The sequence below is a fragment of the Diceros bicornis genome, chromosome 6 (assembly GCF_020826845.1).
Source record: "Diceros bicornis minor isolate mBicDic1 chromosome 6, mDicBic1.mat.cur, whole genome shotgun sequence".
NCBI classification, from domain to species: Eukaryota; Metazoa; Chordata; class Mammalia; order Perissodactyla; family Rhinocerotidae; genus Diceros; species Diceros bicornis.
Window position 1 is genome coordinate 77,251,776 of NC_080745.1, and position 144,179 is coordinate 77,395,954.

Consider the following 144,179-nt stretch of genomic DNA (forward strand, 5'->3'; position numbering starts at 1 on the left):
TCACATCTTCCCCTTTCTCCATTCCTTAATAGTATTATATCACGGATTTTGACTAAATCATTAATCACTATTTACACCATCATGAGTATGTAAATACTGTTCATTACACAACCAAGTAGTGTACTAAGGTTATATTTTCTTTCTGGTGCAGCTTTTAGTTTGCCTCAAGTTAATAATATGTATTTCACTTACATAATTATACACACATATGCACACAAATACACAGCTTCAATTCATTCTAGATTCTCTATTATATCATCTATCATCTATTCTGTCCAGTTTACTTTTTTCTGTCTTCCAGAAATTTCTCATTGAAATCTCTCATCCACTGATGAGATTATCCTTGTGAATCTATTCCTTTTTAGTATCTTTACTACCATGATAATAGATCTTGGGACAGAGAGGAGAAAAATAAGCATGATCTATCCACAAATTTAATTGAATTCCATTAACATTTTAGCTTAAGAATTCTCTTCTTTTACAATAACTTTCAACTTGGTAATATACATTGAAAATTAGACTCCCTTTTTTACATTTTTGTGAGACTGCAGAAAACATTCAAATGGCTTCCAACATGTCTTTGTCAAGTTGTTCCTTTGAATGTGACTGGATGCCAGGAGGGCACGATGAGCTGGCTTGGCTTTAATCAGGCTATAGTCCTCATCTTTCAACACCCAGCTTAGACACTGTCTCTGCCCCCACCATCCTATTTCCCCAATAATGTACTATGATTTCTCATTTACTCTCTATATTCCACTAGCCCTGTGAAGGCAGGCATCTCTTTTTGGTTGTTTCTGAACTGCTCAGCTTATTGTCTGACCTACTTTTGTGGACACTTAAACATTTCTTGGATGTATGGATGCTATCCACCTCTTCCTTGAGAGTAAGCTTTTACTCATAACTATCTTTGATTTTCTTTAGATATAATTGTCACTCTTAGCTTTTATCTTTCCTATGAGCATCCCAATTGTACTCATATTGAAAATCCCACTTCAAATGCTACCTGGTTCCTGAAGACTTCCCTAAGGAACCCAAGCCCCTTCCTCTGCCCAGCACAGTGTCATTGTCATAATTAGCATCCAGGAAATGTTTCCTGAATGAACAAACTAAGTCATCCAATGAGGATTCAAATAAACTTTTTTATACTATGTATTTTAAAAAATTCAAGCTGCTGTCATTAAACTTCGAGCGGCTGAAAAGGCTAGCACGGTTAACATCAAGCACCATTCCTAGCCTAGAAGCACACACACAGCAAAAGGACATTGCACGTTTTCCTCAACTGTTTATTTGGCACAGCAAGGATAATGTAACCAAACCCATCTGTTTCCTCTGACCAGGGATTTCAAAGGGTGACAAAAGAACTTTATGCTGAACTTCTAATGACTCCTGACTTATCTCACCTGTTCTTTGTCAGAAACTTGTTAAAAATTTTAATACAGATGAATAAATTACTAGGACACAACCTGGAATAAGTATAGAGTTTTTATATAAAAGTCAACAGCTTTGAAACAAAAAGATAAGTTTCTTGGCTGATTATCTATTCTCATGACATGTGAATAGCTGAGTTGTTTAAAACACTATGCTTTTATTATGTACTTTTAAAAAAACTTGATGTTAACCAGGAATTATACAATTATAGGATTTAGGGCTAAACGAGACCCAAATAAGTTATTTATTTCATCATCCAGCTTTCAGCAATCTCAAATAGCACGCTGAAATTTTAAAATTTAAAAACTGGATAAAGATTTACATTTATATATTCACATCAACATTGTGGGCCATTTTTATAAATGACACTGTTTATTCAAGGTCAGCTGGTGTTATCTACCCTGATACTTAAAACCCTCATATCTCAAGTCTTCCTTTCCAACTTATAATTATGAAGATCATTTTGCTTCCTCTGCAAGCTGAGGCAGTAAGTCTGTTTTACCTGCACTGCATATAACCACTTCATGAGGCCTGGAAAGCTGATACGCATTTTAAATTTATCCTGTTACTAATTCAAATAATTCTCATTGGACCAAAATTGTAGCATGTCATTATTAAACATCATCATTTTCTAGAAAATCAAGGCCAAAGTCTATAAAACTGATTATTTTACTTAGGTTTACATAATACATCTTAGAGCATCCATTTAATTGAGCTTTCTGTACAGTGTCTTCTTTCAAAACAGAGTTAGTGAAAAGATGTGCAACATCGGGGCCGGCCCGGTGGCGCAAGCGGTTAAGTGCGCGCGCTCCGCTGCGGTGGCCCGGGGTTCGCTGGTTCGGATCCCGGGCGCGCACCGACGCACTGCTTGGCAAGCCATGCTGTGGCGGCGTCCCATATAAAGTGGAGGAAGATGGGCACAGATGTTGGCCCAGGGCCGTCTTCCTCAGCAAAAAAAGGAGGATTGGCGGATGTTAGCACAGGGCTGATCTCCTCACAAAAAAAAAAAAAAGATGTGCAACATCGTTAGTCATTAGGTAAATGCAAATAAAAACCACAATGAGATACCACTTCACACTCACCACAATGGCTGTAACCAAAAGACAGACAATAACAAGTGTTGGTGAGGATATGGAGAGATTGGAATCCTCATGCATTGCTGGTGGAAATGTAAAATGGTGCAGCACTTTGGAAAACAATTTGCCAGTTCCTCAAAAAGTTTAAACAGTTACCATTTGGCTCAGCAATTCCACTCCTAGGTATGAAACGAAAATATATGTCCACACAAAACCTTGTATAAAATGTTAATAGCATCATTATTCCTAATAGCCAAAAAGTGGAAACAACCCACATATCCACCAACAGATGAATGGATGAACAAAATGTGGTATTTTCAAACAATGGAATACTTTTTGGCCATAAAAAGAATGAAGTACTGATGCATACTACAACATGGATGAACCTTGAAAACATTATGGTAAGTCAAAAAAGCCAATCACAAAAGACCATGTATTATATTTCATTTATATGAAATGTCCAGAATAGGTAAATCTGTAGAGCCAGAAAGATTAGGTGTTGCCTAGGATGAGACGGTGGGTGGGTGTGTGTGTGTTGGGGGGCAAGGACTGGGGAATAACTGCCAATGGGTATTGTATTTCTTTTTGGGTGATAAAAATAATCTAAAATTGATTGTGGTGATAGTTGCACAACTCTGTAAATATACTAAAAACCATTCAGTTGTACACTTTAAATGGGTGAATTACATGGTATGTGAATTATATCTCGATGTTATTTAATACCTCAATAAAATATATCTCAATAAAGCTATTTAAATAAACAAAACAGAGTTCAGCACTCTTTCCATGGGTTCAAGACACTAATAAAAAAAATTGGCTGATTTAGCAAAACAAGGGTATTTGGCCCTTATTCCCCTTCCAGACACTGCTGCTTTAGTTCATTTACAATTTTATCTGCTTATCCCATGTGATATGTAATCAGAGCTCAGAGCCTCAACAGGAAGTTCAAAACAGTTCTTGCAAACAAACTTAAAAAAACAGTTTAATAACATTATCTAATAGTGTATTAGAGCACTGCTTTGATGCCATTTTATGATCTTAAGCTCTTGCTTTCCATTTTGAAACAACAGAAGGGCTTACACAGATAACGTAATTTAACTTTATGAAACTTCTTTTTTCATTGAAAAATAGTCTACCATATTTAGGACAAAGCAAAAAGTGGTCTTAGGTGTTTTTAAATCCCTATGTAATCTACAATAGCTCTATAGGGAGTTAAACCACAAAATGCAGCCCCAAACATAAGAGCAGCACTTACACAATCCAAGTTCGATTTAAATTAAATGTGTTTTATAGACTAGTTCAATTGCTCATTCATGAATTGCTTACATACCGTTTCTAAATTAGTTTCACGTGTATCCTATTTCACCAACTAGCTGATACAACTCCAACCTACCACAATCTCTCCTTTCTCAAGATAAAAGAACACACAAATTTCTCTCTCACGTATTTTACATATATTAGCTTTATACAGCCCCCTAAGGAAATTCTAAGCTCCTCTAAGGCAAGGACCTGTCTTAAACTTCAGTACTTCACAGATACCCCATAATTATAATATGTTTCTCAAGGTTCAAGGCTTGGTCCAGTTCTCCTGTCAAGCTATAATATATATACTATATATATTGTTCATATATATGTGTACGTGTGTATATCAATATCTATTTATCTACCTCACTTTTACTTCATTTCCAACACATAAATATATGTTGACTGCCCCCAAATCTTCAAAAACTCTCGATTTTCTTCAGAATAACCTCCAAACTCCTCAGTATGGATATCAAAGCTCTTTGCCATCTTCCCCCTCTACCCTTCCCAGCCTGAGCTTCACATGCCAACACACCAATTATTCAAAGTTCCTCTTGCACACCTGATAGTGTCACACCTCCAGGACTTTGCTGTCTCTTGGATTGCTCTCCAGTCTATGAAAAGTCTGTTAATCTTTTAAACACCATATAAAAAGTCATCTCTCCATGGACTCTTCCTTATCAGAATTGATTTCTCCCTTTTAAGTGGTCCCATGGCACTTTAGCATCATAGTACTTATCATGGCTTGACTTACATGGTGCCTAGGGACAAGTCTTCCTCTCCTAATATTAATTGTCTGATGTTTGAGACTGTTTTATTCATGCATGAATCCCCTAACAAAGCACGTGTTTGCATCACCTTCACGCTGTACAGAACAACCACTCAATAAATGCTTGCTAGATTGATTATTCTTATCTTAATTTCCCCACAACACCAAGAATAGTGTGGGGCACATAGCAGTTAATCAACAAATAATGTTGTTTGATAAAATATAAGTTCCTGGAGGGAGGATTCAAATGCTCAATGACTGATTTTAGTGACAATTAAACTCAAGTGATAGATCTTGACAAAAAAAAAAAGTTTATTCTCTAAATTGTTCCTATACTGAACTGGACTTAAGTAACAGACTTTTTTTTTTTTTTTTAGCCTTTTTGTACCCTTGGCATCTAAGTCATTGTTAGTGGAAATGATGATAGTAGGCATCCTGTCTCGTTCTTAATCTTTTTTGTGAGGAAGATCAGCCCTGAGCTAACATCCATGCTAATCCTCCTCTTTTTGCTGAGGAAGACTGGCTCTGAGCTAACATCTATTGCCAATCCCCCTCCTTTTTTTCCCCAAAGCACCAGTAGATAGTTGTATGCCATAGTTGCACATCCTTCTAGTTGCTGTATGTGGGACGCGGCCTCAGCACGGCCGGAGAAGCGGTGCGTCGGTGCGCGCCCGGGATCCGAACCCGTGCCACCAGTGCGCACTTAACCGCTAAGCCATGGGGCTGGCCCAGTAACAGACATTTTAATATACCAAAACAATCAAATGAGTAGTTTCAAGATATTTTTATTTTCAGTGGTTCGTCTGGAATAAAACTATTTTCACCTGAGGAAAACACATAAAAGAACTTCGGAAGTGAAATTTTTAGAAAGTAGATGGATTTTTCACTGTTTATTCAAGATTCAGTCAAGCATTTACCATTTATTAGAAGTGTCTCTGGACCAGACACTGAAAAAGGTACTAGATCATAAAATGAATAAGATACGGGCCCTGCCCTGAAGTTTCCAGTACCCTGGGGAAGGCTCTCAAAGGAATCTGGGTTTTGGTGCTTCAGACAAACTGGTACTAATTAGTTTTTATAGTAATTCATCTATATTGATGAATCTGGAAGTTGTTTAAAATGTACTCTCTTAAATTCCATTTATAGTATTTATGTTTCAATGTATATCAAAAACAAAGCTATAACAATATTTTATTTAGAAAACCATTTTGGATTCACCAAAACAGCCAAAAAACAAAATTAGATGCTGTGAATCAGGGCCTGGGACTAGGGTGAGGCAAGAGAAGTGTCCTAGGGTAAAATTTAAGGAGGCACTCCCTCTCAAGGTCATGCAAGAGCAGGGTCAGCCTTAAAAAGGAGGACTGCCTCTTTAAATTTTATACCCAAGGCACCTCTCCTGCCTCACCCTAGTTCTGGACTAGCTATGAATGTTTAAGAAAATAATCATTTTGTGTTATACTTGGTTTTGTATACTTGGTACACTCTATAACAAATGTTTTTTAAATCATTTCTGGCTTACCAAAAATGGAACTGTGAAACCATGGAGGGAATGAGTTACTATGCAAAGAGAGTGTATCTACTTTTTTAAGGAAGGGGTGGATAATAAGGAAAAGATGAAACATAATTAGCATATTGAAACGATTACCAAGTTAAAAGCTTCCAACTATTCAGATTAATTCTCATACCTCAACTGTTCTACTATTACCTATAACCATTATCTTATGATTTTGCTGACATCAAATAACTTCCTTATTGGAATTTTTCTAAGATCAATACCAAATGAACTGAATGAATAGTAATAAAACAACCAGAAAAGTTACAAGTACTATAACTACTTGAAGATGATTCTCTTCTTAGTTCCTTAGTCTAGTTATTGATGGTTATTCAGGACCAAATAAGGCAATTCTGAATGCATTTGGTCCACAGAAATATCTCAATAACTGAACAAAGCATTAATTTAAATTAGTTGTTCTGAAAACCAGTTTCATATTTAGGTACATGAATAAATACAGATTAAGTGATAACTTAGATTGAAAAGGCATTTACATCAAGTGGAAAAGGTTTTCCTATTACATCAAAGTCATGAGAACTTGAAATCAGCCTGTCAAGAGCCACTGCATCTGGTAATTCAATGTTAGGTAAGATTGGAAAGAAGCTGTCTGAAAAGTTCCAAGTTCATATATAGTAAAACATTTTCCCCTACGATGTCTTAATTCCACTTCTCCTTCTCTACACATGTTTAGGATGTTCAAGAGCTGTCATCCATTTCTTTTGGGTTGATGGCAGATTTCTTCTTCTTTCATTTTGCTTTAAAATTGAAAATTTTTACCTACCAAAGTATTAGGTATGAGAACTAAGAATTTCATATACAACTCTCAACAGAGCCTAGAAAAGTTTTGTTGTGATTGTGACTTATTTATAAAACTATTTGAGATGGTCCCTAAATGAAGTTTTGCATATTTTGCCACAATAGCAGCAAAACAAAATCATTCCAAGCTGCCATAAATGGTGCTGTTTGTGTAGAAAGATGTTTTTACATCAGATAATAAAAAGGCTTAGGCTGCTCTTAAATAACATGACTGGATTTGCAAAGCAGAACATTCAAAATCATGAAAAATCTGTTAAATAATGGAAAACGACAATTCTAGGAAAAAACTATTACTCAATAAATAAAAATGGCCCTAAATAACTTGTACAACCCCCCTATGTTAAAAATACTGGTATTTGTAGCCTATATAAAGTTTTTCTAATTATAACTCTTAATTAGTAACTTAGAAAAAGTTTAAACTATCAAAACCAAACAAGTTAAAATATTTAAAGTGTGTAACTGAAGTCAACTGAGAATATAGTTAAACTGGACTTACTACCAATGTGCCCCTAAAGCTTTTCCTCCCCTAAATGTGATCCCTTAACTCTTACCTCCATAACAAAAATTCCAAGTCATAAAAAGAAAGTTAATGGAGAATACTATTATTCTGGTGACTGAAATTGCTACTGAAAATAAATGTTTTCATGGAAAATTATTAAGAAATCCCCAAATTAATTTCATTGCTAGTGGTAACGCAAGAAGAGACATATACACACATGTGTACATTCATTATGCTAGCCAATTTCTTATTTAAATTCCACAAAAACACTTTTAATATGCATTGCCCAAAATTTTCATTTTGGATCAGCTACTTAACCTGTGTCGGAGAGATGATTCATAAATAAATTATATAATCTCACTTTAAAAAAAAAACAATGCAATCTAAACTTCTAGTTATCTGACGTCTTGAGTAAACAGTTCAGATAAACATCATTCATGCAAACTTTTCTCCATCCTGTATTGAGGGATTATGTAGGCTCTCCAAATCATCTTCTTCAGTCACATGTTGAATTGTTTTCATCAAAATTTTATAAAATTGCATGAACGTCACAGTTATAAATCCTAAAAACCAAAAGACACTAGAGCAAATTTAAGACTTTTTATTTAAGTGTACATATAATATAAAATTTTTATCTCATAAAAATATGCCCCATATTAAATAATTTTAAGGATACGTAATTACTTATACATGATGCTTTCAATCTAGTTTATCCATTACCATTTTGGTCCCCGAACCTGCCTTTGTTTCCACTTCTAAGGCTGGATGCAGAACATAACTGCCCCCACAGGGCAGGGCAAGAATCAAGGGTCCTAGGGAGACCAGTCTCAGCTATCGTTGATGATGCCGAGAGGCACTCAGCACCATGAACGTGTTATTCAAATGTAAACGAGAAAATAAGCTATAACATGAGCGACCTTCATGAGGTTTTTCACATCAAGTGTATTTCATATCACTAAAGATTTAACTACTAACAAGCTACACCTAAGTTACCTAACTACTTGTGAGTCCATTGAGGTAACATCAATATCCAGCTTCCAATCTCCACTCTAGAAAATACTTCTCCATTACGCTCCTAGATCTCCAGGTGCCAACGTTCACGGTCGGTATGATTTTCTGGGGCTTCAGCCACTGAACAAAACGCTTCATTTCTAAGTAGCTGCTGTGTTCACTGTAAGGAACTCCTGCAACACAAAACAAAGACATCACCTACCAAAAGTCAAATTAATAGAAGAAATGCACAAGCCCAAAATAAAATAAAAGAGAAGAGGAAAGCAATCCAGAGCATTTCTGTCAAAAACTTCTTGGTGCTTTATTTCTGATAAGAAAATTTGTTAATATCTTTTACAGATAATAATGATTAAAACATTAAAATGACACAAAAAGTTCGAACTAAAAAATTCTATTTTCTATGTAGACAATAATATGCATTTCTATAGATTCTTCTTTATAATTAGGCTTTTCTTTTAAAATAATTCTTCCCTTGAAGCACTTTTCTCAGCTATGGATTTCAGGAAAATCTCAGAGGAAATAGGAGTAGAATTTGAAGAATAACAAGTAGGAGACTCTTGATTTCCAGAGCAGGTAAGCAGATTCCAGGCCCCAAGCTTTGCACACATAAAAAATAAGCAAAGAGAAAAAAAATTAAATCCTAAAAATCTCTATCTTCTTTACTGAAGATCAAGTACCATAGAGAAAGGGAGAAAGGGTCCTGATTTGAGTAAACTAGAGTCTTTAGAGACTGAAAGTCATTTGTCCAGGGACATATCAAAAATGTTTCCACCAGCCATGATTGTAATAAGCCAATTTCTGAGGACAACGGTAAACCTCCTCCAAGAGATGAAAAGGTTAAAGTCAAGTCTGTAACTCTTTGCTGTCACCACATCTAATCCATTGTCTTCCTGCTCCCAGTTTCACATGTCATCTAAACTCCCAGGACACAACCGCACCAGTCCCCCTTCAAGTAGATGTACAATTTCCTCCCCTATCACTGATCTCACAAACGAAATGATCTGTATTAGTCAATGTCTATCTATACAGTCACACTCTTTTATCTCAGTTTACAGTGTACTAAACATATAGGTTTAGAGTACGTAGACGATTTGAAACTCGAATTGTTAAAGATTCTTTAGTGCCTGTTTTTCTTGGATCTTAAAATGTAAGATTGTACAGCCCCTTTTAAAATATAAAGTAAATTACAAACACTAAAAGTGAAAAAACAATAATTATACCATATATTGAAATGTTTCCTTTGGTCTGGGGAACGACATCTGCTATACTAGTTAACTTATTAGAATGTGTCCATCCTGTAGGTCGAAAAGCCAAAATCTGATCATATTTTCCATCACACTTCTTCAAATGACTCTGTAAGCCCTGTTAAATAAAAATAGGACACTTATTTAACGGTCAGTGAAGACAGGTTATGTGGAATGAACAGAATGATGAGAGACGTCAAGTCGGCATAGTCACAGGGAGTTTTCACTTGGTAAGCATGAGCTTGCAACAACTGAGCACAGTGCTTCCAAAAAAATAAAATCACTGAAAAAACACCATATTTTCCCCTTTACTTATCTCAAGTTAAACACGCTTAAGTACAGTCTAAAAAAAGTAAGATGAGGCAACCTTCAACACAAGTAATTATGTATTTAAAAATTATAATTCAGATACCAAAAAAAACCTCTCCAAATCCTACTACTATTTGGGTATTAGATATACCATCAGGATATTAGAGACACTAGTATCTAACAGTATCCCTATTAGAGATACTAATATTAACAACTGGTAAGCATCATTCCAAACACATCCCCGTGCAGATGGACCAACAGAGGATTGACAATTGGATAGAAAGACGGGAATAATTGCACAGAAGGGCATCATGCTCCACACAGACATACATTTTACAGATGCACAGTAGCATTCTTCTCACGTGTTTACTCCTTTTCTCCCTTTAAACATGAACTAGAACTATTTCAAAACTTTTCTTGTTGCTATGATTGGAAGTAATATGCTTTGCTGATAAACTTTCCAAACTGAAGTCATCATAAATGATGACATTTGATAAAATTCTTAGAAAATCAATGACCAAAGTTCAATCTTTGAAAGATAAGAGAAATCCAGATAAAGATAATAACGGCACAAGGGATACAAAATAGTCTAACACTTTTGATCTTAAGTCTAAACCCAGGGTGTCAAAGGCTTAGTGTAAATTTATAATAAAATTCTAGTTTTCTTAAAAATAAAAAATCTGAACTGCACATAGTGTTATCTTGGATTTTCAAAAGTCTCCTTTTTCTTCCTTAATCATACATACTCTGAACTATAAAGATGCTAGTGTACAGTTCTGAAGGAAACATAAAGACAAATCCATTTATCCATCTACTTATTCACTCATCTAGTAAATATCTGCTCCAGGATTATGTCGTGTCCTGGTGTCAGAGTGGTGGATGAGAGACACAGCCTTCACCTTTTGGAAGCTTACAGCCTAGGGGGGAGATGGTCAATAAACCCTATCTTCTGGGTCTTTTTTAATGGAAACCAACTGCCATTTCTTAACTTTTTCTAATTGTCATCATCTATTACACCATCAGCACCTAGGAGCCTTATAGATTGACCTTTTCACAAAAGATTCATTTTTTTAGTATAAATTCCTAGAATTGGAATTGCTGCATTATAGGATTTACCCCTAATTTCCACTACTATCCAAGTGGCTGAGTGCCAATGTCTCTGATCTCTCCACAGGAATATTACCTTTTTTAAAAGTATGCCAATTTGACAGAACACAAACATATCATTGTTTTTTTAATTTTTATGTTTGATTACTAGTTAGAGGCTGAATATTTTATTGTGTTTATCAGACATTTATATATCACTGATGAATTAATAATGATCCCTTGAATTCTCTTTTGTATCAATATTTTATTAATAAAAATTATTTTATTAAATGAATATATTCATTATCTTATTAAATTTTTATTAATTTTATATTAAGTTTTTATTTTAAGATAAATAAAAATTTATCTTTTATTAATTTGAATACCTACTATTAAACAGTCATAATTCTTACCAACTACTGCCCCCCACCACAAAAAAGTTTAAGTTATGGATATATAACTAAGTTTTCATTACAACATCTCTGGCTCTGCAAATTTTCAGGTTTTTGTCTTGCTTAGTCTAGGATCTAGCTAATGTAATGCTATTTGCTTAACTACTAATCCTCCTCCCTCTGTCCTCACAAACAGAAGGAAATAACAGAAAACCGAGGTTACAGCAAATATACATGTAATATCATACACTGGGAGTCCAGCTTTCAGTACAGGTCACCAAACTTATCCATTCCTATTTGTCTCTGCAAAAACACTTGGGAGAATTAAATGAGAAATAAGTTCTGCTTTTCGTGAGAGAAATTAGAGTTACCACAAAAGCATCATTAACCTGTGCCATAAACAAACCATACGATATTATCACATAAGCTAAACATACAGAAAAGACTGCCAACAGCCACTAGTTGTGCATTAACCACAACTGGAGAACTACTATCATGAGGAATTTTAAGAACGATTTAGTCAACATAAAGTCCCTGATCTATCACTTATCTCTCTGTTTATTGGTAACCAGTTTGTGATAAAAATGCCTTCAGTATATACCACTAGAATTATTTTTCCAGTATGCAAACAATCATGTATAACATTATTGTTATAATGTTTCAATGCCTTCAGTCAATCGGGTTTAAATCAGAGGTGGTAGTCAACTATATATCACATACATGAACTTGGGATGTTGAAACAGCTGGCATGAATGGTATTATTTATAAGGTTTCTAAGGCTTTCATGCCTGCCTTAGAAACCCCGAAAATTGCATCAGGTTTACATTTTCACAAAAAGTCATTAGCTCTGATGCAACAAAACTATTTTTGGCTGGTAAAAAATTGGCTTTAAGTACTAATAAAATATAGCATCACGGTAACCATTAGCTTCTGCTCTATCTGCATTTTGAAGATAATCATCAAAAATGTCATCAGTATCTGAACTTTAATGGAGGAAGCAAAGGGCTGGTGAAAGCAATACCAACAGCAGATGACAAATACAGAGAAAATACAGACTTAATAGTTTCAAATAGTCATTCTTCTACTTTTCTTGTCTTCAAGGCAGATAACTGCCAGTCTTTTTTTTTTTAAGTTCAGTGACTGTTAGTACATTTACAAAGTTGTGCAACCATCACCACTATCTAATTCTAGAACATTTCCATCACCCCAAAAAGAAACACTGTCCCCATTAGCAGTCATTCCCCATTCCCTCTCTCTCAAGTCCTGGCGACCACTAACCTATTTACTGTCTCTAGAGATTTACCTATTCTGCACATTTCATATAAATGGAATAACACAGTATGCAGCCTTTGTGTCTAGCTTCTTTCACCTGGCATAATGTTCTCAAGGCTCATTCATATTGTAGCATATACTAGTAACTCATTCCTCTTTATAGCTGACTTCTATTCCTATTTTACGGATGTTAAATTTTGTTTACCCATTCATCCTCTGATGGACATTCAAGTTGTTTCCACTTTTTTGCTATTATGAATAATGCTTACTATGAACATTTGTGAAGAAGTTTTTGTGTGAACGTATGTTTTCAATTCTCTTGGGCATATACCATGGACTGGCATTGCTGGTCATATAGTCACTCCATGTTTAACTTTTTAAGAAATTATCAAACTGTTTTCCAAAGTAGCTACACCATTTAACAATCTCACTAGCAATGAATGAGGGTTCCAGTTTCTCCATATTCTCACCAAGAACTGGCATTGTCTATCTTTTTTATTATAGCCATCCTAGTGAGTGTAAAGTGGTATCTCACCGTGGTTTTGATTTACAGTTCCCTGATGGCTAACAATGTTGATCCCCTTTTCATGTGTTTATTGGCCATTTGTATACTTTCTCATTTATTTGGCCATTTGTATACCTTCTGTCTTAGATCTCTGCCATCTGGGTTCCTCCAACACCCCTTCACTGAAACAGTTCTTGTGCAGGTCACCAAAGATGTTCTAATTGCCAACCTGCCATTCTTTCCTTATATGACCTCTCTGCAGCATATGGCTTTTAAACACTCTTTCTTGAAAAGGTCTAGTTCCTTCATTTCTACAATACTCTGACTCCTCTGCCCCTAACACCCTCCTAAATAGATAATTTGTTCAAATGGAACAAACTAAGAAAAAAAACTGTAAAACAAAAATAATAAAAATATGCTATACCCTCCTCAGGATATCAGTGTTCATTTTACAGTTAATCAACATCTCATTAGCCTTCACACAAACTGGATGTCTTCCAAATTCAAAATATGTTTGCAAAGCTGGCTTAAACACCAATGGACAAAACTGACTTGATTATTTTTATGAATAAATAGGTCATAAAAATTTTACCTTAATCTCATGAACAAAGGAGTAGTTATACCAATTAGAATTTCCTTACTCAAGAGATAGACCTGAAATACTCACTTTCATCACACAATATAAGTGTTATTATTTATAAGACAGATACAGTAATCAACATCCTAAGCTATTTCAAAAAGCTCCATAAAAGTTATTTCATGAACATTACAGCAAAAGTGAAAATACACTGTTTTGTGTACATTATGTTTTGAATTGTCTTTAATACACAGGTTTGATGTATTCTATTGCTAGGTGTCAAAATGTTAGTAAATGGAATGAATCTTAATTAGTATATGAATAAACCTAACAAATAAGCCCCCCAAATCACCGTGAGGTCACATCATATGCATCTTAATTTATGCCTCAGAGCTAATGCTAGAACTTCCTCTTAGGATGCAGTTCCACTATTTCATTTAACCCTCACAATAAGTAAATTTCCAACATAAAGCAATGTTATAGGGGCTTAATATTAATACAGGATAGACCTGAAGAAAAGTAAGAACTCCTTAGAATTCTCCACTCATTTCCCCACTCACCCAGAAAGAACTGGAAAACAATCTTAAAAACAGACCAAATAGCTGTGCATGACCAGACAGCTGCATACTTTTCTATTTTTGTTTCTTCCTTTATAATAAAGTTCTCTAGTTCCTAAACTCCTGGTGTGCATATGAATTATTCTATACAGCTGCACACACAAAAAAACTAAAACCATTTTAAATTCCACCTAAAAGATTTTCTAGGACCAAGTTTACTATAGGTGACTCCACTATAATTGAATTCCTCTAAGTTAAATGCAGGTAAAATGAAAATCCAGTTTGCAATCATTAGATTACCTTTTTCAGTTCATCCTGCTTACCTTAAAATTAATTTGCATCATTGGGAGAAGGTGAACCAGTGAATTGCACATATCTGTAGTGATGAGGGAATTAATTTCTGGTATATTGAGGCACCGTAATGTTTTATATTTTTCTTGGGACATGCCCACTTTTGAACCTAAAACATCAGCAATGGCTATAGGCAAAAGAAAAGGTTAAAAATAGTAAAATTACAGCTTATGAAAAACAGAATAAAATTATAACAATTAAAATTTAAAAGAAGAATTTATTTTTAAAAAAGGAAATTTAAAACATTCACACTTTTGCCATAATATTTCAAAAAGGCTCATATATCTGAATAATTTTGCTGGTTACCTGTGTGGAATAAATTGTGAGAAATCCGAAGAACTCATTTTTAAAGATCTAGTATTTAAAAACTGCAAAAGATGCATAGAAAGTGGTAAAGGAAGGGATGGAACCAAATTTGGAGGAGTTGAAACCCTGCCTTTACCACTTCATATCTTAATGTTTGACATTATGTGACCATAGTTAGGAAAAAATGGAAAGTATTTTGCAAAATAGAATTATACTATCTACACAAACAATTACATATCCAGAAAACATTCAGGAACAAAAATTAAAACTGTTCTCTAAAAATAATTAATTGATGGCTATCCTGAAAGAATGCAACAGTATAACTATGCATTAGTCATCTTTCAAAGTTTACTGAAATACTCACATAGCATGGACATTTGCTCTATAAACATTTTGTAGCTATAAAGGCTACCATAAACACACTTATCAAATGTTTCCATTAAGCTAAGCCCTTCAAAGTTTAAATGCATCAAACTGTGTCAAATTTTCCTTCAACTTCCAAGGTAATATCGAACCATTTCAGGAAACAAATATTAAGTGCAGGAATGGAGACTGAAAGGGCTTTATGCAAAAAGAATCTGATCTTTATAATATATTAATGTAAATTAGATACAGCTACCACCCACCTAGGAAGACTTTCTCTTTTCCAATAGAATAAGTGCCACAGACAACAAGAGTACGTGGGTTTAGAGTTACAGCCTCAAAGGCAGTGTTGATGACAAACTGGATAACTTCTTGCTGAGACGGAAAGGAGTATTTTGGGTTGCAATATCTGTAATATGGAAATATGGCACTTATTGAAAGAACAGCAAGAAAGCCATAGCATTAAGTTGGATGCTATTTTAGAAAACAAACTTTAGCAAAATTACATACAACAGCAGTATAACATATTAACACCACTGCAGTTACCCACTGCCTGCGGTTAAAACACTTGTTACCAGCTATTGATAATTTATGATGGAATTATACATTTCAAATATACTTTTTCATTATATTTCTTTTATCTCTCTCAAATAAAGAAACTGCCTTTTTTTTTTTCTTGTGAGGAAGATTAGCCCTGAGCTAACATCCGTTGCCAATCCTCCTCTTTTTGCTGAGGAAGATTGGCCCTGGGCTAACATCTGTGCCCATCTTCCTCTACTTTAGATGGGACACTGCCACAGCATGGCTTGACAAGCAGTGTATCAGGGCACGCCCAGGATCCAAACCTGTGAACCCCAGGCCGCCGAAGCAGAGCACGTGAAGTTAACCGCTACGCCACCGGGCCGACCCCAAACCTGCCTTATTTTCTTCACGAATACTTCTAGCCAGCCAGCTATTTTAGCTATGAATAATAAACCTCAATATCTTTTTTTTAAAACCTCAATTCCTATCAAAGAAAATACTATTGATAGGGATTATTTTTGGATTAAAGAATTCTGATTTAGTGAAAAAAAATAATTAATGAAACTAAACATGAAGTCAATGAAGTAGTTTTAAATGAAACAGGTAATAGTCACACTCCTATCTTCTGTTAGGAGATACAGAGATATATATAGTATTACAGGAATACAACAGATCCACTAGGACGTATCTCAATACAATAACACCCAATGAAAAATGTACTCTGACTATTAGCTATATATATTTGAGATGAAAATTAAGTGCTTTTTCAGTAAAAAAGTCATAAAGTACAAACATCAAAGAAACATATTTTTCCCAATTTTCGAAATTATTTTTGCTGGTTAGCCATAAGAATAGAGAAAAAACTTAGTCCTTTCTCCTATAAAAACCCACAAAGAAATTAAGAATTATATATACAATAGAACTAAGTACTAACAAAAAAAGTTTTTTTTTCTTTTTACTTATTACTTTCCTAATTTGTCTAGTATTTAAAGTATACATAAAAGAATGGAAAAGTTATAGTGTTAGAAAACTGGATGTGGAAAGGCCATCTTTTACTAAAATATGCCATCCAAACTCACTTCTTGAAACAGGGTGAAATAATTAATTTCCAACAAATTGATGAGGTATTTTAACATATAAGGAACAGATAATGGCTTTTATCCTTATGTTTACAGCATTTACAAATTCAAAGTCATCACTTATAAACTACCTTCTGGAGAAAGGAACAAAGTAATTTTGAATATTCAGAAACAAAATCGAATTTTGGCCTCTGTTCTTTTCTTCACAATTATACTTAATAATTACACAGATACTTTGAAAGGGTAACTTAAAAGGATGTTTTCTTAAAGCTTGCCCCCAAATTTTTCGTCCTTGTTTCAGTAATGAGATTCTCACATAAACCATATTTTCAAAAGGAAATTACAAAAAAATTGAGCTGTAGTCAGTTAAGACATGTAATCCCAAATGTGGGATCCCAAATCTCAAATGTAATCCCAAATTCTTAAGTACATTTTTTTTTCAAACAGCACTCCTCTGATAAATAGCCTTAAAATGATAATTGACAATAAGCCATCATTTTGATTACCTAAGCTAATGCTCAAATTATTCATAATATGCAGGGCAAATGCTGCCAGCGGGAAAAGGAAGCACACAAAGCAAGCCCCTCTTACGTGGTGTCTAAGTAAAGAGTGTGGATTTTCTGGCCGGCAAGAAGAGAACGTTCCATGGTGGGATCTGCTCGGAAGTCTCCGGTGTGTAACATGACATTACCATTAGGAAGATAAAAAAGGATCATAACAGCACCTGGACAGCTGAACACAAACATTTTAAGGGAATATTCTTAACACAGTCAAAGTATGTAAAGGAAGAGTACTTATTTCAATACCAACAAGTAAATACACTTTACTAGCAAACCACAACGACAGCATTGTACAACAGAGGAAATAGAGTGTTTCAACTTAAGGAAATCTACATCATAAGAAAAACTGGTGTGCAGGAAAGGATTAATTCAGTAGGCCAGGGTTGCTCAAATTCCACATGTCCCCAAGAAAGGCTTGTCTTTAGGACTAGTCCTTGGCTGGCCCTGGGGAGATGAGCTCTGAGTCTCTGCAATACTCTGCCTGATAAGAGTGGTTTCTATGTGTGACACATTGGGCCATGTGTTACTAGTTTGGGCAGCGAGTTTACGCTAACAGTGTGATCTATGGCGAATATTTGTTTTTGCTCTAGGGGACTAGAGTCGGAGTGGCTGAGGTTGGTCACATGGGTAATGCATGTATACACAACTGACCCTCAATAAAAACCCTGGACACCAAGGCTCAGGTGAGCTTCCCTGGTCAGTCACACTTCACATGTGTCGTTACATTGTTGCTGAGAGAATTAAGCACATCTGTGTGACTCTACTAGACGAGGACACCCAGAAACTCACGCCTGGTTACTTCTGGACTTGGCCCACTTCCGCCTTTTCTCTTTGCTGATTTTCATCTGTATCTCTTCCCTGTGATAAGCTGTAACCACGAGTATAACAGCTTTTCTGAGTCCTGTGAATCCTTCTAGTGAACCACTGAGCCTCAAGGCGCTCTTGGGGAACCCTGATACAATGCGTTTTGGAAATTACTACCAACACACATGGAACTTTCTGAATTCTAGGAAAGCAGAGGAAATGATTACACTTGTAATTAAAAACTTCCCCTTATTTCCCCAACCCAAAACTTCAGACCCCAGTGACGTCACTGGGAAATTCTATCAAACACTTAGAGAAGAAATAATACCAATACTATACATCTCTCCGAAAACAGGAGGAGGAGGGAATACTTCACGAGCCCAGCATTACCTTGACATCATAACCAAACAAAAGCATTACAGAAAAACTACAGGGCTACTCTATTAGGAAAACTGACACAAAATCTCTTAACAAAATATTAGCATATCAAATCCAGCAATACATTTTTAAAAAGAGTAATACATGAAGACCGAGTGGGGTTTACCCCAGTGATGCAAGGCTGGTTTAACACTCAAAAAGTCCATCATTGTAATTTACCACGTTAACATTACAAACCAGAAAAATTATATGATCACCTCAGTAGATGCTGAAGAAGCATTTGACAAAATTCAACACCCAGTCATGATTACAAACTCTCAGCAGACTAGGAATAGAGGGGATCTTCTATGCCCCTGAAAGCTTTCCCCTTAAGATCAGGAACAAGGCAGTGTGTCTGCTCTCACCACTCCTATTCAACATTGTACTGAAGGCCTGAGCCAGTACAATAAACAAGAGGGGAAAAAAGCACTCTGCATGAAAAGTAAGAAGTAAAACAAAATTGTCTTTCTTTGCGGATGACATGATCTTATATTTAGAAAATTTTCAAGATTCTACAAAAAACCTATTACAACGAATGAGCAAGTTTAGCAAGGTCTCAGGATACAAGGACAATAAACAAAAATCAGTTGTCCATCAAGAGGTGAAAGGATAAAGAAACTGTAGTGTGTCCATACAATAGATACTACTCAGTAATAAAAAGGGACAAACTACCGATAACACAACAGCATGGATGGATCTCAAAAACATGATGAGCGACAGAAGCCAGACTCTTTTGTCACACATATCGTGTGATTTCATTTAGATGAATCCCTAGGAAAGATAAATCTAATCCACAGTGATAGGAAACAGATCAGTGGTTTCCTGGGCCAGAATAAGGGTTGGGGATTGACTGGGAAGGAGCACAAAGAAACCTCCTTGGGTAGAGAGAATCTTCTATATTTTTATTATGGTGGGAATTACATGGGCATGTAGTTTTGTCAAAATTCAGCAAACACTTCAAATGGATCCATTTTATTTATGTAAATTAAACCTCAATAAAGTTGACTAAAAAAAAATCAGAACTATGAGTTGTCATAACTGGTGATTATAAAAAGAAACAGCAACAAAGTTAGCAGACAAAAACTTAAAGGTAATATGAAGAAATAGCACTGGCCTGGATTTTAGGAGACATACATTTAGTCTGAATTTTAATTCTCTAAGCATCTATGATCTCTAAGGTACATAAGGCTAACATTCTTGAAAAGTAGCAAGAAGCCTAGTTGATAGCTGCATTTTGGCAATGTGAATACTGAAGTACTTTACATAAAAAAGAAAATGAGGGAAAAAGGGAAACCACTTCCAGGAAAAAAAATCTTCCAAGTCTTTAGTGTCAAAAGCCTGAAGGATTTCTTAAAAGGGGAAAAAAAAAAAAACCTCTAAATGGAGTACAAGGTGTTAATTTATATAAGTGATATTAAAGAAAATGGCAAAGGTTGTCTCTTAAAGAACATGTTAAAATATTTTTTAAAAAATAAGATGGCGTCTCATATGTCAAGCATAGTAATTAAAACTACATAAAAAGTGGGTTAGATAACATTTACAGGATGTCTGTACATTTACTCTCTGATTCCGTAATTGGGTACGTTACTTTTTTCAAAAGGAGAAACATTTTACTCAAGTTTTAAGAAATATCAAGCATATTGGTTCCAATTAAAAAGTTCTTAAGAATGCCAATGCATTTTCCTTCTGAATATTTAAAAAATAGGCTATTATTAAGGTAACTTTAATACTTACTGATTGGCATCAAGCAAAACAACTTTGACACCATTCACTATACACTCAGTGTCCACTGGCAATGGATGGATATATTGTTCTTTCACATGAAGTTTGCACTTCAACAAATTGCCAGTTACCTGCAAAACAGGATGTGCTTATTGCTGATACAGTAAAAGACTAAATAAGTCTTCTAGTTTAGAACCCAAGCATCTTAATAATCTCCCTCTTCTCCCATTTATATTCACGTAAACGTTCCAGAATGCCAGGAGGAACTTCCTAAAACAACTGTCACAACTCTGCTTAAACACTGTCACTGACTCTTCCTCACCTGTGAAAAGTCCATCATCCCCAGCCTGACACACAAACCCTTCATGATCTGGCCCCTGCCCATTTCTGTAGGTTTATCTCCTGTTATTCCCTATCTCATCTTTAGCCATTCTGAACTGTCCAAAGTACCTGGAATGGGTCTATTTCTCAGGCATTTCTCTATGCCTGAGAAACTCTTCTCTCTACCTGGAATGTTCTCTCCTCTTTCCTCTGCCTGGTTCTGGAATCAGACAGACCTATGTTCAAATTCTTGCTCTGCCGTTACTAGCTCTGTGACTTGGGGTATGTCCCTTAACTTCTCCAATCCCCAGCTGCTTCATTAATAAAAAGAGGATAACGCAAGAATGCTGTGAGGATTAAACTGAATTCTAGTCAAAGCCCTTATAATAGATATTAAAATGTTCATCTTCTAATAATTGGTGGAAGGTATCTCTTTCACCATGAAACCTTCTCTAACCTTAGGCTGGGACAGAGTAAAGCACTCCCGTCTCTGTATTTCTAGGCATTCCGCTCACTTTTCTATTATAATACCGATCCCACCATGGCATTATTTGTGAATGTGTCCCCCAAGGCTGTAAGCGCCTTGAAGTTAGGTATTTTGCCTTGAATATCTTTTTAGGCACTTAATAAATGTTTACTAAATGAAATTTAGGTATTTTAGTACATCGTGAAGTTTCCATATAATAAAGCATATTTTTTAAAAATCTATTGTAACTATTGACAATAACTCATTTAATTCTAGAATTTCAATGTGGAAGCTGTTTTCTCGTATCTTTTCTAGTAGAATGACAGATCTTACAATTTTAATTATTCTTTTTTAACCAAATTGCTTAGAAATTTGCTGCATTCTATAAATTCAGAATTTAGAATACTAAAGCTTACCTGACTACAATAAACTGGAAATGTGACGTTTTTAGACAATCCAGCATAATGATCAGAATGAAAATGTGTGAGAAAATAGGCTGTGCAGCCTTCAATCAGTCCATACTGAAAGGCATCCACCGTAAAGCCAGTCCCTGCAATGAAACACCAACACGGCTGCTTGAGCGACAGAGAACAAAGTAAAAGATACCCAGTTTGATTATAAATAGTGAACTCTCTAACATGTTTACATCTCACCTCCAACTTAAATTTATAATTTAATTTAAAAACTTTACACCACGTAAATTCAGCAAAAGGTGACAACAGAGATGAAAACGAGTCTTGTCAGTTTCTACTGAATATCCCAGTAGAGGCTGTTTTTTTTTATGATAACTGTACCGAAAAAATCAAAATACTACACTACAAACCAGTTACTTCTTTATTTTACTGAATATTTTCATGATACTTACTGGGCACCTAAAATCCTTTACTTCTGCAAAACAGCAAAAGGAGAATGCTGACTTTCTCCTACAACATGAATTCCCATGGGGGTGATAGTGATATGCTTCTAAGGGGGCAAAGACAACTGAAGGCCCAAATAATCTTACATACTGTAATGGCCTGTGGCCCTCTAAAGAGCCGTAGTACAATAACAGATAACAGTGCAGCTGTAGTATTTGAATTTCATTGGGGGGTTGCGGGTGAGGGAGGGAAACAAGAAAAAATACCTAGAGGAGCAATAATAAAAAAGGTTGAGCTGTTCTGAAAGGTGTTCATGAAAGAATAACCAAGTGTGCTGACTGTGATATGCAAGTATCATACCTTATAAACAAGCATACCTTCACATTTCTATTGAGGCTTATCAACACATGGCATACTGGTCTTAGGCTCACTTAAAATACAGAAAATTAATCAAAATAATTATTAAAAACAAAACTGGTGCTATGATGTACATAAATGCTATTCTCTACATAAATATTTCGAACAAATTATAGATCTAGAATATCAATAAAGCACTTAAAAAATGTTTCTGAAACCAAATATATTTTGGCAGTTTTATTTTATATTCTTTTCAGAAGTTATTGGTTTCTTCAATAATAAAATTCATTTTGCTACACATTTTTCTACTAACTCATCTGTGAAAGCATGAGAAATTATGAGAATATGAAAAGGCTGAGAAACTAGGTCATGATATAGTTTAAAAATGTTTGGCATTTATTATGACCCATACAGCCTGTGACATTTTCCTTCTTTGAAGCTATTTAGTACTTGGCATTTCTCTTAAGCGCTTAGAGACTGTCTTTTATTATAGTTACTTACAGAGTGCGTTTTCTCCTTCCATATTAAGCTGATCTTTACTAACCTTTACCAAATCTGTAATATCTACCTAACTAGAACAGTATCTTGTATATAGAATATGTTTAATAAAAGTTTGCTGAATTGAATGGAGTGAAAAAGATTAAAAAGGCAAAAAATCTCATAGAGGTCAACGAAGTACCATAAAAAGCAAAGGAAACACAAAACATTGTTTCACACACACACACACACACACACACACGCAACATGGGCAATGAACATGAAATTCAAAAAAGTTGATTCTCTGTAGATGTATTAAGCATTGATATTTCAACTTACCAGGTATTTTCTTATAGAAAGGACATGTCCTTTTTCTTAATTGTCCTGAATTAGATGACTCTGGGATTTTCGTGTTCCCTCTCTGCAGCCTGTCACAAGCTGATTTTAGGAAGACTTTGTCTTTACTTAAGTTGACTATTCCAGATTCTGTCCTGCTAATAAGGCGATCTGACCTCTTCTGACGTGCTCCTTCCTGTAGTGAATCTGACTTTTTAAGTCTCTTTCTTTGACGCTGTGACTTCTCACTAGAAATTTCCACAGAGAGCTGACTCTCATTTAAATTCTTTGCATCAAATTCTAAGTCACTTAAAGATTTTTCTGCTTTCCTCTTGCGCTGCCGGGACCTCTTTTCATTAGGACTTACAACTGGATTTAAGTTCACCCCTTCTAACGCACTTTTCTCCAGCAATTTCTCTTCTTTTCTTTTGGGTGGTAGTCCAAAATACACACCTATATCCATTTGCTTCATGACCTTGGCAGAAGGCTGTGTTGCATCACACTTAGGACCAGAGGGCAATGTTTTCAAAGACTTAGCAGCAGTAGGCGTACTACAAGATTTCTCTGTATTTAACACTGTAACTTTACTGCAGAAACATGCTGAGTTAGTACTGTTCTTAGCACTGAGGTTATTAGTTGATACTTCTCTAATTTTACTTTGGGTTGGGTAGAAAGAAAGACACCCTCCTCCCTGGCTTGCAAAAGGCTCTGACATTTCACTTGTAAGTGAAGGAAGAGAAATCTGATTGCAAACAGCTGATTCTTCAATGACCTGTTTTTGTTTATTTGATTGAGATGAGTGAAATTCCAGCTCATCAGGTTTTGCTTTAGTGGCTTGATAACTAGAAGCAGCAAGCCCCACTGCTAATGCAGGTGGAAACAACATAAAATCATCATCAGTATATGCTGGATCACCACACAAAATACTTTCATTTTGGAAAATAATTTGAGATGAATCATTTACAGCATTGTTTTCATACAATTCTTCATTGTATTTATCTTCAGTTAAGAAGTTATTCACTTCAGGGCAGCTCTCCTCCTGGTCCTTCAGTAAGGGACCACGGAATTTTTTAAACCAAGGAGAGCTGCTGTCATCTTCATCTAGGCTGCCATCTTTAGAGCTTTCTGTAAAAAGTAGTTCCTGTTGTGAATCATCCAGCTTTTCTTCCATACGGTAAGTTTCTTCATCACTTTGAAGTGGAGAATAGGAAATTTCACAGTTGCTAAAGTCATTTTCTGGCAACAGCAAATTTATGTGCTCTGAGTTGTGCTGGCTGTCTGATTCTTCAGCAAGAGGCAAACCAACTCCTAGCAGTTTGCCATTATTAACAAATTGTGGAGCTTGTTGGGACGTTTGGATATTTGTCAAAAAGGAAATCTTTTTACTGGTTTCAGTTGGAGACTGAGATTTTCTTAGACACTGTGTCCTCAAAAAGGGATCAGTTGAAATACTTTTTAAGTTCTCTGTTTGTTTCTGATATAGAGACCATTTTTCCTCAAGGCTACAAAGAGGGCCTGAATTAGTCTTACTGAAACCACCACCTGACCCATGGGAGGGACTGCTCAAAGGACAATTACCAGCCCTGCTTTGAGCTAGCAGGACGTGAGTGTATCTCTTGTAATGAGAAGGAATTGTTGAAGTACACAGAAGACCGTCAGGACACTCTGCAATTGTAAAGAAAAAAGTATTACAGGATCAAAGCACAAACTAAGCTTTGACAGCATTAGCACCACAAATTAACACGTAAGTGGAAAGTCATCAGGCCTACTTTGCAGCCTTAGGATAATGGCTATCATTATACAATCACAAGATCAGCACAAAATAACACTAACCTAATATGGCATGGCAAGGTGCTAGTTATTATTTTTAAATCAAATACGCTTTGAAATTCCTTTTCAAATAGTATTTCTTAAAAAAAATTTTTAAGATTAACACCATTTTTTTTCCTAAGTAACTTTTACAAATATGAGCTCCCTCAAAATGTATGTCATGCTTGCACTAGGTATTTCTTAAACAGGTGCTACAAATTGACACCAACAGTTTCACTAGTTCACTAAGGCTCAGGCAATAAAGAGTACAGAAGACTAGTATCTCTCAGAACCAGCATTCTACCCCAATTTTTATCTTATCAAGCAACACAGATTTATGACAATTGTAGTACTGAATTAGATTCCATTATTTAATATTCACACTGCATACAATAATAACAAACTTAATTAGTTACGGCTGTTCACACCCTGAACATTTTAGATACTGTTCTAAGATCTGAAATTCAATTTGATAAACAGGTTAATATTAAGGCTTTAATAATCTGGAAACTATTCCCCATCATACCATTATGATTGAGAAACATTCTGTAAACCATCTGGCACATCCCCTTGTATGTTAATTTCCAGGTTTATCAAAAAATGATCCCCTTTTCCCCCAAAAAAGCTGTTATGTTAAATTAGAAGACTTCACTGGTAAAAACTTAAAACCACCTCACAAAAGTATTTGTTATAGAACAGAATTCAGTTCAAGAAGAGACCATCTGAGATTCTATTCAAAGGAGTTTAGTCAGTGAAAAACCAAAAGAAAAAAATCTCTTTGAAGTGGTTTCCTTGTAAGGCATGTCACCCTGAGATGCTCACCCTGGGACTCCAACTTCCATTTCTGATTTTCAAGCCACTTAAAAGCAAATTACTAGCATTTGATGAGGCTTTCACTTGCTATACTTTTATAGGAAAGGCTAATGCTCAATTTAAAAAAAAAAAGTACTTTTGCATCTTCATGCAGAACTTTAAAGTAACTATAGGTTAATAATAAAATGTCTTCTGAATCATAGTTACCATGAAAGCCATACTAAGTATCATTTTTATTTCACTGAATTTTAATTCTTTGAGATTTAAAATTGTATGTATGGTATATACAATAACTTTAAAATATACAAACCATCACCATAACCCATTCTCCATATACTCCAAGTTGGATTTTCTACATGTTAAACATGACATTTATTACATATGATAAAAGATAAAAACATAGCATTACTTCAGTTATCAACTGGCACATTTTCATTATTAGAATCTTACTAACCTAAGACTCCTTCTCAGTTCCTCTTTCAGTACACTAGCATGATAAATCCAACATAATCATATTTAGAAGACCGGACTATATTCATAACTCTCTAAAGCCTGTTTCATAAAAGATAAAATGGGCAAACTGTTTAACTTTTAAGAACCCTCATCTATAAATTGTCAATACCACCTACCTTACATGGTCCTTGTGAGAGTCAAGTAAGTCAACAGAGTGAAAGTATCTAGTCTATGTGCTCAACTAACATTTATGAAAATAACAGATGTTTAGGGGCTTTTATGAAATAATAAAATGCATTTAAACTATTTCCAAGTTTGCAACATTCTTTACAACTCTACCATTGACAGCTATCTTTTTACTCTTCTCAAAATGGGTAAAGTGCATTTACCTTGTTTCTTTCTAGGATAAGTCCTTTATACTCATGTCTCATCTCTCTTTTGGTTTATTGCTTGCCTTGCTTGTTTCACTGGACTGATATGTCCAGCCTAATGCACATCTTTTAAACTATTTAGAGACCACTATCTTTTTTGTAATCTTACCTGTTTCAGAGACTGGTGGAGAATCCAAACACTCAAAAACATGCCATCGAGGGGTCTGACCTAGCAACGAAGAAAAAGGCATCTGGCAGTTTGGACAGCATCCATCATAAACTGGACGTATCTTTGGAGACACTTGTTTGTTTTTGTGAATCCCACAGTGCTTTCCCGGAGTGGCCTCCTTGTCTTGGGACTGCTGGATACCATCTCCACAACTAGAATTCTCACCAGAAGCTATAGAAGTCTGACTATTTATTTCTCCAAGGCACATTTCAGGGTCCTTTACCTTTTCCTTAGCTTGTACAGTTCTTTTTTTATTTCTGTTTCGTTTGGACTGGTATTTTCCATCTGTTGCTTTTTCAACAGATTTTGGAGTATTCTCAGAGCAATTATTCGGATGTACTGGTTTGGGTTTTCTTTTGGATTTGTATTCCCAGATGTCTTCTTCCGAAAAAGTGTCTTCTAACATGGCAAAATGATTTTATCATTAAAGAAGCACTAATCTTAATTGAGAGCCTGTTCCTTGTTACAAAATTTTTAAATGGAATTATTTTGCTGAGAAAAAACAGTAACAAAAAACCCACAACTTGATGGGAATCTGAAGCCCTGATAATGAATATTTTGGCAAACTACAAACCTTATACCTGAGAACACCTGCTATTCCATTTGTATCACAATAAAATTAAGAGAACCTACCACAGGGGTAGCACCTGACTTTTCCGTTGTCGCTACTATTTCATTCAGGTATCGAGGGCTTTTCCAGGACTTGATTCATAAAAATAAGAATCAGTAATACTTCGAAAATTAAGCACTAATGGGAAGTATAGATTCAACAGCTTAATCTTAGAAAGAGCTTTGTAAAATTATCAAGTGCCTGTCAGTTCTTTCAAATGGACAACTGTCCAAATAATTCACAAATGCAACCACAGTCCCTCGCTCAGCAGGTGTTCCAAACACTACGTGGCTATCTCCGTTTGCTAGTAACACTAGTCACACCATAATCAGAGGTGTGTGATTCTCAAAAAACGTTATCTGCGCTTTTCCTTGACTCGTGGATATTCAACAACTTCAGTTTCCTGAGTGAGTCCAGCATCTTCCTCCAGCAGCAATAAACAAACACTGCACAACGAACAAACAAAATTCACATCTGTGAAGTCGTGTTTGCACTGAAGCCACACTCCTAACTCCAGACCACACAAGTAGTCTGCCCTGGAAGTGGCCAGGCCTCTCTCCACTAGCCTCAAAACCAAGGTTCACCTGCCTGATGCCTCCCACTTGCTCTACCTTCTGTTTGGACGCAGGAGCCTGCAAGACCCCTGAGTGGGACCTTACCCCCTCCAGTGCAAGGAGCGAGAGAGCTGCTATCACAGCCCCCTCCAAAAAAAGCCACCACAGCCCTCCCCTTCTGAAGACTCAGCAGCACGGCCCTCCGGCATCCCCGCCGCAGCCCACCTGCCACCCGCACCCCCGGGACCAGCTCCAGCTGCGTCCGCTCCCCTCGGCGCCCCCCTCCCGCTGTTCGGCTGGCAATCTATTCGCGCCCGCACTTTCAGCACTCCGAGACGACAAAATACTGTATTTGCGCATAAGCCAAAACCACTGACCAGTCCCTCCCAACTTAAAAATTCTTCTCCTTTGAGGATATCCCTACCCCTTTACCTTTCCTGTCTTGGCGGGAACAGTTTCCCGCTGCCAGTGCTGTGTCGAATCGGCTGATACTGCTCTAAGAGCGGGACTTTAAAAAGAGTGAAAAAAATTTGTTCCCTTTCAAGTCCTACAGATTTCTTTTATTTTTGTTCTAAAAGCCGCTAATTCCCAAAGTGAAGGGTTAGGGCATGGTTCTCTTAGACCTTCTAGAACGCTGACTCAGAGGACTTTTCCATGTTGAATCTGGCGCTCTGAATGTCCAGGCTCAACTGTGGCGAGAAGATGGCGAAGAGGCGGGGTGGTTTCGGAGGGTAGTTTACGTACCCGGGGGATTGCGACAATTTGTACTTTAGCATTTGAACGCAGGGTTACAAAAGAAATAAGGGTCGTAGTGTGGAGTGGGGCTGGCGGAGAGTGAGGTGAATGTGCCGTTTTGAAACCAAAGAACGGTAAACGCTCTCTCTCTCCCGAAACGAGACTCTCCCGCGGGCCCGGCGGCCGCCGCTGGACGGTCCGGAGAGAACATGGCGGCGCCCGGAATCCGGGGCTGCAGCCTCTCGGGCCTGCTCCCGGCTCAGACCCCGCTGGAGTACGCTCTACTCGACGCCGTCACCCAGGAGGAGAAGGACAGCCTGGTCTACCAGTATCTGCAGAAGGTGGACGGCTGGGAGCAGGACTTGTTAGTGCCCGAGTTTCCGGAAGGTGAGGGGCTGGCTTCGGGGTGGGCAGCGCTCGCGGGACCTCCCCTTCCTCAGGGCCGGCGCCCTCCCCCGAAGCGCCGGGCGAGCCGGGGTGGTGCCGCCACCCCAGGGCTAGGCGCTTCGGCCGGCCTGGGCCTCGGCTCGCGGGCTCTGCAATTCCCAGGTGTCTTGCCCGGTGTCCCGAAGCGGCGGCAGACGGCGGGCGTCTTGAGGGCGGGGACCTGCACCCTGGTCTCTGTATCCCGAGTACCGTCGAGTCTTATGCTAATTAAGTAGACAGTCCGTGAACGTTTACCGGTTGGCAGTGATTGAAAGGTCCATACCACCCTGCCCTTTCAGTCTGGATGCCCTGCATCGTCGTCGTCGTCATCCTCCTGCGTCGTCCTAGCTAACATTTATTGATCATTTCTTATGTGCCACACGCACTTCTAAACACTTCAGGCGTATTCTCTTATTTAATCCTCCCTGCAACCCGTTGAGGGGCTCTTACTAGTCCTGTTTTACATTTGAGGAAACTGAGGCACGGGGAGCTTAAGGAATTTGCCCAGGGCCTCACAACCATCTATTAGAGTCGGATTTTACAGACCCCAGACTGGCCAGTCTCTTAGCTGTGCCACACTTCTCCGTTCTAAAGCCCCGAAACTTGTAATTTTTAAATCAGAATCAATTATGGCCCCTCTCCGAGATTTGAATGCTGGCTTTGTGAGTGTTTGGATCATGAGGGAACTGATATTCCCAGCAGTGCTATTTATGAAGCACATGTTGCCCTGATAAATGAAACGGTACTTTGCCTTCTTTGGTTGGGACTGGCATTGTTTTGCCTGGTGGCATTGGCCTGTCTCCTGCCATGACACTGAAACCACATGTATAGTTAATTGGTTGGATGTGGCAGCATTCAGTATTTCATGGGAGGTGTATCGGAACCCTGCCTCTGACAACAGTCTTGTGACTTTCCCAGCCTTTTGCTCCCTCCTTGAAAAGTGCTTATTTGTTCTGTTATTGATCCTATACTGGACTTGAAATATTGTGAAATTCTTAACAAAAGAATTGGATGTATGAATGCTTATCCCATCAAAGAAACTTTAAAAGATTATATACATATGTGCATATTTTTTAAAACTTTGTAAGTAGTTATGTATTATAGTACACTGTTATAAACCAGCAGGCCACCAGCCAGGATTTGGGCCAGTGTTTTTATTTTCTAGTCTTGTTTATATTTACGATGAATTTATTTTTTTACTATGAGATTTGATCTCTGTGACTCGTAAATAATATAATAAAATATTCAGGCTTCATATTTGACATAGTCACATTTCCTGCTGGACCTGATTATTGAGGACAGAATACTACAAATGAGTTTTTTCTTGGTTTCTTTAACAGTAAACTGTAATCAAGAAGTCATAAACATAACTGTGTCTCAAAAACGGTAGGCTTTGTTCATTTCTTAAACACATGTTTATGGGAAGCAGTGTGGTATAATGGATGGATTCAGACAGACCTGGGATTAAATCCCAGTTATACCATTTGTTAACTACATGATTTTGAGCAAGTCGCTTGACTTCTCCAAGCCTTACTTTTCTCACTCATAAAATGGAGCCAGTGTTTACCTTTCAGGTTTATTATGTGGATTGGAAGTAATATATGTAAAGTTCTTAGTTCGTAGGAGAGCCTGGTAAATGTTAGCAGCTTTTTAAAATTATATTCATTGTAATGATTGTTATAAAATTTATTATTACTATTATTAAGCCTGATAAGCACCGAGCACGATAACTGTCATGTAATAATACTTTCCCTACCCCCTATCTAAGTCACTCTTGACTATTTACAGAAAAAAATTTAAAAGATTCATAAGTATTTTGCAATTAGGATATGAAGTATACACTAACTACTTTGAAGTTTTGTGTAATTACTTGATCTGGTATACAATTAACACTTTATTAAAATGGATAATTAAGAGTTCACTATACCCTAAAACCTCATTAGGTTGGACTGATTGGCAGAAATACTAGTTTGATTTGCAGATTTTTTCTTTTTTTTTTTAGAATTTTATTATAATCGAGTAACTCCAGTTACTGCTATTAGTCGTTAGATGTTATTCACTTGTTCCACCCAACTTTGGCTGTCAGTTTCTGTAAAATATTTCCAAATAACCTGCTTCAAGGTATAATTAATAGTTTTAGTAGCTGCATTTATTTACTTATAAACAACAAACTCATTTTCTTTGTTTTCTTAATTGGTTAAATAGAGATGCAGTACTTTTAATATTAGTTTAACAAAATTTTTCTCCATAGTGCATAGTTAAAATTGTAAATCATAGTTAAGTAATTATAAACTCCGATTTACAAAAGTACAGATTAATGAGATTCTATTTTTCTTTTTTTTGGAGGGAAGGGAACATACTCTTCGTCAGTATTAATGTTGCTTCCGTGAAATCTATAATAATAACAGTATATTTTGCTTAACTTTGCATTTAAAATATTTTGTATTTAAGGTCTCATTCAAATCTAGAGCATTTCAGCTCTTTCTCTTATGAAATTGGCCTAGGCATTTTGTATGTTTATCTTTATATTTTACCACCTTACTCCTTTTTGGTATTTAGTCATGTCTTGCTATTCTTAAGGTTGACCTTCATTCTCAAATAGCGCATTTGTACCTGATTGTGTCCTATTAATATTTGATGTTTCCTCTTGTTTTTACCTGAATGTGTTGATTTTACTTCCTTTCACACACAGACTATTATACTATTTTAGAAAGAATTTAGTAGCTTTTTCTTGCTGTATTTGCAGACTGCCTCATAATAGCACCTTTCCCATCCTCTTTCCCCTACCCACCCCTCACCTCCCCATCCCCTCCTTAGAAATCACAATGGTTCACATTTTAATGGAAAGTTTGAGATCAATTATCTTTGTCTTTTCCTTTAATCATAATAATTTATTTTGTGTAAATTTCAGGATTAGAATGGTTGAACACAGAAGAACCTATTTCTGTCTACAAGGATCTGTCTGGAAAAGTGGTCGTCCTTGATTTCTTCACCTACTGCTGCATAAACTGTATTCACCTGTTGCCTGATCTTCATGCATTAGAGCACACATACTCGGATAAAGGTATCTGCCCTTGCATTGGTTACTAACAGACTGTCCTGGCATAGGCACTGGAAGAGTAGCTGACTCATTTGCTCATAGGAGAATGACCATTTGGCACAACTTAATGATTCTAAAAGTAATTTCTAATCTATGAATTAAGGACTCCATGTACCTTTTCATGGAGAGTTAAGCTTAGTGATACTGGTTTGCCTTCCTAAAGAACTAGCATCTAGTATATGGTTTTTCCTCTAAGGATAAGGACATAATTTACTTTTTTCATGATCAAGTATTTTTAAAAGGTCATTTTGTGTATATAGACTTACCTAAATTTAGGTAAGTATATAGACTTACCTAAAAATGAAATGTGTGGCTCTAATTTTATACTCCTCTCAATGTGATATAAATGTTTAAAATTCTTATTAGGAAATGTGATTAGGTTTCCTTTAATTGCAAATGACATGAACTACAGTGGAAGGCAAAGTATTACAACAGATACTTTTTCTTTGACCCTGCTTTATTAAAAAGTGATTTATAAAGGTTAGTGTTTTCCGAAGCACGCTAGGAAATCCTTTGCGGCATTACAGATTCTGAAGATGTAAGAGATTATGCTTAGCATTTGCTTTAGAAGTTTGAATTTTTTTCAGATCTTTTTTTCTTTTTTCTAAATAGAGCATGGGTGTAAATGAAACTAATTAAAGGTTCCGTTTAATGAAGTTTAAATTAATTGAAGCTCTACTCTTGGAGTGAATGAAAAGGAGAGAGGGTCACTGATCATGTGCGAGTCAAGCTGAGAATAGAGCATACGTGTATAGTCATGTGTTGCTTACCTACAGGGATACGTTCTGAGAAATGCATCATTAAGTGGTTTCATCGTTGTGTGAACATCATAGAGTGTAGTTACACAAACCTAGATGGCACAGCCTACTACACACCTAGGCTATATGGTACTAATCTTATGGGACTGCTTTCATATATGCGGTCCGTTGTTGACTGAAACATCACTACATGTGCATGACTGTATAAAAATGAAGGATATCTTGACACTTAGTATAAAAAAGGAGTGATAGGTGAAATCTTTTGTGCAAGCAAAACTTTAGATGCTTTTAAATTGTAATAGATTGTATCTTGAAATTGCCAATGAGATTTGTCAAGAACTCAAATATTCCCAGTAGCTAAATCATTTGTATTGATTTAAGAAATATGAGTATCTCATTATCTTCTAGGTTTTGGATGGCTGTGTGTCTTGTTCAAGCCCATGTAAATAAATACATTGATTGAACACGTATTATGTGCAGGATACTCTGCTGACTGCTGAGGGATTTTGTAACAAAGTTGAATAAAAAGCGTTATGGAACCAGAGGAAAGGAATAACTTGCTTTGCCTAGAAGCACTGGAAAAGATTTCTCAAAGAAGGAGACAATTAAGCTGGATTTGAAAAATGAGCAGGAGGGCAGCTGAAAGTGAAAATAGGGCCAGGGGGCCCACTTCTGGCTGAGGAAGCAACAGGTCAACAAACAGGAAAGAGGAGGTTTCTGGAGTGGTAAATAGGTTACTCTGAGGAGACTAGGAGCTCCTGGGAAAAGTGAAAGGAGAGGAAGGTAGGTTAGGTTCTGACCACGTTATGAAGGGCTTTGTAGAACATTCTGAATAATTTAGACCTTTTCTTCTGTTGACGATACAGAGATGTTTAGGGTTGTTTTTGCTTTGTTTGTTTAATAGAAGGATGACATAATGTGCATTTTAGAAAGGCACTATAGACTGGGTTAAGAATCCCAAAGTTAACTGTTTCCATACCTAAAATCACCCCTAAAAGATTGTATTTGGTTAACTTAATTGGTTAACCCCATACCTGAAGCAAATTCAGTGACTTCTTAGAATGGATCCTTATGATCTGTTTACTAGTTGACTGGAAACATTTTTATAGCGTGTTGTGACAAAAAATAAAGACTATTTTTGGATACAAATACAATTCTGAAAAATAAAATACTTTGTAAGCGGTCTTAAGATGGTAACTTCAAAGAAACATTACTTCAGTAATATGCTACTATATGAAAATACTAGTAACTTAGAAATAAAAGTTTTTTATATTGCTCAGAAAATAAGTTCAATTCATATTCACAAAAGGCATAATCAGAGATTTTCACAAGAAAGTTCAATAAGCTGTCACTGAGTGAATTTGCTTTCTTGCAGCTAAGTGTCTTGTCTCATTATTATCTGATATGTTTCTCAACATATTTGCAGCAATGCTATTTATATTCTTGAAGCGACATTCAGCAGCCTGTTTTAAATTCCATGTAGTATTCAGTTCATTTTATCATAAGACAGAAATGCTCAGCTGAGTGAGGAAGTACTTAATTCAGAAACACTCTCACAGAGGCCCATTTTAATACCTAGTCTCCTTCCTCTGTAAAACACCTTTTAAAATCAGCTTTTGGTGACCAGTATCACTTTTACAATAGCATAAGAGAAATTATAACACACCAGAGAGTCAAAAGCAAAAAGTAAAAAGATACTTAATAGTAATGAATGGTTCTGATCTTCAAACATTTAAGAATGTAGTTATCCCATAAGGTTGTTATTAATTCATAATAATTTAGCATATGTTTATATTAAACTGACAGGTACCTTGGTGGGTTTTTTCCCTTTTCTGCTGGAGGGTTTCTAAATTTTTTTGCCTCTTTATGCTGAATACATTAATGGTATATTATTATATAATACCCAAATTTAGCACAATGGCTGTTATCTAAGGAAAAACATTCTTGTTTTAATAGAAAACATCTAGTAGGAAAACTTTGCGTATTCTAAAATGTGGTTGCTAGGTGTATGTTAATGTGTAAATAAATCAGACTTAAAAACCTAAGTGCCATAATACTGCTGAGTAAATGTTGGTATTCTCTACGTAGTATATGTTATTTTTCTGTCTTGTACTTTATTAAAAATTAGAGGAATGTGCTTCTAATTTCATAGTGAAACCTTTAAATGAGTCAGTATGTAATTTCACTCTGTGTCAGGGTTCCCAACACCACCCTCAGGTTCAGTTATTCTTTCAGAGGACTCACAGGATTCAACATGCAGTTGTTTGTACTCATGGCTGTAATTTATTACAGCAAAAGGATACAAAGCAGAATCAGCAAAGGGAAAAGTCGCATGGAGCTGAGTCTAGGGGAGACCAGGCATGAGCTTCCAGAGTTGCTCTCACTGGAGTCACAAAAGACGGGCTGAATTCCTCCAGCAAGGAGTTGTAACAACACATTTGAGATGTTGCCAACCAGGGAAGCTCGTTAGAGATGCAGTCCCCAAGGTTTTTAGTGGGGGCTGGCCACATAGGCAGCTTCTGCCCGGTGTTGTGTACCAAAATTTCTGACTCCCAGAAGGAAAGCAGGTGTTCAGCATAGACCATATTATTTGTACAAACAGTTTAGGCACAGTGAGCCACTGCTGCCAGTTCTGGGAATGGCGGCAACTCTCCTGAAATCCAGGCAAGCGCCAGCCTTGGAAGCAGGCCTTTGATAGGCTAGCAGTCAGGCCTACTGTGTTAACCCTTTATGCACACACTTTATATTTTGTTTTTCGGTAGTCCACATTTTTATTATTCTGTGTTCTTAAATAGATAAAATATTGGCCAATTTATGGTAACTGTCAGGGTGTTTAATGTGGACATGGTAATGTTGATTTTTGAAATTTAAAAAAAATTTTCAAATTTGCTTCTGATCTCTGCTTCAATTTGGTGTTCAATGATTTTGATCCTTTCGTTTCACATTTCCATTGCTCTCAGTAGAAAACCTAAAATCCTACGTCGTCTTCTCCGTACCCTTCTCCACTTCCTTCAAGGTGTTCTAGCCTCCCTGGCCTGCCTTCGGGGTTCCTCAATATTGTTCCCCTTGCTTTAAGGCAAGAGTTCCTTCTGCCTGAAATGATCTTCTCATCCTTTCTTGCCTAATAAAGTCATGCTTGTCTTTTAGATCTCAAAATGTCTCAGTTTACAGTTTTTGTACATCTGAAACTCCTCAGATATTTTCAGTCTTTGCATTTACTAGGTTATTATAGTGCCTGTGATTAAGCTATACTTTCTACTATATACTATATTATACATATAAAAATAGTATATGTTACTATATACAATTGTAATCTAGTACAGTTGAATCTATATATTTATACCTCTGAAAAAAAGACCTTTGAAGCTTTTAAAATGATTTTTAAAAGTTATTATTTTATTACTACTATTTTAGAAGTAGTTTTTATGTGGTTTCTTCTTCCCTCGTTCCCTACTTCTTCCTCGCTCTCTTCTCCTCCTTCCTTCTCCCTCTCTCTTGCTTTTCTTCCTTCCATTTTTTATTTTAAATGGAGTAGTTTGGATCCTTATGTTGGCAAAAGATTCATAAAGGGGAGAATCTTGTACACTCTTTTTGTTATGTACAATTAACAGAAAAAGCAAAATATTTTAAGAAAAATCTATATACTTAAAGGTTCTTCACACTGAGAAAATAGGAGGCATTGTTATTTGGGAATTGTCTTTGTGTGTAGGTCAATATAGATATTCTGTTTAGGCAATATGATATGGTTTATATATTGTACAAATATATAAGTTTCCTTGGTGTTTATGTCCTGTCTAGTCATTCATTTATTTCCTACTATGTACTAGGTACTGTGCTGGTGAATAATAAAATATGCATGGTCCCTCAATAATAGGGATTACAGTTTAACAGGAGGAAAACTTATAATCAAATAATCACACAAATATTTTTATAATTTCTGACTAGTGCTAAGAAGGAAAATTACAGGGTACTGTGTGCTATGAAAACAAATAATGGGGTTTACTCTATCTGGAGGAATTAAAGAAAGCTTTCCTAAGAGTAAAAATTGAGCTTGAGATCTAAAAGACAAGTATGGCTTTACTAGGTGAGAAAGGGTGAGACTATTCCGGGTCAAGGGAACACTATGTGTCAAGGCCTTAAAGCAAGAGGAATGATATCGTTGAGGAACTGAGGGAAGGCCAGGTTGCTACAACACCGTGAAGGAGGTGAAGAAGGGTGTGGAGAAGATACTGTAGAGATGAGATTTGGTTTTTATACAAAGAACAATGAAAAGCCAAGGAAGGGTTTTCTGCAAGAGGGTCACATGATCAGATTTGTGTTTTTTAAAAGATAAGTCCAACTCCAGGGTGGTAACTAATTAGTAGACAAGAAGGATGTAAGAGATCTGGGACAAGGCTATTACTGTGTTCCCTGTGAAACATAATAATAATAGCTTGAAACTAGTTATAGATGGTAAGATCAACAGGACTTGGTCATGGATTAAATATGGGTGATGAGAGAAGGCTGGTTGATTGTTACAGAGATGTCCTAGGTAGGTTTCTGGCTTGTATGATTGGACAGATGATAGTGCCATTCACTCACAGGAAACAGTGTAGAAAGAACAAGTTTGGAGGAGAAAGTCATGAGTTTAGTTTGAAGTATCTTTGAGACTTTCACTTCATTCTCCATATGACTTCCATTGCTCTTAAGGATAAAGATTTAAATCCTTAATGTGACTTACAAAGCTGACCCTATCAGTCTGTTTGTTCTCCTTTTGTCCCGTGCCCCCCTTTGTTCTCTGAGCTTAGTCACTTACCTTCTTCAGTCTCTCTATCTTTCATGCACCCCCTTTTGCATGCATTGTTTTCTCTCCTTGGAATCTCCTTCATTGCTCTCTTCACCTAATTAATACCTTCTCATCATTCAGATCTCACCTCATTTATCACTTCTTCAAAGAAGTGTGGGAGTATATTGATCAGAAGGAAAATAAATATTTCTTGATGTAATATAATATGATATATGTAGTATGTGTGTATAAATAACAGATATATAAAATATATATGGACTTGACTCATGGATTCTTATTTAATTCATTGGGTTATAAATCATCACTGTTATTTATTTTGATGTTTGTATTGTCCCTGTTTGACTAGAGGGATCCCCTTCAGGCTATCACCTGTGTCCTATTTACATGTCCTTTTCATTCTTTGAGCACTTCCTTACTTGTCACAACAAAATAGTTCCAGGTTCATCTTGTACTTTCCCAGCCCCATCCCGGAACTGGCCATTTCTCCAAGGAGCTCCTATTCCTTTGAGTATTGAGTGTTGGGAATGGTTTTGAGAAACCAAGATCTGGGCACTAGATGTGCTCGTTGCTTCGGGATGTCTTTGCTTCTAGTCCCTCTCAAGTAATTCAGAAATTACTTAGACTAATCCCTCCCACCCCTGCCCTCCCATGAAGTTATGTTATTCACTTGAAGTTTAGCTGGATTCATTTTTTTTTTGTGAGGAAGATCAGCCCTGTGCTAGCATCTGCCAATCCTCCTCTTTTTGCTGAGGAAAACTGGCCCTGGGCTAACATCCATGCCCATCTTCCTCCACCTTATATGGGATGCTGCCACAGCATGGCTTGACAAGCGGTGCGTCGGTGTGCGCCCAGGATCCGCACCGGCGCACCCCGGGCAGCTGCAGCGCAGCACGCGCACTTAACTGCTTGCGCCACCAGGCCGGTCCCTAGATTCATTTTTGTTTTTATTTTTAGCCTTCCCGCCATTTTTGTTGATTTTCTTTGTTTTTGAGTATGTAAAATTTTGATGTGGTACTGAAAGTCAGAACTATACAGAAAGTATGGTTCCATCCATCCATCTCTTCCACCTGTTCCTACCTTCCCATTCAGTCTATTTTATTTCATCTTCTTTTTTTTTTTTCCTCCCACAAAAAAGGTGATATACTGGGGATGGCCCGGTGGCGTAGTGGTTAAGTTCGCGCACTCCACTTCGGCGGCCTGGGGTTCACAGGTTCAGATCCCCGGCGCAGACCAACACACCGCTTGTCAAGCCATGCTGTGTCGGCGTCCCATATAAAGTAGAGGAAAATGGACACGGATGTTAGCCCAGGGCCAGTCTTCCTCAGTAAAAAAAAAAAAAAAAAAAAAGAGGATTGGCAACAGATGTTAGCTCAGGACTAATCTTCCTCACAAAAAAAAAAAGGTGATATACTATAGACATTTTTGTGCACTTGGCTTTTTTCATGTAACAAATTTATCCTGGCAGTTACTCCATATCAGTTCATAGAGAACTCCCTGATTATTTTTAATAGGTGCATAAAGGTACTCCATTGTTTGTATTTTTGTGTGTGTGTACCATAATTTATTGAACCACTCTCCTATTTCATGTGTTGGCCTTTCAGTTGTTTCCAGTATTTAGCAGTTACAATCAATAATCTCGAGGATATATTTTTGTACTGTTGTATATCTTAAAGGTAAATTCCCAGAAGCGGGACTGCTCGGTCAAAGTTACATGCATATATAGTTCTGTTAGATGTTGCCAAATTCCACACCGGGGGGGTTGTACCAGTTTGCGTTCCTACTAGCAGTGTGTGTGTGCCTCTTTCCCCACTGTTTTTCCAGTAAAATGTGTTGACATAATTTTTAATTTTTACTCATCTAATAGGTGAGAAATGGTATCTTGCTGTAGTAATAAATTGCATTTTAGAGTGAGGTTGAAAGTCTTTTCATATATTTATGGCTGTGTATTATAAGTGAGGTTTTGTCTACCATTATATCGTCCAAATGATTGTTGTATAGATATGTAAAGGCTATTGATTTCCATGTGTTAATGTTATATTCTGCTACTTCTCGACTCTCTTATTATTTGGTTTAGTTTTATAATTGATTTTCTGGGGTTTCCTATCAAACTATCATTATCTACAAAGAAATTTTCCAATTCTTATGTCTGTGATTGATTTCTCTAGTGTAATTTTGGTGGCAAATACCCCCCTCCCAATTCATTGTTCAATAGTAGTGGAGACAGTAGGTATCTTTGCCTTCTTCCTTATCTTATTGGAAATTATTCTAGTTTTTCTCCATTAAGTAAGATGCTGGTTTTAGGACTCAGCTGTATTTATTTAATCCATTAACAAAGTATCAAGAGACAAAATTTACTGTAAGTAAATTATAGCTCAGTAAACCTGATGTTAAAAACGAGAATCTCTCTCTGCTACTTCCCAGTGTGGAGAATGATAGCCACCTGATTTTGAATCTCCCACTTGTCCTCCCTTTCCCCCCAAACATAAAAACAAGGAGAGTAAATAAAACCACACTTGAGGGCCGGCCCGGTGGCTTAGCGGTTAAGTGCGTGCGCTCCGCTGCTGGTGGCCTGGGTTCGGATCCCGGGCGCGCACCGACGTACTGCTTCTCCAGCCATGCTGAGGCCGTGTCCCACATACAGCAACTAGAAGGATGTGCAACTATGACATACAACTATCTACTGGGGCTTTGGGGAAAAAATAAATAAATAAATAAAATTATAAAAAAAAAAAAACCACACTCGATCCTGCATTCAGCAATACTAGGAGACAGCGAACATCATGGCCTTCAGATTACCTGTAAGTTGAGAAATAAACTGAATTCCATTAAAGGTCCTGCTGCTGCATGCCCGCAGGTGCTGAGAAGAGGGACAGGGGAGGTGTAAAAGACTCGTGAAAAAAAAGTAGAGTGGTTCAGAGGACTTGCAAAGCAAGTCCTACTCTGCAGAGTAATCTCCTTACCTGCAGAAAGAGAAACTCCAACATTAAGTGTAAAATACTGAACGCAGGTTTGGATATACTAGAGCACAGCGCCAGCTCGTGAAGGAGTGCTGGACTAGACACGGAAGCCTCAGATAAGCACTGCTTCTGGGAAGGAATCAGATATATAGAGGTGTGGTCTCCAGATGTATAGAGGTGTGGTAGAGATAGTCTACTGAAAGGAAAGAGGAAAATAGGAGGGAAAAGTTATGGATACTGCAAAAACAAAAGAAAAAATACACATCAACCCGTCCTTCCAACAATGCTATCTAAAAATGAAACTGCACAGAAAAAGGGAACTGTCGGAAGAGGGCACTCCCAAACTAAAAGCTCTGTCCACAAAACGAAAAGGAATATTAAAAAGCAGATCACATCCATATAAAAGTGTAAAAAGTGTTCAAAGTTGAAATGCTGATGAAAATTCTCAATCACAAAATTGGCAAAAACTGCGAACAGTTCACCATATTGAATTACGTATTCTCAAACAGCGTTTAGGAGTAGTGGAAATCAGCTTGAATCAGAAATTCAAAAACTAAGAACAGAATTGGACCCAAAAAAAGGAAGAAATGAGTGTTGATTAAACTCAGAAAAGATGTAGAAGAAAAAGGTCAGAATTCTATTAGCAATGAAAACTGAATTACAAGGTACCCAAGGGAAAATAAATTCATATAAAAATGTAATAAGGGGCATTGAAATAAAGCAGGGAGAGAAAACCAAACTTTGAAAATGAGCTGAAGAAAGAAGTAAAAAGAGAGAAAATGACTGAATTGAAAGACAAACAGAAGTCCAATATAAGACTACTTGGAGACTCTGAAGAAGAAAGTCAAAACAACTGATCAGAACTAATATCTAAAATTAGAATCCAAGAAAACATTCCAGAAATAAAAGAAACCTCGCATCTACATATTACAGGGCCTACCAGATACCAGGGAAAACTGACCCAGAAAAGCCCAGGAAGTATCCTAGTAAAACTATTACACTTTAAAGATGTTTAAAGAAAAATCCTTAGGTCCTCCAGGAAAAAAAGATGGCTTTCAGAGGCATGTAAGTTAGACTGGACAGACTTTTCAGAAATCACATACAAAGCAAGGCAACGGTAGAGCAGCATTTTCAAGAATCTGAAATAGAGAGAGTACAAACCAAGGATATTGCATCCAACCAGCTGTCTGTCAAGAATCAGTCAGGGTTATAGAAAAACAGTTTTGAATGTCCAAGAACTCAGATAATGCTGTGCACATGTGAATCTACTTTCTGGCAAATCTGCTTGAGGGAGAGCTGCTTCTAACCAGGGGTGACTAAGGAAACTGCCAAATGCATGGATGAAGATTTCATACATGTATTTGTAGAGCTGAGACCAAAACGAAGACGTGGAGTTTTGGTATATAAGTCAGGGTTTGATTAGAGAAGCAGAACTACTAGGAGTAATGAGAAATAATAAAGGATTTATGATAGGCACTTGACCTTATGTAGTTGTGGGAGCTGGTTAACCAGTCTCTGTGTGACCGTTGCTTCTATGTCTAGTACCTCTATTTGGAGTCAGTAGGTCAGGCAATTGAAAAGGAAAGATGGATATGAAGTAGGGGAGAGTAGGGGCAAACTACAACCTACAAGCGTGAACTGGATCCCACGTAAGCTTTCAGCTTAATGAGGTGACCAGCAGAGTAAGTTGGTACCCTTCGTCTTGGAGCTAACCACTTGCCTGGCCCAGGAGTTGAAGAAGTTGAGGGAGGAGATCCAGCAGGAGCTGGTGCAGGTGTGGGGCCCAGTTGCTACCCCACAACCAGCAAGGTGAGCCAGCAGATAAGCTACAAAGTGTGTGAACTGTGCAATTGCACCTGGTACCCTGCACCAATCTTCCAAGCAAAAGAGTATGGCTGCTGCTTCCTTTACACCTTCCACTTCTCTCACAAAGTATCTGTTGTGGTCCAGGATACCCCAGCACTAGGCAGGAAATAGAATACTGGAAATCAATTCCAACTTAGCTAAATCGACAAAATACAAATCCCTCACCCATGGGTAGAAGAATAATACAAAATCATATATTCTGACAAAAGTAGAAAGAAAGTAAAGAAGGATAGAAAGAAAAGAGAGAGAGAAAGGGGAAATAGAAGACTATTGATTATTGTATAGTTAATATGTGGGAGTTAAAGGATCCCATTTAAGAATGATAGACCAGATAGTAAAAGGTTATGAAAATTGGGGATTAATACTTTTATAATAGTATAAAAAGTATTAACAAGGATTACCAATGGAAGAAAAATACAAACCTTTCTAAAACGCAAAGGAAATTTTTAAAAAAGGAAAAGGGACACACCAAATAGAGAAACAGGGTCAGTGTAATATACACAGTAATTATAATGTAGGATAATATGAAAGAATTGAGATCAGACATACCAGTTGTATCAATAAATATGAATAAGGTTAATTCTTCTGTTGAAAGAAAATATCAATCAATTCCTATTCTTTTTATTAGGAATGGATGTTGAATTTTGTTTTTCTGTTTTGTACCTCATTAATTCCTGGTTTTATCTTTATTATTTCCTTCCTTTTGCTTTCTTATGATATATTTTGTTCTTTTCCTAGATTTTTTTTTAGTGGGAATTTATTCATCTATTTTATAAATGTTTGAGGCTATGAATTGAAGGCTATGAATTTTCTTCTGTCAGTACATTGAATATATCCAAAAATTGTGATCTGTAGTATTTTTATTATTATTTTTTAGAAGTTCTGTAATTTTGACATTTGTTTCACTTTTCACTCAAGTTAATAGAGGGTTTTAAAATTTCTAAATGGAAAGGTGTGAGATAATGGAATATATATGTATTAATCTCTGCCCTGGGTTCCTGGCACAGAACTCCTAAAACCCTTGTAATTTCCTAAGTGATAAGAGCACTAGGAGTGTCTTTTGTTCTAATATTTGGTCTTTGACCCTAATTCCTAACAGAGTTCCAGAATCCCTTGGAATTTCCAGTATCTTTTGTTCTGAGTTGACCTTTGGTGGGCTCTCAGATGGGGGCTGGTCACCAGAAAGACCAAGCCATGATTAGAAGCTTGGAATTTTCAGCCCCATTCCCATTCTCCAGAGTGGAGAGAGGGGCTGGAAATGCAGTTAATAAGTGGCCCTCCCTATATGATAAAGACTTAATAAAAATCCCAGAGCTATGAAATTCTGAGAGCTTCTGAGTTGGTGAACATGTAGAGGAGGTGCTGGGAGAAAGGCAGACTTAGAACATAGAAGCTCCACGCCCCTTCTTCCCACACACCTTGCAGGATGTATCTCCTCCATGTTTATAATAAACTGGTAAACCTGTGTTTCCCTGAGTTCTGTGAGCAATTATAGCAGGTAATTGAATCCAAGGGAGGGGTCATGGGAACCTCCGATTTATAACCAAGTACTTGCGATTAGCATGTGAAGTGGCAGGGCAGTCTCGTGGGACTGAGCCCTTAACTTGTGGAGTCTGCGCTAACTCTGGTTAGTGTCAGAATTGAATTGAATTGTCAGACGCCCAGCTGGTGTCATAGACAGTTGGTTAGTGTGGAGAAAAACCCACATATCTGGTGTCAGAAGTGTTGTGTGTGGTAGTAGTGTGAGTAAAGGAGAAACACAGGAATAGTGTGAGTTTTTCCTGAACAAAAGACTTTTGTTTTTTGTTATTAATATCTAGTTGTATTGTGGTCAGAGTGTAATCTTTATAATGCTTTCTTTGATCCATATTTATAAATGTTCCATGTACACTTGAGAGGAAGGCGTATTCTTTATTATCAGAATATAGTTTTATCTGTATCAATAAGATCAACCTCATTTTATGTTAATTAGGCTTTCTATACCTTATTTTTGTCTACTTGATCTGGTTCACACTGAGAGTGGTGTTTCTGCTTTATTAAGTTGCTTCCTTTATTAGTTGGTACATGGATATTCATAATATTTGTTGGGAATATTTTTTGCATTAAAACATTTCTTCCTTTGTCACGTTTAATGCTTTGGGGCTTGAAATCTACCTTGTCACCAGGATGACAACCCTGGAATAGTATTGCTTTCAATTGCCTGGTGCACCTTTGCCCATCCCTTTATTTTTACCTTCTTTGATTCACTTTGTTTTAGATGTCTCTCTAATATATAGAATGTATCCATATCTTTTTCTTTTAATAAATGTTAAGCCCATTCACATTTATTTATGATTATTATGTATAATTATTGTGTTATTATGTGTATTAGGTTTTATTTGTTGTTTTTTCTCAACAAGATATGCTTTCTTTGCTGGTGTATTTTAGTAATTTCTTTTGATATTTAGAAAAGGTTGTGTTTTTCTTTTATTGGTTATCTTTGTACTTATAACTTAAAAAATAATAATAGGCAACATTTGTTGGGCTTTTACAGTATACTAGGTACTATGCTAAGTGCCTTATACAGATTATCTCTTTTAATCCTCAAAACTGACCTACGAGGCAGTTACTGTTATTTTCCCCATTTTACAAATAAGAAAACTGATACACAGAGAGGTTAAGTAACTTGCACAAGGTAGCTCAGCAAGTGGTAAAGCCAGGAAAGCCAGGGCTTGAATACAGGGAGTCTGACTCCAGAGCCCATGCTGTTTTTTTGAAGAACTTTATTGTGGCATAATTGACATACAGTAAATTGCACATACTTTAAGTGTACAGTCCTTCCCACTACTCTGCACTGCCCTTCCCGCCGTCCCCAAGCAACCACTGATCACTGTATCTTTTTTCTGTAGCTGCTTTCAAGATGTGTGTGGTTTTTTTGTTTTTATCATCTTTGGTTTTCAGCAGTTTATGATGTGTCTAGTTAGACATGGTTTTCTTTTAATTTATCCTATTTGGGGTGTGCTAACTTTCTTGAATTCTATAAATTTATATTTTTAAATTTTTTAATTTATAAATTTTAATTGGAGGTTTTAGCGTTATTCAGATATTTTTTTCCTGCCCTTATCTCTTTACCCTCTCCTTCTGGGGTTCCAATTACACATATATTAGATCTTTTGAAACTGTCCCAGAGGTTCTGTTCATTTTTATTTTTTCCAGGCTTCTTTCTTTGTATTCTTTAGATTGGATGATTTCTGTTGAGCTATCTTTAGGTTCCTTGACTCTCTTCCCTGTCATCCCGTTTTTGCCATTGAGCTCAGCCAGTGAATTTATTTCAAATATGGTATTTTTCAGTTCTAAAATTTTCATTTAGTTCTATTTTTGTTGCTATTTCTATTTTATAGTTTCTACTTCTCTGTTTATATTTCCTATGTTTTCATTTGTTTCTAGTGTGTTTTTCTTTACCTTATAGAGCATTGTTATCATAGCTGTTTTGTCTGTCCGCTAGTTGAAACATCTGCTTCATTTTGGTGTTAGTATCTGTCAGGTTTTTTCCTTCATAACAGGTCACATTACCTTGTTCTTTCAGTGTCAGGTAAGTTTGGATTGTATCCTGGACATTGGAATGTTACGATATGCAGACTCTGGGTTCTAGTATAGTCCTCTGGAGAATATTGATAGATTTGTTTTAGTAGGCATTCAACCCTTTTAGTTCAACTCTAAGTTCTGTCTCATATTCCATCAGCTCTGTGTCTCCTTCCATCAACCCAGTAGCTCAATTCTCAGTTCTCTAAGCATTTGCTCTACTTTTTGGGGGCTATCTCACACATGTACAGTTTAGGAGTTAAGTGAAGACTTATGGGTGTTCCTACTCAGAAATGAGGAACCACCTTCTCCAGCTCTCTTCCCCTCAGGGTTTCTCCCACTCTCTCCAGTTTCCCTGGTTCCTTGGGCCAGAAAGGTAGTGGAGTTTCAGCTGCCTGTGTTGCTCCAAAACTGAGGCCCATCCTCAGTGCGAAGCCGTGAAAGGGAAAACAAAACAAGATAACACTGGAAACACCCTCATGTGGTTTGCTTTTCCAAATTTTGACCCTGCCCCCCCCAACAGTCTACCAGATTTTGTTTACTTTTCTCAATCCCCAGGTAGGGGTGTGTGTGTGTGTGTGTGTGTGTGTGTGTGTACACGCACTTGTGTGTATCTTATTTTGTAGTTGATAGTGATAGTGGAAGGATGGGCTGTCAGGGAATTACACCTCCCAATTTGTGTGGTTTTATTTCTTCTTCATCATGCTGGTTTGTATAGGTCTTGGGTTTTTTTTTTGTGTGTGTGAGGAAGATTAGCCCTGAGCTAGCATCTGTTGTCAATCCTCCTCTTTTTGTGGAGGAAGATTAGCGCTGGGCTAACATCCATGCCCATCTTCCTGTACTTTATATGAGACGCCGCCACAGCATGGCTTGACAAGCGGTGCATCAGTGCTCGCCCAGGATGCGAACCTGCAAACCCCCTGTCGCCACAGCGGAACGCGCGCACTTAACTGCTGCGCCACCAGGCCGGCCCCAGGTCTGTATAGTTTTTGATAGGTGTGTTGGGAGATTCTAATTTACACAGCCATTATTACCTGTGCTACTTTGGTGGTCAATATTGAGTTTTTTCTCTGAATCTAGCCTAACACTTTTTTTTTTTTTTTAATTTTCTTGGCATACTGTATTGATTAGGTAAAAGAAATATGTTGTTTTTAGTTTTTAGTATTCAGCAGTTCTGCTGTCTACAATAAGGTTTGTTCTGAGAACTACATAATAAGAATTTTAGATAAATCAAAGACCTATATCATGGAAACATCTTGCTTGCATTCATTCTGTTATCTGTAATGTAGTTAGGTCAGGAAAATTTAAGAGGATAGTGAATTTGAAAGGGATTTACACCAGGTGGAGAAAAAAGTTAAAAATTTCAACATCTTCATAAAAAAATAAAGAATGTATTTTTTAAAGCGTTGTCTAGATAAAGACCATAAAGAGTTTTAATCCTAAAATAGCCACGATTTTGATCCTCTGTGTTTTTATGTAGTTTATCAAGATTGTCATGAAATTTGTGTTAATTTTTTATACATGTGTTTAAATGCAGTTGAAGACACTAATTTAGTTCTACCTTTTTTCTTTTTTATCTCTGGACTGTTTATATTTATTAATGACCCCAAACCTGATGTGTGGATGGTGATATTCAAACTGTAATGGTTCATAATGTTTAACATAATTTTTTCCATTTAGATGGCCTTCTGGTTGTTGGTGTTCACTCGGCTAAGTTTCCAAATGAAAAAGTCCTGGATAGCATTAAGAGTGCTGTTCTTCGATACAACATCACCCACCCTGTGGTTAATGATGCAGATGCCAGCCTCTGGCAAGAACTGGAAGTTTCCTGCTGGCCGACTCTCGTCATACTTGGACCCCGTGGAAACATGTTGTTTTCTTTGATTGGAGAGGGACACAAGGATAAATTATTTTTGTATACTTCAATAGCTTTAAAGTATTATAAAGACAGGGGACAGATCAGAGATAATAAAATTGGAATAAAACTCTATAAAGATTCTTTGCCACCTTCACCATTGTTATTTCCTGGCAAAGTAACAGTAGACCATGTTACTAATAGATTGGTGATAGCAGACACTGGACATCATAGAATTTTGGTTGTCTGGAAGAATGGAAAAATTCAGTACAGCATTGGAGGTAAAGTTTGCTTCTAATTATGATGTAAAATGTATTTTACAGTAAAAAAAATAGCTCAAGGAAATATACTAAAATGAAATTTATGACTAAGAACTAATTATAGAAGGGGAATATACGTTGACTTTTAACTTTATCACGAAGTTATTTTGTTACTTCATATATGATGTCTGAGTTAATCTCTTCTCACTCCCTCAAAAAACAAACAAAAATACCTGAAAAGCTCCATTCAGATCAAAAGGAGGAAATCTTTTGTTATAATTTTTAAGTATATTTGTATATCTTGTTTTTTCAAAACATTGCCACACTTATTATATCTTTTATATACATTTTGGATTTCAGGAGTTTTAAATGGAGGTATTATATTTCACTTTCCATCAGAATATACCCATATCTTTTTTAAGACCAGGACAGTACCCTAGGAACTTGAGTCTTAGATTAGAAAATAAATTTGACTTTTGACTTTTCTCTCCTTCTATAAGAACTTAGGCATACTCTGGATCCATTCCCTTGGGGTATAGGAAAAATACAAGTATCGTACAAGCATAGATCATTTTATTCCATATCTCCCTGGTCTTAGATCTAAAAAGGGATCTTATTGACAACTGCATAATTAATAAATTCTGTTAAGTACATTCTTATTAATCCAGGTTGAATTGACATCTGACAACATATTAGAGAAAAGAAAGTCATCTCTGCAGTCCTGCCTTAGTAACACATGCAGCATTCACACGTAAAGTAGGGATATCTGCGTTTGTAATGCACATAAATTAATCATATTCCTAAGCCCTAGTGCTTCTTAGTATGCCAAAGATATTATTCCCTTAGCTCTTGAATTTTTTGTTTGTTATTTTTGTTAGAGTATTTGTGTGTGTGATGTTTTTTAAACCGAGAAACCCACAGAAGCTACCTTTCCCAAATATGTTTCTAGGAATGCTGTTATCTTGTGATAAATTAATAGTTATTTTACAATTTTTTAAAAAGAATTCTGTCGTCAGATACACTCAGGAAATACTGGTTAGATGTAGTTTAACAGATTTTTGTTAGTGGTGGTGTCACTGTAATTCTTAGATCTTTTACTCTGCTAATGTGCCTCATGAATATCCAAGAGGGGTTATGGAGCACAATATTTTCTGATCTGAAGTGACCACAGTATTCTCCCTTTTTTTTTTATCCAGGGAAGTCTCGCCAACAACAATAATAGCATTAGTAATAATAGTAATAATAGCAACACTTACGTGTATGCCCAGCTTTATTCTAAGCAGTTTACCTCTATTAATTTATTTAGTCCTCACAATGCTGTAAGTTGGGTATATTATTAGTTCCATTTTACAGAAGAGAAACTGAGGCACAAAGAACTTGCCTACATCATCAGCTGGGAAGAGGTAGAGCTGGGATTTAAACCCAGCCTGTTGGGCCTTGAGTTTATGTTCTTAGCCACTACGTCATACTGCCTCGCTTACTAACATCTAGGACAGTGGAGTTCTTTGAAGCATAGTTTGGGAATGCTGACTTAAAGGCTTGAATTGCTTGTCCTATGGTCACAGAAATTATTTTTTATTATTCTTTGTACTCTCCACCCTTGAAACTCCACGTGTAATACAGAAGCTGAGAAGTAGGCCATTGGACCAGAATCACTCTTTGTCTCTCTTAAAGTGTGTATGAAATATAGAACTTAGTGGCAAAGTGAAATAGTAAATATGAAGGATTCTTAACCTGGGATTCATGGACTATTAAGAAATGCTTGAATGGCCCTCAGGATCTAAGAACCCCTTGAAATTGTTTGTGACATTTTATGGGTGTGTGTATTTTTCTAAGTAAAGAGTTCATAATTTTCATTGTATTATCAAGGGAGTAGATCTTCCAAAATTGTTAAAAAGCATTCATCTATATGCTAAAAGATTAAAATTATTTTTAATTCTTTCTAGTCTAGGTAAAAGGCAATTAAGATGCTTTTAAAAGTGTTTTCTTCTGATATATGCTAGTGTACTTAAGTGCACTGGTAACCATTATCCAGTAAGCCCTGTCATTTGCAAAACTCACTCTTAAGGAAAACAGATATCTTGAGAAACATTTTAGTTTTTAGGTAAATACAAATTTTATTTTTTTGGTTTAACTTTGAGATAACTTTTTAAGTGGAAAATTTGTCTTATGGTTATCTTGTCTTTTAGGACCCAACCCTGGAAGAAAAGATGGAATATTTTCAGAGTCGACTTTTAATTCACCGCAGGGTGTAGCCATAATGAATAATATCATATATGTGGCAGATACAGAAAACCACCTTATAAGAAAGGTAACTTTCCATTTTAAATAAGGTTTTAACACTTCTAACCAGAAAAACTGATATTTACTTGCTGCATTAAATATTTGAAGTGAGGGTGATGCTTAAATACCTCGGAGCATTCTCACTCAGATTTTTCTAGAGGTACTTGCTTTAGTTTTACCCTTAAGAATCTTGTTTTTCTGTGTGTCAGCCTGTAGTTGTCACAGAGGACAAACCCATCAAGTCCTTTTTTTTAATCCTTTATTTCAAAGTCATGTTCCTAATCACCTGAAAGCTCCTCATTTTAAGGTATTTTCCTAAGCACTATTTACAAAGTGATGCTTTGCCCTTTTTCAGTTAAATTTTCTCAAACCTAGAAAAAAATCATACCACATCTGCCTCCCTTCAGCTCTTATGCTTTGCCTGGAAATACTTACCAGTCAGTTAGTCTTAAAATTTGTTTTATCTCATTATAAAAGTAATATGTGATCTTGTTTTAAAAAATGGATTAAGACATAAAGGTAAAAACGTCCCCTGATCATCTGTCTGTTCCATTTCCCTAGCGATAACCAAACATTGTTAAAATTCGTGCCATTTCAGAAATTTCCTTCTCATATACAAATAAATTTATATTAAAAAGACTGTCTCTAGAGAATCTTTTTTTTTTTTTTTGTGAGGAGATCAGCCCTGTGCTAACATCCGCCAATCCTCCTCTTTTTTTGCTGAGGAAGACGGCCCTGGGCTAACATCTGTGCCCATCTTCCTCCACTTTATATGGGACACCGCCACAGCGTAGCTTGCCAAGCAGTGTGTCGGTGCGTGCCCGGGCAGTGCGTCGGTGCGCGCCCGGGATCCGAACCAGCGAACCCCGGGCCGCCGCAGCGGAGCGCGCGCACTTAACCGCTTGCGCCACCGGACCGGCCCCTAGAGAATCTTTTTTAAAACAAGTGGAATCATACTGTACATACATAATCTTCTACAATCTTTTTTTATTTTTGCCATGTTAGTCACATGAATGATATGACTGAATAGTATTCCATTATAGAAGTACCTAGTTATTTTAAACATTCTTTATTGGTGAATATTTTGGCTATAATCCATTGGTCTTTAAGATGCCATCTATTTGGAAAATAAGTAACTAAGTTGATCTAACCCCTCCTGCCTACACGTATTGTTTCAAATACTTCCTTGCTTTTCTTGAAGTTTCTCTCTGTATGCCGGTTTATTTGACAATATCATCACCTAATATACATAACAGGGAAAAGCATATATGGAACATATAACAATATCCACTGTAATGTAAATCTAATGACGGCATGAAATTGTTTTCTTTACTGCTGAAACCCTAAGCACCTAGAACAGTGCCTGGTCCACAGTGGGTATTCAGTAGATGTTTATTCAATCAATTTGTGGACAAATGACATCTGTTTAATGCAGCATTTTCTAAAGAGTGTATTCTTAACATGAAAAGGTGTTACATGAAAAAAGGATTTTGTGGATTTATAAATTAAAGCAGATTTATTTTTTGAAAGTCTTAGAGACTTTTTTCTTGGAGCCTTTAATATGCTAATATATTGTGAATATATTAGTGGGGGATATGTGTGTGGTATTTTTAAACTTATTTGACCAAGGAACCTTTTTAGGCAGAACTTTTCGTAGGACTAATGATTTCATGGTATATGCTTTGGGAAAAAGTGGTTTTCTGTTACTAAATCCTAAAGGTCAGTATTTCTTTATCCTTATCTTTTGGGGGTTATATGCTTCTACAATTCATCATGGTGTCATAGACATCTAACAGAATTAAAGTAGTGAGATATCTAGCCTGCAACATTCAGAAAGTACTTTTTTTTTTTTGGTGAAGACCATTAGCCCTGAGCTAACATCTGTTACCAGTCCTCCTCTTTTTGCTGAGGAAGATTGGCCCTGGGCTAACATCTGTGCCCATCTTCCTCTACTTTATATGTGGGATCCAGGCCTGCGAACTTCAGGTCACCAAAGCGGAGCACGCGAACTGAACCACTACACCACCAGGCAGGCCCCCATATTTGTCTTGTTTTAATTGTATGTTATTTCTCTTGCCCTAGAATATAACAGGTTTTGAAGTATTGACTGCGTTTCAAATACTTTTTAAGTAGCATAATCAAAACAAATTTAGGTTACCTGAAGTTATTTTTAAATTGTATGACAGTGTCTGCAAAAATAGGAAGTGAAGTGGAATTATTTCTTCCTCTTCTTTTAAAAATATTTATTGTGTTTTACTTTTGTTTAAAACCTTATTTACAGAGAGTTGATCATACTCCTACATTCACAGCTCACAAACATCACTGTTTCATGCAGACTTGTCTCTTGTTTAGAATAATTTATCAATTTATAAATTTTTCTTCGCATTCCCCCTACAATCCCCTTACATAAACACACCTTCAGGCAGCCATTTTGATATGTTTAATTTATATTTTTTTGTTTTTGACCTTGTAAAACATGTAGTGTTTCATGTGCATGCTTTTTTTTAATTGAGATATAATTGACATATAACGTTATATTAGTTTCAAGTGTACCACATAATGATTCAATATTTGTACATATTGGGAAATGATCACCACAATAAGTCTAGTTAACATCCATCACCATACATAGTTACAGAAAAAATTTTTTTTACTTGTGATGAGGACTTTTAAGATCTACTCTCTTAGCAACTTTCGAATATGCAATACAGTATTATTAACTATAGTTACCATGCTATACATTATATCCTCATGACTTATTTTATAACTGGCAGTTTACACCTTTTGACTCCTTTTGTGCGTGTTTTTTAACAACTTTATTGTGATATATTTTACGTAGCATAAAGTTCACCCATTACAAGTATACAGAATTTTTAGTAAATTTAACCTGTTACACAAACATAACCATAAATTGTTTTTAGAAAATTTTCATTCCCCTAGTAAGAACCATCATGACCATTTACAGTTAACCCCCATTCCCACCCCTAGTCCTAATCTACTTTCTGTCTCTATAAATTTGCCTCTTTTCAACTCATATAAATAGAATCATACGATATATGGTGTCTTATGTCTGACTTCTTTCATTCTGTGTAATGTTTTTGAGGCTTATCTATGATGTAGCATATCAGTAGTTTATTACTTCATGTTGCTGGGTAGCATTCCATTGGATTTACCACATTTTGTCTATCTGTTCACCAGTTGATGAACAGTAGGGTGTTTCTAATTTGGGGCTATTATGAAGAATTCACATATAAATTTCGTGTGGATATACATTTTCTTTTCTTGTGGGTAAATACCTAAGTACTAAAATGGTTGAGTGGTATGTTTTGTATTTTACGTTTAACTTTTAGAGAAACTGCTAAACTGTTTTCAACAGTGGTTGCCCCGTTTTACATTTCCACCCGCATATATGTGGGTTCCAGTTTCTTCATATCTTCACCATTACTTATTTTCCTTTTTTTTTTTTCTAGTCATCCTGCTAGGTGTGAAGTAGCCTCTCATTGTGGTTTTGGTATGCGTTTCCCTAATGAGTAATGATGTCAAGCATCTTTTCCTATGCCTATTGACGACTTGTGTATCTTCCTTTGAGAAATGTCTATTCAGATTCTTTGCCTTTTTTTTGGGGGGGCGGTGAGGAAGATTAGCTCTGAGCTAACATCCGTTGCCAGTTCTCCTCTTTTTACTGAAGAAGATTGGCCCTGGGCTAACATCCGTGCCCATCTTCCTCTACTTTATACATGGGATGCCTGCCACAGCATGGCTTGATAAGCGGTGCGTAGGTCCATGCCCGGGATCCGAACCTGCAACCCCCGGGCCACCACAGCAGGGCACGCAAACTCAACCACTATGCCACCAGACTGGCCCCTCTTTGCCATTTTTTAAATTGGGTTATTTGTGTTTTTTATTATTGAGCTGTAAGAGTTCTGTATATAGTCTAGGTCCCTTATCAGATGTATGATTTTCAGATACCTTCTCACATTCTGTGGGTTGTCTTTTCACTTTCTTAATCATGTCTTTTAATGCATAAAAGTTTTAAATTTGATGATTCCCAATTTATATTTTTTTCTTTTATTGCTTATGCTTTGGTGCCGTATGTCAGTCTCCATTGCCAAATCCAAGGTCATGAAGATTTACTCCTATGTTTTCTTCTAAGCATTTTATGGTTAGGGCTCTCACAGTTAAGTCTGTGATCCATTTTGAGTTGATTTTTGTATATGGTGTAAGGTAGGAGTCTAACTTTATTCTTTCACATGTGGATACCCAGTTATCCCAGAACCACTATTTATTATTAAGAGACTATTCTTTCTCCATTGAATAGTCTTGGCAACCTTGTAGAAAATCAGTTGATCATACATGCATGGGTTTATTTCTGGACTTTCAAGTTTATTTCATTGGTCTGTATGTCTGTCCTTATGCGAATACCACACTGTTTTGATTGCTGTAACTTTTAATAAGTTTTGAAATCAGAAAGTATTAGTCCTTTCACTTTCTTCTTTTTCATTTCACTTTCTTCTTTTTCAATATTGTTTTGACTCTTCTGGGTCCCTTGCAATTCCATATGAGTTTTAGGACCACCTTATCCAATTCTGCAAAAACTTCTGTTTGTTTCTCATATAAATAATTATATTGTCTACAAAAACAAATGACAGTTTTATCTGTTCCCTTTTTATTTTTACACTTTTTGTTTCCTTTTATTATGTTGCTGGCCAGAACCTCCATTGCTTTTAAGCATTAGCAGTGATAGTGGGTATCTTATCATACCCAAATCTTAAAGGGAATGCATGTAAATTTTTTATAAAAGTTTAACATTTTCTGTAGCTTTGGGAAATAAAATATTTATGAAGTTAAGAAACTTTCTTTTCATTCCTAGTTGCTAAGAATTACTTTATTATATAATTTATTAAATGCATGTTCTACATTTATTGAAATAATTATATAATTTTTTGCCCTTAGTATGTTAATGTGATGAATTATATTAATAGATTGTTTTTATGTTGAACTATCTTTTTATTCCTTTGGATAAACTTTACATAATCTTGAATTTTTTGAAAAGTCAAGTTGGATTTGATTATCCAGAATTATATTTAATATTTTAATATTTATGTTTATAAGTTTTAAATGGCTCTATATTTTCTTATACTATTCTCACCTGATTTTGGAATCAAGGTCACACTAACCTCATCAAATGAGCTAGTTAGTTTTTTTTTTTTTCTGTTTTTTGGAATAATTTGTCTAATGTAGGAATTAATGGTTTTAGAACATTTATTAAAACTCCACTATAAGATCACCTGGCCCTGGGGCTTTTTGCAGGAGGAATTCTTTATCATCAGTTTCTCTGATACACTTCTTAAATCAAGTTCTGTTTCAAGGGCCCATCCCTAAGCTGCCTATTGTATTTAGGCAAATTGAGTTCAGTAAAAATATAGATAAGGTTACATGAATGAATATTCTTTACAATTTCAGGAGATTATAGAGTAGCTGTTAAAAATAATGCAGGGAGATATTGCTAAAATAAATCAATGTAATTCACTGTAGTAACATAATAAAATATAATAACCATATGATTGCTTCACTAGATTTAGAAAAACATTTAATACCTATTCATGATAAAATCAGCAAACTTGAAATGGAAATGAATGTCCTCAGCATGATAAAAGGCATCCACCAAAAGCCTACAGCTACACTTAATGCAAAATAGTGAATGCTTTCCTTCCAAGACTGGGAACCAGGCAGGGATTCCCACTCTTACCACACCTATTAAGCATTGTACTGGAAGTACTAGCCATTGCAGTAAGGCAAGAAAGAAAAGAAAGGCATACAGGCTGAAAAGGAAGAAGAATAACTGTCTTTATTTGCCAGTGACTTGTCACATACATAGAAAATTCTAAGAAATCTATGAAAAAGCTACTTGAACTAATAAGTGAATTTACAGAGGTTGCAGAATACAAAGTTGATATAAAAAGATCAACTGTACTCTTATATGCTAGTAACAGTCAACTGGAATTTTAAAATTGTATTTATAACAGCAAAAAAATACATAAAACACTTAGAATAAATATAACAAAATAATATGAGAACTATATACTTCATACTATAAACATTGCTGAGAAAAATTAATCCAATACTGGATTGGAAGGCTCAATATTAAGATATCAGTTCTCTCCAGATTGATCTATAGGTTCAATGCAGTCCCAATCAAAACTCCATCAGACTTTTTGGTAGATATTGACAAGCAGATTCCAAAATTTACATGAAAATGTAAACAAAGGATTATTATATCTAAAACAATCTTGAAAAAGAACAAAGTTAAAAGACTTACACTACCTGATTTCAAGACTTACTAGAATGCTGTGCTAATCAAGACAGATACTTTCATAAGGACAGATATAAAAGAATGGAGAGCCTAGAAGTAACCTCATACCTATACAGTTACTTGATTTTCAAAAAAGCATCAAAACAATCAAGGGATAAATTCAAAATTTTGAACTTCTCATTAAAATTTGCTGTTAAGAAAATGAAAAGACAAGCCACAGGTTGTCAGAAAATAGTCACAAAAATTCACAAAACATATCTATCAAGGGATTAGTATGCATGAAATATAAAGGTTTCTGCAACTGAAAAATAAGACAGCCCTATAAAAAATGGGCCAAAGATTTGAACAGACATTTTTCAAAAGAAGATATAAGAATGACCACAGCACATAAAAAAATGATCATCATCATGAGTCAGAAAGGAAATGTAAATTAAAACCACAGTGAATCAGTGAATTGCCACTCTACATCCACTGTAATGGTTAAAATTGAAACTAGTGACACTCTAGTTGGCAAGGATGTGGAGCAACTGGAGCTCACGTACATTGTTGGTGGGAATACAAAATGATAGACTGCTATGGACAGCTTGGTGGCAGCTTTATCAAACTAATCATATCCCTATCCTTAACAGCAATTAAGTCCTATGAATTTACCCAAAAGAAATGAAAACATATGTCTACCAAAAGGCTCCTATAAAAATATTTATAGCAACTCTATTTAAAGGCTCTAAACTAGAAACGGCCTAAGTGTCCATCAGTAGGAAAATATATAAATAAACCATGTTATATTCCTATGATGGAATACTGCTCAGCTATAAAAAAGAACAATCTACTGACACATGAATAAATCTCAGAAATGTGAAATGAAAGAAGCCTCACACAAGAGTCGAGACTGTATTATTCCATTTATCTGAAGTCCTAGAAGAGAGAAAACTATTCTTTGATGGAAAAAAATTTAACTGTTTGCCTTTGGGGGCAAGAATGACTGGAAAGAGGCTTGAGGGAACTTTCTGAGGTGAAGGTAACATTCTATATCTTTCTGTAAATTGGGGCTACACAGGTGTATGCATTTGTAACAGTTCATTGAATGATATGCTCAAGATTTGTGCATTTCATTGTAAGTTTTGCCTCAAAAAAGGAACTCTAGTTAATGATAAGCATGCTGAGATGTTTAGGGACAGTGTACTGATGTTTACAATTTACTTTGAAATGCATCAAAAAATATAAATGGATTGAGGGATTGGTAGCTGGAAAAGATATGTGATAAAGCAAGTAAGTGAAATGTTGATAGTAGGTGGTAGGTGTATGGATGTTTACTGCAAAATGGTTTCAATTTTTCTGTTATGTTTGAAAATTTTCATGGTAAAATATTGGGAGAGGATCTCAGGAGGTGAAACTAGAGCATCTTTTTTGCAGTAGAATGCATTAGTTTTTCAGTGTATGAAGTAGAGGCGATATAGTGTAAAAGAGCTAAAACTGCCTGGGTTCAAATCCCAGCTCCTCAACTTACTAGCTGTGGGATCTTGAGAAAGTTAATTAATGATCTATGCCTTGGTCTCCTCTAAAATAATCAAAATTGCATATTCAGTTCTGTATGTGTCAGTTACTATCTGAGTGTAATTGGAATATATACATTTAATTTTAAGAAACATGGTTTTTTCTAGATTGTACTTTAATTTCCAAATTTCACTTTTTGAATATTTTATAGTTAAGATGAGATCAACACCAGTTTTGGTAGAGACATGATGAGGTGGGGGATAAGAGGAAAGTGGGGGAATGGACAGGTGGGGAAATGAAAAGCACTGAGTTTTGTGCATTTGAGTAATAAGGTCACCCTATACTTGATTAGCCTTTTTTAAAAAAAAGAGTACTGGGGTCGGCGCGGTGGCGCAAGTGGTTAAGTGTGTGCGCTCTGCTTCGGCAGCGGCCCAGGGTTCGCAGGTTCAGATCCCAGCGAGCACCGCTTGGCAAGCCATGCTGTGGCGGCGTCCCATATAAAGTGGAGGAAGATGGGCACGGATGTTAGCCCAGGGCCAGTCTTCCTCAGCAAAAAAAGAGGAGGATTGGTAGATGTTACACAGGGCTGATCTTCCTCACAAAAAAAAAAAAAAGTATTTGTGTTGCGAATACTCTCTATATGTTCTATGGGAAATCTTTGTATGTCAAAAGAAAAAGCAAAAGCAACATGCATGGCAAAAACATGTATTAATTTCTGTAGATTGACCTAGAAGCTGAGATGGTGAGCACCGTAGCTGGCATTGGAATTCAAGGTACAGATAAAGAAGGTGGAGCTGAAGGAGAACGACAGCCCATTAGTTCCCCTTGGGATGTGGTTTTTGGAACATCAGGTATGTAAAAACTTTTAATATTAAATATAAGTGAACTTTGCTTAATAAAAGTAAGATTTAAAAAATATTCTTGGGACATTCTATTGGGATAATTCTATTGCTAGTTATTTTATAGTGTATTAATTGGCTAAAAGATAATCCAGGAACGTTAGTACTCTTATTTTTCATTGGCCCACAGTGATACTGAGGTGGTTATCTACATGTCTAAAACCAGATTCATGAATAAAGGAAGTTAGTGTAATACATTGAAAATGGAATTTGGGACTAAATGGTTTGTATGGTCTTAATACATTTATAGAGTGTATAAGCACCAGCTTAGTTGCATGGCTTTACATTTGAAATTATTTTCTATTATGCCAGTTTAGTTACAATTCAATGACCTTGATTTTTTTCATTTATAAAGATTTTAATATTTGTAAATAACTGAATGAACTTCTGGTACTGCCTGTACTTAATATATTTAACTTAGATATTTTGTTTGAGTTATTTTTGAGAATTCCATTTTTGGAATTCTGTGTGCTAATAATTGTGAATTGTTTTCGTGGTTCACAAGGGAGAAGAGGTTGGGAAGGTAGGGGAAGCAGTGCATCCCAGCTGCAAGCTATAAGCGGATTTATTATATGTAGAGAATTTTAAAACAGCAGTAAAACCAGCGAAAACTCAGTCTTCTTTTTATCACCATGTCCCAGCAATTGTAAATAATTTCAGGGTTAAAAATACTCTGCCCCACCAGGACTTATCACTTCTGCCTCTCTGCCTTTGGTACACCACTGAGCTATTTGAACATAAATCTTATAGATGGAAAAATAATCTAAAATGTATCCATCAGTTAAATAGTCAAGGTGAATGAGACTTGTTACTTGGGTATACCTCCCTCAAGGAAAACAAAAATTTCTGCCCTTAAGCCCCCAGTGATTTATAGCTGATAGTTCATATAGCAATTCAGTTATTGATATTTACATTTGGAACTTACAGCTTGTATTTACTGTATCTGTCAGTAATTGCCACAATAATGCTTCATAAGAAATCATCCCAAAACTCATACAAACCTAAACCTTTATTTCTAACTCACATACAGGGTTGGGATTCAGCTGATCAAGGCAGAGCCTGGGCTGGGTTCCAAGCCATTTCTTGGGTTGGATCTACTCCATTTATTTCTTATCCTCCTTGGACCAGTAGCTGTCTGAGGCATGTTCTTTTGTCAAGAGGCAGGATGACAAGAGAGTAAGCCCCGTTGCACACATTTTAAGCCTTTGCTCATGTCGTGTCTGCTTACCTACTGTTATTAAAGCAAGTCACATAACTAAACCTCAGAGTCATGGGGCAGGGGTATACACTTTACCTACAGTGAGGCCATGGCAAGAGTGCGGATATATAATATTACTACAGAGGAGTTAGGAATTGAATTACCAGTAATTCAGTCTATCACATATATCAGAATTTACGTTGCTTAAAAATAGGATATACTTAGGATGCTTTTACTAAGTTGGATTTGGATGGCCAAGGAGTGGAGGAATACTTAATATTTTTCTAGGCTCACATTTTTTCAGTCATACTTTATGGCATGAAATTTCTTGGTTTATCTCGAGAATGAGCCCAAATTGCTTTCCAAGGAAAGTCTTGGCTCTGTTGACAAGTACTCCCTCAGTTTCCAATTGGAGTGACGTGCTATCTGAGACTTTTCTTTATTAAGCTCAGTTTACAGTAAAGGAAGTGAGTCCTACCTTAGTTCGAGAGATCATTAAAAGCATATGGCTCTGCATTTAACTTACAGCTTAAAATAGCTTCACTCTAGGTACTTGGCAAGAGGAGTAATCTTGAATGCACTTAAGCTCAACACCTTTCAAAATGCCGGCTACGAGAAAATGGTTGTCAAGCACTGTATGAAGGACATACGATCACAGTGACTACTCTAGTCCAAGAGTTCTTGACCTTGGGTTGTAGACCCAAGGCACTCATGGTTAGGCTTTATGAAGTACTTAAACCTCCCAGAAATTCTATTTGAGATTTGGGGGGATTGGTCAGATTCTCACCATAGTTTCAAAGTGGTATGTTACCCAAAAACATTAAGAGCCACTGCTTTGGGTGCATGTGCTCAAAATTTTTTCCTGATGGTAGTATACAATAAAAAATATTCAAGACTACCGTAAAAAAAAAAAAAGAGCCACTGCTTTAAATTACTCTAGAATCTAATCCTAGATTAATGTAGTTTGTCAGAGTATGGGGAAATTGGATCATAGAATATTTGCCCTCCTTACAGTTGTTTTTATTAAACTGTATTTTGGCGTCATATCATTCATTAAAAAATATGTCAACACATAAACATAACACATTCATTTATATTTATATGTGTGTTGTATGTGTTTCATATTATGTATTTCATCAAAACATAGCCCTATGGGATGTGTTACTGTTTTTACTATGAGGATTTGCTGGTGGTTTCAGTTATTACCTTCCAAATGACCTCTCTGATTATCTACTGGAGAAATTTTTTTCTGGTCGCTGCATTATAGATAATTATACTTTTTCCTAAGTATCAGGTTTGTTGTTAAGCTCCTGGGTAATTTGAATATCATAACTGATTGTGTTTGCATTGATTGATTGCTAGGAAACTTAGAGACAGATTTATCTTTAGCAAAGTATAATGGATAACGTGACAGTCATTTTAATATTAGCATGGCTGCATCTTTTTTTTCTACCCTACTTAGCTATTGCTTCAATTTTTTTACTTATGTTAAATTTATTTCTCTTGTGAAGGTTTGTTTCTTTGTAAGCTACCTGAACCGTTTGTGAAATAAAAGTAGAAGTAAATAAATACAGTAGAATCCTTTACTGAAGTGATTAGAAGTATGATAATTGATGCATATAGAAAAAAAAATCTGTTAAATCTGGGAATCATAAAAGTAAAAATGCTTTATTTTAACTTAAGAATTATAAATGTATATTTTTTAGCCAATCTATTGGTGTAGGACCAAAGCCTTTTCTTTAAGTGGCCCCTGACAGTCTTGCACCCCTCAAGTGTGCTATTTTGGTTTTCAAGTGTGATGAGAACTTTAAAACACCTGCAAAGAAATGTGAGGGTAGAAATTTTTTTAACATATTCTGTCCACTTGTCTTCCCACGCCTAATTCAACAACAGTTTTACTTAACTACCTGCCTTTATTGAGTCTTTCCAAAGTATTCAACTTTGTTTTCATAGAAATAGCTTCCTTTTTGCAATCATATTGAATTGGTTCATATGTGTTTAAATTACATAATTGTACAACTGGTTTAATCATATGTGGGAATAAAGACAACTTGAAGAGGACTGTGGCTGAGAAAAATTGTTCTTTTAAACACTTAAGTTTTTTAATACTTGAATAATTTTATAGAGTATTTCTGAGATCCTACCATAGTTAGGAATTTGAGAGAGGATGGAATTATCAGGAGGAAAACATGGAAAATAGATTAGGTATTGTGATATCTTTATATACTAGGCTGTTCTCCAGTGCCAATAATGGACCACAGCTACACCCAGCAGCATGGACAAGTTTCAGAAGGAGTCTGTTGAGTAAATAAAGCTAGTTACAGAAGAGACCTATGATATGATTTATTTTATAGGAAGTTCAATAGCAAGCAAGACTAAATATACATTGAGAGATCCATCCAGATGTGGTAAAATTATAAAGTAAAGCAAGAGGGGCCGGCCCAGTGGCATAGCGGTTAAGTTCACGCGATTCACTTCGGCAGCCCAGGGTTCGTCCGTTTGGATCCTGAGGATGGACCTACGCACTGCTCATCAAGCCATGCTGAGGCAGTGTCCCACATAGAGCAACTAGGAGGATGTACAGCTATCTACTGGGGCTTTGGGGAGAAAAAAGGAAAAAAGGAGGAAGATTGGCAACAGATGTTAGCTCAGGGCCAATCTTCCTCAAAAAAAAAAGTAAAGCAAGAAAATGAAAAATAAATTTTTAGATTGGTGGTTCCTTCTGGGAAGAGGGGGATATGATCATAGAGGGATGCACGGGATTTTCAAATATTATTTTTCTTGAGCTAGGTGGTATGCACATGGATGTTTATTTTTTAAACGCTATGTATAACATGCATCCATTTGTGTGCATATTTAATTAAAAATTAAACCTTAAACAAAATATATTAGATAAAGAGAATGAAAAATAACAAGGACAGATACACAGTTGAATATATACCCTACCAAGAGACCTAGTTAATAAACAACATACTTCAAGAAGAGATTAAGGAAAGGGTCTTGAAATACCTCTGATTATTTTAAATATATATGTAGTATATAAATATGTATGTATTTTAAATAGTACCTGAATATTTAACCTAATTATGCCATTATAGTGATAAAAGCATAAAATAACATAAAATTATTTTTACAAAAGTGATTGTTTCATCTTTGTTTATTCTTTTTGATTATCACTGTAAGTATGGTCAGAACTTCATAATGCACTAAAAATAATTACTAACTACAATATGTTCATTTTTTCAGCAGAAACTTTGCCAAGTTTCTAAAATGCATATCAAGTCTGTGCTGACTCCATTCATGCCAGGCAATAACCTGAGAGATTTTTATCATAAAGGTCAAAACCCCTGCTAGTCTCTGAGTACTTTAGACTTTACCTGATTTAGAATCATTTATAAAAAAGAGAATGTACCCAAATCCCATTAACCTTCCTTGGCCCTTTAATCATCATTTTCCCTGGATAGAAGTTTAGTTGTTCTTATACAACCTTTAATGATTGAAATCCAACTATTTAGTATGCTAGTCTGATAATCTACGATGTTGGTACTTGTGTTCTTCAATGCTTCTCTGACTTCTGTTAATATGTTATAAAATACCATAAATATGCTATAAAATACCGTTAAAAATATTTATCCTTTAAAGATGATCAGATGATACAGAATTCTTTTGCGGAATAAATTCTCTGCAGTGTGGCTAGTGTTTTTATTTTGTCAAAAACAATTGTAGTGTTCTTATATCTAAAATTGGGGAAAAGATTCTTATACTATCTTATTACATTGACTTGGTATTTATAAGATTTTTTTTTTAGTCTGATTAATGAGGTATAGTTTACAGAAAGTACCATTCACTCTTATTAGGTAGAAGTTCTGTGAATTTTGACAAACATAAAGTCTTATAACCATTATTACCATCAAGATATAGGAAATTTCCATCACCCCAAAAAGTTCTCTCATGACCCTTTGTCCAGTCTCCCTCCCACCACCTCCACTATTTACTCCAGCCGCTGGCGACAATGATCTATTTCTTGTTCCTCAGTATAGTCTTTTATGTCTGCCTTCTTTCATTTAGCATAATGCTTTTGAGATTCATCCCCATTGTATGTATCAGTAGTTCGTTCTTTTTTGTTGTTGAGTAGTATTCCATCGTATGGCTGTACCACAATTTATTTATTCATTTACCAGTTGATAGACATTTCGGGTGTCTCTAGTTTATGGCAATTATGATTAAAGACTCTGTAGACATTTGTGTATAGATTTTTATGTGGACATATGCATTTCTCTTGAGCAAATGCTTGGTTAGGAATGAAATTGCTGGGTCGTATGATAAGTGTGTAATTTTATAAGAAACTGACAAACTGTTTTCCAAAATGGCTCTTTTCTTAAGAGTCCCAAGTGTCCTTCTGGAATAATATTGCTTCTACCTGAAGAACTTCTTTTAACATTTCTTGTAGCACGTCTGTTGACAGTGATTTCTCTTGGCCTTTTTTTGGGAGGGAGGGTGGTGAAAATGATAGCTATCCAGAACAGAATTTTTAAAAACTGGATTGCAGGTCATTTTCTTTTCATTTGCTGATTTTATTCCTGTTTTTTGAAACTATTTCACTAATCCTTATTGATAATTATGAGGAGGTTTGCCTTTAAAAATACTCATTCCAAAAACCTTTTTAGCTTGTGGCATTGTCCTTTTTTTACTTTTAATTTGTGACCATTGAAAGTCAGCGATACTTAAGTGCACTCTTTTTTTTTTTTTTTAAAGATTTTATTTATTTATTTTTTCCCCCCAAAGCCCCAGTAGATAGCTGTATGTCATAGCTGCACATCCTTCCAGTTGCTGTATGTGGGATGCGGCCCCAGCATGGCCGGAGAAGCGGTGCGCGCCCGGGATCCGAACCCGGGCTGCCAGCAGCGGAGCGCGTGCACTTAACCGCTAAGCCACGGGGCCGGCCCTTAAGTGCACTCTTAATTTAAAATTGAAATGTTTATGATTGCCACATTCTTGTTAGAAGGAGCAAAACTAATACCCATACTCAGTGGTAAAACCGTGTGCTTTAGATTTTAAAATCCAGGATGGACAGTATAAATTATGATTCTTGTTAGTTTGATAGACATTATAATTACAGACTGCTTTTTTTTTAAACTCTCATTTTACTTGCAAGAACAAACTCTTCAGCCCTCAGTGAAATATGATCAGGCAGGGTAAAAACTTCTTGAGAGGCAGTATAGCATGGCAGTTATGAGCATGGACTGTTTGGGTTCTAATTAGTTTCATATCTTAGTAGTTGTATGACTGTGGATGAGTTAGCCTCTTTATGCCTCAATTTCCTCATCTAAATTGAAGATACTAATAGTACCTACCTCAAAGGCCTATGAGAATTAATGTATGGAAAGCACTTAGAACAGCTCTTGCACACAGGAAGTACTATATAAGTGTTTGTTATTATTGTCCTTTGCTATAAGATAGAGTCTCATCATAAAAGTCACAAAGAGATGTTGATAAGCTGAACCAAACCAAAAATGGAAAAGGCAAGGGACTGGAAAAAATACTTGTGAGAGATTATTCAGCCATAGGCTATTCCAGGGGCTACAGGGAGGGAAGGGCAGAAGGAGTGAACCTAGCCACACATCCTGGAGCGGAAAGCCATGTTACATTTGATCAGATCCCTATTTCTGATCACACATGAAAATGCTTGGGTACTTGAAGCCAGCAGCAGAAGGGAGGGAGAAGAGAATGGGCCACACAGAGAACTGGCCAGAAGAGCACAAGTTCACTTCTGTAGTTCCTTCATTCTGATCAGGACACTAATAATCTGGGGTCAGATGCACTAATGGATTCATATTCTAGGATTAGCTGTGTGAATTGCAACAAATTATTTAACCCCTTTGAATTTCAGTTTCTTTATAAAATAGAGATGATAATAATAAGACTTCCTAAGGTTGTTTAGTTAAAGGAAATAATCCATGTAAAGTGCTTATTAGTTCAGTGCCTTAAACATAGGAAGTGTTCTGGATGGTTATCATTTTCACCACCCCCAGCCCTCACCACTGTTGTCATCATCATCGTCATTAGTTGGTACGTAGAATCCCAAACACCTGAATCCTGACCTGACACGTCCTCCACTTATACACTTTTTCTCATTCCTTGGACTTCTAAAGGAAATAAGTACACAGAGACCAAGACCAAACAAATGCTCACACTTTATTATTGGAAGCTTTTGCCTTCATATAGTAGACCCTGGCTGAACTAGACTGGCCTGTTTGGAGTACTAGATAACGGAGACCTGATTTGGTCTTTTCACTTAGATATATACCAACACAGCTTTCCTTTGGCAAAGTAGGGGCTTTAAAGAACGTCATCTTCAAATAATTACAGTTTTACTTCTAATCTTTATGCTTTTTGCTTCTTTTTCTTGTTGCACGAATTAGGACCTTCGTATGATGCTAAAATGAAGATGTTGATAGCAGACATCCTTGTCTCATTTCTATTCTCAGGGGAAATGTCTTAGTCAGCTCAGGCTGCCATAACAAAATTCCAAGGACTGGGTGGCTTAAACATCAGAAATTTATTTTCTCACAGTTCTGGAGGCTAGAAGTCCAAGGTCAGGGTGCCAGCGTGGTTGGTTTCTGGTGAGAGCTCTCTTCTGGCTTACAGATGGTTTCCTTTACACTTTGTCTTCACATAGCAGGGGCAAAATAAAATTTAAAAATTATGAAAAGCTTTTGATCTAGTTTTAAGGTGATTAAGCCGAGACTGAGTCCCCAGAATATATGGATGCCAGTGTCACTTTTAATACAATTTATGTTTATAAAAATATTTGACTATGAAAAATTAAATTGAAATAAACTACTTTCTTTTAGATTTCATAGGATAGCAATTAAGAACATAGAGAAAGAGATAACATATGGAATAGATATTTGTGTTGGACTGCCTGGGTTCAGATTCTAGTTCTTTCATTTCCTGGCTCTGTGATCCTGGCAAGTTACCTGACCTCTCTAAGCCTCAGTTTATTCATCTGTAAAAAAGGCCTAATAACACTACCTGTTTCCTGGGGCTTTTGAGAAAATTTAAGTGATAATCTCTGTAAAGTGCTTGGCACATAGCAACCATAATTTATTGAAAACTATCATCATTATTTTTGTTGTTTTTAAATTGAAATACGCTTGAAAGAAATACAAGTTAAAGATGAAAAATTCCTTCTAGACACAAACTACCTGAACTTAAAGAAAATACAAATAAAATAGCCTTACCAAGATACTTATTTTAGCATAAGATATGTCGGACCAAATTATTTTAGTTAAAATGTCTCAATTATATGTAAAAGTAGCCTCAGAATACAGCTTAAATTAAAATAATTAAATATTTTAACAATAGAATTAGAGAAACAGCTTTATCACATTGTAATACGTTGTAACATCAGTTTAAAAAAAGAAAATTATCATTAGTTTTAGTAAACAGAGCTGTACTGTAATATATTGTACTCAGCTTTTTTGCATGTCAACTATATCTTTGAAAAAGTTTCGCAGCCAATTAATGTATTTTTAAATTGCAGTTATGATGTGTGTCTGAGTCTAAAAGCTGACACTGTGGTAGAAATACACATTTATTAAATTACTAAAAGATAGTTTTTTCATGAGAAATTGTTCAAAGAACCTATTACTAAAGCATGTAATTTAGGTGATTAGTGCTAGGTATTTTTTTTTTTTTTTTGAATGAGGAAGATTAGCCCTGAGCTAACGTCTGTTGCCAATCTCCCTCTTTTTGCTGAGGAAGATTGGTCCTGGGCTAACATCTGTGCCCATCTTCCTCTACTTTATGTGGGACGCCCGCCACAGCATGCCTTAATAAGCAGTACATAGGTCTATGCCCAGGATCCGAACCTGCGAACCCTGGGCCACAGAAGTGGAGCACACGAACTTAACCACTGTGCCACTAGGCTGGCACCTAGTGCTAGGTATTTGACTGGCACAGTTCCTTTGGAGAATCTATGTCAACCCATTTCTTCTGTCACATAAAATAAAAAATCAAATGTTTAAAAACATTGTGTCCAGAGATGTAGTGGGACATATTGTTATTAAGAATACTTTGGACTTTGGATTTCTGTGAAATCATTACAGGTAAATTTATAAGTCTAAAGGACTTGCATAAGAAAAATGGAAAATTTTCAAAAACAACTTAAAACATTACAAATATTTATAATGTATATATAATAATTACTATTTATTTTTTTATAAAGGTTCAGAGGTCCAACGAGATGACGTTCTGTGGATAGCCATGGCAGGGACTCATCAGATATGGGCACTCCTGTTGGACTCTGGCAGACTACCAAAGAAAAAGTAAGTGGCAGCATCTCCCTTTGGGCAAACTGCACAACTTGGAGTCACAGAATTCCCTTTCTCAAAGTCTCCATCCTTGCAACACCACTGTACTAGTCAAGATACACTGGGCTGTACTACCATAACAGACGACCCGGATTCTTGGTGGCTTAAGACAAGGTGTGTGTCCTGCTGACTCACATAGGTTTGCTGGGGAGCACTTCTCTGCCCCACAGGCTGCTGCAGCAGGCACCATCTGGAGCTTTGCCAGTCATCCTGGAAGAGAGAGAAAGGTGGTGAGTCGCTCACTGGCTCTTAAAGCTTCTGCTCAGAAGTGACACATCACTTCTACTTAAATTTCATGAGCCAAAGTGAGTCTCATGGCCACACCTGACTTCAAGGAACCTAGGAAGAGCAGTCCCACCAAGCGTCCAGAAAGAGAACCGGAAGTATTTTGTGGACACTTATCTTTTAACAGGTAGTTCACATATCCCCGATCATTAATTCAAATATTTGAGTACTGCATAGCAGGGTGGTTAGTAGCTCAGGTTTTGTACTCAGGCCTGAGTTTGAATCCTGGTTTTGCTACTTATTTTCTGTGTGAGCTTAGGAGAACCACTTTAACTTTCTAAGCCTCAGTTTCCCTTTTTCTATCTACCTGATAGACTTGTTTGGAGAATTAATAATATGTGTGAAGAGCTAGCCTAGTGCCTGGCATATACACTAACTGTAGGTAGCTTTGCTGCCACTGTCAGGGATATAAAGATGAAAAAGTAGGGTCTCTACAAAGTGTCTTCCATCTTTTCTACAGAGCCTTTCTCTTCTCCCTCACACCCCAGGTAGAGCTCATCATACTCTTCTCTGTGACCTGACTGTGCTCCCTGCATAGTTACATCACTGCACTGAGAAGTCTGTTCTCTGTCCCCCTCCTTCCCTCCCTCCCTTCTTCCTTCTCTCTTTTTCTTTCTCTCCCTCTCACCCATTCTCTCGCTCTGTTTTCAGTTGCACTTATTTGTTTACGTAACTGTCTCCCCCTACTAGACCGCCTCTTGAAGGAAAGGGCCCTTTCTCATTCATTGTTTTGTCCTCTCTACCTAACACAGTGTCTGGTACATAATAGGAACTCAGGAAGGGTGTGCAGAATAACTAGATGAATGTAAGTCGTAGACCACAAAGATGTCAGATCACCATAGAAAGTAAGTACTGGTCATCTCGGTTACCTTTACTAGTAGAAAGGAGCAGTTGCATAGTAGATAATCAAAAATGTCGGATATTCAAAATAGAGTATGTGTGTGTGTTCCTTTGTATGATGTTTTGTAACATTTAATCATTCATCTAACAAATATTTATTAGACATACTTTATGCTAGGCAGTATGCTAGATAATAGGGATGAAATATGTTTGCTTTATTAAGAATAAAATGAAAATATGTGGTTGCTGCCCTCAGTGGGCTTTTACAAAGGAAGAATCAGATAGCAAACAAAAAATAGTTGGGAAGTATAGGTGCTCTGTATAAAAGGAATCACTGCAAGTAGTCCTTTAAATGGAAATTGTCCCTTACCTAAATAAGAGAAACGCTGGTATCAATAAGATTTGAGGTATCAAGGAAGGCTTCCTGGAAGAAGCTACTAAACTAACACCTGGTAGAGGAGTAGGAGTTAGACGGGGAGTGTGGAGGTTTTCCAGGCAAGAAATGACACTAGTGATGTCAGTAGAAGCTAGATCACAAAGTGCCTTGTGAGTCCTTTTAGGAGATTTAAACGTTATTCTGAGTGCCTTTATAGAAAGTTTTAAGCTGGAAGTGACATGGTTAGACTTGTGTTGTTGAAAGAAGACTGGCGGCGTTTGGAGTGGGACAATACTAGAGATGGAGATACCAGTAAGGGAGCTATTGCTGTTATCCAGGCAAGAGATGACAGTAGCCTGAACAGTGAGGTGACCAACAACATTTTATGTGAGGCATAATTATAAACAGCAGCCAGAAGTAACAGAAATGGCCAGAATACGCTGTTCTAAGTGATGGCTGTTTTGGACCTAGATGGTCAAGAGTGGCCTCAATTTCCAAATAAGTAGAGTTATCACTCTCGTTCATAATAGAAAAATGTCCACTCAGATCACACTCACCTGTATCATAATTTTAAGGATGACTTATCTTTGTTTGTTACTGATCTTCAAGTGGTAATGACTCCTAACATTTTAGAAGTTACTCTTTCTCCCCACTCTTACTACCTTTTATTTAATTAAGGGGACCCCTTTTTTAAATTGTGAAGACTCCTTGTAGTAATTACCTTTTAATTTATTTATTTGGCATGTTAGTTATTACATGTATTTCTCTGACTAGATAGGTTCCTTGAATAAGTGGCCATAGTTTGTACATTCTGTATCCCTTTGCCCCCATCCCCTGCTCCCTACCTAACTTAGTGTTGGGAACATATCAAACAATAAGTGATTAATGGTCATTTTAGACTTTTGCCTGTTGTGCCGTATTTGGAAATGATATACGTATAGTCTTTCACTGTATTGCACCCTAAGTCAGCTTCTTCCCTTCCCTCAACACAAGACACCACCATGTCTTCCTTACAATCCCTCTGGCATAGACTTAGAAACCAAAGTGTAAAACTTTCTCTGGATTGCAGAAGGAGTCACTGCAATAGTCCTTTAAATAGAAATTTCCCTAGTGTGTATAAGAAGTTGTTTTGTACAATTTTTCAGTTGAAGCAGCGTAATCATCCTGTATTAGTTTCTTAAAATGGGTAATGCTTGACCTGGCTATCTTTCAAAAATGATTTTTTTTTTTTTTTGTGAGGAAGATCAGCCCTGACTAACATTGGTGCTAATCCTCCTCTTTTTGCTGAGGAAGACCAGCTCTGAGCTAACATCTATTGCCAATCCTCCTCCTTTTTCCCCCCAAAGCCCCAGTAGATAGCTGTATGTCATAGTTTCACATCCTTCTAGTTGCTGTATGTGAGACGTGGCCTCAGCATGGCCGGAGAAGCGGTGCGTCAGTGCGCGCTCGGGATCCGAACCCGGGCCGCCAGTAGTGGAGCGCACGCACTTAACCGCTAAGCCACGGGGCCGGCCCTCAAAAATGATTCTTTTAATTCCTTTTGCTAGTCTCTCCTTATATACAAGAAAACAAAACATTTTTAATGAAAATTTAAGCTTTAAACCATCAAGAGCTAGGCAATCTTTTTAATTCCCTTTCAGAACCTAATATTGCATGAAGCTAAGAAGAGATGAAGAAGTTAAGGTGGGATTCAGCTATACCTGTCTGACCATTTGGAGGAAAAAAAACTATCCCATCAATGATAGGATCATTATTTTTATAATTTTAGCCTTGTCAGGGATTTTCTGTCTGGCTGTTGAGAATAGTTTCAGTTTTGTGTATGTCAAAAAAGACAGTAGGAAGGGGGCCAGCTTGGTGGCGCAGCGGTTAAGCACGCGTGTTCTGCTTCGGCGGCCCGGGGTTCACAGGATCGGATCCTGGGCGCATACCGACACACTGCCTGTCAAACCATGCTGTGGCGGCGTCCCATGTAAAGTAGAGGAAGATGGGCATGGATGTTAGCCCAGGGCCAATCTTCCTTGGCAAAAAGAGGAGGATTGGCAATGGATGTTAGCTTAGGGCTGATCTTCCTCAAAAAAAAAAAAACAGTAGAAAGGTCTCTACACAGTGGATAAATAAGTTAATGATTAGAAAAACTACAGTGAAAGCTGACTTGCACAATTTAACCAGGCCCAGATCACTAGATTTTTTTGTTTACAATGCTTATCACCACTGATTTCATCATTTACATTCATTTGTTTAGTAACTAAATTGGGCATAATATAACAGTGTTGACTTTGCCTGTGAACTTGTCTTTCTAGTGAGTTAAAAAAAGGAACCTGCCTTCGGTTTGCTGGAAGTGGAAATGAAGAGAATCGAAATAATGCATATCCTCACAAGGCAGGTTTTGCCCAACCTTCAGGTCTTTCTCTGGCCTCGGAAGATCCCTGGAGCTGCCTGTTTGTAGCAGACAGTGAGAGCAGTACGGTGAGAACCGTATCCCTGAAGGATGGCGCCGTGAAGCACCTCGTAGGAGGAGAGAGAGATCCCATGGTAATGAAAATCACTTTCGCACGGTGCGCCCAGACACACCAAGCTTGCAATTTTCTGAATTGTGAAAAGTTAATAAAATTTAGGAGGGAGTGAGGTCTTGGGCTGTCCATAAGTTAAAATGGAAGCCAAACCAAAGGAAATGTGAATATAAAGAAACACAAGTAACAAAACCGTCTAAGAAAAGTAAACTGACTCTACCTGATTATATATAAATGTCAAGGCATCAGGGAGAGAGGAAGGGTAAAATATTGATTACTGAGGGATGAAGAGATGTAAATTAGATATTTGGCAGTAGGGTGGAAAGAGCACCAGATTAGTAGACTTGACCTGTTCCTGAACAGATGTGTGATTATTGTAAATAAAACTACTAAGCACCACAAATCAATACAGGTTTAAAATTCTATCATTTTTATCTAGTCTGAATCAAATGCCCAGCCTTATTTATCTGAAATCAGACCTTTTCCCCCTTTGACTTAAGTAGCATATACAGCCATCTTAATTTTCACTTTATACCCTAACAAAGCACTGTAAAAATTTTAACACATGCTATTTCTTTCCTTTGAAAAAAAATAAAAGAACTTATTTGCTTTTGGTGACGTTGATGGAGTAGGAATCAATGCAAAGCTTCAGCACCCACTTGGAGTAACTTGGGACAAGAAAAGGAATTTACTGTACGTGGCAGACTCTTATAATCACAAGGTGAGTCTTGACAAAATTATATAGTCCCCTGCTTTTCGTTTGTCGTATTTAAAATGCTGAAAGATCTGTGAGCCTCCTGCAGCTGCCACTCTAAGATATGGAGAGAAATAACAGTCTTTGACAGCTATATATAAGCCTTTTCTGTTCTTTTCTTAGTCCTTTCTTTGCAAAGAGGAAATGATGGTACTCTGAGCTGGGGAAAGGACTAAATAAATTCCCAATGGCTAGCCAAAAACTGTGAATTGCAACCCATCAAAGCTGCTTAGTAACACATTGAGTAAAGGAGGAGGCAGGTAGCAAGGAAAGTAATATGTCAACTAACAAATGAGCATTTTCGAGCTCTTGCCATGCCTATTAGGAAATAATTCTGTTTTCAATAGCATTTCCATTTTTGTCTCTATTGTATTGACTGTTCACCTGTTTTTATTGCATTTTCCTTTTTATAAATAATGGAAAATAAATATTAATATTTTGTGATGAGGGACTATAAATTTAATAGAATTGAGACACAACGGGAATCATTAAGTTTAAGTAGCGAATCCTCAGCCAGAGTTAGATGCTCATAAGAGGAAAGTCAGTTCAGCTGTGTCCCATTGTTAGGAAAAAGAATAACATGTAAAAAATTTTTTTAATTCCATAGATAATGTCATCAAAAACTGCTTCTAGGGGCTGATCACCTCACCACAAAAAAAAAAAACTGCTTCTAGAAGACAAGGTGCAGTTGAGGATTTTACATAGTTTTTAGCTCTCAGAATGGAATATCTCCCCTTAGACAGTAATTTGAATGTTTGGCTTCTTAAGAAAAGATGGAAATGCCGATTCTTTTTCTGAGATTTATTAAGAATACTAATAGCAGTGGGAAATTCTCTGGCTTGCTTGATACTACACTTCTCCATACCATAAACATGAGATTGAGCGTCAAAAATATAATTTCTTACTCTTTCTTTTTAGATTAAAGTTGTGGATCCAAAAACAAAAAACTGTACAACATTAGCTGGAACTGGAGATGCAAGTAATGTTATCAGTTCCAGTTTTACTGAGTCAGCTTTTAATGAACCAGGAGGCCTGTGTGTTGGAGAGAATGGTCAGTTATTATACGTAGCAGACACCAATAATCATCAAATTAAAGTGATGGATTTAGAAACAAAAATTATTTCTGTGGTGAGTAATCGTGAGGTATAAGTTAAAGGGTATCATTTTAAGAAAGAGACTGAGATCCTCGCAGCGCTGACAGATGGCTAGGCCATCTCTCGTGGTGAAAGCGAAGCGGGGAGGTGGAGGAGTAAGTGAGTGCCTATTTCAAGGGTATCCTGTTATTTTTAAAATAAAAATTCCATTTGTGCCAAGAGTGTTTGAGAAAGATACTGGAAGTTGGATAGAATTTAACAAACTTTTGGAAAAGAAAAAAAGAAGAGGAGTCAGATCTGTTTTTACATGTGTAGACACAGTGACACACATTACACACACATCTTGTGGGTTGGATTATTTAGTCTTATTATTTTTTTTTTAATAATCCTTAGATTAGTGTGTAATCTTTGTTTCCTATAGTGAATCTATTACCAAATAATTTTCAAAAGGAATCTCTGGAAGCCACATTTCTCAAGACATGGGAAATAAGATTAGAAGAAACTTAAATAAATTCTAATCAATTTTTAAAGATATGGACATGGTCTCTAATAAAACTTTCAAGCTAACCCTTGATGTATCACACTTGCCTGAAAAAAATGCAAGAGTTGTTTTTCTAAAATTCTAGGAATTTCCATGATATGTTTTTAAAAGAAAAACACAGATTGCCATCGTGACGTTAATGTCATTTCTCTTGACATAGATCTCTGATATAAGATGAATGACATCTTCTTATAGTTGGCAGTGAAAATTATAAGAGGATGTGTATTATATCCACTACATTTAAATTGGTAAAGTTTTACTTTAATTTCCTGCCATCCATAAACATTGGACAATTAATTCTTTTTCATTCCTAAGTGTTGGTACTGTCTTTGCCAGGATGAAATATTTTTCTGAACCTACAAAATAATTATGAGGACATCTAAGTAAATACATTCTGATTCAGACTAGATGGCAATTGTTTCATTGACATAGAACCTCATTTTTCTTCTGAAGTCTGAAATAAGCTTTCTTACTCTGTAATTACTGTGAAGTACATGTGCTTTAATAAACAGATTTTCTTATTTCCTAGCTCCCAGTCTTCAGATCTGAAAATGCTGTGGTAGATGGTCCATTCCTAGAAGATAAACAGAAGACATTACCCAGACTACCTAAATCTGCTCCACACGTTCAACTCTCCCCAGTGGCTGCATCTCCAGGACAGACTCTTCAGTTCAAGCTAAGATTAGACCTCCCATCAGGAGCAAAACTAACTGAAGGAGTACCCAGTTGCTGGTTTCTCACAGCTGAAGGTATGAGAATAATCTTGCAAATGCAAATATTCCATAAATTCTTGATGTTTAACCTAGTAATTTTTCTCATTTGTTGTGTGAAATTTTCACTCTGTAGTTGGGCAGGATTTGAGGGAGGTCCTGTGAAAAAATAGATGCAGATCTAACACCACTTTAACAGTTTTCTTTAGTCTTTGAGATCCTTTCCTCTCTTTTATCAAAGAACAGTGTAGTTCACCCAAAGTTACTCGATCATAATTGCCCTATTTTCTATTAGGCAAGTCCATCGCATAAGGCAGACTGCCATAGTCTCAGAATGATAGGTTAGAGCTGAACGACACTATCTATAAAAACCTCTTCTTTTATAAGTGAGGAGACTAATGGCTCAAAAAGATAAAGTTTTTTGCTCAAGGGTATATATTGAATTAGGTTAGGTCAAACTGGAGTTTGACCCCAGTTCTGCTAGTTCTTAGTCTAGTGTCTTTTCCATTGTGCTGCTCCATCTCAAACTAGCTCTAAGGGTATTAGCCCTAAAAATGACATTAATTTTTTAAAAAATACATAAAAAATGCAAGCCACCAATTACACATTTGGATGTTATAAAAGTTTCTAAACCTTGCTGTCGATTTCGGTACTTACCTCATCGTGGGTTGTGGACCAGCACCAGTCCACGGACTATACTTTGAGTGGCACTGTTCTAGAGCACTCCAACATCAAGAGATCAAGGAGAGGAGGAGGAACCAGCCAAGAAGACAGAAGAGTGAATAAGCAAGTAGGAGCAAAACCAAGAGAGGGTGGTTCCCCGGGGCCACAAGTTTTAAGGAGGAGAGAGTGATCAGCTGTGTCAAGTGCTATTGATAGCTAAGGAATGAGAATTTAATGTTATAGAGTTGATGTCCTTGACCAGAGCCGTTTCAGAGTGATGGAGGAGACGGCTGATTAGAGCAGGTTAAACAAGAATAGAAGGAGAGGAACTGGAGAAAGCAAATATAGACAGCTCTTTCAGGAGTTTAGCTAAAAAGATAAGAGAAAATAGAGCTATTGCTAGAAGGGGAAAATGGAGTTAAGAGAACAGCATGTTTGTTATATTGAGGGCAAAGATCCAAGAGAGAAAAGAACAGATGATATGTGGCGGGGGTGGGTATCCCTTAGGATATGAGGGGATGGGCTCTAGTACATAAGTGGAAGGCTGGCCTGTGCCAGGAATGTGGACATTTCCACAGTAAGGAGAGAAGGCCCAGTGTGTGACCCAGAAGTCTAGATGGGCAGGCTGTGGAGGTAAGTGCTGTGGAAGCTCTTTTCTGGATGCTTCTGTTTTCTTACTACATTGGGAAGCATGGCCATCAGCTGTGAGGGGAGAAGGTTTTGGACGTTTGAAGAGAACAGAGGGTCATCCAGGAGGGTAGGAGCGTGACTACACGAGGAAAATAAAGTGTGATTGCTGAACAGCCTGCAGGCTGCCCTTGAGGCTAGCTATCACCAGCTGAAAGTCAGGCGAGTCCACGTGGAGGCAGTTTTTCTTCAGCCCAGTTTAGCCACAAGGGTGCAGTCTGTGTGGGTAGAGTATGGACTGAGTTGCGTTAATCAGCAGGTCTGCTACAATGCCAGGTAATGATCCATCAGCTGAGGTGTCTGGGGGTCCAGATCTTGTATTAATTGTGTTTACTACTATACCTTCCCACAATACAGTGATATAAATCTCACAGATTCTAAAGAATTAAATTGATTTTCCCCTTGAGTATGATATTCTATTAAAAGCATATGCTTTCTTTTACCTGAGGTAACTTGCTTGACATAGGCTCTCTCTAACTCAGTTCTTTGGTGGTTTTATTTATTATTATCGTTTACTTGTCCAGATAGTGTCTATGAAATGCTTTAGAGCTTTCGTGTAGTTGCTGCTCGTTTGAGTGCAGTAGTATCATTAGGGCTTGATTTACCACTTATTAAGCCTGAAGCTGCAGTTTCTTCTTTCGAGATGCCAGAAGTAGAATTTGAGCCCCATTACTTGCTTACTACAAGAAAATGGATGCCAAAGCCATATCTTAAAATTATGCCATTCAGGTGGAAGAAGAAAACATTGTTGGAAGATGTGTAATTGAATACAAATGAATTATAATGTGATCAGTCTCCAGGCAGAGCCTTTGTCTTCTCTCACTGATTTGTGATCTTTTAAGAACACTCCCTGTTTGAGTCTATTGTCAAAAGTATTGAGTTACTATAAGTTATGTAGAGATTTGAATGTGTGTTTGAATCATAGTGTGAACTTATTAATTTATAAGGATTCAGTATACCACTTGCCTCATAGCAGTGCTTTCCAACATCTCTAGCAGAATGGACAACATTTTAGAGTAAAATGTTAGTGGTCCAGGACTAAATTCTGACTTCCCTTCTCTACTGATCTTCCTCTGTCATAGTCTCCCACGCTCTTTCACATGTTCTCCCTCAGTTTTTCATTTCCTGCCCGACTCCTCCTCCCTCATGCCCTCTCACACACTTTTCTTTTGTACGTTACCCAAATCCCAGCTTTATGCCTTCTTCCCTTGGTACATTCTCAGGGCAGCAGCTACTGTCCTGCAACTACCCACTTGGTATCCGCACCCAGAGAGCAGAGAGATCTTGGTAGACTAGTCAGGAGGAGGCTTCTGGGTTAGAGTTTGGGGGGCTGGCTGTGGAGTGATTGACTGAGCCTGTGGGGAAACAACCCCCCCCTACTCCCCACAAGGGAGAGGGCTGAGCCGTGCAGTACCAGGAGGATGTGCACAGCTAGCTTTGTGGACAGGAGAGTGCCCAAATCCCAGCCATTCCTCAGTCCTCTGTAGGTTCAGAGCAAGTCCTCGACTGCCAGTTTAACTATTCTGTCTACATCCGTTAGTCTGAAAGCATTGCATCGATTGGAGATCACTGTTAATTGAATTTCTATGTATGAAATTAAAGAGCAGTGTATTGATTTTTAAAATAGGATATTGACAGATTAACATGTTTAACTGTCAAATGCAAATTAATTGATATTGAGTCATTAGAATACAAAATATAGATAGTATTAAAGGAAAAGTGAAGTAGTCTACAGGAAAAATTCTTAGCTCTTTTATCACTTGTCTGAGGTATTGACTCCATTTTTACTGTATAGAGGCAAATAAGCTTTCAGGCAAGAATCCTAATAATTTAAGGTTTTTGAAAATTATTTATTTTTTTAGGGTACATTTGTACACCTATGATTAAATGACATTTTTTCTTCTTGGCCAGTTATTTAGAGACAGAAACACTTATTTTTAACTACATTTTGATCTATATAATCTTAAAGTTGTCAGCATATGTGAAGGTGTTAAGCCAAAAAAAAGGCAACATAAAAGCACCACTAGCATATTATAAATTCACAAATTCCACCTATGATGTATCTGAAAAATATCTAAAGAAACATTTTCTTTGTTTTATTTCTAGAATTGGACATTAAAATAGCACAATTTATTATTTTCCTGATTTGATTTAAAATATAAGCAGTTCCCCACTAATCTTCTATTTAGCAAGATCAAACATTAAATAAAATAAAACATCCTCCTCAGTGCAGAAATAAGCAAAGAAGTCCAAAGAATTTTAAAGAGAATTTTTAAAGAACTGTGTAAACCTCCTACATAAAAGCTCTGTACTTAACTCTAGATTCTCACCTTCACCTTCTCCTTCCTCTTATTTGACATATTTTTCTCAAATTTCATTTTTCAACCAACAGAATATTAGAAGCAGTAAACTAAAGGAGAAGTGGAGAGGACCAGCAGAAGCAGCTGCCTGAGTCTGTTGACTCATCCTAAGGTCGAAAAAAAAAGCCAGAAAAACTAAAAAGTAGACATAGAATTTCATCACTACTCAATAATGGTCTATTTTTTGTCCAGGTGGCCCCAAATCATTGATATGTCATTAGATTATGTTCAGTGTTTTCTATTTAAAATGGCAGGAAAGCATGTCCTGCATTTCCTGAATGCCAGCTCTTGATATGTAACCCCTTCTAAAGCTAATGTCAGTGTAAGTATGTGCTTCCTCAATATGATACGGGTGTTCCTTCTGAGAGAAGGCACTGGATGAATAAAGACGTTTAAAAATTTTTAATACTAGCAGTCTAAAGGTTTTTAGTGGTTTATTAGACTTTTGTTATATAGATAATCTATGTATTTAAGTCTTGGAAGAGTTTTATGTATCAAAGTGAGGTAGACAAAAATCTCTTAGTTTTTACGTTGTTTGAGGCCGTTGGAATTATGCAGTGTTAGTTGTTTCTAAAAAAGTGTTGTTTTTTGATTATTACCTTTGGATATTCAGTAAAGTTCATCATTATCTTAACTTGAACGTCACTGCAGAGTTGTACATAACGTTTGTATTCCCTAGATTGTTTTATGGTTTTCATATTATATTCCTGAACACTTTTATCTGGTAAAAATGATCTATTTTCTGAAGCATCCTCTGTTTATTTCTAGAACTTAATAGGTTTCATTTTTAATTTCAGGGATTAGGGATCTGTAACCATATTTGCAGTATTCAAGTTGATTTCAATACACACAAATTTATAATTTATCTTACAGTGTTCAAAGGAAGAATTTTAATAATTTGATATCAAGATCATTAGACTAGGAACTTCTCATGGGTCTTAATATATCCTATTTATATTTATGTCCTTCACACAGAGCATAATGCCTGGCAGTTAGAGGCTTTCTGTAAATATCTGTTAATTGAATGAATCTAGTCTTCATAACGTTTGTCTCATTACCTACCCGTCTAATAGTCTTACTAATTTACCTTTTTATTTGCTAGGCAATGAATGGCTTCTTCAAGGACAGATACCATTTGGAGAAATAGAGAACATTTCCAATCAACCAACAATCTCACTACAGATTCCTGGAGATTGTGTATCTCTTGAAGCCGTTATATCTATCACCGTGATTCTTTATTACTGTAGCGCAGACAGCAGTGCCTGTATGATGAAGGGAATTTTGTTCAGTCAGCCTTTACAAGTAACCGATACACAACAAGGTTGCATAGCTCCCGTAGAGCTCAAATATGTATTTTAGCAAGCAGTCTAGCAACTCAGTCGCCACAGCCACCTGTTCTCCATCCTTACCATCGCTGTAACTTATGAAAAGAAACTTCATTTCTGCCTCTGGATTCTAAGAAAACCATTGCTGAGTTCTAGTGACTGATATTAAAGTAAAACTATGCTCCTTATTTATTTATTATAGACAAATTCCTTCATTCTGGCTGTGTACCAGCTAAGTCATTGACCATTATTTGAACCATGATTTTGTAATCTATGCTGCTATTTGGCACAAGACGTTAAGTCCACACTATAGTATAGAATATTATCATGAAATAATTTGCAGTGAATACTGATAACAATAATGATACCAAATATTTTAACTAACTTTTTCTACCTTTATTAATTGTGAGCAGCACATTGGAATGTGTAAATTTCACAATAACCTTAAACAAAACCTAAGATCCAGTCCACATGTTGGTATAAGGACACCTGCCGTTCAAGGCATAAGGTCTGTTTTAAGCCAAGAAAAAGAAGTCTTCATCACAGTATAAGTTTAAAAGAGTACCTAGGTGGTAAATATGTTCGTTGTTCTCTTCTGCAATTTTCTCAGTTGAGATATATTTAAAAGAGAATTTCAGTCTATTTTTATTACAAATTATTTACTATTTTAACATACTATTATTAATGCCTTATAACTCTGTATAGAAAAAGTTAGAGTCTCTCAGGACATACATACTCACTTCTTTGACTTTTTTCTGAATGAACACAGTCTTACCAGATGATGAATGAGTCCCCAGAAATATTATGACTTTCAAGGAGAAAGGGACTGAGGGAAACATTACTGTCTGTGATACTATTTAACAATAAAGAATTAATTGTGACAGCTGAATCTGATGTAAATGGATATGTATGTTTTAGAAATTTACATTTCACCTGTAAGAATTAAATGCAGATTTGTTGGGTTTTGGTTTTTTTTTGGTTCCCATATTCAGAATTTAAATCATGATCATTTATTGTGATGTTTTTGAAAGTCATTTTTAAGCCTTCAAAGTGAAAATTTCAATGTGAAGCACTTTCATGGCATTAATATGTATAGTATATCCTAATATATTGCTCTTTAAATATTAAGGCTGAAATATACAGTGACTTGATGACACTGTTTCGGGGGGTTTCTTAAAACTCCAAAAGAAATAGCTACTAGAAGATATTGAAAGTTTTTTTATCATAAGTTTTCTTTATAACTATTTAAAAGCCTATTCTTGATTTTACTAAAACTGATTCAACGTTTGTGATTTAATCAGCTTACAAGGTTTTAAAAACATCAAGTGAACCATATTTATTCAATAAATATTTATAGACGATACACCATAAGATGCCTTCCCCTCCTTCAAAAACAATGCTAAATTTGAAGTGTAATCTTTTAAGCATCATCATCTGCCCATTTCTTGATATTTTTTTGAAATATAGTTTTGAACATACTATTTGCTTCTTTTATTCAGGTTCCCTAAGTCTCTGAAGTAGGGAAATGCATTGATCATGACTTTCATTTAATTTGTAACCTGCTAAAGCTATTTTTAGAGAGAAGTATAAATGTCACGTTAAAAGGAATCCTGTTTAAAATTATATATAATTACCTCATAAACCTTTTCTCCCCACAAAAAAAAATGTGTTGTTCTGTAATAAAAGGATGTATGACATTAATATTCTCTTTTATGGAGAATAGGCTGTAGTCAGTTTTTAATCTCATTTGATTATTATACTTCTCATTTCCGGTTGGACAGGATGAGAATATTTTGGCTTAATCTTCTCCTATTTAAGGACATAAACAGTTTCACTCTCTAAAGGAAGTGTGCATAAAGGAAGTGTATATATGTTGCTAATTCAGAAATACTTGATAATTAATTTTTCAATATTATACACAAACACAGTATGTATTTTCATGTACATTAAAAATCCAAAGTTATTTCTTATAATCTATTAATAGTCCCTTTGTCTGGACAGTTTTTGGTTAGTATTAAGCTTATACTTTTCTTGACTTTCAAAGTACAGTTTTATTGAACATTCTTATTCTTACCTAGCCACCAGATTGCATTGTTTACATTCAAAATATTATTTACATGGATTAGTAGGATTTTTTGTAAATCGTACTAAAGCAATATAAATAGGTCCTAGAATTTATGACTAACATAAACCTCTTACATAAGAAGAAGCACTAGAAAGTTTATTTTGAAAAACTTTATCCTTGTCTGCCTTCTGTTTTCTAAAAGGACTTCTGTATATTTTTAACTTTTGCTTTTCTTCATGCATAAAGCATTATATCCAGTGATAGTTTAAAAAGAGTAAAGTTTTAGTGTAAGTCACCTTAATCAAAGTGCCAGTAATGTGGCATTACACACACTTTGACGTAATACCTAGAATCTTGGCCCTAAATTATTCTCCTGCTTTGTCGCTTTTTTCAGCACTATTTGTGGTATCATTTCACAAATAGAATTTTTTTTTTCTGAGTTTATACTCAGGATTGATATGATCCCTGAAAAGAATTTTGCTTGTCTTGCAGATGCTGTCTCAAGCAAATATTTAACCTATTCACTTTATAGTTTAATCACCCATTAAGTGTAGCTTTGGCAAAGTTCAATGACTAAAATTTGGCAAAGTTCAATGACTAAAAGTTCTCTCCTTAACTGTTCTAATGATATATTTAGTTATAGTATTGTCAGGCCTGCAGAAAGCTATAAATCTTAACAGCCAAAAGAAGGTTGAATATCTGTGGATGAGTGTATGTGTCTATGTATATATGTATGTGTGTATATATATATAAGACAGATACAAAGATCGAGTCAAGGATTTCTCCCATAAGTTTCTCTTATGGCCAATATACTTTTGAGCTAATAACACTGAGTTACTCTCTGCTTGTTTTTCCATAGTTGGAATATTTGAGAAGATATTGAAAATATATATCTCTGTAATATAATTTTCTGCTTGCACAAAATCTACCGTTCGTTTATATCTGCCAATTAAAAAGACTTCAGTGTAGCCATTACATTTGGCTTTATGTTTAAGAACAATCATCAAAAACTAAATTCCATAATTCATAGTTGCATAAAAATATATGCAGAGGGACTCTGTCAAAGGTGGTTTTCCTGAATGGTGAAATTATGGATATTTTTATTTTAATTCTACTTTTCTGTATTTTTTTTTCAGTGAGCCATGTGTTATTTTCCCAAAAAAAAAACACAACGGGAAATGTTTTTTAAAGATTTAAAATGAACTGAATAGTAAGCACTTATATATATATAGTAACTCTTGTAAAGTCGGTTTTATTACCAAACATCAGAACGTAGTTTGGAGCTCTTTGATCTACTAGTTCTCTTACGTATGTGATTGGGTGAAGGCAGAAGTGATGATGGCTTTTTCTTCTGGTGTTTTCATTGTGTAATGTGGTGTGGTGGTGAAGAGCAGGGGCTCTGCAGTCGCTTGGTACCCCTCATGGGGTTGGTTTAAGGATTCAATGAAATTGTGTTTGTAAAGCATTTAGTAATTAATGAAACTGCTAGTTATTGCCTCAGTTAATAGTAATGATAATTTATGACCATAAACACATGGCTTGACATGTTTATTGCAACTTCAATTTCTAAAGGAAACTGTTTCTCTACCAACTATTTGATATGTTAATACTGTCCATAGAGTTGGGATTCAAGACGAGAAATACAGTTGCATAATAAAGCATATTACTATTTTATAAACGATATTATTTATAAAGAAGCATACCTACGGGTTTATTAAAATTTTTTAAAAAGACCTTCTGGAACTATGAATAATAAACTTCCTCGAGAGGCTCCAGACATACTCATCCTGAGTCACATTCCTATACTATACTCTGGTGGTGCTTCACAAAATCTTCCAAGTGCCTTCATGCATTTTTGCCTCATGAGCTTCAGAGTAACCTTATGAATCAGACAAGTAGATGTTATGTCCGTTTTACAGATGAGGAAACAGCTTTAGAATGTTGGTGACATGTGTAATGATCAGAGCTCCAAGAATAATGCCTGATGCTAAGCAGGGCCTGGCATAAACAGTTGCTCAGCCAATTTTGTTGAATGATTGAAGGATGAATAGTGAGTGATGGGTCTTTTATTTGAACACAGGTCTCCTGATTCCTAGCTCTACTCCTAGATGTAGAGTAAAAACAAACTGCAGAATAAAAGACTTACTCTCTTTTCTGAATGCTTTTTAAGCCTTTGCAGTATTTAAATAAAGTAATAAGAATAGCTAAATTTGTTGAGTGCTTACTATGTGCCTGGCACTTTTCTAAGTGGTTTATATGTATTAACTATTTAATCCTCACACACCTTATGAGGGAGGTACTATTTTTTCTTATTTCCCTGCTGAGGAAACTGAGACTCAAAGTTCAGTTATAAGCAGTTACACACGCGTAATCAAGATCACGCATTTAGGAAATGGCCCAGCCTGGATGAGTCTGCTCCACAACCATGCTACATTGCCTCAAAGCAGTTTTCTTAAAAACATAAATCTTTCATAGTTATATATAGTAACTATTCAATCCAAAGAACCAAACAAGTCCTAGTGATGATTGTTTTTGAAATTTAAATTAAATCCATTTAATTACATTAGCCTTTTGGACTTTTCATTATACATGCTTATCCTTCAGGGTTTGGAACAGTCTGTATAATTGTTTCCCAAAAGATTTTGTGTAACATTCTTTGTTAAATTCAGATTTTATCCAGAGTTTTTCTTGGCACATGGGTGTATTAAAGAATTAAATAGCTTTTCAGTGTCAGTTCCAACAATGCTATTTTTAATTGGTCTTCAAAAGGTAATTATAAGACCTTGTCATAAAGTGTAACTGAATTCTTAGGGACAGGACTGTCTCAGACCCTGAAAAACTTATTCATATTTAAGAAAATTTTGTTTTAATAACCAAAGTGAGCTCTAGGGACATAATATTTGGCCAATCTGTTAACACACATAAAGTCCTCTGCTTACTTGCTTTATAAATAACACTGAGGTATGTGGACCCTCCACAGTGACTTAAATATATGCAATTCTATTGTAGTAAAGTTTTCACCAGGTCAGCCTATTATTCCAGCTTTAGGTACTACTAAAAGGAGTGAAGTAAGATGCTATGTACTACTGATTATGATTCATGATCATCTAGGTACAAGAATGTAAACATCTTTTCATTGTTAAATAGTTTGCTGACTTAAATAACGTTATTAGAATTTGTTATGAAATCTCATTCCTGAAATCCATAAGGAAATGTACATCAACTTAAAAATGTAATAATAATGTCGTACTTTAGAAATAGAATTCACTGTTAATCACTAAGATTTCCTCCTTTTTCTCCTCCTATGGCACATACATAGTTTATTTTAATGAAGAATTCTCACGAATATAAGTCACTATATTATCCTGAATAATTAAGTTTGCTTTTTTCCCATCTCCTTGCAATAGGGTAGTATAAAGAATGCTATTAAAAGTTAGCGACTTGCCTAATCTGCCTATATACCATGACGGACAAACCTTTCACATAGCAGACGGCAGGTTAGACTAGCTGCTTCTGGCTCTCAGGCTGCCCGTCTGACCACAGAGGGCCTGGGCAAGGTGGAGCAGAACGCAGCGCTGGTCAGCTCCTCTGACTGCACCCCTTCCATGTCTTAGCGTGCTGATTTGGTTTAATTATCTTCAAAGGTTAGAGTTGGAAAATGAAAACCCTAGATACTTGTTGTGGAATGTTTGCCTAGTTATTATACTTATTCATTGTTTGGTGTGTCCCTCTTCTTCGCTGGCGTGTCACTCGCAAGTGTACCAAAGGACGTTTTGTTCTGTTGAAAGCCCAAGACCAAAAGGAAAGAATCGCAAGTATTTCCGGATATGCTTCCCATATACTAAAAAGCACTAAACAAGCACAAAGGAGCGCTGAACAACCATAGCCTCAAAAGCATTTTTGTAACTGTCAGGGCATGGTATGAATTCTTGCCCTTTACCAGCAACTTAGAGACCTGCTGTTTTTCAGTCATGCAGAGTTAAGCAAAACTGTCAGATTTTTTTAATGTTGCAAATTTGAAGCTATGTAGATGGACAAACAGGATTTATTACCTTTTGCTTTTAATACACTTGGTTACGTATTTACGTTTGAAATGAAGTGAGCCCTCATAATTCTAAGAAGTAGAGAAAAAAGCCCCCAGATTTACATGTGCCCAGTTTCAGCAGTTTTTATGATTCTTTATGTGCTATGCTCATGAAAAATATATGTTATTAATGTATATAAGGCAAAACATTAGTTGATAAATTATGGTAATTAAGGGTAAAAATAGAGATGCTCCTTTCTGAAAATGTAAGACTGCTGTATAACTATCTTCTATTTTTAGAAATTGTAGTCATTATTCTTAGTCCCACCATAAATACATTCATTCTGTGAGCATGTGCAGGATGGGCTACCTGTTGTGTTCATTGCACTATTCAAAATGTGAACACCTTTTTGTTTGTAAAGAGTTGGAATGTACTGTTCATGCATGACTGTGATATTCGTTGTCCAAATTTACCTGTAAAAAATATATTACCACTCCTCTCCACTCCTTAGGCTTCCCTCTCGTCAGAAACAATAGTAGTTTCTGTACAAGTTTCAGTGAGAACTGTGGTTATACAAATAACGTAATTTAGTTGTGGTAAATTTTTTTTTCTAGAATTCCTATTAATGTCTCAGTTTCTAAAAGAGGAAAACAGTATCTTATGAGACTTTGAAATTAATTTCTCTCTACTTTGCAGTATACCTTCGTAATTATATTTTACATAGGTTAATAAAAAAAAAAGTTTGAAATTCCCACTGTTAAAATGCATTGAGAGCCAGTTTAGAAATATTTTCCTTGCTGTCCTTACTTTACATGTAGATTATGGACAAATCAAAGTTTGCTGTGTAATTGAGATATATATGTATAATCACTTTCAAATTGTAATATTTCATACATTTGTCAAATTTTAGAGACTCAAGCTCTTTCTCATCTTTTGTGTGGATGAAATTGTGGTCTTATTTCTGACAATAGAGTTGGTCTGCTGTGCTGACTTCATCTCTGTCATTCCAAAGGTTTGATTACGTTTATTTTTTTCTCCAAAGATAAAAAATGCAGTGAAAATCCAAGTTACAAGTTCATATATTGATATTTCTAGACGTGGTCTATTTCTAAAAAAATTTACTTGGCCTGCATTTTTTAAGTGTTTCATGTAGGCAGATTAATATATTTTTATACAGCGCTGTATTTCTACATTTATTTCAAGACTATTTTCAGTGACTTCTTCAAATGCATGTGTTAACAGAAGATGGTTTGGAATGACTTTGCAGTGGCCTTCATTACCAACTCAAAAGAAGTGTGATACATGTGATTATAGAAAGAATGTGTTTATACTGTACACTGAAACCTAATGCCTCTTTTCTAAAACTTTGTACACTTTTTTCACGAAATAGATTAAATATTTTCTCTCTAAAACCATGTTTCTGTTTTTAATATGCTTTCTGTTTTAAGTATATCATGAGATAATTTTACTGCTTAGAAATTTGTGAGTCACAATTTTTTATTTAAACTTTTGGGGAAATGAACATAATAAAAAAAAACACTGCAAGCAAATAATTCAAATAAAATCATGCACTCATAATTACAATGGAGTTTTTTTAATATGTTTGCAAAAGCTGATGTATTCAGTAAATGGTGCTGGGAGCATTTAGAAAGAAAAAAAAATACATCTCTACTTTATACTATACACAGAATTTGAAAGGAATTAATGACTTAACATAAAAATAAAAAATACAAGTGCCAGAAGAAACAAAGGAGAATATCCGTATAGTTGGGTTTGGGGATGGCATTTCTGAGAAGGACCTAAAACCTAAAAGCAATAATGGGAGAGATTGGTATGTATGACTACTTAAAAATTTTAAGCATCTATATTGCAAATGAGAACAGAAATGAAAAGTTAAAATGAAAAAACTGAAAGAAAATATTTATAAAACATAAAGTGAACGTAGAATTACTTCATATGATATGTGAGGAGCTCCTATAGACTAAAAAGACAAAGATGTCCCAGTTGGAAAATAGGCAAAGAATAGGAGCATACAATTCATAGAAGAGAGACAGTGGTGAAAAGATGTTCAATCCCACTAAATCAAGAACTGCAAATCCATTCATTCAGCTATTTATCAAGCACCTCTTTTATGCTGTATTCTAGGTCCAGTGATAAATTAGACAAGGTCCATGCTCTAGAGCTTGCATTGTAGTTGAGATACAAGAATGAGTAAGTAAAAAAGGCTCATTGCTATAACAAGGTAAATAGGAGAGTCAAGGCCGCACATTGAACTTGAATGATGAGAAGCAGCCAATCACACACTCACCTGCAAGAAGTGCAGAGACCGTGTAGGCCACTGTTCCCAAAGCAGCTCTACCAGTTTACACTCACGGCCGGGGACAGGAGAGCCGCTGGGTCCATAGTCTCTCCAGCGCCGACTGACTGACTGGAGTTTTTGCCATTCAGACGTCAGATGGTATCTCATTGTGGTGTTGATGTACATCACCGTGACCACCAGTGAAGTGGAACATTCTCTTTATTAGCCATACGTATTTCCTCTTCTGTAGAAAAAAGTTCCTACTCGTGTCTTTTGCCCATTTTTCTGTTGTCTGTGTGCTTACTGACTTGTAAACATTCTCTCTCTATTCTTGACTGTGTGATTGTAAATACTTTCTCCAAATACATAAATTACCTTTTCATTGTCTTTAAGGTGTCTTTTGTTGAGAAAAGGTTAATAAATCTTCTTTTTAAAAGTTAATGTTTTTTGTATCTCATTTAAAAAATATTTTCCTATTCCAGGCAATAAAAGATAACTCATTTTCTACTAAGAATTTTAAAGTTTTTAGGTTTTGTTTCCATTTTTTTGACATTTAAGTCCTTAATCCACCTAGAGTTGATTTTTTGTGTATGTATGAGATAAGAATCCAGCATTATTGATTTACACATAAACATGTTTTCCACCTCCATTTATTGAAAGGTATTTCCTCGTTAAAATGACATACTTCCTTCCTATGGCCATATGCCAAAGCTTCATACATGCACAGATCTGTTTTTGGGTGTTAGGACCCAACGATTCCAACTCCTAGATATGTGCACAAGAGTACTGTATTCCAAGATCCATTTTCTGGATAGTTCACGGCAGCCATGTCATAAAAGCAAAAACTTAGAAATAATCATCGTCAGAAGAGTAGATCGAAGTAGAGGGGGAATGTCCCAAAAGACTCCACTCAGCATGATACCATTTCTGTAGAATTTTAGATAACTACATATACTTTAGGAATACCTATAGATAAAATTATGTCAAAAAAGAAAAACAAGGAAATAATAATTACCACGTTAAGAACAGTGGTTACCTTGGATGGGAGGAGGCAGGGAGCTGAGATGAGAGTGACCATTAGATGTGAGTTATCATCAAGATCCGAGCTTGTGTGTTGGGCAGTGGTTTCAGGACTTTTTATTGAGAGTGGTAAGAACCAAGTATTATTGATAATACAGTTTTGTGCACCTGCATTCCATTAAAAAACAAAAGGCAATGAGGTGGGTACAAACCTGCTGCACTGAATGGGGGCCAGGAGGATGGAGATAGCGCCAGAGGGTAGATAGCAGCCAAATTTTGAGTGATGTGAGTTTCAATTTCTAAAAGTTCAACTAGAAGCCATTGAGGAGTTTTAAACAAGGAATCATGTAATCTAGTTTATGTTTTAAAAGATCATATAGCTGCTATGTGAAAAAGTGGATTATGAGGAATGGGACAGGGAGAGTGGAAGCAATTAGGAAGCTGTTGTTTTATTAGTCCAAGCAATAAAGAGCTAATTATGAATTAGGCTAGTATGGGAGAAGTGGATAGAACTGACACATTTTAGAGGTAAAACCCATAGGATTTGCTGATAGATTTGATTTTTTGCCCAGGAAATTGGCAAGATTTAAGAAGTCTTGGTGACGGCACGTGGAAGTTGGCACTTTTGTAACTTTTAATTTTTAAAGGAATATAAATTGTACATCTCTTTCAAGGGCTATTTGGCAATATCTATCAAAATTTTACATTTTAACCCAGTAGTTGCACTTACAGAAGCTGGTTCATTAGAATACTTGCATACGTGCACAAAAGCATGTCAGCATTGTTATAGTGAAAAACTGGAAACCAAAATGTCCATCAATAGGGGAATATTAAGTTAATAATGATCCATCATACAATGGAATGTTATGCAGCCATTAAAAAGATTTTTTTTTACATCTACTTGTGCCCACGTTAGCCAAAAAAACATAAATTTCAGAATTAATGTAAATATTCTATTATTATTTTTTAAAAACTACATATATTATCAAAAAAAAGAAACGTGTTGGCAAGGATATGGAGAAAAGGGGACCATTGTGCACTGTTGGTGGGAATGTAAATTGGTGCAACCACTATGGAAAACAGTATGGAGGTTCCTCAAAATATTAAAAATAGAACTACCATATGATCCAGCAATTCCACTTCTGGGTATTTACCCCAAGAAAATAGAAATACTAACTTGAAAAGGTGTATGCAACCCCATGTTCATTGCAGTAGCCAACATACGGAAACAACCTAAGTGTCCATCAATGGATGAATGGATAAAGAAAATGTGGTGTGTGTATATATATATATATATATACACATATATATATATTCCATATATAATGGAATATTATTCAGCTGTAAAAAAAAGAAGGAAATCTTGCCATTTGCAGCAACATGGATGGACCTTGAAGGCAATATGCTAAGCAAAATAAGTCAGACAGAGAAAGGCAAATACCATACTATCTCACACGTGGAATCAAAAAAACAAAAACAAAAACTTGAGCTCATAGAGATAGAGAACAGATTGATGGTTGCCAGAGGTGGGGAGTGGGGGTGGGAAAAATGGGCTGAAGGGGTAAAAATGTAAAAAAAGCTAACTCTATACATGTGCATATTTGTTTCCACACACACGTAAATACATACACAGACAGTACTTGCTTTGCACAGTAATGCAAGACCATAAAAATGATCATGCAAGCTAAAACTTTACAAAGCAATCTTAATAGTCAATGGGGGAAAATATGATTGTTTCATGACCTTTAAAAATATTTGTTAAGATATTAAAAACTCTGTCAATTGTAAATATAGGGGAAAATAAAAAAGATAAAGCTAATATTTATTTAGCACACTGTAATTTAAAACGTTACAAACATTGAGAAAGTCATTTCTTCGTAAGAAAACTTACAAAGAGTATTTGAATAGCGCTTGCTTTCTTCTCATCATAAAGTTTATGATACAGAGCAAGTATCTTTTCACTGCCCTGGCAAATTGTCGTACTCCTTCCTAAGTTTGGATCAGCTACCAACGTTTTAGTCTTTGTGCTTTCAATGTTGCGCTATATCTCCAAGAGTTCCTTTCATGAGAAGGTTTTTGCCAGAGTCACTTCCTCTGGGACATCATCACCCTTTTCATCACAGCTGCTTTCCTCGTTTATGTTGGTAAGTTCACCCTCACTAAGTTTCTCTGGCTGCATACCCAGAGTCTATCAAACAGTGACCACCAGCATTCCCACCTCAGCTATTTCCTCTATAACTCCATTTACATTAGATTCAAATTTCACTTCCAGTGTTTTCACTTTTCCTTTCTTCACTGTACTTTTTGTCTTTTAGGCCAATTCCATCTTTTGATTATCCATTTTTGTAACTGTCACATGGCTGTATCACTAGGAAACAAGAAGGGAGAACAACTACACACTTTGCTGTCTGCACATGAACTGAATAACATGCACAGTGACCAGCCACCAACAGACCTTGAAAGAAGTGATATTGGTCACTGATCATGGGACACATCTGCTATTACATAGTGATTTGTGGACTGAGAGCTAACAGTGACAATTGTACTCAGGTAATTACTCACAGTTAATATACCATGGTAACTGAAATAGGAATCATACTGTTGGAGGACTGGTATTATTTAAACCATAGTAAATGAAATTGGGTGGGCACATCAGAATTGTTCAAAACAAAGACTGCCTACATACATAGAAAAAAAAATAGGTAAATGGAAAAACACAACAAAGTCCTAATAACTATATTGAGTTGAATATAGGGGATAGGGAGGGACTAGTATTTATTTACTGTATATATTTTTGTATTGTTGACTTTTTACAAATTAATATTGTAATTTTTTAGAGAAAACTAAGGTGGTAAAAAGATTACTTCTGAGCCAGCCCTGATGGCATAGCAGTTGAAGTTTGGCGTGCTCCACTTCGGTGGCCTGGGTTCAGTTCCCGGGCACAGAATCACAGCACTCATCTGTCAGTAGCTGTGCTGTGGCAGTGACTCACATAGAAGAACAAGACGGACTTACAGCTAGAATATACAACTACCTACTGGGGCATTGGGGAGGGAAAAAAAAAGAGAGGAAGATTAGCAACAGATATTAGCTCAGGGCAAATCTTTCCCAGCAAAAAAAAAGAAAAGAAAACCTTTAATAAATAAAATAATAAATTTTTATAAAATATATAAATAAAAAATAAATAAATAAATTCATAGTATTTTCTCTTGCACAGTGGTCCTTCAAATATTAAAAAAAAAGAGAGAGAGAGATTACTTCTGTTTCCTGCAATCATATTACTTGCTTTGTGTGCATCCTGGAAAAGGTAACCAGATGAGAAATGTGAAGTAATATAAGAAACACTGAATAATAAATGATTGTTGGGGGAACAAAAGCCTGTGACGGTTATCTTAGAATATACGAAGAAAATCCTGTAAAATGAGAGTTTGTCACACAGTGTGGTGTCATGTCTAAAACACCAACTTTGTGCCAGCTGACCTGACATTATCACTTAATAATGGATTGGCCTTCAGCAAATTACTTCACCTCCGTCGACATTCAGTTTCCTCGTCTAAAACTGGATATTAATACCTCACAGAATTATTTTATTACAGTGTTAGAAAAGCACTTAGCCCAGTGACTAACAACTAGTAAATACTCCAAACATTGAGTCATTCATGCCATGGAGAGCTCCGAGTTCTCTGCCCATGAATGTCTTCGGTAGAGGCTGTAAGATAGTTGATCTAAGTCTTTATCATAGTAGGTGGGAAATAGAACCAGATGAACTCAAGTTCTGAGCCATTCTCAGATTCTGTGATTTGGAATACATATGGAAAAATCTATTTGTTTAGTTTTACTTCAAAATAATAATAATTTGTTATTTAAGCTTTAGGACTTTTTAAGATAATATTTTTTAGAATGAAACACACACTGTAAACCAACTGAAATATTGCTACATTTAAAGATACACAGATTATTATATTATTTTTTTTTTTTTTGCTGAGCAAGATGCACCCTGAGCTAACATCTGTGCCAATCTTCCTCTATTTTGTATGTGGGTTGCCACCACAGCATGGCTGATGAGTGGTGTAGGTCCGCGCCTGGGATCCAAACTTGTGATCCCGGGCCACCGAAGAGGAGCACGCCAAACTTAACCACTACACCACAGAGCCAACCCCAAAAGATACACAGATTTTTATAAGACTCAGAAAATTATTTAAAATACTTTTAGCTAACCAAATGCAACCATGTTAGTGTAAATAATTTTTGTGTAACTCCAATCTCTAGCTAATTCAATTGCATTTTTGAACTCTGAACTGGGTAGGAAACTTCTGAGAAAAGGATCTTGAGGGAAAAAAATTGGATATTCACCTGCCTCCCTTTTTTTCTTTATGAATATGCCACAGAAAATATTTGAAATATCCTTTGTGTATATAAAACTCTACTTAGGATATTTTTAAACTCCATTAAAATGGAGGTTTATACAAAATCATGGGCTATCCAACATGCAGTAATTGTGCTATTTTACAGATTTGTGACCTTGATCTTAACAGCTTTCCAAAGAATATATCGCTCTTTATTATGTGATTTTTCTCATGACCCATGGAATACATCTAGACATTGATATTTTGTGCTCAGCTCTTATCTTGTCAGCTTTTAAGGCACAGATATACTCCGGGAACTCAGATGACTGAAATGACAGGCAAATGTATTTCCAGACTGTTGCGATGTGAAATTTGCCTTTCAGTATGTGAAGCAACTCCTCAACAGCATCCAGTGGTGTGTCAGTGCTGGCAATTATTCTCCAAGAGGGGTATAAAACCCTCAAAATAAATAAACAGGATTGCTTCAAATCAGTTTTTAAATCATCAGGTTTTAGTGAAACTAAAATGAGAATTTTTTTCACATTAATTAGTCTTGTACTTCATTTGCTGTTCATCAAAGCCCTTTAAGTTGACTGTCTTTTCAGATATGGTTCAGCTTTTTAGCTTCAAGACATCTCTGTAACCTTTAAACCATGCTTATGCCTTAGGACTTGATAAGTCCCTTTGTCTTAGGACTTTCTAAGACTCATTAATGTAATCACTGTATCTGTTGTTACTTCTTCCTCTTATTGAAGAAATTACTGAACTGCCGTTAGAAAAGTGGGAAGACCCTAAGAAAGGCCAAATCTTGCGAACACATTCCTGCTGAGAGAGCATTCATTTCCCCTAGTATGTTTAAGATTTTAATTTGAAAAGAGTCATCTCATTAAATAATATCTATCTCTTTAAATTTCACTTGTTCTATAGTTGGCACTTCGTTTGAAATGACACCACAATCAAGTCCCTTATCAGAGTAAGTAAGATAAGGAGGATAAATATTTGAAGTGTAGTTTATCTCCACATCCTGGAAAGGAAACAAACAATAGCATGCTCATGTTCAGGAAGCTGGCATGACCTAAGAATTCAAGCCTTGCAAGGGATCTAATGAGGCTGTTTACCCTATGCCCCAGTCTGTGGGCAGTAATACACCTCATCAGCTTTGCAGAAAGCCAAGTAGAAAAGATAGCTGCTTTTATTTGTTTAACTTTCTGGAGGAAGAGCAAAATAATCATCCATGGGGCCCAGAACCTTATTTGGTTTGCTTGCACCTTGCTAACACAAACCTTAAAAGATTCTTGGGTGTTTTGCTATGGTTCAGTATTGGAGGTGAAAGGTACAACGCTGAAGTTATTGTTTGTATTAATAAAATGCCTCTGCCACATTCTACCGTAATGAATGAGGTGATAGAGAAGCTGCATTTGAGTCACTCATGAGATCAACCATCTAAAGATAAAGATCTAGCCTGTTTTAAAATGTTATTCTGAAACCTTTATGGGCAGCACATTCTTTTTTTTGTGAGGAAGATCAGCCATGAGCTAACATCCGTGCCCATCTTCCTCTACTTTATATGGGACGCCACCACAGCACGGTGTGACAAGCAGTGCGTCGGTGCATGCCCGGGATCCGAACCCGCGAACCCCGGGCCGCCAAAGCGGAGCACGCGCACCCAACCACTACGCCACTGGGCTGGACCCAGCACATTCTCTTATTTAACAACCTCACAAAGAGGTTATTCCTTGTGTCTAATCTACGTACCTTGCTCTGCATTGTAAGCATTCCACTTGTTTGCTGCTCAGTGAATATGTATACTAACTCTTTATAACCTTAACCTTACCTTTTCAAAGTTAATCATTTCATATTTTAACATTTTCTTCAATTCAATATTAATTCCTCATATATGTGCCTCTTAGGTTCTCTTTCTCAGTCTTCTGTTTTCTGTCAGCCCTCCCTGAACTGTTCACAGCCATCTGAAGTCATAAAGCCAAGAATTAAACAACATATTCTGTGGAAAGAAAACTAATGCTAGATATTAGGCTTCCGGATTAGATGCTTAGATTAGATTAGATACTTCCAGAACATCCCCTGAGGAGCTCTGAGGACACTTGCTCTGGTGAACAACCATAAAGGGTGAAAATCATTTATAAATAAGCATCTAAAATCTCTGTAAATTGTCCCAAACACATACAGCAAATGAAGAAACATTCATTCAAGAAAATCTACTAAAACCTGGAGAACCTGTGGCACTAGAGCCACAACCCACTCCCTCGCTCCCCTGCCCCAGATCAGGGTGACAGAAGCTCTACTCCAGGCAAATGTAGCCAAGAAACTTGGGCTCCCCCTCCCCCGGTTCCCAGGGCTACACTAGTTCCCCAGGAGAGCAGGCTGCCAGCCTTCTCATCCCCACTCCCACCTCTGTGTTGAAAAAGCTAAATCCCAGGTCAGTGCAGCCAAGAGGTCAGGGGGTCCCTTCCTTCACCCAGCCCCACGCATACAGTGGAAGCTCTGCCCCAGGCATAGCAAGCTAAGAATACTGAGGCCCTGGACACCCTCACCCCAGCTCACTCATAGGGCAGAGTTCCACAGCAAGAGATGCAAGCAAAGAAGACAAAGACCACCCCCCCCCAACCAGTGCCCTGCTCACAAAGAATGAGTGTCACTCCAAAAAAAGCAAGGCACTGAAGGCACTATCCCCACTTCCATCTCCAGAACAAAGATAGAGAAGCAGAAATGAAAGAGGGGACATTACTACTAACCTTACAGAAATAAAAAGGTTTATGAATGAATAATATGAATAATTTAACTTAAAGTGGACGAATTTCTATAAAGACAAAAAATGACTGAAACTGACTCAAAAAGAAATAGAAAATCTTAAGAGATCTATAAAAATAGATCGAGTTAGTAATTTAAGAACTTCCCACAAAAAATTTCCAAGAACAGATAGCTTCACTGATAAATTCTACCAAATGTTTAAAGAGGAATTAATACCAATTCATCACAAAACTCTTCTAAAAAATAGCAGAACACTTTCCAGCTCATTCTATGAGACTGATACCAAAACAAGACAAAGACATCTCAAGAAAACTACAAACCAATATCTCATGAATATAGATGCAAAAATCCCTAATAAAAAATACTAACAAACTGAATCTAGCATATATAAAAAGAATGACGTGGCATGACTGTTGCATAATAAAGAATTTGTCAGGTCTTTGCCCAAAGTTCCTGGCATAGATCTTCTAAAACCCTTGGAATTTCCTGAATGATGAAGTGTGTTTGTTTTTTATGAGCCCCTTGGATCACACCTAAGTTTATGTTAATTAAGTGACCCACAGTGAGCCCCTAGGTAGCTTTAGGATGGGGGCTGGTCATGCTGGAAAGACTAACCAGGTAATTAGAAGGTTGGAGCTTTGAGCCACATAATATCAGTCTGACCTCCTGACATCCAGGGAGGGGAGGGGAGGGCAGGGCTGGAGACAGAGTTCAATCACATGGTCGGTGTTCAATAAACCAAGCTTATGTAATGAAATCCTAATAAAAACTCTGGATACGATTGGTGGAGCTTTCTGGTTGGCGAACACATCAATGTGCCAGGAGGGTGGCACATGCTGATTCCATGAGGAGAAGGCACAGAAGCTCTGTGTTTGGGATCCTCCCAGGCTTCACCCTACAAGTCTCTTCATTTGGCTGTAAGTATAGTGTTTTCCTGAGTTTTATGAATTTTTCTGGTGAACTCACAGAGGGAAGTCATGAGAACTCCCCTGTTTGTAGCCAGTTGATCTGACGTGAGGTCAGTCTTGTTGTGGACCATGCCCTTTAAATTGTGGGATCTACTGACCTGTCTCGTTGACAGTTTTTGTCTTTGAGCACTTTGAATATATTATTCCACTGCCTCTGGTCTCCATTGTTTCTGCAGAGACATCAGCTATTAATCTTATTGGAATGCCTTCCTATGTGACAAGTTATTTCTCTTGCCACTTTCAAGAGTGTTCTCATATCTTTGACTTTCCTCATTTTTACTGTGATGTGTCTATTTGTGGATCTCTTTGCATTTATTCTATTTGGAGTTCATTGAATTTCCTGGATGTGTAGGTTATTGTTTTTCAATAAATTTAGGAAGTGTTTTTGTTTCTTTGATGATTTTTTCTGCTCCTTTCTGTCTCTCCTCTCCTTCCAGTACTTCTATTATGTATATATTGATGTGCTTGATGGTGTCCCCCATGTCTCTGAGGCTCTTCAGCTCTTCAGCTCTGAGGCTCTTCTGTTCTTCAGCTGGCATAATTTCTATTGATTTATCTTCAAGTTCACTAATTCTTTCTTCTGCTAGTTCAAGACTACTGTTGAGCCCCTCTAGCAAATTTTTTTGGGGTGAGGAAGACCTGCCCTGAGCTAACATCCGATGCCAATCCTCCTCTTTTTTGCTGAGGAAGACTGGCCCTGTGCTAACATCCGTGCCCCTCTTCCTCTACTTTATATGGGATGCCGCCACAGCATGGCTTAACAAGCGGTGCATCAGTGCGCGCCCGGGATCCGAACTGGCGAACCCCAGGCCACCACAGCAGAGTGCGTGCACATAACCGCTTGCACCACCGGGCCGGCCCCTAGTAAATTTTTTACTATACTTTATTTTTCAGAGTTTTAGGGTCATGGCAAAATTGAGCATGAAGTAGAGAGAGTTCCCATATATCTCTTGCCCACACACATGCACAGCCTCCCCCACTATCAACATTCTGCACCAGAGTGATACATTTGTTACAATCTATGAACGTACATTGACACATCATCATCACTCAAAGTCCATAGCTTACATTAGGGTTCACTCTTGGTGTTGTATATTCTATAGGTTGACAAGTTTATAATTATATATATCCCTCACTAGAGTGTCATACAGAATAGTTTCACTGCCCTAAAAATCCTGTGTGCTCTGCTTGTTCATCCTTCCCTCTCGCCTCACCCTTGGCAACTCCTGATCTTCTCATTGTCTCCATGGTTTTTCCTTTTCCATAATGTCAAATGGTTAGAATCCTACAATATGTAGCCTTTTCAGATTGATTTATTTCACTTAGCAGTATACAGTTAAGATTTTTCCAGGTCTTTTCATGGCTTGATACCTCATTTCTTTTAGCACCAAATAATATTCCATTGTCTGGATGTAACATAGTTTATGTATCCAATAACCTACGAAAGGACATCTTGGTTGTTTTCAAATTTTGGCAATTATGATTAAAGCTGCTACAAACATCTGTGTGCAGGTTTTTGTGTGGACATAAGGTTTAAACTCATTTGGGTAAAATACCAAGGAGTACAATTGCTGGATTGTGTGGTAAGAGTATGTTTAGTTTTGTGAGAAACTGCCAAATTGTCTTTCAGAGTGGCTGTACCATTTTGCATTCCTACCAGCAACGGATAAGAGTTCCTGTTGCTCCACATCTTTATCAGCATTTGGTGTTGTTAGTGTTTCAGATTTTGGCCATTCTAATAGGTGTGTAGTGGCATCTTGTTGTTGTTTTAATTTGCATTTCCCTGATGACATGTGATAATGAGCATCTTTTCATATGCTTAATGCCATCTGTATATCTTCTTTGGTAAGGTGTCTATTCAGGTCTTTTGCCCTTTTTTAAATCAGGTTCCTCATTTTCTTATTGTTGAGTTTTCAGATAATAGTTCTCTATCAGATACGTCTTTTGCAAATGTTTTCTCCCAACCTATGGCTTGTCTTCTCATTCTCTTGATTTAGTGAATTTTCTAATTTCAATTTTTTTGTATTTTTGAACTCTAGAACTTCCTTGAACTCTAGAACTTCCATTTGCTTCTTTTTTATATTTTTATCTCTCCATTGATATTCTCTATTTAATTCAACATTGTCATCATACCTTCCTTTACTTCTTTAATCACATTTTTCTTTAGTTCTGTGAATATATTTAGTGGGTATTTTGAAGTCTTTCTGTTGCCCTCCCAGGCACTTTCTGTTGCCTGCTCTTTTCCCAGTGTATGGGTCATGCTTTACTGTTTCATTGAAAGCCTCATAATTTTTTTTTTTTTGGAAACTGAACATTTTAGATAACATATTGTGGCAACTGTGGATACTGACACCCCACTTGTTATTGTTATTTGCTTGTTTAATTTTAGTGACTGGCTGGATTATTTTATTAAAGTCTCTCCTTGCTATACATAACACATGGTGTTAACGTAACACACACGTTGTTAAGCCTCTGATGTTGCTCCTCCTTATGCAATGCCTACAGTCACCCTGGGATGACTGTGCTATTGGTAGGGGTCTCTTCCTCTCTTTACTCACCACACCCCGCTGTTAAATTCTACTAATCTCCAGCTGATTGCTCTATTGTATTCAACAGTGCACTGAGGCATAAATTGCTCTACAAATGAACCCAGTCTAATTATGGCTCCTTTGAAGGAATAGTTTCTGAGGTCAGTGTTTGGTATTTGTTCTGACCTCAGGAGGGCTCCTCCCCAGCTGTCTTATTCCTTAGTTCCCTCCTGCAAACTGGCCAGCCTACAGTCTAAACCATATCTTTTTAATCTACGCTGTCCATTAAATCTATGAATCGCCTCTCAATTGCCTTTAACTGCAACCCCCACTGTTCTTGAGAGTGCCTTTATATTTTAACTTTTTCACTCTCTGTTGTAAATGAAATCAGTTCCTTTGAGAAGAGATTAGGAGCTGTTTTAAGGCCTGCTTCTCACCCTCTCTCCCAAGCAAAGTCTCTGAGCCAGGGCCCTGGGACTGGGGATGGCACAATGGCAAGCTTCTCCCTGAGTGACATTGCTGCTCGAGGAGCTGAGCGCTCAGTGCAAGGTGGAGAGCCAGGAGGCTGAGGTCCTCTTAGCTTGCCTCTCCTGGCATGGAACCACCACCTCATGAGCCAGGGCAAGGACAATCAGAGCCCCAGTGTTCTCAGTGCACTGTATCCAAGGTAAAGCCTCCATTCCATGAGTGAGGGCTGGGCAGAAGAAGGGAGCCCCCACCTCTTGACCACGCTTGGCCCAGGACTAAGCCCCAGCAACAGGTACCTGGAGGTCAGAAACGCTCAAGTCCTGCTCCTCCCAGGAAGAAAGCTTTTCAGCTGGGACCTGGGGGGTGAGACAGCCCTGTGTTCTTGGCTGCAGCAGTCTAAAGTAGAGTCTCCACCTCGCAGAGCCAGAGAGATGAGGGAGAGTGCAGTCTTGTTTCAAATACCACAGACTCTCAACTTTTTACCAATTTTTTGTAGATTTTTCTTCTGTAACTGTTTGCCCTTAGGACCATTTCTAGATGCTTTAAAAGGTTGCTTTTTAATAATTTTAACCAGTTTTGCTGGGCAGCAGATCAGCAGAACTCCTCACACTGTCAGCCTGGAAGTCGACCTCCTCTCCCTTGTCCTCCTGTGTTGTGCTCGAGTCAAGGACCATCATTTCCTGCCTTGTATTCATGAGATTTTTCTTTCTTTTATGATTGTCAGCTGTAGTCATCTCCAAAGTCATCATGAATCTTTTAATGTTGTCAAAGAAAGAAGGCTTTTATCCAATCACTAATGAAAATATTAAGCAGCACTTGTAGAAATTTCAAAACAGCCCTCCTGAAGCCAAAAACTCCTCTGGCATTCAATGGTCCAGTGTGTCTGTGTGTCTGTGTGTCTGTGTGTGGGTGTGTGTGTGTGACCAACTAGGACTTAGACAGGAATTTTGCTTACTGTCTTAATCCATTCAGGTGGCTATAACAAAATATTACTGACTGGGTAGCTTATAAACAACATAAATTTGTTTCTCACGGTTCTGGAGGCTGGAAGGCCAAGATCAGAGTGCCAACATGGTCGGGTTCTGGCGAAGGCCCTCTTCTCAGTTGCAGACTGCCAACTTCTTGCTGTGTCTTCACATGGTGGGAAGTGGGGAGCTAGGTCTCTGGGTCTCTTTTATAAGGGCATTAATCCCATTCGTGATGGCTTCACCCTCACGACCTAAGCACCTCCCAAAGGCCCCACCTCATCACCTCGGAAGTTAGGAGTTCAACATGAATTTGGAGGCGGTAGGGGAAAATGAACATTCGGACCACAGTACTTACATCTCTAGTTTTATTGTTTTTACTTGATACACAGACCAAATTATTAAATTGATGTTTCCGAAGGTATGTTCTAGGAAATGCTAGTTTGAAGAGGTTACATGAAAAAAAATCCCTTGCTTAATGATTTTCAGATTACATAAAAGTAATTCTAGAGGAAGTTTGGCTTCTGATCTTACTATATCTTGAGATAAGACTCAAAGAATGAATCTTATTGGAGAATGATTAATAATGTATCTATTCACAAAAACCAAACATGAACGAGCAGAATGATTCCCATTTTAGGGATGGAGAAACTGAGCCAGTGAAATGGTAACTGCACAAGGTTGAAGAGTGTCTCCCCCAAATTCATGTCCCTCTGGAACCTCAAAACATGATCCTATTTGGAAATAGGGTCTTTGCAGCTGTAATTAGTTAAGATGAGGTCATAATATATTAGGGTGGTCCTAATCCAATGACTGGTGTCCTTATAAAAAGAGGAAAATTTGGACACAGACACACGAGAGAGGAGAAAGCCATGTAAAGACAGAGGCAGAGACTGGAGTGATGCATCTACAAGCTAAAGAATACCGAGGATTTCCAGAAGCCACCAGAAGCTAGGGAAAGAGAAATGGAACAGATCCTTCTCTGGAACCTCCGAAGGAGTATGGCCCTGTCTACACCTTGAGTTTGGATTTACAGCCTCCAGAACTGTGAGACAAGAAAATGTCTGTTGTTTTAAGCCACCATGTTCCTGGTACTTTGCTACAGCAGCCTTAGGAAACTAATACAGTAACTATTTAAAGGAACTCTCTGCAAATATTTACTATTGTTTAAAAAGTAACAACAAAGCAATATTGAATTCTAACTGGGTAGTACTTGCTTACCTGTTTAAGTTTTACCTAAAAAATTCAGTTGATTTACAGGTGCCCCAATCCCTTAGGCACTGTCACTATTATTCCCAGTGGATCTTTAATTATGTTCTTTGAAAGAACTATGAATATTTGTTTCTTGTGGGTTAAATGCTCATGAATTTGAAGTAAAGTCTATATTCTCTTTCCAGTCCAGATCAATTTTTAAAAATTTTTATTAATAAAAAAATTATTCAGCAATTTTCTAGACATTTCTGCTGTTGACAAGTTTACTTATTGTTTTCTCATTTTCTGGCATATTGCCAATGCTAGTCCAGCTTGTTCTGAAAATAAGGTTTTTTAATTAACTAATCCTTCAGAAACAACATATGGTAACCAGATTAAAGATTAAAACAAGGACATAAAATTGGTCTTTGTCAAAGAACCATTGGCTTGCCTTTTCCTAGCCTCAAACTTTATCACAAATGAACATAAGCTCCTAACCCACTGCCGGCTGCTGGCCCTCAAAAAAGTGAGACAGGCCAAGAAGAAGTTTCATGAGCATTTATCCTACTTACCGCCTTCTTTTAAAATACTCCTTCAGAGACTGTGATTCTGTGGGAGATAGAGGGGAGGAAAAGGAAGGAATCTTTTAAAGACAACCTCAGGCCCCAAAGGAAAATATTTTCTTTAAAAAGGTGTATTGTCCCAAAGGCCCAGGAATCTCTCCGTTGTTCTTGTTTTTGGTGGTAGTGGCAGCTCTTTGTTTTTTGGAGAGAAACTCAGCAATGGTCTCTGCTTAAGGAAACATCCTGATTTTGTATACCGTGGGGTAAGGAATAGGTGCAGACTACAGTAAATATGGGCAGGGCCAAAGTAAATGTGGTCACTTGGTGAAAACTCCCTCTATCCTCACCTCAGAACCACTCTGGGATTTTTCCTATCTTCATATCTACAGACACAATCTCCTTCCCTAAAGTCTTACCTGAAAGACCTGCCTACCTTTGAAGAATAAGAGCGAAATTCAATAGAAAATCTTTTCCTTTTGTCTCCTGGATGCCTTAAGATTCGTAAAATATGATACATAATTTTTTATATATTTATATACTCTTGTCTCTGTAATGTCAATTGAGTTAATGTTTTGGTAAAATGCACAGTGAGCTGTGTGGTTTTGCCAGAAACAATCCGAAACGATAGGTATGATGTGACTCCATTCCAGATGCTCTGGACTCCTAGCTTACTCAGAAAACTAGAGACGTGTGACCGGAGCATCTCTGCCACATGCAATCACTGTCCTACCCCCTCCCCCAACACCCCTCGCCCAGCAGCACTCAGTGATTCTGGTTGTGGGGTGGGCAGAATAATGGCCCCTGTGGAAAGATGTCCATGTCCTAATCCCCAGAAGCTGTGAATATGTCACCAAGGAAAGTGGGTGGCCTCTAGAAGCTGGGAAAGGCAAAGAAATAGATTTTTTCCTAGAGCCTCCAGAAGGAACGCAGTCCTGCCAACATCTTGATTTTAGCCCAGGGAGACATTTTGGACATCGGACCTCCAGAACAGTGAGACAACAAATTTGTGTGGTTTTAAGCCACTAAGTTTCTGATAATTTGTTATAGCAGCATAGAAAACTACTACAGGTAGGAAATCTTGGTTTAAAAAAAAAGAAGAAGAAGAAGGAAGAGAGGGAGGAAGCAAAAGAAAAGCAGGCCTCGGAGCCTCTCCCGTCTTAGTCCAGCAAAGGCGTTGCTATCTTGAATCAACCTGCTTTATGAAGTTGCTCTCCTTGAGAAGGCTGGTAAGGTGAGTGTGCTCATATACCAGCACCAGGCCTGGGCAGAAGGCGTTCACTGATTCGTGGATGGTTTGTCACAGTTTCCCAAGTTCAGTGTTTTCTTTTTTACCACCATCCTGCATTTGCCCTCTCCCAGTGTATATATAGGCTGCCACTTACAACCGCACGTTTGACTCTAAGTCTCAACACAGCTTTGCTTTTAAAAAATGGTGGACTAAATAAAGCCTTCTTTCTTTAAACTCATGTCTTTTATGCAGAGAGTGGAAATAAGAATAATAAGGAGAATAGCAAGAGCGTCACTCATTTTGCAGAAAGCAAGCCCATCACAGCAACAAATCCTGGGACTTCTCGTGGCATCCTTACTACAGATGTCCTGGTTGCTGGGAGCTGGTGGAAACTTAGGCAGCTTACTTAGGGAGCAAATTATGGGGGGAAAAGGCATTCGTCATGTTAACTCTTTTGGTTTGCTACCAAGTTTTTATTCTCCTGTTAGCACTTTAAAAGGACATCTATACCTTGAAAAGTCATGAGCTATTAAACCAGACTTACAACTGAACTGGAGGTCCATTTTCCAGCAAAAGGCAGCTTCCTCATCTAGAAGCAACAGAGATCCGCATTTGATTTTCAAGTGCTCCTGGTTAGGGTGAGTGGACTCTCCTTTCGAGTGGAGCAAGCACGACAGTGTCAAGTAAACCCACGTCAGGAAGAAACAGCAGCACACTCTCCCACTGAGAGACAGCTGGCCTGCTTGCAAAACGGAGACGAGGACGTGCAGTTTGGAACTAAATATGGAAAGTTCTAAAACTCCCTGTAAAGACCTTCCATCACTCTGATGGGACACTGGGTAAGTTTTGTTGGCCATCTGGACAATCACGGCAGGCTTCAGTTAAAGTGGTTTCTCTCCAGAGAAGCCCCCATTTAACCATAGCTCCCATCAACCTGACATTGGGTGAGAGCCCTGAAAGGAATATTCTCAAATGAATCCCCAGGAGAGGTGGTGGCTGGCCTGCCTTGCGTCACCCCAGAGCACAGCCCAATGGAGTCTTTCCCTTGGACTTAATTATCCAGAAGGAAAAACATATCTTACCTTGGGCCTTTTGTAAGGTAGGTTTTATTAGATGGGCCTGCCACTGTCATAAAATGTCTTTATGAACCCCCAAAGTGGGAAATAATAGCCTGTGGGAGCTGGTTGGAGGGCAGAGGAGCTCACAAATGTAGGGACTAACTAGTAGAGCCATCATATTCTAGGGGGAATCTGGCCCACGGAGACTGTGACTTATCCACAGTCCCATTGGTAGTGGCAGAACCGGGCTTAGAAGCCAGGCATGCAGAAAGGCCTGGCCAGGGCTCTTGCTTCACAGTACACACCATCAGGGTCTCCTTTATTATATCACAGGTGCCTCTATGGCTCCTGAGACGCTCACACTGCCATTTTCTCGCCCTACATGTCAGAAAAGTTGGAAAGATGACGTCCTTTCATCTACTGTTTACTTTGTCTGAAGACTGAGAAAATGTTTCCATACCCATTACAAAATGCACTTGCTTCCCATGAGATTAAGTCTGTCATTTACTTAGAGCTTAAAACTGGGCACAGCAGAAGGTGTCCTTGCTGTCTGATTTCCTCCTAGGATGGGTGGTGGAGAGCAGAGACCTTTGCAGATGTAGGCGTTTGCCTGATGAATCAGGCAAACTCTCAGTGCCATTTTCCTCAGAAATCCCTGGATACCAGCGAATGCTCTTTACACGATGTGCCCAGCCCTGGTGTAAGTGGCTGTGTGCGTTATGTCATCTTATCTTCCAACACCACCAGGAAGTGAGGACTGTCATTATCCCTGTTTACCAACGAGGAAAGGGAGCCTAGGAGAGGTTAAATGATGCGCCCATGTGACCAGAGGGTGCGGCTAAGCCAGGACTCAAAGTCAGGTCTGTTGACTCTAGAGCCAGGGACACTGCTTTATGGTGGGCAACAAAACTCTCTTTATTAAAACGTTGTCAGGGGCCAGCCCAGTGGCATAGTGCTTAAGTTCACGCGCTCGGCTTCGGCAGCCTGGAGTTTGCGGGTTCGGATTCCCAGCACAGACCCACACGTTGCTTGTCAAGCCACGCTGTGACGGTGACCCACATTCAAAATAGGGGAAGATTGGCACAGATGTTAGCCCAGGGACAATCTTCCCCACTAAAAATAAAATAAAATAAAAAAATGTTGTCAATTTAGAATCTAACACATTTTAGATAGAGATAAATCGAAGTATAAAAAGATCTTAGGAGGGAGTGTTAAAATTACATCCGAGAATAAATTCAAAACACATCCAAGTCCACAAAAAAGGCAAATTATTAAAATATTAAATTATTAATTATAAATATTTGTTTCCATTTGAGCGAATCCCCAAAAGACCTCCCTCTCCCAAGCAATTTTTCCATTTCTCTAGGTTGAAAGTAAGGAAGCTGCATTTCCTTTACAATAGCCTAATCCTGACTTTGCATGCATTCAGGTCGACTTCGACTTCTTACCTGAAAGATTACTTTTCTTTATTAAAATACAAAGTTTTAAAGAGTAACAAATATATTCTTTCTGGCCAGAAATAAGAAGGCTTCAGAAACAGACTTCGCAGAAGTTAGAGGACATAACAAAGCCACACCCAGCACTCATGAAAGTCACTAATTGTCCTTGCCTAAGAAACAAACATCAGGCTCCAGAAAAGCCAGATGTGTTCAATGTCTCTGCCCGGCATTTATTTCTGTTTGCCATCCAAACTGATTCTTTGATGTCCCTTTATTTTGCATGTGCAGGTACAATATAACTTAATTTGAGGCATCATCAACCTGGCTTTTAAAACCAACTCCAATGATACTGCTATAATCCACAATCAGGGTTAGCACTTGAAAGGGTTCTTACATTTCATTTGAAAATTGATATCTGTGGTGCTTGTTCTAATCCTCATTACAGTTACTGGGAATTTAAAAGAGTGGGATTGCTTTCTCATTTGGAGGAAAGGTAAGCTGATTTTCCTGATGCTCTCTTTCCAGGCAGGGCATTTTAGCTGTGTCTGAACATAATACTCTCATTTAGCCTGGGTGTGAGAAGAAGAAAGGGGAAGGAGAAGTTCGCTGGAGAAGTAGAAGATAGAAATATGCCACTGGGGTAATTTAAGGGCCTGCAAACATGTCTGCTGATGTACTTCTAATCCAGGGCAAAGCAGGGTGAGAGGAGTAGGCTGGTGAGAAAATGGAAAGCACATTTTAAACCAGGAAGAGTTCCGAAATCTTATTTATGCTGAGTAATTGCAGGCTTAGAAATCACTGGAGTGCCTGGGAGATTCCATTTCAGATGAGAAGAGTGATGTCATAAGGCCCCACATAGAAGTCCAACAGCCACAGAGGAACCACAGCATGGGGTCTATTTATCACATGTCCTTGAAATTGTTCCTCCAACAATTGTAACGTGAGGCTGTGTCTGTGCTGGCCCTTTAAGCAACTAGATGCTTAGGCCAGCAAGGAATCCATTCAGGAACTGGAGGTGCGGGCAGAGGTCCACAAGACCTCGAAAAGGCTGCCCAGAGAAACAGAGAAAATTAGAACACCCTCCACTGATCCCATCTAAAGAATCCAGAAGGATCTGAATTCTTCTCCTTCACGTTGGGATACAAATCCAAATGGTTTTAAAAAGAAATTTAAAAAAATTTTTTAAATGCTTAAGAATCCACAGACCCTCTGGAGTTGTGGTGTGGAATGCATCATGCAATCACTTGAGTAGGATGTCGCTCCGAGAGACCCGAGTGTTTGTCAAACGGCTGCCGCTCGGTCCACTCTCTGTCAGAACCAGACGTTTGCATCTGGATGACTGAAAACCAACTTTCTCTTCTTTCACCTCACCTGCTGCCCCACCAGGTTAAGAGAATAAAAACCTCATAGAATGGAAATGTCAAGACCAATTACGTGTACAGCTCAGGACTTCGTTTTTCTCTTTTTCAGGAATCCTCTGCATTATCATTAATCAAGGCAAAGCTGACAACACTGTAGCTATGCAAAAGTTTCATAAAGTCGTTTGGTCCGTGATTTTTTTCCTCTTTGTTCCTTTTCAGTTAATTTTAAAAACATTTTTTTCCCCATTCATCTCCCACTTCAGGAAAGACTTTGACAACCCCTCATAAGCCTGCATATTTTGTGACAGATCTATGATTATATTTAAGCAGGCTTGTCAGGGAAAGCACACTCAAGCTTTTTTTTGTCGCCCTGATTTTAAAGAGTGCAGTGAACTCATTGACGTTCTAATAAGAGCCTTCTGCATCTCAGAAAAGAGGAAAAAAGGGGGGAGGACTTAAAGGAGGTGATGGTTATTAATAAATAAAAGCAAAATAAATAAATATACTAAACACTAAGCCATGCTAAAGAAAGTCAGTGTGGACCTAACCCTCCTGGGAAACTAAGGCAAGACAAGCTGAAATGTCCAGTCCAGTAAAGGGATCCATGAGGGGAGCAACTCTCCTGGGACATAGAAGTCTCTGGGTTTTGTTCTGGTAGCTCTGGAAGGCAGATGTCAGTGGATGTGGCAGGAAAGCAGATTTCCCTTGATTATAGAGAAGAGATTGACAACAATCAGACATGTCTGTAAATGGAATGGACAGAAAAAACCATGCACTCCCCATTGCCGGAAGTGTTCAAGCAGAGGCTGGGTGATCATCTGGCAAAGAGCATGTGGAAAGTGTTGCTCCTTTGGGTTGGAGGTGAAACTAGGTAACAAAAGGCCAAGGATGCCTTCCAACTCTAAGATTCTATGATTCTAAGAGAATAAAATAACAGCTTTGGACAATCAATAACCCACTCAGGGTCTCCGTTTCCTTATCTGAAAATCAATGGCCTTGACACAGAATAGACATTTAAGGTCCTTCCAGGCCCAAGATGGTATAAATCTATTGCCTGGTAAAGTGGCGTATGTTGGAAGCAATGCTCAGGCATCCTAACTCACTGCCCAACCTGGACGAGGTCATTCAAGTTCTCTGGGTCTTACTCAAATGTCGTTCCTACAATCCACAGATAAGATCCAGGAGTGAGAGAACACAAGCTTACCGTGTGCTAAAGCACTATTGCAAAAAGCAATAGGTCAAATGACTGAAGTCAAAACATTTATAAAATAGAAGTTTTCTGAACCATATTTCAGACAACATCAATCAAGAAGAGCCTTGGGACAATGCCATAGAGTTCCTTGTTGTGGGATTTAAGGGAGCTCACCAGGAAGCTTATGTTGATGACTTGGCTTGTAGAGTAGGTTTCAGGTCTAAAGAGAAAACGCTCCCAGAGGGAGGAAGCACAAATCCTGCTTCATTCCCAGAAGACTTACCCCATGCCTCATCCCAGTGACTCTTGGCTTTTCAGCCCCATTAGTGTTTGGTATACCATTGATGCTCAAAATATGTTTGGAGGAACAAAATAAGTTTTATTGAGGGAAAATATCTGTTTATAACAAATCTATTCTAAACTTGTATATCCACTTGAAATATGCATGTTATAGAATGTATTTGTTAATTACCTTGACAATGGGTGTTGAAACACCAGTAAGGCAAAGTCTTTAGGGGAACAAGGACAACTGTGATAGCATAGGAATATGTGTCAGGGCTACCAGGCTGGATGAAGCCCTGGATGCCTTGAGGCCAGTCCCTGACATACTCCCTAATTTTTGGTTAAATTTGTCCATGACTGAGTGAACATTTGCCTCTCAGGGAGCCATTTGTCCCCATACAGAGAGAGAAGGTGTTTACACTAATCCAAAGAACAATGTTGACTTATTTTTCTCTCTAAGCTGTTGGGAAAAGAGAGATCAGGACTCCCTTTACCTATAAAACTGAAATGCAAAGACTTTAAAGACTCTTCCTGGGCTGGCCCCGTGGCTTAGCAGTTAAGTGCGCACACTCTGCTACTGGCGGCCCGGGTTCGGATCCCGGGTGCGCACCGACGCACCACTTCTCCGGCCATGCTGAGGCCACATCCCACATACAGCAACTAGAAGGATGTGCAACTATGACGTACAACTATCTACTGGGGTTTTGGGGGGGAAAAAAAAAGGAGGAGGATTGGCAATAGATGTTAGCTCAGAGCCGGTCTTCCTCAGCAAAAAGAGGAGGATTAGCATGGATGTTAGCTCAGGGCTGATCTTCCTCGCAAAAAAAATAAATAAATAAAAGACTCTTCCTGCTTATAATCGTCTGGATCTCCAGAACCCCAGACAGCAGGCTCCTGTCTAACAGAACTGACAGTGATGAAATGGCTAGAAGAATCTCTCTGACTCTCTCCCACACCCCAGGATCTTCTCTCAACACCACAGTTTCGTCCCACTCATCCCTGATACTTCTTCCAAGTCCCAGGGGTAATATACCCCAAGAATTCTATTGGTGCCTATTTCACGATATTCATAATATTCCCTCTCACATTCACTTCAATAGCCCAATACTCCTGGACACGCTTAAGCATCTTTGTATCACGTGTGCAGTACCCCGTCCAAAGTGAGGCTTCGAGTGACGGATGAAGAGATAGCTGATACGTGGCTTAGGGTATTACTCCTCTGAGGATAGATACATTGTAGCAAGATTAACGTGCACAGTGTGGGTCTGTCTGAGGCAGAGAAGGAAGGTAGCAAAGAAGATGGATTGGGTACAGAAAATCCTGACTGCATGACATCCAGCTTTTGCTGACCAATAGTCAGGACACATGAACCGAAAAGAGAATAGAATATTTTTCATCAGAGATATTTTGAAAGATTCAGGATGTCTAGTTGCCAAATATATGTTCCACTAACTTTTCAAATTATGTAGGTCAATAGATGGTACCTACTTGTAAGACGGACTCTGTCCTCTAGTAACAATGTTTTCTCCAGTTCTTCAAAAGTTTTGCTAGATTTTCTGTTCTCCATTGAAGGAGTCTAGTTTGAAGTCTAGTTATTTGTATACAAGTTTTATCTCTCTGGTTAGACTATAAGCTCAGTGATAGCAAGGATCTTGCCCTAATAATCTCCACATCCACAGTGCATAGGGGTGGACCCACAGCAGTTGCTCAATAAATGTGAGGAGTAGATGGATGATGGATGGATGGTTACAACCCACTGGAGCCCACAACTTAAACTACAGGTACTGTAGGGACAGAGATTGTATAGGCAGATGTGGATTTAAGAAGACAGCAGAAAGGGAAGTAGGGAGAGAAACAGTGAGTAGAGCTCTTGGGCCACCTGGTTGTGGGGGGACAGGGAAGGTTCTGGGTAGACTGGAGAGGGTCTCTGTGCCTTTGCTTCTCTCTCTGCCCAAGGAGAGGATTTAGGTGATCTCTAAGGTCCCTTCCAGCTTGAGAGCCTTTGGGACCACAAATTGTGAATTACTAGTCACTGGGTGCTGGTGAACACAAATCATACAGCTACCCTCACCAGGAGATCAGCCGGAGAGTGGCATGCATTTGATGCATGCATATGCATATGCATATGCATGCATATGATTAAACCTTAATCATAATTCGCATGATGAGTTATTTCTCCTCGTACAAGAGGAAATTCTTACTTTTCAAAAACTCTGCAAACATAAGCATGAGCCCCTTGCCATGGCCTTGAATCTGAAGAACATCCTTTCAGCCTCCCTCTCCTTTCACAAAATGCTGCTGCTTCCTCTGTGTGAACCTGCCAATTGGATGCACAGAGTGTGTCCCACAGCTGCTCACCACACCCGTCCCTTTTCCAGCTAAACCCTGACCTCTGCTTCTTCTTATAAGCCATCACAATCATGAGGCAGCGGAGACCACCAAAAACCCTACATACACGTACCCAGAGCTGCTGTGAGCAAATTGCTCCAAGTGCGCTCAAGTTCAAGAACATGAAGGGGAGAAAGGCAGAGGGATTCTAATTTTTGGCCCATCACATGGAAGAAGAAAGATCTCAGGTGCCCGTGGCTGTGTCCTGTAGTGTTTATCATCTGAGACCACAGGCAATGAGTCTCTTCACTGTGTCTCTTTTCCTCCCCCATCCCTGGGTTAGGGCTGCTGGCTTAGAATTAAAGAAGGCAGGCTGTGCTGGCCAGAAGGGGAAATGGGAGACTGAATTGTAGATGGAGCCTCTGGGGACTGGTAGATGAGGGCTAACCCGGGGTAGCTGTGCATCTTGACCCACTATCAGATGCCCCTTCAACACGCTGTGGACATTGGGGAAGTTTGTGGCTGGAATCTTTCCCCAGGGAGAAAATACATGTATTAGTTTCCTAGGGCTGCCGTAACAAATGACCACAAACTGGGTGGCTTAAAACAACACAAATTTATTCTCTAGTGGTTCTGGTGGCTAGAAGTCTGAAATCAAGGTGTCACCAGGGCTGTGCTCCCTCTGAAGGGTCTAAGAAAGAATCCTTCCCTGCCTCTTCCTAGTTCTCGTAGTTGCTGGCGATCCTCGGCATTCCTTGGCTTGTAGGTGCATCACTCCAGTTTCTGCCTCCATCTTCACCTGGCCATCCTCCCGCTGTGTGTATCTCTGTGTCTTCACACGGCCTTCTTATCAGGACACCAGTCATTGGATTTAGGGCCCTCTCAAATCCAGTATGACCTCAACTAAATAAATCTGCAGAGATCCTGTTTCCAAATAAGGTCACATTCTGAGGTTCTGGGTAGACATGGATTTTGGGGGGACACTCTTCAAACCCAGTACAATATGGCAAAGGGCAAAGGCCACAGCCTAGAACTCAGGAGACCTGGGTTCAAGGTTGGGCTCTTACTTACTAGCTATGTGGAGATAGGCAAGTCATTAAACTCTCAATGCCTTTGCTATAAAATGGGAGTAATAACAATAACAACAACAATAACAATAATACCCACATCTCAAGGTTGTGAGACTAGAGTGAGATGACCATGAGAGTTGTGGTGTGGAAATTACCTCAATACAAGGGTGGCCTCCAAGCCTACTACCAGGCAGGCTATGCCAGAAGTCACAGAACTTTACGTGGTAGGCAGTTTCTACGACAGCCCCAATGATCTCCCCACCTCCTGGTATTCACATCCCGGTGGAATCCCCTCCCCTTGAGTATTGACTAGACCCAGTGACTTACTTCTAATGAATCTGGGAAAATTGTTGGGCTGTCACTTCTGAGATTAGGTTATAAAGAGACTCTGGCTTCTGTCCTGTTCACCTTCTCTTGCTTTCTCACTCCTTGACTGTGATGGAAGGCAGCTGCCACACTGTAAGCTGCCCTGTGGCGAGGACCACATGGCAAGGAACAGAGGGAGGCCTCTGGCCAACAGCCCATGAGAAAGTGGAGGATTCTGCCAGTACCAGTTTAGAAGCAGATCCTCCGCCAGTTAGCCTTGTGAAGACTGCAGCCTGGTCAACACCTTCATTACAGCCTGTGAGAGACCCTGAGCAAAGGACCAAGTCCAGATTCTCGACCCACAGAAATGATGAGATAACAAATGTTTGTTATTTTTAAGCCACTAGTATTAGGGTAATTTGTTACACAACCATAGATAACTAATCGCTATAGGCTGAATGTTTGTTTCTCCCCAAAATTCATATATTGAAATCTAATCCCCAGTGTGATGGTATTTGGAGATGGGGCCTTTGGGAGGTGATTAGGTGAAGCCCTCACAAATGAGATTAGTGCCCTTATAAGAGAGACTCCACAGGGCTTCCTTGCCCCTTCCACCATGTGAGGACACACCAAGAAGGTGTCGTCTGTGAACCCTGAAGCAGGTCCTCACTAGACGTTGAATCTGCCAGCACCTTGATCTTGGAATTCCCAGCCTCCAGAACTGTGAGAAATAAATTTCTGTTGTTTATAAGCCACCTTGTCTATGGTATTCTGTTATAGCAGCCCAAACAGACTCAGATGTTAATTCAGTTTATTGAATCAATTTAAAATTGAGAAACAAGAGGAAAGAGACGGGGTAAGGTGCAAGTGGAGTGAAGGCCCATACTCCCTGAGCCCTGGATTATGCAATATTTGTATTTCCAGTCTCTCTGTCAGCCACACCAGCCTTCCCCATTGATGGCTTGATTAAGAGGACCAGAGTTGAGACTTGAGCAAAAGGGCCCCCAGGCAGAAGGCACCTGGCCAATAACACACACGCGCTCCGTGAGGGAACTGCAGGGGCGAGTACTCATGGCCACAGCTGTAGCTTCTCAATTAGTCTGTTGAGCCGCTTTGAACTTGATCTGGCAGGGGATATATGGGACCAGAATGGGCAACACCAATGTGTGGGCATTTTAAGACCTTATGAGTACCAAGTGCCTCATGTGACTTGCGTATATTTAGTGTGTTGTGACTATTCGGTGCCTTGTATGCTTTACCTTTATTATGAATATTTAATGCCCACCTAGTTTTTCCATCCTTTCTGGGGTTTTTTTGTTTTGTTTTGTTAAAAAAGTATATGCTTAACCTTAAAATATTATAGAAATAGGAGAAACCCTCATCGTTGTTACACGTTGCTATCTGCTTTACTGGCCACACCTTTGCTATATCTTTTATCTTACCTAGAATGCCTTCGGCCAAGGCTGTCAAACTCCTATCCATCCTCCAAAGCTCGGCCTGATTCTCACCTTCTCCAGAAAGACTGCCCTGACATTCCAGACAGTGATGTGCTAGAGGTGGCTCATACCAGTTCACAAGGACCAATTCGTAATTTTTTGGGGGGAATTTTGTGAGCTGGTTAATGAACATAGGCATTATTAAAAATTAAATTATGTAAACTTGCAATAAAATCAATTATATTAAAGGCTAAGGTAGTAAATGCTCAGAACTCTTCACTTCTGAATTATTGTAGTATATTTGACTATAATCTATGCTTGAGTTTATTTATATCTGTTGCACCTTGTGGTGGAACTACTCTATAATGGTGTGCTCTTGTGCATCTCTTCCCGACTCCACGTCTCATGAAGTCAACTTGCTGATTTGAAATTGACCATGGTGGAAGTATGGTATTTACACCACGGAAAATGGCAAATGCTGCAAAGTAGAGCTTTTATTTTCTTTCCAGGGAGCCAGTTGTTAAATATTTACCAGCACCACCACTGACCCCAGCCAAATTCTAAACTCTCATAGGACTTTCTGTATTTTCTACTCAACAAATGGGCATTTAGCATTTGCTGTCTGAGTTACCAGGTACATTCCCTATGTGTGTGCATATGTGCACACCTTCTCCCCCTAAGTGGGGAGTTTTAGGGGCAGGAACAGTGTCCCCTTTACCCTTTCTGAGCCCCCTTTCCTTAAATACCTGAACAAAACGCATCCTCCTCCCTGGTGTGAGGCCCAGCACCATCTCCAGACTTCCTGGCATTCCCAAAGGCTCATACTCTCATCATCTTCCCTGCTCTTGTCCTGGCTCCTGGCCTCCCCCTGCTGCTGCTCTCCTGTTTCTGCTCCCCATCAGCCCTTCTCACTCCTCCTTTTTTCCCCACAGTGGACACAGCACGGTTTTGGGGCTAAGACTGGAGAACAGCACAGGAATCAATAATAGTTCAACATCAGGCATCACTCCCTGATATATCCATTCCCATCACCGGGGATCTCTCCTTGCCCTTTTTTCTCCCTGGGCCCCTATCCACCAGGACCCTTGTCTCCATGTTTGAGGGTCCCCAAGCTCCAGTTTCCTTACCCACCAAGGAAAAATCACAATTCATCTAACTTTATGATGCCGAGAGATTTGCTCTGAATCCCTCCCCAACTATGGGCACATCTTAGCACGTTGAACAAGAAAAAAGATGACAGAAACTCTCAACAAAGTAGGTATAGAGGAAATATACCTCAATATAATAAAGGCCATAAATGACAAACCCACAGCTAACATCCTACTCAACAATGAAAAGCTGAAACCTTTTCCTCTGAGATCAAGAATAAGATAAGGATGCCCACTCTAGCCACTTTTATTCAACATAGTATTGGAAGTCCTAGCCAGAACAATTAGGCAAGAAAAGAAATAAAAGGTATCCAAATTGGAAAGGAAGACAAAATTGTCTCTATTTTCAGATGACATGAAGATTTATATATATATATATATATATATATATATATATATATATAAAACCCTAAAGACTCCATCAAAAAACTGTTAGAACTAACAAGCAAATTCAGTAAAGTTGAAGGATACAAAATCAATATACAAAAATCAGTTTCATTTCCATACACTAATAATGAACTATCAGAAAAAGAAATTAAGAAAACAATCCTATTAACAATTGCATCCAAAAGAATAAAATTCCTAGGAAGAAGTTTAACAAGGAAGTGAAAAATCTGTACACTGAAAACTATAATACATTGACAAAAGAAGTTGAAGAAGACAGAAATAAATGGAAAGATATTCCGTGCTCATGGAAAGATATTCCGTGCTCATGGATTAGAAGACTATTGTTAAAATGTCCATGCTACCCAAAGCAATCTACAAATTCAGTGCAATCCCTAGCAAAATTCCAACGGCATTTTTCACAGAAGTAAAACAAACAATCCTAAAATTTGTATGAAACCATGAAAAACCCCGAATAACCAAAGCAATCTTGAGAAAGAAGAACAAAGCTGGAGGCATCACGTTTCCTGATTTCAAACTATATGACAAAGCTATAGTAATCAAAAGAGTATGATGTTGGTATAAAAAGACACATAGACCAATGGAATAGAATAGAGAGCCCAGAAACAAACCCACACATATATGATCAATTAACTTATGACAAAGGAGCCAAGAATATACAATGAGGAAAGGACAGTCTCTTCAATAAATAGCATCGGGAAAACTAGACAGCCACATGCAAAAGAATGAAACTGGACCCCTGTCTTACACCATACACAAAATTAACCCAAAATGGATTAAAGACTTACATGTAAGACCTTAAACCATAAAACTCCTAGAAGAAAATATAGGCAGTAAACTCCTTGACATTGGTACTGGCAATGATTTTTTGGATTTGACACCAAAAGCAAAGGCAACAAAAGCAAAAATAAATAAGTGAGACTACATCAAACTAAAAAGCTTCTGCACAGCAAAGGAAAACATCAACAAAATAAAAAGGCAACCTATGAATGGCAGAAAATATTTGCAAATCGTATATCTGATAAGTGGTTACTATCAAAAATATGTAAAGAACTCATACAACTCAATAGCCAAAATACAAACAATCCAATCAAAAAATGAGCAGAGGATCTGAATAGACATTTTTCCAAAGAAGACACACAGATGGCCAACAGGTACATGAAAAGATGTTCAACATCACTAATCATCAGGGAAATGCAAATCAAAACCACAATGAGATATCACCCCACACCTGTTAGAATGACTATTATCAAAAAGACAAGAGATAACGAGTGTTGGTGATGATGTGGAGGAAAGGAAACCCTTGTGCTCTGTTGGTAGGAATGTAAATTGGTGCAGCCACTATGGAAAACAGGGTGGAGAGTCCTCAAAATATTAAAAATAGAACTACAATATGATCCAGCAATTCCACTTTTGGGTATTTATCCAAAAGAATTTAAAACAGGATCTCCAAGCGATATTTGCACACCCATTTTACAATAGCCAGGAGGTGGAAGCAACCTAAATGTCGATCAACAGATGAATGGATATACAAAATGTGGTATATATGCAAAGGAATATTATTCAGCCTTAAAAAAGGAAATTCTGTCACGTGCTACAACATGGATGAACCTTGAGGATATTATGCTAAGTGAAATAAGCCAGTCACAAAAAGACAAATACTGCATGCTTCTGTTTATATGAAGTATATAAAGTAATCAAACTCATAGAAACAAGAAATAGAATGGTGGTCTCCAGGGGCTAGGGAGGGAGTTGTTCAATGGGTACAGAGTTTCAGTTTTGCAAGATGAAAAAGTTCCAGAGATCTGTTGTACAACAATGTGCATATAGTTAACAATACTGTGGTGTACACTTACAAATTAAGAGGGTAAATTTATGTTATGTGTTTTTTACCACAATTTTTTTTAAAAGGAAGGAAACAGGTATAGCTTCCCATTCTAAAAATATGTGATTCTATAACAGAATTCTAGAAACAATACAAGACAATCATATGTGTGTCTGATATAAATTATTTCTGCACTATCTGTGGTTTTGAAATATCTAGGTCACTCCTCACCGTCATCATCGTGGAGAAGTGAGAGTACATCTAATGAGGTGTTCAAGTGTTTCGGTGAGTCCCCTTTCAGCCCTGGGACATTCTGTACACTGCATAACCTTTTTACTACTGGGAAAAAAGTCTCTTCTCATGTCGTAAATGCACATGCACAGAGTAGACACAGTAAAGGGATGGCCTCACGTAGGGAGTATTGAAGGGAACTGGTCATCCGTTATCACCACCTAAGGCTGGCCTGGTGCCTGGCCCAGGATCCACCGCTGCCAAACCTCCCTCCGTGCATCCAGAACCCAGACAACTGCCACTTGCCACACCAGGCAGATGGGCTTCTTTTCTGTCCGTGAGCAGCCTGTCGGGAAACCCCACCCTACTTGAATGAACTTACAGTAAATCGTTTAGAGAAGTGAAAAATCCTCTTTATCCTTCTCTCTTTATTTTGTGAATTAACATTTTTGTGAAGAGTGCTTTCTTAAAGCAGAGTTCCCTCTATTATCACACTGGACAGTTTGTCCAAAGTTCATGCAAAACCATGGCCACCCATTGTCCATGCTTGGACATTCCCCTACTAGGAAAACATTTTTTTCACTTTACCTCTTTTTTAAAAAGGAAAGCAGCGGATGTGTGAGATGGGATTCAGATGCTGCTAGAGACCAGTTTTTCTGCAAGACAGTTTCCACGTGGGAGTTGTCTTGCTTCTCCCCAGTGTCTCCAAAGCAGAGTCTCAGAGGCCATTCTGACATCTTGGACTTAGGCCTATGCCAGTGCAGGTCGAGGTCTGGTGCATCCTTTGGAGGAGTTTTAATGTTCTCGACAGAGGATCTACTTGTGTCCTCATTTGGAGTTTCCAGTCTGTGTTTGCACTGAGCCCCATCCAGCTAAAAAGAGAAAGGAGATACTCGATGTGTTTTTACTGCAGGGTCCAGCCAGATAGGGACCAACTTTTGTTGCCAGTGGCACCAAATTCTGCGCCATCTGCCCAGCCTGGAGACTCCACATGGCCCCCCAGGGCCACGAGCCTCGTGTAGACTTGGGGTTTGGAAGAAGTCAGTATGGATCTGGCAAGTGCACCACAGGCCTCTTCCCAAGCCTGAAAACATTTATCAAACATTAACAATGATTTTAAGTCTAAATTAACATCAGATGATTTTAACAGTGCCCTCATTTATGTGACAAAATCATGCATTTTTAGAGCTAGAAAGGATATTGGAAATTTTCTAGCTCAACGCCCTCATCCTACAGAGGTGGAAACTTGGGGGCAACGAGTTGAAGAAGGTCATCAGAGGACGCACTGCTGGGTGGTAACAGAGGCTGGGCCAGAACCTCACTGGGCCTTCTGACTCCCCACCATTTTATCTTCCCACTATAGCCGGTCAGATTTTCCAGATAACCGAAATGTCAACAAGACTCTGCCAGCAGCCCACCAATTTCAGTCAATATTTACTACGACAAAATTCCAGCAGAACCTGGAGATTTTGAAATTTGTGTTCATGGGCTTTGATGTGTTCAATTGGAAAAAGGTGATTTTTGACTTTCCTATAAGTGATCTGTTTATTTAGTTCGCGCCAGTCGAGTGTTTTGTTCTCCTTTACCAGATTCATGGTCCGTCAATATTCCACAAACATCCAGCCCTTTTCTCATGCTTCTGCACCTCGGAAAAGGACCTGCATGACAAACACCTTCTGGCCCCCTGAGGCTTACTCAAGTAGCAGATTAGAAGTAGTATTTTCTAGTATTTGGTCCTGGGGGTTTCACTTAATGAAGCCATTGAACCAAAAGTCAAGGATCTGGGGTTGAGTTTGTTTCCAGTCAATCCCTGCCTGGCTCCCTTAGAAAAGTTCAATCCAGACCTGGCCTGCAGAAGCCAGAAGGATTTAAGGAGCTCTGCCCTTGGCTCTCAGCTTCAACTCATGCCAACTGCCTGTTTCCTAGGTTGGTATCGTGCTTTGCTCTTCTGCGCCTAAGAGATAACCTGCCACAGCATCGTCTGCCAGGTTCGCTGCTGTTCTCCTCTGCACTTTCACTCACTCACTCTCCCCGACATCCCTATGACAGACATCCCTAGTGCTGGGTTCTGGATTCCCTGTCCCTGTGTCCTGCCCACCTCTTGGGACATGGGACAATCTTGGGCTAGACCTCTCCAGTGCTGAAGGCTCGCCTGGTTGGGCTGGAGTGAAGTGCCTGGTGGTTCTGATTCTACACGTCTGTGTACATTCAGAGCCCCAAGCTGATGCCCCAGCAGGATTGGGGACCACTAGACTAAACAGCTCTCTGGCTTCCCTTCCTGTATCAGCTGGGTACCACCCTCTGCCCCCTACCTCCCATTCCTCCTTCAGCACTTGGGTGGGTCCGGTTCCAGATAAAGCCTACTCTGTCTTATGGAAGTCCAGGGGGCCAGGCTGGACACACATGACTTAAAGAAGTGCTGTGCATACACACATATGCAAGCCCATGTATATTTTCTCTGGTTGTTGGCATGAGAGGCACACAGGACAGGGTGTGTAGAATTGGGCCATTAGAAAACAGGGCAGCTGGGTCTCATAAGGTCAGTTTGGTTTTTATTAATGTCTTTAAAGTGATCTGGTTTTGAAAGGGAGTTGTAATGTACCCACTAAATGAGGAAGATGAAAACTCTGAGGATCTGAACGTGGTGATGGGTCCCTCCTGTCCCCAGGCTCACATGGATGCCACTGAAACATGGAAACTCATCAGCCATAGGAGAGAGATCAAAACAAGACTGAATTTTGAGGAGCTATTTTTAAAGCATGTGTGCATGTGTTCCTTGTTAAAAGTAATAAATCTGGTGAGATAATGAATGGCCTTTGTTTCTATTTAAGTTTTGTTGATCAAAAATCTGGGTTCGTGATTTGCCCCCTTGACAATTTCCAAAAGCACGTGCCTTCCTTACACAGCTTTCAAAAAATTCATCTAAGACTCTTGTCCTACGCTCAGAACTTTGGCTTTCTCCTGGAGCCCTGAGAAAGGTCGTGCAGGGAGTGTAGTGGGAATAAGTTGATGACCCCTGAGTGGAGAATAGTGCAGGCTTAGCGACAGAGCAGGGGTGGAGGCCCCCAGAGACCCAGAAGATGAAAGCTCCCAGCCGATTTGGTGATGGTGCGGCTCGCACAAAGCAGGGAGTCGGGTAGTCACTGAGGCTGATTGCACTGAGTAAGTTATGGAACAACTAGCTTCAGGTCTCCTTTTGACCTCTTGTTGTGTCCTGAAACCAATCATTCAGAGACATAAAATTTGTACAGTCAGTTCTGTAGTTATTTCTTTACAAGTCTGTTTCACTTGCAAATTTTCAAAATGCTTTTGTAAACTGCCTTCAGTTGGGTTCCCTAGAAGTGGACTCAGAAGAAGGTTCATGTGCAAATGATTTACAATATAGATGCTCCCATGAGAAACTAGCAAGGGGGGTGGGAGAAGCAGCTCCAGCAGCCCAGGGACCATCCTCCAGAGGAGCTCTCAGGTTGGAGCCTTTGACGGCAAAGCACTCAGAAACTGGGGGACGGGCACACAGAGTAGTAAGAGGGCTCCAAGGAGGCCTGGGTGCAGCACCGATAGTGTCTGCTATTCCTGGGCTAGCTCACTTGGTCCTTAAACAACTTGGGGAGGAAGGAGGGATTCAATCCTCCATGTACAGAATGGGGAGGGGAAGCCAAGGTAAAGAGAAGCCATGCCCAAGGTCTCACACTCAGTGTAAATAACAAGGTGTACGGAAGTCACCTGTCTGTGCTCAGTCCTCCAGGCTCTTTCCTCTCTACCACATAAGTTGATTCTTCTTGCTGTCCACCATGGTTTCCCACTTGGCTGAGGTGATGTGCCTTCAGGGAAGCAATGTAGTTAGGAAGTCAAATCAGCTGTGTTCCAAAACGAGCTGGAATTACTTTTGGATTTGTTGCTGTTGTCGATTATCCAGCTTCTTAGCCCCCTAAATCAGAGCAGATAATCAGGATTTGGGAGCAGTTTCGTACTCATTCATCTCAACGTCTCTGGGAAACAGACTTCAGAATAGGGTTGTTTTTGATAAACAAACTCACCATTCTCCTAACATGCCTGGCACTGTCCCACCCTGTACCTGTGCCTTGCTGTTGGCACAATGCCCTCCATTCTACTCATATCCTCCTGGCAGTCAAGACTTCCCTTAAGTCTTGGAGTGAGCTTCGCCAGATGCCCCCAGCGCCCCAAGGGGTCTGACCTCCTTGGACACTGGCTGTGCAGCCTTTTGGTGGGATGTCGTCCCCCCTACCTTTTTAATGAGTTTGCTTCTCTCTGTCCAAAGCGAAGATCTGTTTCTTAGGACTGGGTTTACATCTGATGCCACATCTATGTATCCTCTAAAAAGTCCAGAATGATGCTTCAGAAACAGATGTTTGAACGGCACTTAGTCACTCGATTTTGGAGATACAAAAATGGAAGCACCGAGAGCAACCTGTCTAGAAAGATCATGAATCATGGGCAAGGCTCAGCTTGGAAACGCTTCCTCTTGATTTTCCTTGTTGAAACTGGGAAGGACCTAAGAGACCTCGGTTCAAGACCCCCCCTTCAAGGCTGGCAAAGAAAGGGGCGGGCTCTAGAGTCAACTTGCCTGCCTGAGCTGTTCACTGTGCAACCTCAGGCAAACTTACTTCACTTTTCTATGCCTCTGTTTTTTCCTCTGTAAAATGGGATTAATAACAGCAGCTGTCTCATAGGGCGATGGGGGATTAAATGAGTTTCATGCATATAAATAACTTCAAAGGGTGCAGAGTAAGCATGCTAAATAAAATTATTATTATCATTATTGTTAATTTTTGAGTTCAGAAGGGTAAGGTGTTTGCCTCAACATTCCTCTCTAAAAGGAATGTTAGACTGTGCTCACATCACCTTCTCAGTGAGGCCTTCCCTGACCACCCTAGTTAAGTGTCACCCCTTCCTCTCCTCTGTACTTATGCCCCTTCCCTGCTTGTCACCTAACCTACTACGGAATTTACTTATTTATGAGCTCCCCTCACTCAGGGGAAGGCAAGGGCAGAGGCTTCTGCCCATTGTGTTCACTGCTGCACCCCTTGTGTCTGGAACAGTGCCGGGCACAGTAAATATGTATTGAATGATGAAGTGGCAAATCTGGGATTCAGTGTTGCCTTGGTGGCTGTGAGGACCACCCATACTCGCCTGGCTGATGACCTGGGGCATAGGCTCCCAGTGAACAGCCCAGCCCTCCACTCCCAACACCTGCAGATACTCAGTGACGCATCAATAGCAAATCACAGACAAGGCTCTACTTCCACGCGCAGGCGCTGCATCAGTTAGATGGATGGCTGGCGTGCCGGTCAGGGCCACGTCCAATCCCCCACTCAGCCTTTATTTTCGCTGTGTGACTCAAGCAGGGCCCTCGCCCTCTTTGGACCCTCCTCTTGGGCATGGTGGTCTTCAGGCTTCTCCCAGCTTCAAGGCTTGCTTACTTGCAGAATCCAAGAACATCGAGGTCTCCCTGGCCTTCTTTGTCACCCCTGATCCAAATCAGCAAAGGCGGCTCTGGGCGCAGCTGCCCTCCATGCAGCCCTGGCCTGCGGGAGAGGAGGTAAAACGAACAGGCCTCCCTGGCAGCCCTGGCCAGCTCTCCCGGACTGGCCCTTGTGCATTCCTGAGCAGCAGGGTCTGGACGCTTGCTGAATCCTTTGAAGCTGGATAGTTGCTTGGGTGGGGCCTGTATCTGCATGGGGCAGGTTTTTTTTTCTTATTGCCAAGAATTTCCGCTTCCGATGGCATTCTTCCTTCCCAGGAACTCCCTTCAGCTAAAAAGAAAAGAAAAAGAAAACAAAAGGAACCCTCCCTGAACAAGGAGACTTGCTTTCTCTGACTGTCAGTCCCTGATAAGGAAAAGGTTCTGCCAATTGTGGCATCCTGTTCTAGACCTGCTGTGCTGCTCCTCTCCCTGGCAGAGCCCTCAGCCTTCTCCGTGTGTGATTAATGGCGGTGGGGGTTGGGTGGCCTTCGGGTGATTGCTCCAAGGCCAGCAGTAGATGAACTTTTGGGACTCAGGGACATGAATTGGAGCTGTCAGCCAAGTGTGTAAATTGCCCAGCTGAGGCTGATTAACCTTCTCTCTCCCTCAAGCTCTCTTTCAATCTGTTTGTCTCTCTCTCTCCCATACTCACTTCTTTTTTGTTGTTGTTGTTGAGGAAGATTAGCCCTGAGCTAACATCTGTTGCCAATACTCCTCTTTTTGCTGAGGAAGATTGGCCCTGGGCTAACATCCATGCCCATCTTCCTCTACTTTATATGTGGGACACTTGCCACAGCTTGGCTTGATAAGTGGTGTGTAGGTCTGTGCCTGGGATCCGAACCTGTGAACCCTGGGCCGCCAAAGCAGAGCACGTGAACTTAACCACCATGCCACTGGGCCGGCCCCTTCCATACCGGCTTCATAATAATAACTTAGACACATTGCCTGCTAGATATTTAGAAGAGATAGAAATGACTATATCATTTTTTCTATTCTTGGATAACCTCTTCCACTTTGGTAACAAAACCCACAAACAGACCCACCAGAGATTGAATTTTTGCTGTATAGGGCTCTGCTGTCCAATAGGGAAGCCACTTGCCACATGTGGCTACTGAAGGCTCAAAATACGGCTAGTCCAAACTGAGGTGGGCTGTAAGTGTAAATACACACCAGATTTCAAAGACTTAACACGACAAAAAATGTAAAATAGCTCAATAATAATTTTTATATTGATTACATATTGAAATGATAATATTTGGGATATATTGAGTTAAATAAAATATGTTACTGGGGTCAGCCCGGTGGTGTAGCAGTTAAGTGCGCGCACTCTGCTACGGCAGCCAGGGTTCGCTGGTTCGGATCCGGGGGCACCGACGCACTGCTTGTCAAGCCGTGCTGTGGCGGCGTCCCATATAAAGTGGAGGAAGATGGGCACGGATGTTAGCCCAGGGCCAGTCTTCCTCAGCAAAAAGAGGAGGATTGGCGATAGACGTTAGCTCAGGGCTGATCTTCCTCACAAAAAATAAATAATAATAAAATATGTTACTGAAATGAATTTTTAATTTTTTTTTGTTTGTTTTTTTGGTGAGGAAGATCAGCCCTGAGCTAACATCCATGCCAATCCTCCTCTATTTTGTATATGGGATACCGCCACAGCATGGCTTGATGAACGGTGCCTAGGTCCACACACGGGATCCAAACCTGAGAACTCTGGGCCACTGAAGCAAAGCACATGAACTTAACCACTACACCACCAGGCCAGCCCCTAATTTTTGCTTTTTTTAATGTGACTATGTACCTAGGAAATTTAAAATTACGTATATGGCTCACATTACATTCTACTGGATTGTACTGACATAGAACTTAGTTTTCTTAGAATTCTAAGTCTCTAAACTCAAACAAGGAAGACCAATATTTTGCCTTGCCCACCTTCCTTGGATATTTAATTCATTTTCCCCAGGTTTCAAGATAAGCAAGAGCAATGCTTTACTTTCACTAGGTGTTCATTCCACGAGTCCTGAGAAGGCAGGTGAACACAGGGCTTTCATCAGTCAGTCAAAGGCTCCAAATGGAATTAAGTTCTCATTTTTCTCTGAGGTCAAGCCATGGTAGTTTCTGCAGCAGGTGATCTTCACTTCCAACCGTACCTCTTACTTAGAAATACTCATTATTTCAGAATCCTCTTTGTAAAACCACTGTTCTCCTAATTAACCATCAATAGAAGGTACTCGGAAAGCCTGTTATTAGCAGCAGAGTCAGGGATATCCTGGTAGGAAATGTTTAAGAACAGGTTATATCCTTATTGCCATGTGCTGCCCTAACTTGAATCTTATAAGAGAAATTTCTGTGACTACTACTCAGAAGACATGAATGCCAAAACCAGCTCTTTGCCTAGTAGCCGCAGGGCCTTAAGAAATCCACTTTCCTGGGCTGCAATTTTGTCATCCGTAAAGTTGGCATCTAAAACTTCTACCGTTTGTACTAGATTTAAACTACTAGACTTAAAACAATTTTTCGATTGCATCTTGATTACAACAAGCTTAATGATTTGTGTCGTAATTAAGATGCATTAACAAAAAATTGAACTTTTTTGTAGTCAACTTTCCAATATTATGCAGGAGTTTTCTATCTTATAAAGATTTTTCTTAAGTTTTGGGGTTATCAGATATAAGCAGTAGAAGGGCCTGTAGCATGTACCTGATTATTTTATAGTAAACCATATCTGGTTTGTGCAATAACCCCAGAGGAGCAATTTGGTGATGTCTGTTAAGAACTGCAAAATTCATCTCCCGTGATCCTGTAGTTCCCTTCTTGGAATCTATCATAAGGAAATTATCAGAAATTTGAACAAAGATTTATATGGACAGTTAATAAGCCAGGCTACTTAACATAGCATAATAACAATAATAATAATTGGAGTCAGATGTCTAGTAATGGTGAATGGCAAAATAGATAGATAGATATAGATAAATACAGTAAATCCATACAATAGAATATTATTAAAGCATTAAAAATTGTTTTAAAAAGCTACTTTACAACTTGGGAAAATGTTCGTGATATATATTTTAAAAATCAGATTGGAAGAAAATTTTTTAAAAATCTTAATGGCAGTTCTCCCCAAGCAGTGGCATTTATGAGTTATTTTTATTTTCATAGGCATATTTTTCAAATTCTTAATAATTCCAATTACTTTAATAATCAGAAAAATGATAACTTTTAACAAGGAACTCATCACACTTTTCTAAGCCCTACAGTGTTCCCGGCTTTATTTGGTTCTGAGGCAGATTCATAGCTGAACTGGAGAATCTGGCAATCTATTTGCCTTAGAACAGGACAGAGCAGTGCTCAATGAAGATTTGGTCAATGATTGAATGGAGAATTGGAGAGAAAAAAATAAATCATGAAGAGTCAAATAAAGTAATTTGAAATTTTCAGGTATAATTTTCAAGTGAATGGTACAAAAAATAATTGTGATGAGTTGAGAGGAAGAATGATTACAACAAACTTCAGCTGAAAAGGAAGTCTTTCTGGAGGACACCTGTACTAGTTTGCTAGGGCTGCCATGACAAAATACCACAGACTGGGTGGCATAAACAGCAGAAATTTATTTCTCACCGTTCTGGCTGGAAGTCCAAGATCAAGGTGTCGGCAGGTTTGGTTTCTCCTGAGGCCTCCCTCCTTGGCTTGCACGTGTGTGCCTTCTCACTGTGTCCTCACGTGGCCTTTCCTCTGTGTGTGTGCATCCCTGGTGTCTCTCTCTGTGTCCAAATTTCCTCTTCGTAAATGTACACTGATCGGATTGGATTAGGGCCCACCCTAACAGCCTCATTTTAACTTAATCACCTCTTTAAAGGCCCTATCTCCAAATATAGTCACATTCTGAGGTACCGGGGGTTAGGGCTTCAACATGTGGAATTTTAGAGGGACACAATTCAGCCCATAACAACATCCATCCCAAGTGGTTCCACTGACCTTAAATCTTCCAAGTAATCGCAGTTGGTTCTGGGAGGGTACTTATTCATCAACGGGCATCGACTATTGGTTGAGGGTTCCTAGTGAAGGAAAAGGGGGAAGGATAAGTGCCAGCATCTGGATTTGACACACCAGTCAAAGATCTTTATATGGAGCTGAGGGTCCCTTTAGGAAGTTTTTGGTACCAGGTTAGAAGAGTTAGAGTGCAGCGAATCCTTTCATCCTTGGCTGAGAAATTGTACTTGAGCCTGTGGATAATGGAGACTCATTAGACAGTATTAAAATAATACTTGTGTAACTTCATTTTTTATTTGTTTTGTTTTTTAATTCTGGAGGCTAAAAATGACTTCTACGTGAGACTACAGAGGTGTCGCTTATTAATACGGAGCATTTAAATAAAGATAATCTTGGCAAACAAGTCTTGGAGTTGAAAGACAGGATAGCCTTTGTTCCGTCAAATAAAAATATCACAGAACTGAATAAACACTACTCTGTTTCACTGTGCCTACACAGCCAAAGCAAAAAGTCAATTATCCAGATAATCCTGTTTTATTTATGGAGATTTTAGTTCTATTGGAGGATGCCTTATTCCCTTTTAGAAAATAATTAAATCCTGAGCCACCTAAATGCTAGAGGTAAAATGGATATTCCTTCCAGAATTTTCTGAGTTCCTGTATTGTACAGGCTGTCCACTTCTTTCTTAACCTTTGACTTCCTCTGCTACCCTCGAGAACTGCCAAGTTCCCCACCAAAAGATCCCTAGAGGAAGGCAGTTACAAGAAAACTGTCAACTCGCTGTGATGGAGCCTGATTTTCTTATTGAAATGGAGATTTAAGGTCAGGGAACCAAACAAAAACTGAAACAGAACAAACTCATCAAAATGCTGGCCCCTAAATCGAGACTAACACTGCTTAACTCTTAACTTAAAAGAGAGATGGAACAGAATGCCACAGGCTTCCCAGAAAACATGGTACTTTTCCCTACCAAAGCAAAAGAGATTTAATTTCCCTTCTACTTTAAGGCTCGGCGCTATATTTTGTCCCTACCCTTGTCCTTTTACCTCATCTCTCTGACTGATTTCTAACATTTTTATCTTTGCAAGCAACCTTAAATCCTTTTTGGAGCAAGACATACAGATACAGACACACTCATCCCAACAAATGATATTTGAAGGCCCTCATTGATCATGCCACTGCTCAGGCTTGTTTCTTCCCACCACTTTGTCTCCTGAAGGCCTAGAACAGATCAGTCTTAACCATCTATAGTCTCAACTGGGTGTTGGCAAAGGTAAAGTAGAGAGAATATCCAACAGCAGGTCTATTATCTGTGCCCCAGCAGAGTTACCCTGTGTTATGGACTGAATGTTTGTTTCACCCCAAATTCATATATTGAGGCTCCAACCCCCAGTGTGATGGTGTTTGGAACTGGGGCCTTTGGGTGGAAATTAGATTTAGATGAGGTCATGAGAGCAGAGTCCCCATGATGGATCAGTGCCCTTATGAGAAAAGGAAGAGACGCCAGAGGTTTCTCTCTCCACTGTGTGAGGACACAGCGAGAAGCTGGCGGTCTGCAAGCTAGGAAGAGGGCCCACACCAACAACCAAATCTGCTAGGACTGATCTTGGGCTTCCCAGCCTCCAGAACCAAGAGAAATAAATGTGCGTTGCTTAAGCCACCCAGTCTGTGGTATTTTATTATAGCAGCCCAGGTTGACTAAGACACCGTGACTGTGTTGGCCAGGCCTTGAAGCAAAGCAGCAAACCTCCCAGTGGGTCTTGCCCCCAAGCCCCCGGCAAGTCATGTGCATGGACCACAAACAGCTCTGATGGGTTTCCATCAGCTCCTTGCTGAGTGCCCGTGACTGGTGTAGCCCTTTTCAGCCTCGAGGATCCCAGAGCCTTCACCACACCACTTTTGTCTCCCTTAGACAAACTGGGAGCACCAGTCCTTATACATCTGAAGCTCACACCAGCATTTCTCACACTTGTTTCTGTGATTGTGATGTGGTGGCAGTTCACAGGAAATAAAATTTTCCTCCCGTGTTTTCTTGGGAGCTGGCCTTTCCTCTGACTGCTAATGTTGCAGTTTCCGTCAAGTTTTGCCATGGACCACCTTTCTAAATTTATGGCTAATTTACTTTTTTTCTATCCCATTCAGTGAAAACCAGTCACAATAAATTACACATTGCGTTTTGCAAACATTTCAGTTGACGACTATATATTAATTACAGAAGCTTGTGCTATTCATCTAAATGAGGACTGATAAGGCCTAATTGCCTGAATTGGGGGAAGGGACGGTTTTGAAACCTGTGCCATTGCTAAGATCCTTACTGCCTGTTAAGCAAGCTGATTGTGCTTCCCTGAAGCAGCTTACACAGAGCTCAGAGAAGCCAAGCTAGGATAATTATTGTGAAATTAATCTATATGAAACCTACGTAAACTAGCATGACATTTGGATTGTGATCAAAACACAACTTTCACTTTTCCTCCCTTCCTCTCTTTAAATTTTATCCAGCGAGGGCAATCTTCACCTGCAGCTGGGCGGAGGCTCCAGCAGTCACTCAGGCCGTTCGGCATCCTACAGTCGCTTGAAGGCCCAAACGCAGTCTTGATTGGGTAAACAGAATGTCCTCCCTCCTTCCCCAGCGTGGAGTTATTTTTGGGTGGGAAGCCTGGTGGGGAGGGGGTCATGGTTCTTCTGATCTTTATTCTCTCCCCACTCACCTGCCAGGTGGAGTGTCGAAGTGGGTAGGAGGGAGAAGAGAAGCAGAGGCAGAAGGCAGTTCCTGTTACAATGGGGGCTCCTACACTGGGTCCTCCTCTTGGGCCTGGCAGAGTTAAAGCAGACCCTCTTGCAGTACCCTTTCAGAAAGCCCCTACTTTCCCTTCTCTCCTGCAGCTCCCTTGATAGGGCAGCTACTTCCCTATTCCCAGTTTCCCTCTTCATCAGGACATCTTGACTTCCTCTGGGTTACACCTCCAGTCTCTCTCTGCTGGGGCCTCCTGGCGCCTCCAGGCTGTCATTTTGGACAAGACCCAGGATGGCCCCATGGCTGCTTTTCTGCAGGGGTGGGTGGGACTCACAGCACAACTCCTGTGCCCTGTAGGCACTCATTCCACCATATCCGATCCCCTCATTTTCATCATTGTTCTGGCTTTGGGGTCTAAGAGTTGGGGGCAGTTGCTAGGGTCATGTCTTTTGGAAAGCTACACAGGGGGAGGGATCTATAGCTACCCTAGAGTCCAGTGGTTCTCAGTTGGGCAACATGGTCCCCTAGGAAGCGTGTGGAAATGTGTGCAGATCTTTTGGAGGACTGCCGAAACAATGGGATGGAGGATTATCTTAGCACTGAGTGCCAAGGAGCAGGGTTGCTACATGTCCTGAAATGCGTGGGACACCCCTACACACTGCCCCAAATGTCAACAGAGACCCCGTCCCTCCTGGAGAAACACTGGTCATCAAAACTAGAGCACAAGGGCTGCATTCTAACAAACTGATATGTTCTGGAGACCCCTTTCTGCTTAGTGAGAGCTTCTGCTAAGACTGAGTCACCAGGCCAAGTCTGACTTGGGAAGAATAGTCCGTTTACCATCTGTTTCCTTTTGCCCAGACCACAAGCCCCTTGAGAGCAGACGCCATTTCTGACCCTTTGAATGGCGTTCTGGACACAATGGATTCCAATAAGTCTATTGAATTTGGTGAACTGAATTGCATTCCACCACTTCATGAGAGTATAAACAAGGACACAAACACATAAAATCTGAGAAATAAAGGATAAAATCTCTGACTGGACAGAAAAAAATATATATATACATATATGTATATATATACTCTATAGGATGTGTATTCACTATCCCTTAGAAAGTGTGTTCACTATCTCTTCCCCGATGACTTCTATTTCCACCCCAACCCATCCCTCACCCCCTGGCCTGGCCAAGAAGAATTCAGTAAATATCAAAAAACAACGTTTGGGCCTTATGCTGATCAAGTAATGAACAAGAGTCATGACCAGTGAGAGCAAAGAAAAGATGTGTTTTGGAAAGGGCAAAAGTTAACATCCTAGAAGGTAAAGGGGACTCCAAAGGAAGGAAAGGACAGGAGAGACAGAATGTGGGCAAGGCCACAGTACGGAAGAGTTTGGTGGGGGGAGGAGATGGGTTGAGAGCAGCCTCAACAGGGGAGAACATGGAAGCAGGTTCTGAGGGTCATCAGGCCTTCACACTGGTTTCTGTTTGTTTGTTTTTTGAGCTTTTCTTTTAGTTTTGGGAGATCACAAAAGGAATGTGCTCTGCAAATATCGAGTCAACAAATAGTTGACTACTATGCGAGGGTCTACTCCATGAAAAGCCCAATTGTCTTTGAAAAGCATTTTTAATTGTGGTAAAGTACACATAACATAAAATTTACCATCTTAACCATTTTTAAGGGTACAGTTCAGTAGTATTAAGTATGTTCACATTGTTGAGCAACCAATCTCCAGAACATTTTCATATTCATTAAACAACTCCCCATTTCCCACTCTCTCCGGCCCCTGGCAACCACCAGTCTACTTTCCATTTCTGTGAGTTTGACCTCATACAAGTGGAATCATACAGTATTTGTCTTTTTGTTGAAGAGCCTGCCTTTTTAGGGGCCGGCCGGTGGCATAGCAGTTAAGTTCATCAACTCCACTTCAGTGGCCCAGGGTTTACAGGTTCCGATCCTGGGCGTGGACCAAGGCACTGCTTGTCAAGCCATGCTGTGGCGGCCTCCGCACGAAGTAGAGGAAGATGGGCACAGATGTTAGCCCAGCGCCAATCTTCCTCAGCAAACAGGAGATGTTAGCTCAGGGCTAATCTTCCTCACACAAAAAAGAAAAAACAAACAAACAAACAACAACAAAAAAGCATGCCTTTTTAAGTCCTACTATGTGTCCATTACTGTGTGTGGCTGTGAAATATGGAAAAAGGGAAAGTTTAAAACTGGGGTAGCTGTCGTCACCGCCAGTATCATCAGCAAATCTGGGAGGAAGCCAGGCCTGGCTATGGCCCCCTCACATTGCCCAGGCCCACGGCAGAGGTGCCTTCATCCAAGCTTCTGTTCTGGTCCTGGTTTTCCCCCCTCCCCCCACCCAAAGCTGCCTGGACAAACCGTCACATTGGACTCTGGAACAAACTAATTCCCACAAAGCTGCTAACAGCTGACAGCATAATAAGTCACATTGTGTTTCAACATAAAGAACTAAAACCCTAAAAGGAGAATTTCAGATGACATCCTGCTATAGACTGTATCCCCACAAAATCCGTATGTTGAAACCTAACCCCCAATGTGATGGTATTTGGAGGTGGGTCCTTTGGGAGGCAATTAGGTTATGAGGGTGGAGCCCTCATGAATGGAATTAGTGCCCTTATAAAAGAGACCCCAGAGAGCAACTTTGCCCCTTCCACTGCGTGAGGACAGTCATCTATGAACCAGGAAGCAGGCCCTCACCAGATACCCAGTCTGCCAGGGCCTTGATCTTGGACTTCTCAGCCTCCAGAACTGTGAGAAATACATTGCTGTTGGTTAGAAGACAACTGGTCTATGGTACTCTGCTATAGCAGCCCAAAGGAACTAAGACACAGCTGTAGTCTGGCAAGGGAGACCCCATTCCCAGCAGCCCTTGAGATGTCTGCACAAAGCAACTGGGTTCATCTCTGTCAATCATCTTAAACTTGTGGGCTTCAGATCTGAAACACTTCACCTTGTGGATGCATCCTAGTAAGAATTCATCTCCTGAAGCCAAGGTCAATTATCAGAGAACTCTCCAAAAGTGTGATCTGCTGCCTCCCTTTTCTGTGCTGGAGTGGAGCCACCATGATCAGCCTCCGCTGCCCAGGCAACATTCTGAAGGGAACTAGAGAAACCAGACTGGCTTGGGGGAGCCGTCTACGATAACAGGCGAGATCTTGGAGTGCCAGGCTCTTCAAGGCCATCAACGTTGAGACCTACTGTCTTAGTTCAGGTTCCAGAAGCAGAGCCCAAGACAGGAATTCAAGGTGTGGGATTTGTGGAGGGAGGGCCTTTCAGGGAAACCTTTATGGGAGGGAGAGAAGAAGGGCAGAGCAAGGGTGGGTGTCAGGTAAAGGTGAGCTGTGACCTGAGGCATAAGGGCCACTGGAGCATTTCCATATGGCAGTCATGCTGTCCTTTTAGGCAAGGAGGCTGGCTTTTGTGTCCCCTGCAGTTGGGGGCTAACTTCCCAGTCACAGCAGCTTGGTAAGGAGGCCCTGGACTGGTAAAAGGATGCGGCTGGTTCTTTTGGATGACTCATGTACGCAAACCACCCACGTGCTAGAAATATGAAGTGGTTGCCCCTAGAAACAGAAATAAACTATGGTCCAATTATGAAGAGATTTCCCTAGCTAAGAGACAGCTGCAGCGAAGAACTTTCCAGTGTGGGAACTGAGGCTGAGGTGGAAAGTAACTGATGACTTATATAAAACGAACGTAGCTGTTACCTGCTACATGGTAAAATATGGACACAGCACTTTTTAAGAGAGAGAAAAAATAACTCAGTACACAGTTTACTGCCTGTAAAACCCAACATCGTAAAATTTCCTCTGATAAGAATCAGCACCATGCAGGCATTTAAATATTTAGCATCTTCTTCTGAGATGTAATTACCACTCTGCTTTGCACATCTGTGTTTGCTGTACCTTCCAAAGGGAACAGGATGCCATTTCCCTGATTTGGAAGATTTATCCCCTGGCTTTTGAGCAGTCAGTCATTTTTCAGTCTGGTGACTCCAGCACAGGCAGGTCCCCCGACCCCATAGCGCCCAAATCCAAGAGAAAACCTCAAAGAGAACTCAACAGAGGATAGTTGGTTTTCCCATTGGTTGCCTGCTTTCTGATCCTTCCAAAACATGCAGTGGCCAATCCACTGTGACATTAGGAGCACAGATCAGGACTTCAGAAATGACATATGCCTAAATGACATATCCTGAGAGATAACATCTGCCTGTTGACAAAGTGGGTGGGTCACAGTGAGGTGTGGAAGGACAGAGCTGGGCCGGAGCAGCTGGGAGGCCTGGGTACACAAAACAGAGCCAGCTGGCAGGAAGGCACGGCCACTGCTGTCTGATGGAGCTTGAATCTGACCTTCTCACCCCAGGAGTCATCTCATCTGAGTTTCCTCTTGGTAACTTGTGGGATGTATAATCATCAAGGTAGCACTGATTTCAAGGAAATAACTTCTCTGTTTCTTTATGCCCAGATACTGTGTCAACTGATGGTTTGCCCTGCCCAGAAATTCCAGAGTCACAAGACTATGCCCTTCAGGGTGGGGTGCACCCTTCGACCTTCTCCAGCTGGTGTACAGATGTGCCTTAGTCCCAAGGAATGAGCCTCTGTGGGTGAGTTTCCAGTGCCAGGGGGACAGCCAACAAGAGTCTAGATCCCCTAATTATATGGAAAAACAAGCCTTCTCCTCTGCCGAAGTTCACTGCCAACTCTGTCCCGGGGTCCCCACAGTGTGGCCCACCCACACCCCACCTCCTTGCTCCATCCTCTGGAGTAGGAAGGTGAGTCATAAAGTGTTGGGACTGGCAGGGATGCAGACATCACCCAGCTCAGGGGGCTTCACACTTGCTTTTGCTTAGCAGTCTTCAAACAAAGGCAAAATGTAGACGTGGGATGGCTCGGGTCAGTGCAGAGGGGAGACCCGACTCCCCGCTCACTCGCCTACCCCTATCCGCAGGCCCCTGGGGAGCTCCGTGGAAGCCCCTGGCATTCCCAGAGCCATTTGGAAACCACTGATCCAGTGCAACTTCTTCTTCTGGGCATGAAAAAACCCAGGCCTGAACGGGAAAGCTGCATTTTCAAGTCACACCGCAGGTCTGGGGGGAAGCTGAGCCTGAGTCCCTCTTGAGTCCCTCTTGAGTCCCCGAGCAGATGGCCTGTCCCACAGGCTTGAGAAGGTTCCTGCCACATCCCTCCCCAAGTCAACCCCGCTCCCTGGTCACTGCTCAGCACTAAATGCCAGACTTGGTTTCTATCGTTCTCAGACTCAGGCCCCTGCCCTCCTCAGCCCCACAAACGCGAGGCCCCTGCAAGGCCCTCTGGCCCCCCGGTCCACCCGTGTGTGTCCTGCGAGGGAGGCACCAGGATCAGGCAGCGACTGCTTGCCTTGTGGAGGCAGAGGACGAGAATGACTTCCTTTGTTTGATGTTGCTAAGTTATTAGAAAAAGTAAAACCACAGGCTCCACGGTGAGGTTTTAGGTATGACTGGGCAGCGCTGTCTCCCGGGGCCTCGGGGGTTGGAGCCGGGGCTGAGGCCAGGCAATGAGAGTGACCGGGGCACAAAGACAGCAGCAGTGTGACGAGGAGACAGAATAATGGCAAGGGAAGGCAGTACTCTTCCTAGAGCTTCCGAGTCTGCCTGTCTCCCCTAAAGGGCATTTCTTAACCCCAGAAATGACGCAGGCCCAGCACCTCAGAGTCTCTCCTTTTCTGCGTCTTGTGCTCTATCATATTTTTTCTGCTCTCTGGTTCTCTTCCATAGCCTCTGTCACTTGTTTCCCCTCTCCTTGCTTCTTTCCCTCACTCATTCTCTCTGTGTCTGTCCCTACATATGTTTCTCTCTCTGCCTTTTTCTGTTGGCTCTCTTTTCCTTCTGTGCCTCCATCTCTCTGCATTTCTCTCTGTGTTTCATTCGGTTGCATGCAGGCACACACACATACGTGCACACGTGCACATGCAATACACACATGCACTCACAGAGCCACACACAATCACACACAGAGAACATGCACATACAATGCACACATGCACACACATATACAATCCCACACAGCTCACACTCACACACTCACACATACACAGAAACATGCACACACTCGCGCACACACTCACCCCTCCCTCTCTCGGCCAAGCTAAGTAAATTCAGAGGAAGACCAGCTTGGTACCCACAGACTTGTTGACACCTCATTGTGTTAAGAGAGATTAGTAACCATAGGGGTGTCTCAGTTAGTCAAATAGGTCCGAGGCTCAGGGCCAATAAGCTGGGAGGCCTTGTGTATAAAACCAGTTCCAGCCACATCACCCCCTGGAAAGGAGCCTCCTGTCTCAGTCGTTTAAGGAGGTGGTGACTTCAGCTGCTGTAGCCAGACTGCCAAAAAATGGGACGTTTCATCTGCCTTCTGAAGATGGTTGTGGTTGGAGTTTGGAGGCTTGTGTTGGTTTAGATTTTCTGACACTGGGTTTATAAAGGAAGCATTGCTTTGAGGAGGGAGATCATAATCATGCTGGTTTGTTTGAGTGGTGGCTCTAGTCTTATCTAAAGGACCGCTCAGGAGACATGCAGGGTTTGCTACTTAAGTTGAAAGCAAAATGGTAGATTCATCAGGTCGAGGAACAGAGAGAGACCTAAAGGATGCTGAGTTTCACTGCGGCCCTGCCACAGATCAACTGCTTGAAACCATTGCCAGTTAACTTCTCGTGACCTCGGTTACTTATCCTCCCCACGCCAGCCGCCCAATGCGGATAATACTACTAACTGAAAAATTTGTGCAGAAAGTTCTTTATCAGGGTTGAAAGGTAACAAACAGGAAACTGCAAAATATTTTTATTTCTTTTTAATCTATTCAAGGCAAACACATGGTTCAGGATTCCCTGTTGGATGGTATTTGGGGCCATTTATTGTGAAGGCAAGTAGCCTTAAAGTGATAGTGACCATAGTGCCTAAGCCAAAAATCGAGGAAGGTAGTCTGCCAAGAATAAGGAAAATAGGACAGAATAATTAAAATTGGGATTGTTCCAGAAAATCTGCAACATATGGTAGTTTTCCAATACTCAATCATCCCCAAGGGTGATACTATAGTATTGGGTAATAATTAATGCTCAAAATAAGAAATCCCCCATGAATCATGAAATGTCAAGTAAAGTTTAATGTATTCCATTTAAGTGGAAAGGAATATATATGGAGATACATATACATATATATATGTATATACACACACACACATATACATATATATGGATGTGTATATATGTATCTATATCTATAGATATATATGATTTATAAAGGATTTAATCTTCCTAAAAGTTAAAATGTTAAACTTGAATGTTTCACTTAAAATGTTAACATTTAAACTTCCTTAAAGTTAAAAATGTTCATCTTACAAAATGTTTAAAATAAAAAATATTTCAGGTCTTAAATGAGTAAACCCTCAGCTATTTGGAAAAACTCAGTTATCACCATGACACATTTTGCAAGAGTCCCAGGTAGCTGAGATTTCCCCCTACATGATTTATAGTGTTATGAAGAATTGATTGCTTTTATATCTTTTGAAGGCATGCCAATCTGGACTAAGGCAGTGTATTAGTTGTCTAATGTTGCTACAACAAATTACAGCAAACTTAGTCACTTAAAACAACACACACATTATCTTACGGTTCTGTAGATCAGAAGTCCAAAATGGGTCATATTGAGCTAAATTCAAGGTGTTGGCAGGACTGTGTTCCTTTCTGCAAACTCTAGAGGAGAAACTGTTTCCTTGCCTTTTCCAGCTTCTAGAAGCTGCCCACATTCCTTGACTCATGGCCCCCTTCCTCCATCTTCAAAACCAACAATGGGCCCCTGAGTCCTTCCACATTGCATCAATCTGGCTCTTTCCTTCCACAGTCACATCTCCTCACCACAGCCAAGGATTCATGTGATTAGATTGGACTCCCCTGGATAATCCAGAAAAATCTCCCCATCTTAAAGTCCTCAACCTTAATCATATTTGAAAGTCCTCTATGCCTTGTAAGGTAACATATTCACAGGTTCTGGAGATTCAGAGGTGGATATCACTGGGGGGCCATCACTCTTCCTACCCGAGCAGATAGAGGCCAGCATCCTAGAATTGAAATTAACAGAGGTCAATTCCAGTTTAAGAAATGTCAGCAAACTGTTGCACAACTAGAGGAAGGCATGAAATTGCTCTGAACTTTGGCTTTCTCCTCTCGTCAGATAAGAGAATAGGAGGGTTTCTCTACTTCATTTGCCATGTCGGACAGCAGTCTGGCTCTCACACTCCTAAAGCATTTTATGAAATCCTGGGACGAGGCTGCTTGCGGTGTCCTGGGGGAAGCAGGGCACAGAGAGAGCCCAATGCCTGTCAGAGCCTGTCATAAACAACCAGCTTCTGATAGCTGCCGGATCGATATATTGGGTTTGACATCTTTGAGCAAGGTTGTAGAGTGAACTGGCCTGCATTTCAGGAGACTTGGGCTCTAGCACGGTGACAGTAAGGGAACGAAGATGGGAGGTGAGGAGGAAACAAAGATGACTGAAACACTTGAATCCCTGGAATCAAGCTGTGTATAACTTAGTGAAGGCATCAAGCACATGCATAACTCAGTGCACAGCAGGATGAAACAGGGGCTGCAATTTCAGGAGGAATGTGCTACGGGGCTCATGTCTATGGTCCATCCAGGCCATTTTGTGTCTCTGATAGAGACATAAAGAAACAGTTTTGGGAACAGCTCAGCCAAAATGAGAAAGCCAAAGACATCTCCTAAATCTGCCTTATTTGCCTGTAATAGTCTATTAGAGTTCTATCCAGCTTTCATTTACTTCATCTTATTTTTACAAATCTAATGCAGCTGTATAGACCTTTCAGCACCCTGAAAGGATGCAGAGTAGATGCAATCCCCCCTTTTTTTTTTTAATAACATAGAAAGAACTTTGCGAAATGCCTTGCCTTTGTTCCCACTTGGGATCGTGATGAACTTGCTGTCTGCCTCCCAGGGACGAGCAGGCTAGGGAGAAGCCCCTGTCTTCTGAGCTTAATGCTGGCAAACAAGACTGATGCCCAGTTGTCCAGGTGTTTGTAAAGCGCCTCCTGAGATCTTAGCAGTGTGCTTGTTCACCTTCTTGGAGTGGGATTATCAACATGGAGTTGTTGTGGGGTTTTTGTTTTTGTTTTGAGACATTTAAACTGATGTAGTGATATAAAAGTAAAGTCACGGTGAACACTCTGAAGGATGGGAGGCGAGCGGGAGGAGAAGTATGGGGGAGGACAGGACTATCAAAATCCCACCTTACAGAGAATCAAGAGATGATAGGGACAATTAATGGCACAAAAAGTGCAGCTCTAGGTAAACATTCGAAACTGCGGAGATGACCAGGGAGGAAGGGAGGGTAGCATATTCGGCAGGGAGGAAGGAGAAGGCGGAAGGTGGTGGTGAGGGGGGTGAAATGGATAGTGGGTGGGAATAGTGTGTGGGAGCCAAATTTACATCTCTCAGCACAGGAAGTCAACAGACAATGTCTAAGGCTGATAAAATTAGAAATAGCAGTGTAAGCATTATAGTTTCAAATAGAGAAATAACCACCAGAAACAAAGAAACAGAAGTGAGGAAGTGCAAGTAACTCTGGGGAACAGAACTGGGGTTGCAGAGGGTTGAGCAGAGGTCAGTTGCTAGTCACTCTAAGAAACCTTCTACTCCAATCGATTTTATAAAAACCAGTGTTGTCTGTGTTATTGCTGGAAAAATGTTAAGCAAATTAATGTAATGGAGAGTGTCCCTTTTATTTTTATAATATTCTACTCTTAGAGAGGTTTAATTTTTTTAATAAAGATGTGCCACAATTATAAATATTAGCTACATATGTATAGTATGGGTAGCATATGTAGAGTGCATATATATAAATCTTAATTACTGCATTGATTTTTTCATTCTTTGCCAACATTTTATTATGAAAATTTTCAAACATACAAAAAATTGAAGGAATTTTACAGTAAACACCCATATACCCACTACCTAGATTTTAAAGTTAAATTAACATTTTAATATTCTTGCTTTATCACCTATCTGTCCATCTATCCATTCCTCCATCTGTCAATTCATCTCAGCTTTTTGAGGCATTTATTACATTGATTTTTTTTATTGTGGTAAAAAACACATAGCATAAAATTTATCATCTTAACCAGTTTTAAGTGGACGGTTTAGTAGTGTTAAGTATATTTACACTGTTATAAAATAGATCTCCAGAACTTTTTCATCTTGCAAAGCAAAACTGAAACTCTATACCTGTTGAACAATTCCTCTTTCCCCTCCCCCAACCCCAGGTAACCACCATTCTACTTTCTGTCTCTAAGATTTTGACTACTTTAGGTACCTCATGCAAGTAAAATCATACAGTATTTGTCTTTTTGCAACTAGTTTATTTCACCTAGCATAATGTCCTCAAGGTTCATCCACTTTGTAGCATGTGACAGGACTTCCTGAGGCTGAATAATATTCCATTCTATATATATATACCACATTTTGTTTATCCATTCATCCATCATTGGTGGACATTTGGGTTGCTTCTACTGCTTAGCTATTGTGCATAGTGCTGCTATGAACATGGGTGTGCAAATATCTCTTTGAGACTCTGCTTTCAATTCTTTGGGATGTATACCCAAAAGTGAGATTGCTGGATTATGTGGTAGTTCTATTATTAATTTTTTGAGAAACCTCCATATTGTTTTGCATAGCAGCTGCACCATTTTACAATCCCACCAACGGTCCCAATATCTCCGCATCCTCGCAGACACTGGTTATTTTCTGGGTTTTTGGTAGAAGCCATCCTAATGGATGTGAAGTGGTTATTACATTGATTTTTTAAAGTTAACTTTGTTCTAGGTAACTGAGAAAATAGGATTTCTAGGAGAAAGTACAATGCTAATGACTAGACAAAACTAGACTGTTCTAGGTAAAAACTTTCCTTAGAAGTGGATGGTAAGTCAGGAAGCTCTCAGGGCAAATCTAGGGATGAAAATTCTCTTCACAGGAAATTTCATTCTTATTTCCTTTGTTAAGTCAGTGTCAACTCATAGTTGGTTTAAAAGGCCATAGGTTTGTCACCACTGAGGGTACTAAGAGAACTATAAATTCTTTCTATATATTTAATAGTCAGATTATGCATCTAACTAAACCAAAGTTCAATTGTTTCATGTCCTGAATTTTCTGATTCTGAACCATGGAGCTCTGACAGTATCTGTGCCAGATTGAGGCTTTGTTCTCTGAGGAAAATATCTTTCAGATTGAAATCATATGGTTTTTTGAGCCAAAGTTACCTTTTCAGGCTTCTGGAAATCTTGACTCCATTTTCTTTATATGGAAATGTTTGTCCCTCAGCTAGACAGACAGGCATTCTCTTTCTTGCTCTGTACATGTGAGTAGCCTGGTGATCATCTTTTTAATTAACTCATGCTGAACTCAGGGCCAGGAGTGCACTCTGGCCTCATGATATTATCACCCTGGAGTTGCATTACAATAGACTGATCTCGGATTAAATGTGACCTTGGGACATTTGTGAGACTGGTAAAGAGATTCCCATACAGACACCTTAAGAACAATTAATCCATTTCTACATAGCTGCCTGGCAGTTGCTCTGCAAAGACAACTCTAAAAATGGATTTCTTGGTCATCTCTCGCTCTGTGCTTGCATTCGTGGCAGATGGAAAAGCTGAAGATGAGAAACTGTGTGGGAAAGCAGGCGATTACTGCTCCGCAAATACTGTGTGACACTCAGCCAACCCTGACAAAGCAGCAGCCAAGTAATTCCACCATAATTGGTTGACCCTTGGCTAATCTTGTTTCTAGATCATGTTTACTTGGCAGGTCATTTCAGTTATCTAATTAGCGTTCTTCAAGGTTATTCCACCCCTGGAATGGACCCTTTGGAATACTATATGCTCTATGGGGCTGGATCAAGAAGCAAGGTATATGCTTATGGTGCTCCTCTCCTCTTTGATTACTAAATAAATTAACTAATTAATATTAATTAGCCAAGAGAGCATTTAGCATGTTGGCCAGCTCTCTGTGAACACTTTAGCAGGCAAAATCTAAATTAATTTTCACTATCTTATGACAGAAGCACTTATTATTCCCATGTAGATAGGCAAAGTGAGGCTTAGAAAGGCTAAAGGACTTGCCTAAGGAGAGCTAGGCTTTGAACCAGGTCTGTCAGAGTCTGGAGCACCTTCTAACCACCACATGAATTACCTTTATTTGTCCTCCTGCAT

The 144,179-nt window shown here is 38.6% G+C and overlaps 2 protein-coding genes across 3 annotated transcripts; one reads left to right on the forward strand and one right to left on the reverse strand.

Annotated features, from left to right (window-relative positions):
• Nucleotides 1-8,027: 8,027 nt before the first annotated feature.
• DCLRE1A (DNA cross-link repair 1A) lies at nucleotides 8,028-28,806 on the reverse strand. 2 transcript variants are annotated; one of them, XM_058544040.1, is made up of 10 exons: nucleotides 28,605-28,806; nucleotides 26,949-28,064; nucleotides 23,337-24,998; nucleotides 21,723-21,856; nucleotides 20,532-20,650; nucleotides 17,608-17,748; nucleotides 15,679-15,824; nucleotides 14,719-14,873; nucleotides 9,674-9,815; nucleotides 8,028-8,626 (listed from the first exon to the last, which is right to left on the reverse strand). In XM_058544040.1, the coding sequence occupies exons 2-10, from the start codon at nucleotides 27,412-27,414 to the stop codon at nucleotides 8,466-8,468; spliced, it is 3,126 nt and encodes a 1,041-aa protein (XP_058400023.1). In that variant the 5' UTR covers nucleotides 27,415-28,064; nucleotides 28,605-28,806; the 3' UTR covers nucleotides 8,028-8,465. The 2 variants fall into 2 exon arrangements, with proteins under 2 accessions (XP_058400023.1, XP_058400024.1); XM_058544041.1 differs by lacking the exons at nucleotides 8,028-8,626; nucleotides 28,605-28,806 and adding an exon at nucleotides 8,846-9,049 and having other exon boundaries at nucleotides 26,949-28,386.
• Nucleotides 28,807-28,909: 103 nt separating this feature from the next.
• NHLRC2 (NHL repeat containing 2) lies at nucleotides 28,910-87,327 on the forward strand. The gene is made up of 11 exons (XM_058544042.1): nucleotides 28,910-29,294; nucleotides 32,245-32,397; nucleotides 48,042-48,497; nucleotides 50,666-50,787; nucleotides 59,288-59,417; nucleotides 68,894-68,993; nucleotides 72,840-73,071; nucleotides 73,648-73,770; nucleotides 74,722-74,931; nucleotides 75,968-76,187; nucleotides 80,961-87,327. Exons 1-11 carry the CDS (start codon nucleotides 29,117-29,119, stop codon nucleotides 81,215-81,217), a joined length of 2,181 nt encoding a protein of 726 aa, XP_058400025.1. The 5' UTR covers nucleotides 28,910-29,116; the 3' UTR covers nucleotides 81,218-87,327.
• Nucleotides 87,328-144,179: the final 56,852 nt, after the last annotated feature.

Excerpts from the sequence above, each read along its gene's own strand:
- DCLRE1A (XM_058544040.1), bottom strand. The coding sequence starts at position 27,414 with ATGTTAGAAGACACTTTTTCGGAAGAAGACATCTGGGAATACAAATCC. Across the intron at positions 15,825-17,607 it reads ACTCTTTACTTAGACACCAC|ATATTGCAACCCAAAATACT; the intron begins GTAAGAGGGGCT and ends TCCATATTACAG. Across the intron at positions 14,874-15,678 it reads AAAAGAGAAAGTCTTCCTAG|CCATTGCTGATGTTTTAGGT; the intron begins GTGGGTGGTAGC and ends TTTTGCCTATAG.
- NHLRC2 (XM_058544042.1), top strand. The coding sequence starts at position 29,117 with ATGGCGGCGCCCGGAATCCGGGGCTGCAGCCTCTCGGGCCTGCTCCCG. Across the intron at positions 50,788-59,287 it reads AAAACCACCTTATAAGAAAG|ATTGACCTAGAAGCTGAGAT; the intron begins GTAACTTTCCAT and ends TAATTTCTGTAG. Across the intron at positions 59,418-68,893 it reads TGTGGTTTTTGGAACATCAG|GTTCAGAGGTCCAACGAGAT; the intron begins GTATGTAAAAAC and ends TTTTTTATAAAG.